The sequence below is a fragment of the Pseudopipra pipra genome, chromosome 8, assembly GCF_036250125.1.
Source record: "Pseudopipra pipra isolate bDixPip1 chromosome 8, bDixPip1.hap1, whole genome shotgun sequence".
NCBI lineage: Eukaryota > Metazoa > Chordata > Aves > Passeriformes > Pipridae > Pseudopipra > Pseudopipra pipra.
In genome coordinates, this window is record NC_087556.1 from 5,338,899 (window position 1) to 5,483,077 (window position 144,179).

Sequence of the window (144,179 nt, forward strand, 5' to 3'; positions counted from 1 at the left end):
AGGTACTGCAAGGCTGATAAAGTAAAAATAAATGTGCAAGTTCCTTTATAACACACGACCTGGCTTGCAGGAAAGGTTCAGCCCTGAGCTCTCCAGCAGCTGAGTGCCCCAAAAAGCAATTCCCCACAGCGTGACACCATCATCGACAGCCAACCTGTGCCTTGAGTACTACCACGTAACTCCATCATACAGCTGAGAGAAAATCTGGTGTCATCCAAGAACCACCGCCCTGCCCCAGCTACTGCACTCCCAGCAGCAGGCACTACACCAGGTTAGAACCCACAGCACAGACACAAACACACGGGGTGCCAACTTTGGCCTAAGAGACCACAGGATTGAGGGACTAAAATCGACCAGTATTTACTGTGGCAGCATATCCAACATGCATATGACCACTTAATTGCTAAATTGAACATTAAATAATATTTGTTGAAGTGCTTTTTACACTTTTTATTTTCATTTGCCAACCTGAAGTGTATGTGTGTGTATATATATTTCAACACACACTTAATTTCATTAAATTATTTCTTTGGCTGTGACACCATAGCTGCACGAGAGCAGAGGAAAGACTGGATAATTAAAGTGAAAGTTGAATGTTTAGAACATTATTCCAATAACTAAGTTCAATTTCTACAAATTCTACAAGAAAATATTTAATACTATTTAAAACCTCTTTCATGTCATACTTGCATTCCAAGTGGTAAGTGCACAGTACTGCCAATATTTCTGTTCTGCTATATACAATAAAGTAGAAATGCTGATAACATGCTCATTAAAGCAGTCAAAAAAAAATGTATGACTTGAATGCTACATTCCTAGCATTTGTATTTAATAAGAAAGAAGCAGACCACTCCTACATAGAAAACATCTCAGTACTGAGGGAACCTCTTAGTTTTGAAATCCCAATTCCTACCCCCACCAAGTTTCAAGGCCTGTTTGAGCTGGTACTTACTGGCTTTGGCAAAAGTGCTCTAAAGCAGTAAAAATGACCCTGGATTTCTAGAGAGCACTGCCAGCTGCTGGAGTTACTGAGAGCTGTCACTGAGCTGTGACAAGCAGTGGCTGCCACAGGCACTCTGGAAGTTAGACCACCCAGCAGGGAAAACAGGAAGAGGTCTCACAAAATAATCCGTGTGCACTGGTAAAAATTTGTTTTCATCAGTCAGTCAAATGAACAGAGCACACAATACCCAGATTTTCTAACTTTCTGCAGCACATTGTCCCTCTGTCCCTCGTACTCTACCTGGACCAAGTGCTCCCACACACTTGATGCTTCACCAGATGGACTGAGACAGACAAGAAGTGATATACTTGTCTTCTGCAACGCCACTTCCTTGTCCTCAGTCTAAGTGATCGGCCAGACAGATTCCACAGGATGTATCAAGCCTTGAAAATTGCTCTGAAAATGGACAGCTATTCCTGGATATTCCTTGTCTGACAACATAAACATGTACCTAGGATGACACATTACTGGCTATCCAAGTGTATGAGAGCATGAATCTATGAAAACAGCAACAAGCTTTCCCTTACCGTTGGTGAGTGCTGCTGCTCTCAGTGTGTCCTCTTGGTGAATTCTCCTTTCCTACCACACAATGTGCAGGGCATGAGGAGGAGACCACAGCTACCATCATCCACACTGGTTTCTTCTCATTACTCATTTCATAGCCCCTTCTCCTTCTTTAAGCAATTGCAGTACAAGATCAAAACTCTGATGTGGAGCTTCAGTCAGGTCTTGGTAATTTTCAACTAAGAAAAAAGTATTTTTTGCAGATGCAAAACCATCTCTTTTTTTTCTTCTTTTTTTTTTTTTTTTTTTAAATTTTTATTTTTTCCCCGGCATGAAACACACCAGTGAGATACACTGAGGCTGCCCTTCAGAGGCTGTCCTGGTTTCACCCCATCCAGCAGCTTAGCCCAACACAGCCACTCACTCATTTCCCCCTGGTGGGATGGGGGAAAAGAATCAGAAGAGTAACAGTGAGAAAACTCACTGGTTGAGATAAAGACAGTTTAGTAGGTAAAGCAAAAGCAGTGCAAGGAAAGTAAAACAAGGAATTCACTCCTCACTTCCCATGTGCAGGCAGGTGCCCAGCCATCCCCAGGACAGCAGGGCTCCATCACACAGAAGGGTGACTTGGGAAGACAAACACCAGCCTTGTGAATGTTCCCCTCTTCCTTCTTCCTCCGGCTTTGTGTGCTTTGCATGACCCAATATGGTCTGGTATACCCCTTTTGGGTCACTTGGGGTCAGCTGCCCTGGCTCTGTCCCCTCCCAGCTCCTTTGCCACCCCAGCCTCCTCGCTGGTGGGGTCGAGTAAGGGGCAGAAAAGCCTTGGCTCTGTGTGGGCTCTGCTCAGCAACAAGGAAAACATCCCTGAATTATCAGCTGTGTTCAGCACAAATCCAAAACATGGGCCATACTGGCCACTGAAGAAAATTAACTCTACACCAGTCAAAACCAGCACAGAGACACAGCCTGAACAACAGCAGAACAGTGAAGATATCCCATTACCTGCCTGACTGAAGCTAATCAGCAGATTTGTTCACTCTGAATCAAGTCAACTAGAAATCACTGCCTTACCCTGTTGGGGAGATTCCAATTTCCAAGTAAATCCATGTAGGGTCAAGCACTGCTCAGTGTGATCAAAGGTGACCAAAGTGTTGCCTCTGTCTCTGTAGGGACTCATCTCACTGTGGAGCTGAAAAGAGTGATGATAAAGGTTTATCTAGTTCACAACAGTCAAGACTAATTCAGAAGACTTTCCACTTTACATAACAACACTTTTTCAATCTACTTTACCAAAGCAATGCCTGAAAACTATAAATGAACTAGGTTTAGAGCTCTTACATCAGGTGAAAAACATGGTAGGCACTGCATAAGTCAAAATACTGATTCAATATAAATTCACACTGTGGTTCAAATGTGGTAACCTGCCAGCCTTTTTTTTTTTTTCCCTGAAGAGTTAGCTTTGTACCATAGAGTTTCTCCCAGTGCCTCATCCAACCTTGCCATTGTATCATTATGCTTGACCTGGTGTCATTTGCTGTTCTACAGTCGACTTGAAAACTTGAAACCCATTCAGACTTCCTATAGCACATGGTGGGTGACTGGAAAGAACTGGATCCTTGTGCTGCACGTCAGATCAGCTTGGTGTGTCAGGTTGCAGGTGCCTGGTAAAATCATGGAAGCACAGCCTACTTCCAGCCACAATTGCAGCTCTTCTGCCTTGATTTCATACTAGAAAACAGCTTGCTTCCTAATTGCTGACACACGTCTGCTGATTATGTTCAGAGCCTTGAAGCTGTCTGTGTCCTACACTGCAGTACTGAGAGGAACAGCTCTGTTTAAATGTACTAATAATTTACCAGGTGTATTGCAGAGGTGACTAATGATTTCTTGCAACCTGCTGACACTCCCTTAGCCACACAATTATCTCCCCCAGCTGCTTTTATACAAAATGATGGGATCCTTACCGGGCACCAGTGAGGAGCTGGCAGAACAACTGTTCTGTTACATATTGTTCTTAGGCACCTTAATTTATGGGACTGGTTTAGGTCAGGGCCACTTAGAGAGACAAAGGAAACTGTCAGCAGCTTTTACCTGGGATTTTGCAAGAACCTGTTTTCACTAAGGAGGTTTGTCTTCTATTGGTTACAATGATTTCCTCTACTATCCCTTATTTCCTCAGCCCAGCCTCTCTCTGCTACTTGCTTATGATGATAAATATTCACAGACCTAGGAACATGAAGTGACTGGATTTTTATTAGATTGCAACCTGTGTACATAAACTATATCCTTACACATAATTTTCTGTTGGCACCTCTGAGTGCACTTATTTTAACAGGAATGTAAATGCCTTCTTGATGACCAGGTAATTTAAAGACCACAGGGAGGTATGCAATACAGTATGCCAAAAAACACCACCACAAAACCACTAAATAAAAAACCCTGGACATTTTCAGAGTCTGGGGAAAGCAAACATTTCTTCAGCTGAGTTTTATTTGAAAGTTTTTGAGAGGTTAACTGTCAGCCTGGGCTGTAAACAAGAGAAACTAAAGATGTTTCTGTAGTCAATATCTGATTTATTTAGAACAAATACAGGACTATCACCAGCTGAAATCATCCTCCTCCTTTGGTAAATTTGTCAAACTTGTTCGCAAGAAGTTTTTTAGGGTGTTTTTTCTTGGAATGGAAAATTTTGAAAACTGTTTTGAAAAAAAAGATACTGGGTAGAAGGAGCTGGTAGAGTATCATGGTGAGGCACTGAGGCTGCATCTGAGAGAACATCTTGGCAGAAACTCAGCTGTGCTATCTTTTCCCATGAGAATTCTGCCACCTGTAAGGTGAACCGTCTGCTGTGAGTTCCCAACTGCACACACACAGACTTTGTCCACTCTGGTGCATCAATCCTGCACGACACAGGAAAATTCTGAAACCTGACTCTACTTATGCCACTGTGCTGGTCCCAGAAAGGGAAGGATGGGAAGGGAAGAAGTAAAGATCAGATGTTTTCAGTGCTCCTTAGTGAAGGGGGGGGAGGCATGTGTGTGTGTGTGTGTGTGTGTGTGTGTGTGTAAACCTCAGCAGTGCACACAGGTTTGCATTCACAATGAACTGCTGCATTCACACTGGCTCATGGAACGTGTATCTGGGGCTAAACCCTGCAAAGCACCTCATCAAACACACATATCCTCTTACAAGGCAATCAAGAAGGCTAATTCTGTCCTCAGGGATAAAGCTGGAAATTGCTAGAGGTTACTAGTCCATTCTCCATCCTTTATTCCTCGGAAGAGCCCCCACAAGCTGAATCCCAGCACAATAACATTGTCAGGAGATCCTTTTGTGTGGTCTAGCAAAGGAGGGGAAGAATTAATCTCTGTATCTAAAGCAACAGGCCAGGTAGTTCTGGCAGAAGATGGCCAGGCAATGCCCAGGCAGTCACAGGCTGCTATGCACAGCCTTGTCACTAATGTGACTGAAATGAGAATGTGGTAAAAAGAGAAGAGAGAAAACTGTTGTGTGCTACACAGCACAGATCTGACTGAAGATTGGCCATCTGTTTGTGCTGGATATCTCCCACTGGTTTAGAGACAAGCTACTCCCTGGCAATATGTTCAGCAATTCAAGAAGTCCCATGAAGGCACTTCCTTTATTCTTTATGACTCCACTGAAGGGAGCAAGTAGCACCATTTTCTGCCCTGGAGGAAGAAAAGTGTGCTGGGATGCTGATGGCAATGGTCAAACATTTCTGGACTCAAGACTCCTACAGAAGCTTTGCCATTCCTCAGTGTAGTGAGAGCACATGGGATGGTTCACTGGGGTCCCTGTAAGTTACAACTCCAATGTCTAAACATAGAAATAAAGGTATTGCATCTAGCATGGCATTTGTGAAGAAGGAAAACAATGCTGCTTAGTTGACATAAAATAGTTTCAGTTTTCTTTGAGTCTTCCAACCCCTTGTAACTCTGTCCTACTGCATGCTCTGTGCAGTATCTATTCAACACAGCCAGTAGGCGCCTCTATGTGTAGAACACATATTTATAAATTATAGTGATTACCTGGCAGCAGTTTTGGCTTGAATTTTGCTTAGTCCATTGGACATGCTGCACTTCATTCTGTTTCAAGCTACTGTTTTGCAATTTGCAGAGAAATTTTATAGCCTACGGGGCTGAAACCTAATTTTTGTTCCAAACCTGTATGGCATCTACAACAGCAGCCAGAACAGTTGCCTAAAGAGTGATATACCAATAATATCATTCTCCATTTTTTAAAGCAAAGATTTTTGAAAGCACTGCCTACAAGATGAGCTTCCACAGTGGGTTTTCATCTTGATTTGAAGCTCAAAAGAGAGAAAAGCTGGCTGGATTTCAGGCCCATCCTAATACTGTGATCAAAAAGGGCACAGAAGGGAGAGCACATTTAAGGTTCTTCTCACTTAGTGAAACCGAACACAACATGCTGACTTAAGAATTACAGTTGTCCAACAGCTAAATTTCTTTCTTGTATATCAGCTACTTCAGCAGAAAGAAGATGTTAAAAGAGGACAGTGAAATCATCTTTTGAAAATTTTCACTAGAGACAACAATAAAAAAGTTATAGCAAAGACTAGTGGATTTTAGTTCTGTTGCTGCTTTAGAAAGATTTTTTTCTGTTCTGTAGACATGCAGTCTACAGTGCAGTACAAAAGTTTCCAAAAGAACTTCCATCCTCCTGCTCTTTTGAAGCAGCTTCTGATACAACACTTGAGATGTGGATGAAGATGAAAAAAGTGCATTTGATGAGCATCACAACTGCTGGTGTGACCTTATTTGATCAGAGAGTCTCTTGGGGTCTAAACTTCCTTACAAGCTCCAAGATTTCTGTAGCAGTGACATACTGCATATCATAACAAATATATCAAAAGACTTTGGGAGAAAAAATAGTTAATGAAAAAGAGATAAAGTCACAGTATTGTTAAACCAGTAAAGCCTATTTCATGGCAATTTGTTGAGGAGAGATATACTTCTCATAGAATATTCCGAGTTGAAAGGGACCCATCAGGATCATCGAGTCCATCTCCTGGCCCTGCACAGGACACCCCAAGAGTCACACCCTGTGTCAGAGAGCATTGTCCAAATGCTCCTTAAATTCTGCCAGCCTTTGTGCTGTGACCCTGGGGAGCCTGTTCCAGTGTCTGACCACCCTCTGGGGGAAGAACCTTTTCCTAAAATCCAAAATAAACTTCCCCTGCCTCAGCTTTATGCTGTTCCCTCAGTTCCTATCACTTTTCTTTTTGGGTGTAGTTCATCAGGGTAAATAAAGGCTGCTTCAAATTTCTTTGAGGGGAATAGGTGGTGTTGGCATTTTAAGTATCTTGATTACTTGTTTTTAATAAAATTATAGAGAGCTTTTATGTGCTCTATTGTTACTCTATCTAGAAAAGCCAGCTATGAATAGGAAGATAGATCTTCAGCAGCATAACACTATTTCTTTTCATATAGTTCTGTTTAAAAAAAAAGCCACACAAAACTCGAAAGTAGGTTCAGACCTAATTACCTGAAGATTTTCTAGTGCTCACCAAGATGAGACTGGAGAGTCTGCCTTGATTTTCCTAAATTTTAATTTCTCAATTAAAAAAATGCACAGTTGGAAGTGTTTCCTGGACTTTCCAGAGAGCACCACAGGATTCACACTCTTCAGGAGCAGCATGATGAAGTGAAATTAGCAGACCTCGTACTGTTTTATAAACCAGCTTCTTAGTCCCCACTAGAGTCTACGTGTTGCTTAAGGAAACCATTTATACTCATATACCATTTATACTCACAGGAGCTATTTCATACTGCCAGGAGATTGAGTACCCACCCAGCCTATTTTGCACCTAATCATGGAAACAGCAGTTTGGTTCTGCCCAAGACTCAGAGCTTTGCCACAGCCAATTTGGAATCTTCAGCCAATTTGGAATCTTCAGCCAACTAAAACAACTTCCAAGCCGCTCGCAACAAGAGCTCAGATTATTGTTGTTACAACCATGATCATACATTGATACCTCTTTGCAAATCCACACAGGGGGTACATCCATAACTGAAAATTGACAGAATAAGTAGGCTACTAAGGTAATTTCTATCTAAAGGCATTTTAAACTAACCCAAATGCTTTTACAGTTTGGAGTGCCAACTAACTGTGAGAAGAGCGTCACTTGAAAGATGTTTCTTCTTTTCCTGTCATTTGTGCTATTCAGAAATACACACATTTGGACGAGTTACTTCAGTAAACCTCTCTTCCAAACTGTGTCTCAGGAACTAACTCGTGCTCATTTGCCAGTTCTGTGCAGTTTGTCTTTAATAATAGATACACTCAGGTCGATTTGATAGCCTTATAACAGATAGGCCCATTTTATCCAAAAAGTTTAGAATATCTCTTTACTACAGAAATCGGAAGGCTTTCATAATTGCCTTTTTTTCCTCTAAAAGCACTATCCAGCATGGTCTTCAAAAAATATGGGTTCATAAGGGGTCTGAATCCCATTTGAAAGCTGGACAGAGTTGCATGTTTTTGACTTGCCAGTGAATATTGTACCTGTGCTTATGAACACATTTCACAGCATGTCCTTACAGCAGAAATAGGGACAGTTTGAAAGCAGCATTTCCCTGAAGATTTATAAGCTCTTTAATAGCATATTATTTCTTTTAGAATTCCAAGGGATTTTTTACTGAACCTATCCCTGACCAAACATCCCTCCTTCAATGACAGGTTATTTCGTTGGTGTTTTTTTTTCATTCTTTGCTATTATTGTTCAAGGGTTCCCTTTCAGTATAGACCATTTAGCATTAAACTGCATATGATAATGATCTACACCTTTACACCATCTCATGGTCCCCTTTGGACATCCTGTTCTTCCTCTTGTATTTCTCACCCTACCTCTCCAGAAACACTGCAAATTCAAACATTACACTGTTTTTTTAGCTTCATCATTGGTTCAGAGTTTCACATCTTTTATGATCCATGTCATTTATTTTACAATCCCATCTTTTTATGTTATGAAGCTTTGTTTGGGGATCAAACTTTTATCTATCAATAGTTATTTGGTGATTATATATGTATGTCTTAAACATTTCCATTACCTCTGAAAAGAATTTACAGCACTATAAAACTTGTGCATTCTACAGTTCATATAGATCATATTTTGTTCTACCTCTGAATTTTTATATGTTTTTATGTGATGAATATTTACTTATTAAACATCCTTCTCACACTGCAATAGCTGGTTCTTCTAACATGTGTCTCTTATCCTTTTTGTTGTTGTTTTTTAGCAACCGACTAGTGGAACACAGACATAAGGTACTTACACATAGGGGAAGAAAATCCTAGTGCTCCAACTCTGCATTTGTAACACTGCCATGAGACTTCATCATTTATTCTGCACATTTATCAATAATTGTGATATTTTATGGTTTCTAACTATACCTTTATGTTATGGTTTAAAAGTCTTATATGCCTTAAACACGCAGTTAAATGCTGTATAAATTTGATATTGCACTTCTCTAATTAGCTACAATATTGCTGTTGACTTCACTCAGCTAAATGTAAGGCTCCAGGGAGAAAGGTTTCTGCTCATGAGCACTAAAAGCACAGGTATCACTCAGGAGTGTGTTTTTCTTCAATATACAAGTATAAAAGCTGATCATATCCCATGTCCATAGTTACAACTACTGTCTCTACAGTAGTTGTTTAAAATATGCATAAAAGTCTCCTTCACTCACATTTTCAACAGCATTTACAGCTTTACAGTTAAAAGCTTTTCACTGCCACTTGGGTGTATGTTTTCACCAACAAAAACTGAGAAATGTTGGCTAGTTAAGTTAGCTCAATCACAACTGGAAACGGATCTTGGTTTTCTCTTTGGGTAGGTTATTTTGCCCATGTCCCTAAAAAAAAAAAAAATTCATAAGCACAGAGGAAACATAATAGAATGCTAAAAAATACAGTAAATTGCATCCCTATTTTTACTGTTCTTCCCTTGTGTGTCTCACAAACATCTCCAGCAGACCAGCCTGTGGAACACTCATATTCCACAGCAGGAAAAAGAATATTTGTGTTTCTGTGTGATGAGTAACAGAAATCATTGCAGTATCCACATCTTGCCAACAAGCCATGATGTCCATTTTGTATCACTCTGGGAATAATTATGACTAAACACAGCTGAACCAAGTTCCACCCTTTTTCTCTCTCTTTCTCTCCTTCTATCCCAGATTCCATCATGTTCAGATCCTGGCCTCAGCTATGTGTCTAAATCTTTCTATAGTGTTTTCCCATATCTTTTCCTAAAGGTTATAGACCAGTGCAAAGTTCCCAAAGATATTACACTGTTAATCCTCTCATTTTCATCATCTCTTTTGAGATGATTATTTACTCTTTAATTTCTGGAAGAACTGCAACATAGTGTTCGTTTCTGGGATAAATCAGATGTTTCTACCAATAAACGCTACAAAACAACCTCATGATCTTCATTCCAGTGCCACCACCTCTGGAAAAAGTTTTGTCCCAGTTCCTGTAATATTTTTAACACATAAAAACAACCACGCCAAACCCAATGTGAATTACCTGAAAACAAATGGGAAGCTGGTCTGACAGTATCATTTAACTACACGTCTCTATGGATATTCAAAAGATATCGCTATGGAGGTAGGTGCAGTATGAGATTCCCAGAAAATACCTGTGTGGGCCAAGACTTGGTCCCGTCACTCTGCAGGCAAGTACAAGGAAACCCAAAGCCTCTAAGACAGCCCCACCTCTGGGATCCACTGCTGCTGCTCTAGAGGGATGGCAGTTCCCACTTACAGGAAGGAGTGTCATTATTTTCCATAGGCAAGGAAAATACTAAGGGATATTTTTGTAACACTAATGCTTCAGTGCCTAAAACGCAAGACTAGAAATTGAAAAAAGAAATGAGCAGAGATTAAACACTCCATTTTATTCTTATTCTTAGGACTTATTCTCAAGTGCCAGGCTGACAGAGGAAGAAGCAGCATAGGGAAAAGACATAGGAAAGCCCTTGGAGGAAAGTGCACTGTCCTTAAACAAAGATCTGTGTAGTAGATGCAGAAGAGAAGATGGAGTGTCAGAGCCCTTTTGGCATTTCAGTGATTTTCTCTGTTGAACATATTTCTAAATCTTCTATCCAAGACCACGCACCAGAAAGCAAGAAAAAAGAAAGTTTGTTTGTTTTTAAGGCAGAGTTTTGTACTGTAAATAAGCCTAGTTCTTTACAGTGAGTTCAATTCCATTCCTGTGTCAGCATTTAGATAAAGAAACATTGCCTCCATTAGGCTTTTGGGTGGTTCACTTTCTAGGTCATTTGACCATCAATTAAAATTAAACTGCCAGGTTGTGTTTCTCTGTGTGGTAAAAAGTCCTTTCAAAAGCTGACTCCAGTGTTCCCTGTAATCCTCAAACAAATACGTAAAGAGAAAATCATTGAAGCGTTTGCAAATTGGATTGTAGCTCGAAAATCTGCAAAGTAGTATATGCTGCTGTCTACGAGGATGGAGAAACAGCACAATTGATACAATTCCAGATGGCACTAGAATTAAATGAATCAAAAAGAAATCTTTAATTTTTAGTTTATATAAAGTTGGAGCTGAACAACAAAGGAAAAATTCTAAAAAGAATTGCGAAGTGGGATGTAAAAGGGACAAGTCAAATTTAGAAATTTTTGCATAATAAACAAAGAAAGAGAGAATTGAGAAAACAGTTGGTTTTTTTCATATTCTTTTCATTTTTAAGTGGGAGATGAAGAGGTTTTTTTTTCACATGCAATTTTTGCTAATAATATATGGAAAGCCATAAGAGAACAAAGAGAAAATTTGATTCCAGTCACAAAGGACATTAGACTTCCTGAAAAAAGGGATTAACTGGAAAATAATAATGAGAAAAAAAAATGAAAAGAGATTCTCTTCCCTCTGTAAGACCTTGCATTTTCTGCAGGCTGCAAGCCAAGTCAGAGAGGTGTGAAACACTAGAGATTACCAGAAGAGAGCTCATCTTCAAAGCAGAAACACCTTGAGGTCCAGCTTTAATGCCCAGCTTGTAACAGGGATTGTTACACAGCACTAGGAAATGAGGAAATATGTTCACCTCTCAAAAGGTGAAAGGTTTTGGCTCAGATTCTTCTCTCAAGCCAAACAAATGCACAGTAATTCATGCAGTTGTACACAGATGAGGTTCTGGCATTCAGCTATGATGTATGAGACATCTGAGTGATGTTCTCAGTCATGGACCAAATCTCGGACTGGATAACGGGGGGAAACTCTCAGGAGCTTCAGGGACAGCATGGTGAGACTGAACAATTCCTGCTAGTGTGGGCACAGCTCTTTGCACTTTCCAGATCCCCTCAACAGTCCTCACAGTAGGCACACAGACAACACTAAGAAGCAACTTCCTCTCTGCCAATCTGGTCATCAAATCCCTCTCTTCACCGCTGACCATGTCTGTGCACTGAACTTACAAAGATCTGTTCCACATCCAAAGCCAAAAGTGTGGGAGCAAATGTAAATATACTAATGTACAAGAAAAAAACCTGGGACTGAAGTAGCAAGGACATGCTTCCATACCACAGCCAGAGCAGAATCATAGACATGTCATTTCATTTAAATTGTAGTGCTGCACAATATTTGTTCTTTTGCAGATGTCCAGAACTTTAATTCATTTTATTACAGATTAGCTATGACACTGCTGCCATTAACAACTGGTTATAGTTAGTAGAGGAGTATAGAGTCCAAACCTCCTTTTTTACCATGGAAATACCAGAAATACTACTTGCAGCTCCAAGTATCCCAGGCACTGTAAGAAGCAGCTAAAAGCAATTAGCATTTCATTATGAAATAAACATAAAAGAAAGCATAATTGTTCTCTTCTTGATACTAAAAGACATATAGATAGATCTGTTATGCCATGCAAAAATGACTGGCAGTAGTTCTCAGTTTTCAGAAAGCAGCAGGATAGCTCATATCTCTCTCTTCCCTACAGCAACACAGCCTCTTTTATATTTAAAAGTGAAAACATGCCTTGGACTGTGAGGTATTGGTCTGCATGCTCAAGTTAAATCCACACATAAAGGGAAAGGAAAACCAACAACCTGCGTCACAACCTGCTGGGGGCACTGGGCACAGAAAGCCAGCTGATCTCACGTGGTGACATGTGTCTCTCCTCTCCTAGAGGCACGTTCACATCTGCACGGGTAAGATGTACACTTACTGTTCCTGTTGTTCCTGAAATGCAGAAGTCTGCATTGTACAGGAAGCACAGAGAGACTGTAACAGCACTTCAGCTTGGAAATAAATTGACAGCTTTGCACCCCTCGTTTTCCGTCTCCAAGGTTACCACTCGTGTTTTTTGTGAATGCTACTGTTTACTTCCTTCCTTCTTGTTTACTTGTTTTGTGCACGAAAAAATAGAGACATTAAAAAAAAAAAATATGCATTACAGACAGTTGCCATTTACAAATGAGGACAGAAGGTTAGGTGCCAGTGACAATTTTGCCAAGTCTCTTCCATCTCAGCACAATCTGTGCAAAGGGCTCAGAGAAAGCTGAGGCTTGTGGCAGCTGATGTTTATGGCTGTAATTACAGTCCTAGATCACAAACCCCGCCAGTGCCAGTTTTTCACGCACAACCTGGAAGAAACAAAAGTGGCAAGAGATGTTTGAGGGAAGCAGAAAGGCAAAGGGGATTCCTATGATTAGAAAAATATAAAATGCACAGTTAAAACTATGCCACAGATCACGTTCAGCACGAAGCGAGTTATAGGGTAGCTCCGAATTTTGGAAGCAACATGGGGCCAAGCCTGTCTTTCTGAAAGGCTTGCAAAGTGTCTTGAAAAAAGGATCTTGGTCTCAGGACTGAAGCTATTTGGGGCCCTCAAAAAGAGCTAAGATTTGCTGCAAGAACTTGAAATATCATTAAAAATGTTCATATTTACACTGATAGCATTTAATCAGGCTTCCCAAACTCAGCTATCTGCTAGAGAAAAACCCCATTCTGGAAATATAAATCCATTAAATCCCTAGGGCCCTTTTGCAGTAATGGCTTTAAGGTTTTTGAACCAAAGAGACATGCATTTACTCTGCCTGTGCTTTAGGCCAAAAGTACAACTAATGAGACCTGCAATTCCCTTGATTTCAGCTGACCTACAATGTTATTAACACACCTGCTGAGCTATTTGGCATTTGGAGCAAACAACACCACCCAAAGGAGGCACGTTTCAAACCTCAAGATACACTCAAGCATTCTAAAAAGCATCTTGTAGGCCAGGAAAAGCATTTATATATATCTAGCATTAATATTAGATGCTAGACTAAAAAGAGGATGGTTTGCAAAATCACTATAAATAACAAGTCTCCTGTCTATACTAATAATTTCTTATCAATCAGAACTATGAAATGGAGAAACTGTAAACAAATGTTTCAACAGCTAAATACAAACATATTTTTGTAACATATGATAAAAATGGCATAAATGCTCTTGAAAACATTGTGGTTTGAAGTGAGGACACTTCAGGAGGAAAAAAGATATTAGTTAAGGAACAAAATATGACTCAGAAGAGCCAAGTGGGAAATGAGACTAAAAAGAAAATGCAAGACTACAACCATTAGCTTCCCAGGTGCCCTGAAAACCAGAGGAGGCAACTGAAAAGAAATTTTGTCAAATATTTGTTTATATTTGTCAAAATCCTCACTCTGAAGCTCACTAGGTAAAAGTTGTGGAAACTTCTGTGTACCTACTGAATAATATTTTTCAGAATTCAACCCCATAAATTCTATGTAGGCTATCAATTACATCAAGCACCAGGAAAAAAAAGCTTTACATAAAAGTGCAGGAGGCAGGAAATCTGACATAACTAATTTTTAAAAGAAAGAAAAATTACACATGAGAACTCTGCTGGAAGAAGACAGAGGAATTTCATTTTTCTAAAAGTACAGGGAAAGGCTCTGGGTGTAGTACTTTTCTGAGCACCAAAAAACATGTTTGAAGACATATGCAAAAGCCATTATATCCATAGTCTATATATAAACCAGATGTACAATCATACTGCTAAGGCTTCCTCTAAAGAGTCTATCCCAGTGGACTGACACTATTTAAGCTAAGTAGCTCCATTAGTTATTGCAGATATTTGTTACTTTAGTAATAAATCAGGCTGTAGAAGTACAACTAAAATGCCATCAAACACCACTGGATTCAGATAAGCACAAAGTCAGGTAGTTATTTTTTGTTGAGCATTTACTAACTTTCCTGTTATGTATTTTGTAAGTATTTTATTCACAAGAATATCTAGGAAAACCAAAGGTTTTATAAATCAACATGCGTATTTAAACCAAATGTAATGGCATGATCCATTTTTAAAAAGCTTAGGTCTGTCTCAGAAAAGCAATAAAGCACATATGCTGCTCTAAGCATGCCCAAGTGGTTTGTTAACTTGATGCTTAAGAAATACATATACAATCCCAGACTTTACTGACTGGGAATTGGGACTCACTTCGATTTCAAAGGGAAAGATATGAATAGATCATCTCTTCAGAATGGAGGAAGCATTTAACATTCTAAGCTGTATTGGGTTTTTTTTCCCCTCCTTTTCTGAACTGTCAAATGCTACCATATGTACATCCAGGACTATTAAAGTTCTCCTCAACACCCAGGGGATCCCCTGGCAGGTCAGTGTAACAGCAGCCCTACTAAAATGCCTCGATACTTGATCTGAAATGGCTTTCCAAAAATTTCAACTCTGGAAAATTAAATGAAAAACAGAAAAAAAAAACCAACAAGCAGATGACCAGAATCCCTGAGAGGTACCTAATGTCTCTGATGTTGATTGTATCATATTGTTTTGGCAACTTGATATGCTCTGTCAGTATTTAAGATGTTGGTTTGGACTTGGTTTTCCCCCAGAGGCTAAAGAAAAGTGGTAGACCCCAAGGGGTGGAAACCCCTGGAAGTTTTGAAGTTCTGCCCAATGGACGCTCCTGCAAAAATGTAAACATATCACAAGCTCACCGGAAGAGATGAGTTGTAGTTTGGTTGTTGTTGGAGAGGTGGCCATGTTGTAGGGCCACGAGGAAGGGGCTCTGAGCCCCACAGGGGGGCTTTGGCCCCCAGCCCCCAGCGGGGGCCTGCGGGGACCTGGAACAGCATAAAGCTGGGCTAGGTGCCTGTAGTTATGCCGGGAGATGTTTTTCTCCATGGGCACAGAGCAGCAGCCGACACTGACCAGAGAAACGGTGGCAGAGAGCCAGAGATAAGGACCTGAACTGGAGGAGCAGCAGAAGCAACATGCAGCACCGCAGAGGAGACTCCTGGAAGGAGAGCCGAGGAAAGGAGAGCCAGCAGCTGAGAGACAGAGTTCTGGTGGTAAGATTGTACCAGCCCCTCAAACTCCTTTGAGATCCCTCTGAGAAAAGAGGGAGATGGACTCCTATTAAGGAGAAGAGTTTTGGACATGCAGCACCGGAGAGAGAGAGGAGCTAAGAAGCTCAAAAGACGTCCCGGAGCTGGACCGGGACGGCCAGATGGAATGCGGGGGGAGTTGACCTTGGCTCCCCTCTCGCACTGCTGCCATGGTGGCAGCCTGAGAGACAGGGCACAGAGGCCCTGCAAGGAGAAGCTTGAATTTCCTGGAGACACCAGACCATCACGAAGACCCCCTGTGTCTTCGTGATATGACGTGGTGAAACGACCTTGTCTGGGGTTATGAAGCCCACGGAAGACCCCTTTGCCTGTGTCAAGGGGGCCGAGGGAGCTTGGATACCTTCCTCGTGAGTGCTGGCAGAAAGCCAGCCACAGCTGCTGCATGCATGAGATGAGGAGAAACCTGCTGCCTTAGAAGATGCTGCTGCTTAAGGACTGGAAGGGATCTGTCCTTCTTTCCCTCCTGGACTTTTATTTGGAGGAGAGATCTGATCCATTGTAAATACTATATGTCATGGTAGAGATAGTTGTGATCGTGTGTATAATGTGATATGGTATTTATTTGTACAGTCATTGTAATATATTCCCTTTCCCCCACTTTGAGTCTGGTGTGTTTTGTCTGGAAAAACCCATCTCACATTAGGTTGAGATGTGGGAGGGGGGATGGAGCTAGGGAATTGGATTTTGGGACTATCTCAAACCATGACACCCCTTCATCACAGAGAGTTTACAAAACAGAACCAAGATGCTTCACGTCATTCCAGGAGACAAAGTGATCGTGAACATTTGTATAAAACTCTTTCAGAGTGGAAATTGCTGTATTAAAGGATATTTGGTCATCTTAAAAAAAAAAATGACCATAGTTTTGTCTGAGCGGTGTCTTGGGTTCAGGAAAAAGATGCCCTGAGTATTAGGATTCTCACCAACATGGTGATGTGTATCTCAGCCATAAGAAATTCTCATAATTGTCTCCTCATGGATTTCACCCCTTCCAAGGGCAACTTCAATAATCCATGGCTGATTCACTAAGATCTACAAACTCACTGTCATTATTGGTATTTCTATATTTGATGATACCAGAGGCTGAAAAAAACAAACTCTAAATGGAATGATACTTCACAGCAGAATCTATATTTTATGCTCTTGGCATACTTAGAATTTAGCAGGACATATATAATTTCTACTATTTATTCACTTATCCTGAATTCACATTAGATAGAATGTAATTTCTGTTTATCCTCAAATGGATTAACTTAATACTGCACTGTTTTGTTTAAAATTACATATTGTCAAAACAAGCCCATAAGATGAGTTACTTACTTTCTGTTAGTATGCTTGAGGTTCTTACATACAGTCCTAAATTTCCCGTTAGCCAAAGCAAAACTTTATACAAAGTATACTCTAAAAACATAGATTTTTCACTCTTATGAAAGCCAGTTTCAAAGGAGAATCACAAATACAGAACAAAGAATTCCAAATTGCAAAATCTCTCCCTCCACAAAGCAATGCTGCTTCACAATGTCGTTATTATGTTTAGATGCCAAGAGATACTCTTTTTGCTTTATGATTATTCCCTCCGAAATGTTCTTTATGCACAAGATTGACCTTAGACAGGTTCACATATACAGTAAGTGAGTGCTTGTGCAAGTGGTTTGTCTTTCAATAGCTGTTTAATAATTTAAGCCTTAACTTTTGCAATCACACAGCTCATAATTCACTTCAAAATTTTATACATAAAAAATTCCTTCTTGCCCCTTGCTCAGCTCAAGAAAAATGTCCTTGCCTCACAGAGCAGGGTGCTTTCTACAGCAGTTTACACCCAAGGGAAATAAGTCTTGTGATGCAGGGAATGTGTGTCTCTGTCACCACTTCTCCTACAGATGTTATCTGTACATTTTAAAAGGCAAGGACTAAAAAATTTTCCCCAACTCTCTGTGCTAAGCTTTAGTCCCCCTCAAACACAAAAGGCTATGCTTCTTTTTTCCCCTCTTTTTCTTTTTCTTAAGGCCATGAAATTACAGCTGCAAATACTGCTTTTTCATACAGGTAACCTGTAGTTACCAACAACGTGTTAGGAAATAATGGCACAGAATTATAAAAAAAAGTGATATAAAAAGATGAAAAAGAAACTGTAACCCTATTTTCTTTACCTACAGAATTCATTTTAAAACATGTACATAACCTTATTAAAATTGTAAGTAGCATAAAGAATGTAACTATTCTTTTGCTTTCACAATGCTTGGCATAAATCCATTAAAACCTCCAAAACCACGCAAATAAACTGTTGATGTTACTAAGCTAAATAATTCAGTGTCAGGAAACAGAGTAAAATGCAAAACCAAATATCAAACTAACTCTGCAAATCACATATCTGTGGAAATTATAGGTGGGTTAGGCTTTTGACAAAACCAAGAAGAAAAGTTTACAATTAAGTAAATGCTTTCATTATCTATTTTTCTGAGAAAAACAAAGACTGTTTGATTCTTTCTGAGCCATATAAAACATCTGAATAACAGGAGCTTTACTAGGCACAGAGATGCCAACCCGGTCCCACAGCTCACAGAAACAAACCTGGTTACAGGTTTACACAATTATAATTCATTATTTTCAAATATTATAACCTCAGAGTAACAATATTTTTCATATTTGTAAAGCCCTCATTTTTTCCCCAGTGTTTGTTTTGATGGTTAAAATTTTTAATATATGTAAAATAAAATAGAATTCCTTTCCTTAAGTCAGCAAACTGTTAGTCTTTACTGTTAAAAGCTGACCTGATACAGTTAATGAATTTGGATTCAACCAACTAAAAGGTTAATTCTACACAGATCTATTTTTAATAAGATCTCAGGGCCTCACCTCTATGCAGTACATATAGTGAAGATGTTCAAACTCTCAGTAAGTCCCTTGTTCATCAGGAAGTGAGCTGCATCCCATTGGGAGGCAGGCCGGAGCCAGGCCACACATACCTGGGGCTCTTCATCTTCACAGTCATTGTACATAAACGGAGCAGCAAAGGGATTATCGAGGAATACAGAAGTTTCTCAGGATGCACTAAGCTCTCTTCATGCTGGAGAGGCAGGCAAAAGACAAAACCTATTTTTTATCTGCGCAGAGCTATGTATTGGTCTCCTAAGCAGAGAAAGAAAAAACCCCAAAATCACGAAGTTTACAAGCTCCAGCCCTCAGTAAGGGTACATACAGGCCTGCTGGTCAGTGAGGTGGGTGACTTAGTGACAGCAGACACCAGTGGGGCTGAGCTATTCAACACCACCTTTGCTGTAGTCTTCTCCAAAAAAGGCCTCTGTACTTGGTCAACAGATTCAAAGAGAAGATGGAATATGAGAAAGTATTTGAGATTGATCCTTAAAAGTCACTGGGATTTGACAAGTTACATCTAAGTGTGTAGAGAAAATAGGGTGTGTCGTTTAAAGGCCATTCTCTACTACTGATAGAAATCCACAGAGACCAGGAGAGACACCCAACAGCTGGAGAAAGTGTCTCCAAAATTATCAAAAGACAACTCAAGTCACTCAGAAAATCATGGAGTGAGTCCCCTCAGAACACCTTTTTGGGCATAAAGAAGAGAATAAGGTGATTGGGAACAACTGGCACAGATTTACTGAGGTTAAATCATACCTAACCAACCTAAGTATCTTCTATGATAAAACAATCACATCTGTGGATGAGGAAAGAATTTTAAATATCAATTCTTTTGACAAGACTTTCAACACCATCTCCCACATCATTCTTCTGCTTGTGACAAGTGAAGCACTGCAGGGATCAATCCTGAGGTCTGTCCTGCTTAAAGTCTTTAATGATGCCATTGAAGAGGTGACAGAATGCCTGCTTTTCGAATATGCAGATAATGCCAAGTGAGGGCAACCATCAATACACCTGAGGGCAGGGCTGCCTCAAGGAGAATCTGTATAGGCTTGAGGAACAGGCTTAAAAAAGACCTTTTCCTCTATGAAGAAAGCCCAACAGTACACCAGGTTTCCCAGGTTTCCATCTCTGTTGTTGGAGATTTCCAAGATGTGACTGAATAAAGCTTTGAACAACCTGATCTGACCCCAGAGCCAGTTGCCTAAAGCAGGAGGTTGGACTACAGCCCTCCTGAGGTCCCTTCCAACCTGAACTTCGCTATGATCCTATCCTGCCTCCAACCTCTTGCAAACTGAAATGGTGAGAGTATTTCATTAGCTGTCTTCACACACAGAGGAGAGAAAACTTCAGGCTACATTTAAACAAGCAGAGTTGGCCCGGCTGTATTTCTGAAAATGGTTCTACATCTTGAAGTTAAAGGTGCCCAAGACACTTCTACTCTCCTGTGCTGAAAACTGTTTTGGATTTGGTAGACAACTGCACCAGGCACTTGTCTTTTGCCCATGGCCACAGGTTTCTCTGCCACCCAGGAAAACTGTTCTCTGGAGTCTCTGAAGTCTTGGATACACAATTCACTTTAGAAAAAACTCAACAACCACATCTGAAATCAAAACCATGTGATATCTGCAAGCAACAATACTGACAACAGCTGCAGATACAGTAACAATGAATTTCCCTGTACATGGATGTCCCTGACAATGTTCCTCTTCATATTGTAATAGAGCTTTAGTCTATGGGGGGGAAAAAAGCCTAAACAAAGCACTAATTTAGTGAGAGCCATATGGAACTGGAAACTGTCATCTTTTTAAACTGAGATGAGTAAAATAGCCTTTTCCCCCCAACACGTCCTTTATCTGCCAGTCTTATGGCTTAATTTTACATCCACTGTAAGGATCCTATTAAGTCACACAATGTAAGTTCAGCATATAAAAAGCTTATGCTTTTTGTCCTCTGAGTCCATGGTAATATTCTCTTTTACCTAATCTTCCTCTACTCTAATAGTCTTCTCCTTCCACTTTTTATCTCCCATTTTACTCCCCTTCCTCAAACCTTTTATTGTACATATAAGAAGAAATCTTTTTCTGCTGAACTCTCTTTTCCATTCTTTTTTAACAGTACGATGTTCCAAGAGCCTCAGTGTCACACAGCTCTCACATGATTATAATGTTCTGAATCGCTCTCCACACTGACATTTCCTGTGTAGTAAAATATTATGTGAAAGTTTGGTCCGAGTTTCTTTGGATTTATCAGTCACATAAGAGTGAGAGTTAAAAATCAAATGCCTTACACGTGGTGGGGGGAAAACCCTCAAATATTTGTATTGGTGCAGAAAAGAATACGCTCTTGCCTTTTCATCTGACAAGTAAAAAGAGCTCAACATATCTTCGTTATTGCTTGTGGGAAAGGAGACAGTAAATTGATGGTCACATCTAACAAGCATCCTTGAAAATTTAAGCATAAGGCAATCAAACTGATCTTAAAATAACTGAAATACTTCAATAATTTTCTGCTAAATCATTAAAATGTGATATAAACTTGCAATTTTTTTATAATAATTAAAACTACTCTCTAGCATTTATAATCAGGGGGAAAAGTTACAAAAGGGAAAATAAGGATTTTTAGTAAAAACAATCAAGCACAGAAAAATAGTCAATGCTCATTTTTGGTTGTGGGTGTGTTTTTTTCCCTAAATTTAAATAATAGTTTGAATAAAATCAGAAAAATACTAAAAAACACCTGCAAATTTATCAGCTATTATATAACTACCCAGAATAAATTAGACAACTTAAATAGTCTACATAAAAATCATGCTCGTTTGCATTTGAAAAGAGTATTAAAACTAAAAATCAGGAAATTTTTAAATGGAGAAAGTGAAGAACTAAAATTTAAAATTAAAATTTTATGCAAACTGTAGACAACCAATAATTCCAAATTTCTGTCCCCTTTCCAAAACTTGGACAGAAATAAAGCCAGTGGTCTCAACAGTGCGTGTTTAGCTGCAAGTTAATGGAGTATTTAAAGTTACAGAACCATTAAGTTTGGAAAAAACCTCTCTAAGATCATCAAGTCCAACCATCCATCAGCACCACCACCATGTTCGCCAAGAAACCATGTCCTGAAGTGCCACATCCACATATTTTTTTTAACATTTCCAGGGATGGTGAGCCCACCACTTCCTTAGGCAGTCTGTTCCAATGCTTGAGAACCCTTTCCATGAAGAATCTTTTCCCAATATCCAATCTAAACCTCTCCTGGTGCAACATGAGGCCATTTTGTCTCATCCTGTCACTTGTTATCTGGAGAAGAGACTGACACCCACCTCACTACAACCTCTTTTAAAATATTTGACCATGATTGGAGTCCACTACTATATTTTACTTCTTTATAGTCACCTGGAGGGCTCCCTGTAGGGTTAGGAATGCAATTTATCCCTGAAGGGTGATTATGGCTTGAGGGATTCTGCCTCTCAGGAGCAATGACAGCAATGGAGTCTCTTGCAGCAAGAGCTTTGAGTTCATGTGGATACTGTCCAGGCCTAATTTGAATCTTTGTGCTGCCCCAGTGAAGACCAATGAACAACTGCAGTCACTTGCTTTTTTTGTACTACACTCAGCTCTGCCTACTCAGAGATTGAATAAAAGGACAGAAATTTTCTATACCTCATGTTTAACAATGCCTCAGCACTGTTTTAGCAAGTCCTTAAAGTATGAGAAAGATTTTTGAATTAGAATTTTGAAGTATTGCTGATACACTTGAAATGTAAACTTTCAGCGATTTGTTAATTTTTTTGTACTGGTGTTAACAACACATCCAGCAATACAACACAGCTTCTAACTGATAAGCCACAAACCAGCAAAGTATTTAAGAACATACTTAGCTTTGAGTTAAAAACCCAACTGCTTAATTTACTACTGAATCAGATGCTGTAAGTTTAAATAAAAACCAGAAGGTTTGGCCCGAAAAGTTTAATGTCAGTTTTTAACTGACCCCTTTCAGCAGCATCCCCATCTATGGAGCTTCCTGTTAAAAACCTGCAGCAGCAGCAGCATCTCTGGTTTTACTCCACGAAAGAGCAAGCACCAAATTAGTCAAAAAGAAAAATCCACAACTGGTCATGTAGGTTGTTCAGCAGGTTTGGAAGTTTGTGATAAATGAACAAAGCTGTACTTTTTTCAGAAGTAAAACTCACCTGGAGAGTACTGAGAGGGGGGCACCCTATGCTATTATACAGGCAAAGGATTTGCTCTCTTCCACTGGAAATTCCTTTGCTGGAATACTGCATTAAAAATTAATAAACTGAAGGCCATGGGGAGCTACAGGTTGTCTAGAAAAGGGCAAATGAAGAGAGATTGGAAGCACTGGAACAACTTAGTTCCAAGAGGGATACATGAAAGACAGCAAGATTTGCTTTGAAATATGGCTTCTTTACAAAAAGCTCACTTTTGAGCCTTATTGTATTTTGAAGTCCTTTATTTAGGTATAAATGTTTGAATAAAGAAAATTTAAAGCAGGTATTTTAAACTTTCTAATTATACTCTAAACACTTGTCCATAAATTATGTATGATCTGAATATTATAATTCCAATTTACTGTAATTTTTCTTGCACTTACAGGTTTTTATCAACTATGTGAATCAGCTTTATTACTTTCCAAAAAATCTGCCTATGTGCTGCTTAGAAAGAGAAAAAGAAAATTATATTCCTTTTTGCCCTACACAATTCTGATTATTTCTTAATAGAAGAAATGAATCCCTCTCCCTTTTTGCTATGTCAAGCTCCTATTTTGACACTTTATATATCTGTGTTATTGAACCAATTTCAATAAAGAATTACAGGAAGGAAAAATGAAACCTCTCTGAAGCTGAATGCAGCTCACCTGACAGACAGAAAATGGGCAGAGACAACTGAATCATGCAATTATTGAAGTCATCACCAGCAGCCAAAGACTGGATTGTCCAATAAAAAGGTCTGTAAAGATCCTGATTACATCTGGGACTGGAATATCTCCTCGGTGCAGCTCACCAAGAATAACATACCAGAAGGAATGCCTGGGCCTAAGGAGCCTTCGAACTGTTTAAGACTCTGAAATTCCCTACTTGCTCAGGTCTGCAGCACTTCTAGATTTCAGGATTCACCAAAATATTACCAGCTAATGAATGCATTGTTTCAAACATGACTACTTAGTTCTTACAAGTGAGTTATTACAGCAGTCTGAGAGAAATACTCTTATTTGGAACCTATTCTAGACAAAAAAAAAATAAGTCTTAAATCTTCAGGATAGAGTTCCAACTCTAAGAATTTTGGAAAGCTAAAGACTCTTCTGCTCCACTGAGAGCAAGAAAGAAGAGACTCTGCCTAACTACCTGCTGTAAAAAATGGTATTATTCACACCTCCATAAACACCTGATGAAATAGAAAAAAACCCTATCAGTATTTAGTGTTGAAAAATCCCACAGAAAAATCTTCTTACTTATTTAAAATACAATTCAGAATTCAGTCTTCAAGTTATGGGTTTGCTAGATTATTGAGAACACTAAGATCTCACCTCATAAATTCAGATTTCTGTGCCAAAAGCATTTAATCATTGGAAATAGGCAAACTGGGAAATTTAACCTATTCTAAATATCACCGAGATGTCAGTCCCTAATAACAACATTAGGGCTAATTAATGTAGGGGCTCCCTATGCAAAGTAGTCTTAAGATTTTTTTAAGATTGAAATGGATGGAATTCCAGAATTCTTACAGGCGGGTGAAGTGCTGATTTGGTGCAGCCTGGCCCTCACCCACCATTCCCAGCAGCCACGTTTGATTGCATCTGCAGTATCCAGTGTTTACAAAGCCTTAGTGTTGTCTACTCTCTTATATGGTTCCGAATCATGGGTCATCTACCGCCACCACCTGCGTCTCCTAGAACGCTTCCATCAACACTGCCTCCGTACGATTCTAAACATCCACTGGTCAGATGATGTGACCAATACATCTGTTCTAGAGTAAGCAGCTGTCACAAGTATTGAGGCCATGTTGCTGAGAACACAGCTGTGATGGGCAGGGCATGTCTCAAGGATGAAGGACCAACCACCGCCTCCCTAAGGTCCTGCTCTATGGTGAACTTGCCACCGGCTGCCGCATGAGAGGAGCCCCAAAGAAAAGATACGAGGACTCCCTGAAACAACATCTCAGGCTTGGCCATATTGATCACCAGAACTGGTCTACTCTGGCCTCAAATCAGGAGGCCTGGAGACACACCATCTATAACGCAGCTGTCTCCTTTGAGAACACACGCAGGATCACTCTTGAGGAGAAAAGGCAACGCAGAAAGAACCATGTCTTGCAGAATACACCATCTAAGGAGTCTTTCTGCTGTGCCTTTTGCAATCGGATGTGTCTGTCACGTATTGGCCTCATAAGTCACCAGCGTGCCTGTAGCAAATGTGGATAGAGCCTTCCCAAATCTTCGTTCGCGAAGCCCAGCCATGATGATGCTCCTCTCTGAAGGGATCAATGTCCGGGGGGGACTGGGAGGGTACTTGGATGTTTCACTACTCCAGGCTTAGGGCAGTTTTGCAGGTATCCAGCTGATTTAGGCATCCCACAGGATGCCTGAGGTGGAACAGGGGAATACTCCATATCCATCCTGCATTTATTCTTTACATGAACTGAGATTGTAACTGCCCCGCTGAGCATGGTGCATGAAGCTACAGAGTGTAAAGTATGTACTCCTCTGCTATAAAAAGTATCCGTGTACATCCCAGAAAAGGGGAAAGACACTTCTAAACTCTTATTAAAAATGTGTCCTGCTCACTGATGAGCATTAAAATGGATAGCAATTCCCTGCCTTAATTTGTTCTATGCTATCCTGTATGTTTCCTATAAACTTCAGAATACTTTGTCTCACGATTTTGGATATGCTACATATTTTTACTTACAGAAATATTCCATCTATGTGTGAACATTACATACTTTCAAGCACTATTTTTAAATTTTTACTTTAACATTGGTCATAGTAAAGCAATAAAAACTACAATTAGTTTTTATAATTCCAAAGTCAGCTTAAGCAGAGCAGCTCCTAATGCTCCTTGCACATCTATAAGGGTTATGGCATAACAGTGCTCTATTCTTTTTCAGGTATTTCATTATTAGACAAGTCATGAACTTCTTAGTATAGTAAATACAGTTCACAAGCAAGTTATTCCATAATAGGTCAGGAAAAATCCATACCAGAGATTTTAAAACCTTCCAAAAGCACTGCCATTCTACATGTGGCTGTCCTTTTGACTACAAAGAGGAAAAGCTATTCCCCTTTCTCCAGGCTGAACTGTTTCACTGGGTTGCAGCCCAGTGACACAGCAATTGTGTCTCAAACGAGACTCAGCCATGTGCTGGTTAGCACTGAAGTCTTCACATGCACACACACTCTACTTTCTCTACTCCAAAACCATTAAGCTGCAGCTAGAAATAATCATTTTATCCCATTCAACATTCTGTCTGGTGGTTTATACATAGCATCGAGTATAACGATCAGCCTTTGCTGACAATTGGTGGTTGCCAACCGTGCACATTGGAATGACTGAATTCTCAGGAAGTGGTACAACAAAGCTTTCAGCTTCCTTGGAAATGTGTCTGCCAGAGGAATCTCAGGACACCATCTGATGCTGCAGAAGAGCAAACAGGATCATGGAATGACAGATCATCTCTGCTTCCTCCTGTCCGCCTTCTTCTCCAAATGCTGGAATGACCAGACTGACACGGGCATGAGTCTCTCAGAACACATCCTGGATCAGTACATTGTATCAGATTTTGAAGATAAACATCTTGGTAAATAGCACAGACCATGCCCAATTCTCCTGGCATTTTCTGTACTCTTCCAAGTATAGCAGGATTTATGGGGGTAATAAGGCCAGTCCAACATAAATACTACAGAAAGGCATAACCCAATGCTAGTACTGCTTTAATACAGTTATTCCAATAATAACCTGGCAAAGACATCTAATTTCATGCTTCCCAGATGGCATTTCCATCGATTTTCATACATTTTCAGTAGCCAAAAACCCCCAGCTACTGTTTGCCCAGTGGCAGATGTCGGTTTGCTATGATGGTAGGACATGGCAGGAAACAACAGCTCCAGATCCAGAAAACTTCTAGTGTGTGTTTCAGCTGCATGTGGTTTCACTATTTACTATTACATGTTTTTCATGCATTGCCATGTTTGTCTTCACGACAGATCAGATGTCTGTGCTTAAGGAATATCAGACTGCCTGAAACTTGCAGGCTGGTGGGTGGCTTTTCCTCAATCCTTTTCAAATTCCTTTTTGGGGACAGTTTATTACCCATTTCAATCTCATTTAAACATTCACCTCATTTCACAGAATCACAGAATAGGAAGAGTTGGAAGGGGCCCACAGGACCATCAAGTCCAACTCCTGGCCCTGCACAGGACCACTCCCAAGAGCCACATCCTGCGCCTGAGAGCATCATCCAAACACTCCTTGAGCTCTGTCAGCCTTGGTGCTGTGCCCACTGCCCTGGGGAGCCTGTTCAGTGCCCAACTACCCTCTGGGGGAAGAACCTTGTTCTAATATCCAACCTAAACCTCCCCTGACACAATTTCTGGCCATTCCCTCGGGTCCTGTCACTGGCCACTGCAGAGAAGAGACCAGTGTCTTCTTTTATCAAGTTGCATTTAAATAAGCACAAGTAAAAGCAGTTAGGAAAGCACTGTCCCTTACACGGCTAGACCTCCAGGCAACATTCCCATGGGACTTGGGCCATGCTATGACCATTACAGTATCATTCCCACTAGCACTGTTGCAGCAGGTGTGATGCACAAACTAAAATTCCCTTTATTATCCAATCTTTGCTCTAGAAATGGTATAGGATATGGGACACCAGATGCAAACAGACCAACAGGGAAGGACAATGGGACACTGTATTGATGCTCAGCACTGCAGAAAACACCTCTAGAGCTTCAGCACCCTCATCATGGTCAGGTTGTTTTAATGGCCTTCATCAAGGAGAGAAGCATGAAGAACAGCTGCTCCTGAGAGCACGGAGTAGCAGAAGGGACAAAGGTGTGTCTTCAGAACAGAACATGTAAGTGGGGCCCTGGCAGGAAAGGTTTTATCCCACTTAAGAATCATCATTTTGTTTGTGAGAGAATGGTATTGTTTTAATGAGGCAATAAAACCACAATAAATATGTCAAGAGAAGTGGTTTGACCAAAGCACTGAGATAGAAAAAAAGAGCTAATCAGCAGTAACCTACTAGACACTAGACAGTTAAGCCCAACTTTGTTAAAAACCTACAGAGATAGTCTAAGAAATCCTTTCCCTTACAGTAAGAGGAACTCAGCTGAGCAAACTGTGTGTCTACATGCACTGTACAGCTGTGATTTCTGCACACTGGGACCGTGCTTTGGTTCAAGGACATAAACAGATGATACCTTTGTTTCCTTCCCACGATGGCAATATGAACTGCAGGTTTACTGTGTCTCAGTTGCAGCCCTGTTCCTCTCTATTCCTCTTCAAGGAGAAACCAAACAATACAAGAGGTACTCATGCACCCCAAAGCACAAGAGGTCATTGCTTGCTTTAAGTGATAGGTAAGTCAGGCTTGTTTCTCTGTTATGAAAAGAAAAAGCTTCATGCTGAGAAAGGAAAAATCATACTTTTTTTCCCCTAAACCCCATTTTCAGCTTTAATAGACAAAGGAAGATACAGCACAAAACCATCTTGCTTAGCTCTACTGTTACTAGGTTGAACCTTTCTTTCCACTACATAAAAATGCAGCAGAATCAGAGGCACACCAACACTCATACTCTGAAAAGGAAACCTGCCTCTGCCCACTGTGGGGACTTCAAAACAAGACTGCATGTAATCAAGGATAGTCTTGGGGAAGCAGATGAGGCTTTGCTTGTGCAAATCAAATTTAATGTATCTTCAGGGTCCTCCAATAATTCCTAAAACCCCCTTTCTTTTGAAAAGCACGTGCATAGCTGCCACTTGCTTAAACCCACACTACTACCTCGTACCCCACAGCACCCACCTGGGGTAGTACGAGTAGACAAAGGACTAGTCCCTAGAACCCAAAGCAGATTGATTCCCTCTTTTGTTCGTTTCTAAAGATGAGCACATTTTGCAAGTGCTCCAGGTACACAGATGTGACACACTCCTCCTGCTGATCATTTCAAAGAACTAAAGAAGTTGGCCAGGAAAGTCTGGAGATATTTTTCATTCATCCAATCCCTCTTACACCACCCTCTTACACTCCCCTCTTGCCACTTCTGACACTTCTCTACATTCCCTCAGCCTGTAAAAGCACTTTGCAAAACACTAACTCCGAGGCAATAGTGAACAGGGTGTGCAAGTTTCCTCCCATCCCCTCTTTCCCTCAGTCCGGTTTTGCAGGTACACCATCTTGAAGAGGTTTGGGAATCACCCAAGGGCCAGGTTTTCCCTACTATGTCTCAAACCACTTCTTATCAACAAAACAAAAACTTTTCCTCAGGCTGGAGTCAAGTTAGTAATTTTCCACACGGAATATACTCGATCTTTAATCACACTTATTACCTCCATCTGTAGCACTCCCAGTGTTACTACCTTTCTTAGTTTCATCAGAAGTGTGCATGTTAGTCAATGTATGTGTATCAGGGGGAAATGTAGTCACACAAGGACATTTTTTCTTTCTGTTTTCTATTCTCACCATAATAATTTTTATACTTCAATTTATTTTGATCATTACTGAGCACAACTCTGGCATTCTCTCTGAACTATCAATTATAAACTTCCCTGTTAGTGTTTATGTTCAGATCAGAAACAAGCATTATTAAGGAATTATTCTTTCTCATGTGTATTATTTTGCGATTTATTTACATTCAATATCATTCGACATTTTATCACCCAGTCACTCAGTATCATGAGATATTTCATTTCATATTCAAGTCCCCTTCACTGTCTTCTTGAATAACTTGATCTCATATTAAAGTTTCTCTTGACCACTTCTTTTGATCCCTTACTGGTTATTTATTCCTTTAACAAGTACACTGTGGCTAAGTTTCTTTAAAAATTCTGGCAAGGGACCTTGTCAAATGCCTTTTTGAAAATCTAGATTGATTTTATATCATCAGGTTTTATCTTATCCACCTGCTTAGCTACTCCTTCAGAGAACTGCTTTGGATTTGTAGGGCTTGACTTTTCTTCTGAACTGGGCTAACTCCTTCCCAAAATATCATATTCACCTGTGTGTCCATTCATTGTATTTGTTATGATTGTTTCTCTCTCTTCCCTCCCGCTCCCCCAACAGATATTAGGCCTCATGCCATTAGTGCTCTGGCTCTCCTTTGGAATCCTGTTAAAAGCATAATCAAAAACACATCCCTTCTTACTATCAGGTACAAAGAGGAGGAGAAACCCTTCAAGAATTGGGTCGTGACATCTGCTGTTGGTAATTTCTTACCACATACTCCAGCCTTTGTTTGGCAATCCCATCAAACAGTCTCTTTATGGACTGTCAACTCACATGGTCCCTTTAAATATGATTCCAGCATGGGTATCTCCCCAACCTTCTCCATAGAGATATCATGTAAAAAATAATTCTCTCCCATGCCTGTACCTTGGGCTTCAGACTCCTGTCATGCTAAACAAAAAACAAACAAAAAACCAAAAAAAAACCAAACCAAACAAACAAAACCAAGAAAACCAAACAAAAATACAACACAAACCATACACAGCTGTTTTCAATAGCATTTTCAAGCTTTATAGGTTTTTGTTTATTTTCTTGGTGGTGGTTGGCTGGGTTTTTGGCCTGTTACGTTGTACTTACAAGTCACAGATGTGCAGAAAGCTCTAAGTAGAAGTGGACTTCTGTAGATCAACTAGTTCAACCTTCTCTCGAAACAGGACCTAAGCTAGGTTGGTTTATTATCCTTTCAGTTTTCTGGTACTTTAATTTTTAAATTTCTAACATCACTTCCTCGTCACTTCCTTGTATTTTTCTGAAGTCTTTTTTGATAGCTGATAGACATTTGTTCTACCCATGCCACGACTCCATACACACAAAGAGATGACCCACATGATATGAGGCATTCTGAAAACATCCCAACGTGGAGATCATCCTTCTCAATCCACTGCAATCATTCCTGTGATTTTCTTGGTGGAACACCATGTGGTACCTCTCTCTGTTCTCTCCTCTGTGGAGAGGATATTACCTTTCTGTAGGACCATTATTCTTCATTACTGTGTGTTCATTTGGCAAGTCAGCCTTGTAAAATCACAGGGCCATCTACGGGGACTCAATAATTGAATTTTGCAGCAACAGAACCCCATAAGGGTGACAATTCCTGTGACCTCTAGTCTCACATGCAGTATTTTGTTTTGTACAGACTTTTTACTTCTGCCTAAGTTTAGTTCTGGCCTAAGTTTCCAGCACTAAGAGTGTTCCAGTTCTCTTTTTTCTGCTAAATGAAATATTATCTGATGAAAGCCTGCGTTTCACTGCTGCTATCCTGTAATCAAGAAAGCTAAACACAGATCAGATACTGTTTCTCAAGGTTTTTTGTTCATTAAATGCTTTATTATTTTGACCTCGTTTTTCATTAACATATTGAACAGAGTAAAGGATATGTATTGCAACCTATTTAAATCTAAACTACCTTCAATCTGCTTTAACTTCAGTTCATAAGTAAGTAATTGCTTTTGGATTTATAATCAATTCTCAAGTCAATTTGTTATCGAAAAAATAACTCTTTTCTTGGAGGATGGCTGTATTTTCTGGCCAGCTTAGCATTTGTCCTGTGTTTCAAGCAACAGTGTCCTCAATAGACAGAGAAATAAATCCTTGAAACTAGTACAAGAAAAACTTCTAGGAGTTCAGGATATCGATGCTTAGTTTTAATGAGAAGCTGCAGCCTTTTAACTTGGAACTCAGTTTGTATCATACCTGTGAGGGGGCTGTGGCAATGCCCCTAAGGAAGGTCTGTAGGAACATTTCCATTTCGCATGAATTGCCTTGGTGGCATAAGGACTTTAAACCACGCGTCAGCCTTACCCTTTTGCAAACATTCTTAAAAAAAAAAGGAAAGAATACCATCTTATATATACACGTATCTCACAACTTCTATTAAATGAGTAGCTGGTTTGTGATATACATTGCTGTATACGATAGCATTATGAAGAATTTATACACTTTCTTCTCATGTAAACTCAGCATTGCAAGGATTTTACAACAGCTTCCAATGGAGTCAGCAGAAAAATCCTTAGCAGCTCTAGAGGCAGCAAGGTAATGAAGGTCTTTCTGATTCAAGTGATGATGTTCTTCTTTAAATAGTTTGAGCTGGTGATTAAACAACAGCTAGGAACCAAATTTTTAATTTCATTACCATGACCAAAAATTTGACAGTGTTACATGATTTCCTTTGTTCCTGCTCTCTTTTATATATTCCAATATGCTTCAAACCATCAAGGAAGCCTTCCGATGTGACTGTGATCACAGCTGCTGAGTGGTTTTCAGCAACACCAAGGTGTGCTGCCCAGGAGGCACACAAAGGCTTTTGGGAAATAGTCTGGGATTGCCTGAAATGGCACCAACATATACAAAAACCTCCTTGAGAAGATCACAGAGTCCTTTCTGAGCCTCCACACGGAGCTCCAAGCATTTTAAGTAGTACAATGAGGCTGGTGCAGGCCCAAAAATCATATCTGAATGAAATTAGTTTAAAAAAAAAAAAAAGTCTCCAAATCCTACACTGTTTGCTATTTCAGGTGGATATTTCAGCCTCCCCTCAAAAAAAGAGAGAAATATGAAATAGTGAACACATTTGGATTATTCAAAATCCAAGTATTTCTTTCAGAAGCTCTGTTTTTGATGAGAGAAAACAGTTCTAAAAACCAAAATTATTACAAAATTTACATCAAATCAACATTCCTCTTTTCTCCTATTCCAGGAATACAACTCTTATCCTATATTGGCTTCACTTCAATCACCTCTCCTTTCTTCTCACTCTGAACACCCCTACCGCCTGCCCAAGGTTTTAGGTTTTCTAGTGAGGCAAAATGCCTATTATTCAATCAGCTTGAGAGACAATCCCAACCCAGTCACTGCCTTTCCATTCGATCATTTTTAATCTATTATATTTATAAAGAAATAACATAGTACACCGAGCATGTCAAATGCAATTTCATTTTGTTTATTCTTTCATTCAGTTTATTCTACATTATTTCCTTTACAGAATGCTCCTGCCTCTCAAAAAAAATGACAAAATAAAAAATGAGCAAATTCAAAACACAACGCAAACCCAAAACAACAAAAAAATCCACTCCAACCTCAAAATCCTTTATTGTGATGCTCTATTTGCCAAGAAAACTCTGTACAGACACCTCTGCCTTCAGTGGTGTGAATAAGTAGTCCCAGGGTGTTGATTTTCAGTGGTGGTTACAATACCCCTGAAGTGTGTGTTCACAGTATGCCTCACATCTCTCTCTCTCTGGTTACAACTCCTTAGCTCAGCAGGCTACAACTCACAATATCCTGTAACCTTTATCTTCCTACAACACCGAGCTCCATTTCAGGGCTGACAGCATTCTCTCAACCTTCCTCCCCTCCCATGAACTCAGCAGATCCCTGTGGAGCAGATGCTCTGAGCTGCTGTCAAGCCCTACCTGTGCAGCACAGCAGGAACAGGGCAACAGGGCAGCAAGACAAATCCTCTGCTAAAAGCTTCTTTTAGTATCCAAGATCTGAACCCCCACATCTCCACAAGGAAGGCAACATGCAGGTCTGACAGGTCCAGTCTCACACTTGAGACCTGGCACTGAAGACAGAAGCCTCTCCCTGGCTGTGCCCTCTCTCCAGCACAGCAGGACCAGTTTGCCTCCTGGGATAGCCACTCTCCACAGCAGAGGAGAGTGCACAGGGATTCCCACAAACAAGTGTCAGCTTCTCCCTAAGAGTCAGGCCCTTCAGATGGGCCAGAAACCACGAAACAATCAAGAAAGCAATCTTGATATCTCAGACAAGGACTTAAAAAGATGGCATGCCAGCCACACAAGATTGACTGTGGTATGAGGGCCACACTCCAAAGAGGTTCCAAGGCTGACTGAGACTCATACACAGACCAGTGTGTGCACATACATACAGGCACACATGTATGAATAGCAGGTTTTTTATAGGTGCTTGCAAAACGTGATGGTAAAGACATGCCCCCCTCACACAAAAGCAGGGACAAGCTCCTTCTCCCAGTCATAAATATCAGAGGGAGCCCTGTGCCCATATGACAAAAGCTGTTTCAAAGCTACAGGCTTTAGGGGTTTTTACTTATTTTGCTCTTTTTATCTCGCAGCAAGCACTGAAACCCACTGAAAACATCAATGCAAATGGGAAAAAAGTATTTTCTATATGAGCACAAGTCTTAGAACCTTAAAACCTCCTCTTTAAAAAAACAGGAAAACTACAGCTATGCTGCTCTTGCAACCTCCTGGCTCTTGGAGCTCTGCTCCTGGTCCAAAGTGAAGCCTCGGGCAGGGCCAGGCTTAGCCCAGAGCTCCCAGTCTGCCCCAGCCAGGCAATCCTTGCTGCTCCCTCCTGGAAAACAAAGTCTTCCTTGAAGGTCACTGCGAAAAGCCTTTGTGGGGCTGTGCTAATGACCAGTGTTCCCAATTCAATTTTTAAACTGCTCCACAAACCAAACGGTATTTCATCTTGACTGGAAAAATATTTCTTTGTAATTTTCTCAGCAGACCATAAGGAGTGAGAATATATTTCCATATAAAATACATAATTTGGCCTGAAACATGTTGCTTGACTTAATTTTGAATATCATGAAAATCTACTCAAAGCTGTTTAAAAGGCTTAGTAATTTTTAAATTAACATTTTAAAACTGGAAAACATTTCTTTGGGAAACTCTTCCACAAAGTAAACAGTAAATATTTATTTTGAAGTGCCCAATTATGCATTTTAATCTCAGAATGAAACATGGAAAAATCCCCTGCCCCTCTCATAATAGATTCTCAAACATTTTCTTGTATATATCCTCCCTTTGTTACTACATGAACGTGAAAGACAAAGGGTTTATTTAGAAGTTAGGGAGAGGCACAGTGGGAAGACAGTGGGAGCTGGGAATATGACTTCCTGTAGAGGGTCTAATCCAGTGTCTCTAAAGAGAGGTGTGCACAGCCTGAGGGGTGGGCAAGGTGATCCACTGGAGAGTGGGAAGACTTTTTTTTGTACCATTAATAAAATAAAAATTACTTTTAAAATAGTGTGAATTTCAATGTTATTTTATCCTTTTTCAATGTGTATTTTTGTGTATAATATACATAACCATTAGTAGTGCAGTACTAATAAATACATAAAATTATCGAGAAGGTATGCTCAAACATATTTTTAACTAATAGGGGTGTGCAATCAAAAAAAGTTTGGAGACCACTAATCCAAACATGAAGTTAAATTGATAAATCTGATCTCATTATAATGATTTTCTTCAGCATTACACAGCTCTTCCAGAAAATAACAAATGAGCGAAGACCTGGAGGTCACAGAGGATGAATATGGAAGAACTATCAGCTGTTTGCTGTGCTCTTGTGTACATGACCATCAGAGCAACTCTCCCATGAAGGGGAGGTTTTATCTACATCAGGAAACACAGAATCACCCAGGTGCTAGCACTGGAGAAAATACCCTTTGCAAAATGTAGGAAATGGCATTCTTTTGTCCCTTACAGGCATCTTTTGCTGAGCAACAACTTGAAATACTGTAATTTGGCTTCTCTAAATGTCAAGAATGGTAAGGGTGATTCCCCCCACTAGCTACCTTAATAAATTGCTCCTACAGTTACTGAAAGTCTGAACTGAATGAGCACAGCTAAAGAATAACACTCATCTCAGAGTGCAAATGTAAATCCATCAATGACTGCCTTGCTCTATAACTTCTGTAATTGATCTATATTCCATTTTTACTCAGCTTTTTTGAAGACAAAAGAAATTCCATGCTTTGCAGTAAATTTGCTTCAATAAGACCTATGATTCTGACATTCTATTAATTCAATAAGCTTTAATATTCACTGCCTCCACAGCAATTCTTTCAGCAAGCTTGGAAGGTCAATAGTGAGAACACAGGCTTTTCTTCCTAGGAACAACACTGTGGTCAGCAAAGGACAGAGGTAACCCAGAATTTTGACATTTCTAATTTTAGGTTCTTCTCAAACACATCAGTCATGTCCAGCCACTTCCAGTTCCACTACTGAGTGCAGTAGCTGTTTGTCACAGCACCTTTTAAATAAGGGAAAACATTTAATTGTTGTCCTTGAAAGCAGCCATAAGGAAGCTCTGGTGGCTGGTACCATACTGCCAACTAGAGACCATCTTGTGGAATCATTTTGAACCTTAACTTCCCAGTGCTCTGGAGGATAAGGAGATGATAAAAATAGATCATAAAACAAAGTCCTTCTCCTATTGCCTTCTGTTTGTTTTAAGCAGACAAATTTTATGTATACTGTCATTATACTCATTTTCTAAAGGGCAATTTTAAAAATCCTTTTAAAGAAAATCAATTTCTTGGACTCCTATATGACTGCTGCTGACATCTGACGTGACTTGACTTTCTTTTTGTCACATGGTATAATTTCTTCCGCCAGGCCCTTCAATAAATTTCTTGGAGATGCCTTCAAGGTCTAATTCATTCCTTTATACCTTGATCATTAGCTCCTTTTCTATAAAAAAAAGGCTAGTAGGAAGCATTATGAAATGTATTTGTAATCATTCACTGCCCCGTGCAGAAATTCAGGTGAGTAATCTGAATAGATTGCTTGAGTGCAAACCCCTGATTTATGTTTTCATTATGTAGAAATCAGCTTTGCAATTACTAAAAAGGCTTCTCTCCATGCATCCCAGGCCTGCTAAAGTGTGTATAAACCTAACACATGGCATTTTTGTCTGAAATCACATGAGGTAATGATTGACTTGATGGGACATTCTAGACTAATAGGCTATTATAATAATCAATAACTTCAGCAATTACTGAGCTGCTGTATCCCTTCTATACATAAGAGGGCTATAAACCCACAGAAACATGCTTTTTGTCAACTAATCCTTAAGTATTGGAACCTACTGCTACCTTTAATTAGCACAGAAACAGTAAGAACTGCTTCTGATATGACACACTGGGTTGCACACATAACAGCCGGTGCAAAATCCCTGCTGTTCAACCCTGCAGAGGAACCAGCACATCAGGTTGTCACCAAGGTCCCATTCTGTGTGTCCTGGAGCCAGCACACCGTGTTAGGTGGGCACTGGCCAAGGCACTGCAGAGCACAGAGAGTGCAGACCTCCTCAGCTGACACATGGCACTCCCAGAAAAGCCCTACAATCAAGGAGATCTGAGGGTAACAGTCACAGCCAGACCCTTCTCAAGGGAGAAAGATGATAAGGTAAAAGAACCCGTTCAACGTTCAAAGACTAGCTGATAAGACTAAATTCCTCCTGCATTTCTCATCCAGAGCATAACCTGCTTTACAGCAAGTGCCTAGAGCCTGAACAGCAGCACAGGCAATTAGAGATAATTTCCATTCTGACAAATTTGAGTTTCCAGATGACTTTTAATTTGAATGTGGTATTAGCAGACAGAGAGAGAGCTTTTTCTTAGCACTACTGACCTAACAAGGTCCTCAAAACCAGAAAAATTATAGCCTCATGTCTCATCCAGTTATTTGCCTGACTATGACTTAAGGAACAGTGACCCTGAAAAACTGATTGCTCAAGATGCCCTGGCAACTGGTAGGGAGTAGAAGGAATATTACAGCATCTCTGACACTGTCTGGGTTCAAGTAGAACTGCTTGGTCCTTCGAGACACACCGTTTTTGTGTCAGCTCTTGAACACAAAATGCTGTTTTCCTTCCCTGCTTTTCTCTGGTGATATGCAAATTACATGCAAGAATAACAGGCTGCATTAAGCTCCTATGACCAACTCTTACAAGGCCATTTTATTTATAAAAAAGGGTGGTCCCCTAAGCCCACACCTTTCTTTGTCAGGAATTTATGAACTACCTTTAAGCACCATTGACAGCCTGATACATGGGTCACTTGCAAATCAGTTTTTCTTGCTGAATTATTACACTATTAACTCTACAGCTTTCTCAGCTTTACAAAGTGCACTTCTGCAGTGTGTGTGAAGGATGAATAGCCTCAATAAATTCCATTATACAAAGGAACAATGAGGATAGCATATTGCTGACTTTAGGATAATGAAAGCTACGCTGGATTTCAGATTGTTTTGGTGTGATTAACATTGTGTTCGCACAGGTGAATGATTTTTAAGGTTTTCATTTTTTAGAAGCATGTATGAGAAGTGGATTCAAGAGATGAGATGGGATTTTATTATTATTTATTACAGTATTATTATTATTACAGGAGTGTCCCTATGAACCACCTGACAAAAGGTCTCATCAGGTTTTAAGTTTAATAAATGTATAACAGGATACCCCTGCCTCTGCCAGCTTGGTTAAAGCACATGGGGCAGGCAGAAGGAAGGGGCAGAGCCCCATTTCCTACACTGGGAACTGAGTTACCAATCCCATCTCTGCCAAACTTGAACCATTTGCCCAAGTGGCCACAAGATGTGGCAAGATCAGGAATGTCTCTCAACTCATGTTGCTTGACAGCAGTCGATTCTGGACTGCAGGGGCCAATCTCAGACCTACATACCATTAATGATGCCTCAATATTAGCTGTTTGAGAAATCACCACTGTTACATTTCCTAGATATTGGTAAAGGACTTCACACCAGGTTGCCAAATCACTGCTATCAAATAGAGCTTGAGTAAGTAAAATCCTCAACTATGAGCCTTTCATTCCTTTTAAGTACCTCCACCTCAGTTTTCTTCTCATGGTGCCAAATGTTGCTTCCCCATAAGTGTTAACACTTATTGGTTAATACAGTGCTGAAAATAAATTGACACAAAAAATTAATGTTTCACTACGAGTCCCAGCAGAAAGAATAATCAAGAAAAATGTCATATCTGTAACCCATAGTCTGGCAATCATTTTAAACTAACCTTTTCAACTTCAGATCCATTCACAAAGAGCATTAAGCTACAGTCATGGAAACTGTTAAACAGACATGAGCCGTTCCTACTCTTTGATCAACATAACTGAGATTCTTTATTTTAAGTCCCTCTGTAATTGTCTCCGACACAAATGCCCTCAGCCACATAGGAGGCAAAACTCTATCTAAATCAAGCCAGCCTTTTGTTTCCTACAGGCAGAAAATTAAGAAATTGAGAATATAATACTTGGAAAAGCTCAGGAATCAGGGTTTATCTTAAAATAAAATACTTAGTACCTAAACATCTGACAGAAAACCAGTATCTTTTCACTTATCTGCGCTAACAGCCAGATGAGCCGCACAGGCAGGGAGAGCAATACTCAAAGTCAGTTTGTGCTGCTGCAGTTACACATTGTCCTGTTCTCTCCTTTTCACTGTTGTACCCTCTGTTCAGTGGGCACAGTAACTGTATACTAACAAGTTTTAAGGAAAAACAAAAGTCATTTTAAAAGAAGAATGGGTACCTCACCTCCATCCTCAGAGCTTACTGGCCTCAAAAAGCCGTCAGCGTGCCCCAGCGACAAGCTGTAGTGGCTTTCAAAGCAGAGAATGGATCCCCAAACATTCACACTTAAAATGACCATCCAGCTCCTGAAGAATCTAAAAAGAACTGGACCTTGAATTTTCAGTCTTTACCCAAGAAGCTAACACACACATATGAGGTCTTTACCTAAAACACTCTCTAGAAAACCACCAGGAAATTCACTTACCTTGCTTATCACCTTAGTAAAATACTCCTTTGTTAAATTGAAAGACTATTAAGGATTATTCCTAAGGAAAAAAAGCAGATACTTTTCTGTGAAAACCTTTTCTGTGAAATTCTTTCTTCAGTGAACCTAACATACCTAGTTGTACTGTATGTATAGATGTAACATTCAGGTACCATGAAGTATCAATTACAGACTTCTTTTTCTGGTAAGATAATGATCAAAAAAGTTCCATTTACAACCATCTAATTTACATGAGAATAATTCATTTTAATAAATCTGCCTATAACTCATAATTATGTGGAGAAAGTTCTACATCCATGTCTCCCAAATGTATCACCCTGGGGCAACTATATTTGAGGCTTCACTTTCTCCTGTTGTGGCTTCCTGGAGGAACATCTCTGTGACAGGACCCTACAGCCCAAAAAGTTCCATCATCTTGGAGAGGGGAGTTTCCCATCCAGTGTCATTCCTGGGCTCAGAGTACATATTCAGGATGTGTTCCCAGACATTACCATGTCTGGGGAGAATTATTTCACTCCATACTTTGGACGGCACTTAAAGGGAACATGTCCCAGCAGGGGATTCAAGATTTTACTGTAATATGAATAAAGAATAATAATGATATTTATAAAAGCAATGAGGCTTTCAGATGAAATGCACTACATCAGTGCAATCTATTATGAGAAATTAGCCTTTTCTATGGGAAAACTTGTAAACCTCCACTTAAGAAGTCTGAAAAACGATGCAGCTCCTGCAGATGGAATGCATCTTCCTTTACCACAAAAGCATCCTTTATTTGAAAACATTAACATCCAAATGATAATTAGACTCTAACAACTATTATTTGTAACTAAGACTCGATCCATTTGGCATATGAATAGAAAATAGAATTACTTTTGGAATATTTATGATAATCCTTAAACCATGCATAAATAGGACAGAAATTCTTAATTCTTAAGAAAACATAAAATTATGAGAAGGCAGCAAAATGCTTAGTACAATATGCAGTCAAATATTTTTTAAACTACATTAGCACAGCTGTATATGACATACAACTTCAACACAAGTGAATCAAAGTATGAAAGGAGGTCATGTTGTGTGTCATGTTTGTATTTTTGTAATGCAAAACAAAGGGAGTTTGCCAGGTTCCGGTCCCCACTCCCCCAAAATCCTTTTTGGGGCTGATTACATAAACAACCATATAGTAACATTTCTCTAGTCCTTCCTAAACTTCAGCAAAAGCATCTCATGGAGAAATTCAACCCACCTTCCATGCCCAAAACATTTCAAGCTCCATTTGCCACAGAATGCTGATACCCACCATTACCTGACCTAATTGAGAATCATTATGTGCAGTTCAAACTAAGGTCCCCTGTGATCTCTAAACCTCCTCTAAACATCTTCATGAGAAGCAGCACCCAGAGAGAGCAACTGGTGTACAGATCTGACTACTAAAATGTAGGCCCGGGAGAGATTCCAATTTATTGTTTGGAAAGAGTGTGAGTGGACCCTTAATGACTCTGCTTTGCAAATATACAGGGATTACAGAAACAGAAGTAGTTAAGAATTTCTCATCTGTGCATATTAATAATTTACATTCAAATACTTTACCTTTTGTTCTATTTTAGTTTGATTACTCATACATTAATTTGAGCTATCTTGAATTTAATACACAAAAGCAAACGTTTTTAATTGAAATCTACAGAATGCATAAGGTTGTGCTCTGTTGTTAGAATTTTAGGATACCTAATAAAACACCTGCAGTAGAATGTAAAATAAAGGTCTTTCTCTAATTTAAATAAGAACTCCACTAATAAACACAAATTTTAAAAGGAATAAATTGTAACACAGTAAATCACAGTATTATTTAAAATGTAAACCAAAACAAATTGAGAAAACTGTGAGCAAGAAAGAGCAAGTTCTTCTACCAATATTATCAGGTATTACAGAATGACACAAAACCTGGAAAGTGTTTTGTCTTCAAAAAACATCTTAAAACTGTACTAATTTAAAATAATAAGCATGATATACATCCTATATCCTAAGTAGCCTTTTCAAAATACTTACAAAGATTGAGAGAAAGTAGAAGGAATTTTTAATAACATTTTACAGAAAAAAGACTTTTCTGGTTTTGATAGGTTTTTCACAGAACTGGATACTTGAGTTTAGTCAAAACCACGTTCAAAACATTGGATTTAAGTAACAAAGAGCCAGTGGCATTAAGGCCCTTAAAAGATAAAAAAGATTTTAAATAAATCAGCTGTTTCACAGGCAGCCAACATTATAATTTAGGGTGTGCATAATGTGCCCTTTTCAAAACCCACTAATATCAATTGAAAGACTCCCGCCAACAAAAGAGGTCAAACCAGGCAGCAATCATGTCACTTCACTCAGCATAGCAGCAAATGACAGAGCAACCCAACTGAGATAAAGACATAATACCTGAAGCCTCAGTTTTCAACTAAATCCAGGATATTGAGGCAAGAAAGAAAAGATCTAGTCAAAAAGCAGTGCTAATATTTGTAGTCTCATTCAACACATCCAAACAGATCCCCTCTCTTCAGTAAGGGAACAGACAGAGGGCTTCCATCAGCCAACCAGACTTCCCATGCTCAGGTTAAGGTTTGATTCAGGGCCAGCAAAAATCAACATGGCTTTTGCTTTTCCTCCCAACCAGAGAGCAATTGATGGGTTTGAGGTTTGACAGCGCTCCAGCCTGGGGAACTGAACTGCCTCAAAGCCTACGGTCATTTTAACCCCATAGAACACCAGTGTTAACCCACAATTCACCCAGAACCATGGGCCAGGTACACCTCAGTGCACTCCCATCCCAAACTGGTGATGCCCAGCGTGCCCTGCCACAGGCTCTTCCCCAGCCATTGGGAGACATTCCGATGGCTGGCACAAGGCAGAGCTCTGCACGCTGAGAACAGCAAACAATCCCACAGTGCAAGGAGCAGCAGCCCTGTCAGCACTGACGTCACGTTAGGAGCTGGTATTCCTGGTATTATTTGGTTGTTTTTTTCACAGCAGTCCTAGCTCTGCATCTCTGTTGTTGATGCTGTAAAAATAGAGTAGAACCAGCACGTAAACAGTGAGCCTCTGACAACACAGAAACACTCAAATATCTGTATTGGAGACAAAATTAGAGTCTCTCGTTGTCAAAGCAAAAAAGCACAGGTTTATCACTGCCGCCAGCTGTCCACGTCATCCAGCATCCACCCAAGGAAGCCACCTAGACTATGTGACTTCTATAAAAATAGAAAAAAAAAAGTACTCGCCTTTGCCCTACTACTGAAAAGAGAAAGAAAGATGAGGGAGTAAATAATGGATCATACGGAAAACCACTGAGGTCGTTACAACAGCCAAGCAAACTTCCCTCAAGCTTTGTGTAAGCGTCACGGTAGAGAGGAGCATTGTCACAAATGACAGGGAGAATGACAGAGCAAAGCTTTAGTGACGTTTTTTGGAACTCTACATGGTCACACTGGCAATTAGCTATGCTGGAAGAAACAAAAGATATTTAAAAAAGTGGTAAGTGGGAGGACAGATGTCATGATGAGCAGTAAACCAGTAGGGCACATCAATACTGGATAGGAAATGACAGAAGGTCAGTCCTCGAAACAGGAAAGGAATTCTTTAAAGCACAGAAGATAAGTTTTGTTTAGCATCAGACGGGAGAAAAAAGACTTGGAAAGAATAAACTTAGAAAACTACAGACAGTCTGTGACAAACAACAGAGATACTGACTGCTTTGTTCCTGGTCACTGTCAACGACAAAGACATAAATCTCATCCTAAAGCCTTTAACCATCCCACATTTGCATTGGAAAACCAAACTACCCCTCTAAAGTAGTATTCAAACTCTTTGTAGCCATATTTGGGAAGAGTTAAAACATGCTGCTGTATTTACTGCTTGCCAGCACTGGGATGTGTTGTGCTGCAGTCACCAACCTCCTCATGATGTCTGTGGGCTGCAGAAGCAGAAATGTAAGGAGATTGTAGTGAGGTGAGGGGAAGTTTTTTCTCCCAAGTAAGAAGTGACAAGATGAGAGGAAACGCCCTCAAGTTGCACCAGGTGAGATTTAGATTGGATATTAGGAAAAAAATTCCTGGGTGGAAAAGGTAGTCAAGCATTGGAATGGGCTGCCCGGGGAAGTGGCTGGATCACCACCCCTGGAGATGATGTGTAGACATGGCACTAAGGGACATGGGTTAGTGGTGCACTTGGCAGTGTTAGGTTTACACTTGGACTCAATATAAAGGTCTTTTCCAGCCTAAATGATTCTCTAAGTCCAAGCCTTGCCGACTGTTTTCTTCCATTAAGCCTCATAAAGTTAAAGAACAAAGAGCTTTATGCAGCACAACAGAAATTATGATGGTCTGGCACCTGATCCCAGAGCACCTTCAACAAAGGCAAAGAAAAGGTACAGGTTTTTCCACAAGTATTATGTACCGTGGATAAAAACAGTGCTGGGTGACTCATAATTTCCATGAGTAGTTATTTGAATGCAGCAAGGCACAAGGTTGACCAAGTGTGTTACTTTTGCTTCTTACTATTCTAAAAATTAAAAAGAAAGGAAAAAAAAAAAAAAGGAAAGAAAAACCCACCACCATATATCCAACTACAGAAATGGTACAAGGAAAAAGTTATTTACTTTTTCTAAAGGGTTGTGACCCCCTCCAGTTTTCAGCTTGTTTATGATCTGTTCTTCTACCTTCATGAAAGTGAAGCCATGTGACTCAGCACGTTACATTTCTCTTCAACCTTCAGTTCCCCTAGTCTATTGGGACACAATTTACAGTTCTGCTAGATGAAAGTGGAGTTCAGAAGAAAAAGGATGGAGTTGTTAGCAAAAACTGCTAAGCTAATTTTTGTCTGCAGCAACATTCATAAATCTACTGCAGGTAAAGTCTTAACTCTTTCACCTGCAAAACTAAGGGAAGAAAACAATTTTCCAGTCCCATTCAAGAACAAATGATTCGTGTTCACTTTCAAATTTCTTAGAAGTGCAGTTCATGAGAAATAAGTCTTGGAACAGCAAATGAAATTTAGCAAAGGTCTTTTATAAATACACATCTCTATACTTATACCTAACATGAAAATGCTTCTCCAAAATGAAAGAAAGGGAGCTGTTAAAATGTAAAGTAACTGTCAATCAAATTACTTCTTTCTCCACTACAGTGAATATGCTATATATTAAAAAAAGTAAAATGCTAACTGCAAAATAACTCTTTAGAATTCTTGGTCTTTATTGATAGGCAGAAGGTTGTGGATTGTCTGACCTGGTCCTCTTCATCCCACATGGAATAAAATCAAGGCACAGCCTTTTTTTCCAATGCTCATTCACCTCTAAAATCTGTTGCCTTTTTTCTGGCTCAGAAGGAGTAAGTAAGAACTGCCTTAGTCACACATTCTAAAATAGTTTCAGTGAGGCCTTTCAGTCTTGCCTTTTGAGAGACACCCAGTTTTGATTCTTAGCTCAAGCAATTCAGAGGTGATGACACATGAGTACCTGTTCAGAAATACGGTCAGACAGGAAAATGCTGCTCTTAGGAAAGACTGATAATTGTCCCGTATAGGTTTGATTCTGGACAAAGCCTGAGCAAAGGATCCCATGGCTTTGATAAACAGTTGATATTCTGGATTTGTTCTAGTTTAAAGATAATATTTTTATAACTATATCCTCAGCAAATCGAAAATCCTGAGAAGGCAACCAGCCTGTTAGATGATGAAGATTTTATTGCAGAGGCACTCAAAGGAAACCACTTCATCCCTGTTACGTCTTTATGATGATACTGGAACCAGACAGGCCTGTACACAGCTGCTCCTCACACCTTGGAGCAGTAAAGGCCAAAGAGTAAAGAGCTTTAGAAGAATGGGAATTTGACTGTAGGTTCCCAAGCTTGGATCCATTTCTAGTTACCTTTATTACTGAAGGAAAAGGAAAATAAGAGAAACAAAGGCTTTAACCAAACAGCAATTTCACAGCTGCTTCTGTCAGCATGATCATGCCAGGGAGGGAAACAACCCACTTCCTCCTCTTCCCTGGGCTTCTACTGCCAAACAGCACAGGAAACAACCCAGAGATGGTTATGTTCTCGCTGCTAATACTGACCCAACAAGCTACTATAAAACAGAATTGACTGCTCAGGTTTCACTGACAAGCTATACGCATTTCCCTCTTTGTTTCTTGGAATCCTTAATTTCCAAAGTAAAACTGTCACAACTCGGCAAGAGCAGATAAACATTTCCTACTTGGGAAGAGCAGCACAGCTCAACAGGAGGCATCGGAAGAAAGCACACCCTACTAGAGCTGCAGATAAATCTTCTGTTTCTGTTCCCTAGTTACAAAACCAAATGAATGTGTCTTATTGTTGCTCACTGCTGAGACTAAGCTCTTGGCTGGTTCTCAGTGCTCGTGGAGCAGTGCTGAGGAATGAAGCAGACTGCAGAAAACTACTACAAGAGAAAACAAAGGAAGAATTAGCACTGATTTGCCCATCTCTTTTGCTAGCTTCCACCATCTTAAGCAGCAGCAATCTCTGCAGAAGCAGCAGGGATCACTCAGCTGTTGTCACTTTGGCTTCAACACTATCATTTCTTTACTCCCTAGTTTTAAGTACATCTTCCAAGAAACACCTTGTGTTTAGCCCCCTCAGGTTCTGGCAAAAGCAACCCAAACCGCAGCAATAGCAAATCTCCTTGGCTGCAAATACAAACACAACCAAAGCTGAAGAGACTGGGGAAAGAAAAAAAAAAGAGTTTTCAAGATGGAAGCAGAATTAAAATCTAACTTGTGCTCTTTTGATCCAAGTATATGGGAAATTATTCAAGTTATGAAAAACTGAACTTTGAAGTCTTTTGCCCTAACCTACCATGTGTTTCTTGATTCTTTTTGTGTTTTACAGGTCACTAGTGTATCAGTTACTATTATCAGTGTCAGTCTGACTGCTCTAAACTGATCGTCTGTCAAATCCCTACCAGTGATCCAAAACAAGACTTTCCTCAGGGTAACCAGTGTATTTTCCTCTGCTCCCTCCCTCTGTGGCACTTCTTTCTGTATTTATCTGTACCACCTCAGTTGCTAACACGTGTATTTCAAAAAGGCTATAAAGAGCCCTCAACTTTTTCTTTCATATAAATGCAGGAGAAATATCACAGTCTTCACAATAGCATAGGATTTAGTTTGTGCCTAGACAAATTACAAGCAAATCAAAACAAAGACTGATATTTTAAAGTTAACTTCACAAGTTCTTTCTCAGTACACCTTATCCTTCTGTGGTAGCCTTTCTTCCTATACCTCCTCCTTGCCAAGTATGAAAAGCGCTTTGGTCAGACTCTGCCTTTTGTCACTGAATTGTCCTTTACTATCATCTATTCAGAAACAGTCTCAATAGTTATAGATGGTCCCACACTTTGTTGTAAGAAACTAGGGTGTAGTTTGGAGTTGGAGTCCTGCATTTTCCTTTGTTTCCTCTAGAAAGGTGAAATGATTCTTTGAACCAGTTTTAAACAGAAAGACAAACTCTTTTCCTGTCACCCGCTGCGGCAACCTGGGACGTAAAAACTGACCTCGATTCTCCTCCTACATTATTTTCTTCCAAGTGAGAAGTACATTTAAAAACTCTGCTCGTGCAGGTTTTCTGAAGGAACAGAAGTGCGTTGTCCAGTCAGCAGTAAATGGGATACTGATCCTCGTGAAGAACCTGAGGCAGCAGCACAGGCAGCAGCTCACTTGCCAAAGCACTGCTGCAGCAATGGAGCAGTGCTCCCTCTGCACAGCATTCTTGGGCAGAGACCTGTGTGCTCTTACACACAAATCTAGAAGCTGCCATCACCCTCAGTCAGCCTTGTCCCTGTGTCATTGAACTGCCTTTGGTTTGTCCATTCACTCCAAGTGAGGGAATTTAGCTGCGTGGGCTTACCTGGCATTGAGCTGCTTTGTCAGGGAGGAAGAAATTTACTGCTTGTTCTGACTGGCAAACACAAAACCCCTGAAAGACTTACACCCATTGTTTGAAGAGCAGGAACATAATACATCTTATCGGAGTTTGCAGATTGAGGGGTTTGTAAGATTTTGATCTCTAGCTTTGTTTTAATTAATTTCTTTATCTAACTCAAAGCTACCCAGGTAGTACAACTTTCAGGTTGGTTGGTTAGCAGGACTGTAATTACTGAGTATATAAAGATTTTTGATCCATTCTATTTCCAATTACATTTTCATCTTCTAACTGTAAGTGAGGAGTGTGCAAACAAATTGTTAGAGTCTACAGCTGGGTTTGACGCCTGTAGGCCAGATGTATTGTAATAAGAACTGACCTAATTCCACTAATCTCAAAGGAAAGACCCTTATTAACCTTCACGGGCTTTCATCAGCCCTTGAAACAATTGAATTTAGATGAATTGGGCAATGCTTTCCTTTTTATTCCAATCTAAACCACGCTTTTCATAAACTATATTTCGTGTTTGAAAATAAGACAAGGCTGAAGGATAGGACAGCTTTACTGAAAAATCTAACCCAATTTTAGCCAGCTGAGCCTTTGAAACCACTGTTTCCTGTGATTGCAGGTAACCATTACCCAGTGAAGAAATGTCATTCAAGTCAAATTCTACCTAGGTACTAAGTTCAGGGTTCTGCACAAATACCTTGGAGGCATTTCTCCTCTTTCACTGAAATAAATTTGTACTGACACCTAAGAAAAGCCTACCATCTGCTGGGAGCTGGTGAACCCTTATTATTCCTTACCTGAGATGAGCAGGCATTTAAGGTTCATTTTTCCCTGAATGTTCTTCAGGTTCCTTTGGTTAGAGAACAAAGCAAAGCCCGTATCAGCGAGAAGGTCAAGAGTCATCAAGTGAACACTCTCATATTAGCAGAATAATTGGGACTAGGATATAAGAAGTCTGGTACAGACCAAAAAAAGGAAAAGCCAAGAAAATTTCACTTTTCTCTACCAGCTGTGGAAATAAGGCTCAAAGGTGTCAAAAAATAAAGAAATTAAGTATTTGGATACATGAAAATGTCAGATTTTCAGCTTTCAACTTAAAGCTACTACTTGTGGGGAAACAAACTGTTTGGTTTGGGTCCTGATCCCCTCTATGAACCCAAATCCACACAAGAGGGATTTTTATCTGAAAATCTCTTCCCATAAGAAAGTGCATATATCTCCTGCCTTAGCAACTGATCAAGCAGATGTACCCTCTATCACTCTTCATTTCCTCATTCTGAATATCCTCCGTTCTGATCAAAAATGCAATTCCATCTGCTTTCAGTTGCTCTGCCTTTATTTAGGAGGGTGACGTTATTATTATCCTATACAAACTGTATCCTAAGGGTAGTCATCAAGGCAAAAATAAAATCCAAAGTCAATGCTGTATCATAAACATCTCCAGAATTCCACTGAGCTGAGCAGCCTGTGCAGAAGTGACTCAGAGACAGAGACCTACACAAGCTTCACTCCTTTGCACTGACACGCCAAGGCAGCTCAGCCCAGTGGTAGGTAATGAACCCAAAGGTGAAGCACTACCAGAAGTGCACATGGGAGACCCACAGGAATCTCTTCTCAGTTACATTTAGAAAGCAGTAAGACATGGAACCTTTGTGGGCTGCATGAAGTATCCATACAATCCTATTATTATGAAGGGTTCAGTCCCTTCTGCAGTCAGTGTTGAAAGTTATGGTGTAGAATATGCTTTAAGAACTTTGACAACATTTTGGGTTGCCAAGACCAGTTCCCTTAATAATTAGGGACCCTGTCCAATCTGAAAATGCAAGAGCAACTCTTCCCATTCAGACAACCTGAACCAATCTTGCAGTAGTTAAGATCTTTCCCACGTTCTACTAGTGCAGGTAATATTTCCTAATTACTCTTGCTGATCTGAATAATTAGGACTTAATTCTTTTTATGAAAAGTTCCCTAATATGTGTGAGCAAAGAGAGTTAATGCCAATTAACCTACCCTTGAAGTGCCCTATTATCAGAGCACAAGCTTTCAACACATTTTGAGATGCAGCCACTGACTCCATACAGTTATTGACTTAGATTCCTTGAAAAGGCTCCATCCAACAATAGGGAGGCTCAGACAGCATTAGCTGGCAGCAATCACTGAATGCTGCTCTGAACTCTATCTGCTTATCTGTTAGACAGTCTCAGTGGTTTGTAACCCTCCCTAGGACTTCCTGTTTAACATGCAGGTGAAAAGAATCAATCTTTCTCCTGAATGTAAATGGTTCATGACATGCAGGGCCCCTCCACATTCCAGCAATGCAGATTAGGCATCACCTTCTATCGTGGCAGAACTGGGCAAGTTATTAGGCACATGGCACTTCCCCATATAGCACATCTGTGGTTATCAAATGAGAATTTGTCCCAGCTCACCAGGACTTAGCATCCCATACTCAAAAAAAATATGGTAGTAGATACTATGCAAAGCCTAGCCTTTCATTTTTCATGAAAATAGTTCTTAATTTTCATGTTGATTATGCAAATTGCATCTCAATCAAAAGTGCGAAAGCACGTGGCCCTCACAGCCCACACTGATCTTACTGCAGCCAATGGATGTGATCCCATGACTGGGCTCTGTGCAAGGGAAGGGGTTCACTTTTCCTTGCAATAAAGAACCAGAAAGGAGAACTACATGGGAGCAAATGATATGAAAGGCTATAAAGAAGCCCTATGGATTTCCAAAAGTTTTAGTTTCCTGTGATGCTGATGACGTTATGGAAGAAATCCCATTTTTCACTAAGATGCCGGCTTTTAGCAACTTCTCCCAGATAGACATGTCAGTAGAAATGCCCAGAGGCACTGCAACTAGGGTGAAGATTCTGTTCTTCACACTAAGACATGATGTGCTCCATGCACGTCCACCAGTCTCTGGTCTCCTCCCTGTCCAGGAACTGTGTCAGGTACAGCTCAAACCCATGAGCAGAGCCAGCTTGAGTTACACAGGTCTCACTGGATACCACACCACTTGAAGTCTCATCCCTTCAGCTCACATTCCTGTTCATATCCCCAGCGTGTGTTAACAACACTGAAATTCAGTTCTTTGGTATGGAAAAGCAATCTGAGTAATTTTCAAGGTAGTAAAAATCTGACTAAAGTTGCTATGCAGATTTTCTGATTGGAAAATATTTGCAAAATAATGGAGAAAACTCTTTAAGATTTAAAATATTCTCTGCACTGGCAGGAGCATGATCCCTCCCCCTCAGTTCCAATATGTTTTCTGGATGAATCTTGCTACTTTTGACAGATGATTATTAATGACACAGTACAAGCAGGTGCTATTTAAGCTTTGGCATTATATATTACCACGCTGTGGTACTCCAGTTTCACTCTGTGGAAATCAAACCCTGTGTGGAAAACTGGGAAAAAGGCCCTCTGTGTCACTAAATTTCTACCATGATGTTGAAGCAAGGATCATCTGGATGAGAGAATGCAGAGAGGGCCCAGAATAGAAATATTGGTACCTAGGGTCTACATGGAAAGCCAAATTCAGAATTAGTAATCTCTTTCAGGTTGGAAATCTGTTGTATATATCTGTTTGTTCTGCTTCCTTCCAACACAAACAAATGCAAGATTTATTTAGTCACAAATATCAGCTTGTGATTATTGCTTAATCCACAAACTCATTTCATTAATTCCTGCTAATCATTAACTCATGACTGCAGTGCTAAGTTTACTATCCTGGCCTGTAATACACATAATACTTATTAAAATTATTTCAAATTAAAATATATCCATTTCAGATATTTTATTCACTACACAGCAACTAATTCCCACATGAAATAAAAGGGAAGGCCTTTTCATACACTGAGCTTGAAAGAATCAAACCCTCATCTTTTCCTTCCATTTTGAATTTCCTTACATTTTTGTCTCTTTTAAACAATTACTTCTGATCAACCTGGTGCTCTCAAAAATATTCGAAAAGAAGCATGATAAACACTCATGCCATTCTAGAGTTCACAGTGCAGGATTCTGGCTACAGAGGACACCACCAGGTGCTGACAATGCTCTGCCAGTTTCTACAGTTGTTTCTAGACCTGCTTGGGATCATGTGCCATGTGTTGCCTTACACTGAAGCCTCAATTTTGATTCCCTGCCTAATTGCTCAATTCAGCGTTCGTTTGCTGGTGGATTCTGCCCTTTGCCAGGCTACAAGGTGTTTTTCCATCGTTCTGCTTTACTGATAGAACTGTTTGAACAAACAGCAATCCATAATCCATTCCTACATCTAAAATGCGCAGTCTGGTCCACAGACATACATAAAGATCTTAAAATACTAATTATTTGTAAATGTCTGCATCTGGTAAATACTCTTAAACATCTTCTCTTGGGCACTTCTTTCAGAAGGCACTTAACCACCATTCTGTAATGATCTCCAGTGTTTCTATCCAAATATGCAACAATGGAAGCTGAGTTTGAAGCTGGAAGGGCCCGTTGATTGCAAGTGGAAATACACTTGTGCTGAGAACAATGCTTGGCTCATCAGGTTGGAGCCCTTATTCCTGAAATCAGATAACTTACAAATAGCACCAGGTCAATACAGAAAAGGAGCTCCCACGTGCAGAGTAATCTTCTCCAGTAAATATGTTAAGAGTGAGCAGTTCCAGAATGAGTCTCAGGAAAAGTAATCTTTTATTTTCCTAAGGTTGAACCATGATGTCACAGATAGAAGTAACCTACAGCTCAGATCACAAACTTACTATTCCTGCCCCTAAATTCCAGATTCCTTCCAAAAGAAAATCTGGGTTTGTGCAAATGGAGAAAGCCACATCAGAAGTACCCCCATATCAAGTCCAACAGAGGCACAACAACTGCAGGGAGCCATGCTGAGTGACCCTCCCCAGTTAGGTTTCTGTGAGCCTATAAATAATTTGGTCCACAGTTTTATTAATTATTTCATCCTTGAACCAAGCCTAAATCCATATTTCTTGGGATCTCTAACCTTAGAGAAACTGCCCTGAATAAAAAGTGTGGGTATTTGACCATTTAGTACTGGTAATCAGGCAGAAAATTGTGAGAGAGAAAGCAAGTGCGAACTGATATATCTCAATTAACCTTGAGGATAATCTGTCTCAATGAGTTTGCATACATTTAGCCTTTCTCTTCGTATAAAGAAATTAATATAACTTTCTCCCACATAAAGACAGGAAAAATTCTTACCCGGTCAGTCGGATACAAAGTATCACCATTAACACCTTCCTGCATAAAATGCTATTTATTGTGCTAAAAGTACTAAATTCAGTCATTGAACATTCCTTTGTAATCTTGCTGTTAGAAAACCTCGTTCATTCACTTTACCACTGTTTCCTCCATTTTTTCTTATCCAGTAGTGCCGAGGGAAGTAGCTGGGATCATTGCAAGGTCAGTCTCCATTACCTTTGAGAGAGGTCATGGTCACTGGGAGAGGACTGGAAGAAAAGTAAATGTCACTGCTTTCTTAAAGGGCAAGGAGGAAGGGCTGGGAACTACAGGCTGGCCAACCTCACCTCACTGCCAGGGAAGGGGGTGCAGCAAATAATCCTGGAAGCCATTTCCAAACACAGGAAAGACGAGAAGGCAATGGGCAGTTGTTAGCATGCATTTACAAAGGGGAAATTACATTTGAACAGAGCAATGACCTTCTGGGATGGGAAGAGTGGCTCAGTGGATGAGGGGAAAGCAGCAGATATTGGTAAGGCTTCCAGCACAGTGTCCATAACATCCTCACTGACCAGCTGATGAAGTTGGGACCAAGTAAGCGAAGGGTGTGGTGGACTGGCTGAAGGGTCAGACTCAAAGGGCTGTCTGTGATCAGGGGCACAAAGTGCAGCTGGACACAAGTCACCAGCAGAGCAGCCCAGGAGGTGATACTGGGACCGATACAATGGATGATGGGACAGCACTCCTGTAAGCCTGCATATGCTGCAAGGGGGAGAAAGGCCCAATGGACCAGTTGGTTGTTCTGACATTGAGAAGGACCTTGATGGGATGGAGAAATGGGCCAACAAAGTTCCCCAAACCTGAGGAGGAATAAACTCAAACATCAGTACAGGCCAGGGGTTTGCATGGCTGGAAAGCAGCTTTGTAGAAACATGGGCATAGCAGAAAGAGTCCACAAAAGTGCCACAAATATGATCAAGGATTTGGAGCATTGATCATAAGATGAGAAGCAAAGAGAGCTGGGATTGTTCAGTCCTGAGAAGAGAAGACTCCAGAGGTACCTTACCAACCTTACCTGAGAAGGGAGAAAGAAGATAGACATATATTTTCCTCAGGGAATAGGACAAAATGCAATTTCTACTTAAATTTTCATTTAAAACATACACAAAAGCTGTTTTATTGCAAGGTTGATTGAACACTAGAATGGGTCGCCCAGAGACGGTTGTGGGGATCTATCCTTGGAGATAATCAGAACCTGAAAAGACATGACACTGAGTAACATGCTCTAACTGACCCTGGTTGAGCAGGGTGGTTGGAATAGATTTCCAGAGGTCCCTTTCAGCCCCAATGATTCTGTGAAAAACAAGGCAATGGGATGAGCTCATTCAGTTTTGTCCACTCAGAGAACGGCTGGTAAAGGAGACAGACCTGAACACACCAACAGGAGATTTACAAAATAACATTTGTTCTGGCTGACACATCAAGCCTGGCAGAGCTGCACTGCAGCCTGACAGTACAACCACCAGCCAAACCTTCCTCTCCTTCTGGCTCTTCTGTCAAAAGCAGAAAAGTTTCCAGCTAACTGAAAATACATCAGTGAACTGAAGTTTTTTCCCTTCCAAACACAGAAGGCTGCTGTACAATCAGAGAGGTGCTAAATGAGTATTTTACCTTTATCAACCTCCATTAGCTTTCAGCGAAATGCCCAAAAAGAACAAGTTTCAAAATACTTATTCTCAGGGGCATTCCAAACCATAGAAAAAAATAAAAGCCTCTGGCATGAAATTTCCAGTGTGCCTTCATGGTCAACTCACCAGCATTCAAAGTGTGATACTACATGTAAAGTTTAGTACTATTCAGTAAAATGAACATACTGATTCTTCAGCTGTTCCTTAATTCTTTGAGCACACATGTTCATTTCAAATAAACACACAGTGCTGCCAAAGGGCAGCTCCAGAGGAGCAAGTGGACTGATCCCTCTCATAAAGCTCTACCGAGAGCACAGTTTGCAGCCCTGAATATGGGCTGCAGACAGGAAGTTCAAGGCTAGATTTTAAAATTCCTTATCAAATATTAAAACTGTCTAAAATCAAAAGTCTAATTACAGGATAGAAAAGTCAATATTCAAATGACTCTGCACTATTACACAAAGAGAATTAGAGGGGTTAAGAAACATTTTGGCATTTTAATCTGAATTTGAAGAAGCTGCGATTTTTTTTATGTCTTACAGGTCAGCTGAAAGCCTGCCATGAAGGTTAGGAAAGAACAATATAGGGAGCAAAGAAACTGAAAAAATAGTTGAAACGGGTCAGAAGATTTTTTTTCCTTATGGTTTCTATTGAGTTAACAACTTATTCTGTTGTTTGTTAGGTTTGTTTGTTTGTTTTTTATAATTCACTGCTTTTCAAATACTAACCCCTTTCTTTACGTGATATCAAAATTAGGAAATCTCCAGACTTAGATTTCCACATTTTGCTTAAAAATTTATGGGGCATTAGACAGGTACAATTACTGTGAGTTTTCCAACCCAGAATAAGGAATCTGTGAGCCTACCTGGTCACAGTGACAGGGTTAGAAGGAAAAAGCAACTCTGTTTTGAGAAGAATCCATACATATGTGGCATGTCATTGCATGCACTATTCTGACAGATTTTTCTAAATTGCCATGTCATTTGGGACAGCCCTCTATGAGATTTATGCTCCTAAATCCTGACAGGTAGATTTTGATATCCCACTGCTTTTCCACACAAATTAGTTTGGGTGAGGTGGCAAACTCTAATGAAAGAGACATCTTTGCAAAAGTCACTGTATGAGTCAGTTGAATTTACAGCTAGCCCTAACTTAATCTTGACATTGCTAGCATGTCATTAAAATGGGGAGAGCTACCTGCATATGGAGATTAATTCCAACAGGTGAAAGCAAATTACAGAATTGACTACACATACGACAATAGGCAGTACCTTGGGATAAATGTCAGGATGCCTTTGGAGATGACAAGTGGGCACAACCATCTGTGATGGTTGACTGTGATGGGGGAACACATCCAATACATAATTGTGGAGGGGTTTCGGGAGCCTGCCGGAGGTGAGTAGCACCGCATACCGAAGGCTGCTGGATGGGATTCCGCGTGTCCTCACACCACATGTCTGCTCCAGAGAGGACACTGAAGTGCTGTTTCACTCCCTGCTTTATGCCCTTACTCACTCTTAGTTACTCCTGATTCCTTAGGGGGAAGAGGCACTGCTTGTTCACAAATGTTCCATGCCCACAGGCTGTGAGTGCCATGTTACCCGGTGCCGTGGACAGGCACAGCCTCAACAGCACAGCCCAGAAGCACAAACACGACAGGGCGTTTTACAGAGCACAGCGCACCCCCGGGGCTGAGAGGGGGGTACCCTGGGCAATAAGCACATGACTCAAGTCAAAATGCTTGGAAACTCTGTCCTACTTAGGGCTGGTGCACTTCAGGCTCACCATGAAAACCTGCACATCTCCCCAGAACACCTCCAAACCCCAGAGGACAAGGTGGCCCAGCACTGGGACATGCACAGCTCTGCACACTTGCCTAATATCACATGAAACCAAAGCTAGGCTAGACCTAACAAATCCACCTGGTCTTCAGCTAATATGGCAAACATGTTAAACTAACATGGTTTAGTTCTTTATGTTTCCAGTTCTTGGAGTACAGTGATGGCACTGACTAGCTCTGCTGAGAGTGTATGGAATTCTGGCAGACTAGAGGAGGTTGCAAGCCGTGCACAAGTCAAGATTGCTTTCACATCTGGGACAAGCAGAGAACAGGGCCACTGCTGTTGGGTCACCAGCATCCATCCCACCTAACCTGAGACTGTGGGGATCTACCTGAATCCTGCACATGCAGCATGGAATATGCACAGTCTGGATAAACTGCTCATGGATGACGGAATGTTGAGTGCACTGTCTCCAAGCACAGAGTACTTTACCACAGTGAATGCACGGAGACTTTAGTGCCGTCCCAGCCAAATCCTGACTAGGGAAGTTTCCTTCTTTTCTGCAGGACAAGATAAAAACAGTTATGCACTTTCACAACTGCGAGATCTGTTCTACTCAGAATGTAACTTTGTTGTCACTCCTGAACACTGAGTGTCAAAAGCCTTCTACGCACACGGTGTAGTACTGTGCTAAAGCTACAGAAATGCTCACCTGCAAATAGAATGATACACACCTTACACACCCCATTCTGCTGGGGGATTTTCCCTTAGTTACCTTACACACCCCATTCTGCTGGGGGATTTTGCCTTAGTTACCTTACACACCCCATTCTGCTGGGGGATTTTGCCTTAGTTACCTTACACACCCCATTCTGCTGGGGGATTTTGCCTTAGTTACTCTGCCCACTCACCCACTCCCCTTGTTCTCTCTGGACCATACAATTGCAGACAAATGTAGAGCATGACAAGCTGGTGTTATACACTCAGCACTGGTCTATCCATACCATATTTGTGAGCTTCAGCACGCCCCAGTAGAGCAGTGCTATTATTTTAAGTGTTGTTGTCTTCCTTCAGAATTACCTGTGATTTTAGTGCTGGAAAGCTCCCTATACTTTTGTCCAACAACTATATTTAAGATTTGCACTAAAAAGTGTAAATAGCCATAGGTTATTTATTAGGTAATAAGTACTAGAAGTGTAAAAAACAAAATAAAACCTCCAAGAAAAATCATATTTTGACAGTTGTTTAACCTATAAAAAATGTTTCGGTAGAGAAGACTCTCATCACTTACCCAGTGAAGCATAAATGAATCTTTCTTTTTTGAATAGCTTGACAAAAGCGGAATATAGAGTTCATTATTTACATCAGGAGACCTGTTGCCTTATGCTTCATTAAATTTGAAGTCTGAATTGCCCACTTGAATGATCTCTAGTAAAAAAGATCACTAAAAAACTTTCCAGTAGATTAATAATGCTAAAGAACTGTGTTAATTTTCCAGTACTATTAAAGAAAAATGTATAAATCAGGTTTGAACTAGAGATTGCAAAAGCAAATCCTAACACATGAAGGGGAAAACGTAGGTCTGCAGAATTCAAACACACTATCACAGGATTAATTTTGCTCCTCTTAACAAAGGTGATATGGTTAGGGAAGTTTCAGAAATTCCCTAGCCAAGATAGGTCTGCCTTGAAAACCAAAAGCTATCAATCCTGGGCTGGAGGTCCTGTGAACTGTTGGAGACACAACACAGTTTATACTCCTACTCACTGTCAGGCTTCTGCCAAGCCATGAAAAAAATAAATAAGAATCTACTCATCTTCAGCAAACCATGCAATAAAATTGAGCTCAAGTTTAATAGAGAACTTCAAACATTATATGTTGAGCTTGACCAGACTCAAAACCAAAAAGTCATCACACTCAGCCATCCTCAGTGGCTGTGCCATCCTATCAGTCATGAGCCTCATGGAATTGGTTGGCAGAGTCCATGAAACACGAGGAATTCACGTGTGACACTCCGATCTTATATTATGCAAGTAAACCAAAATGTAACAAATATTTTACTTGTAAATATATTTGAGCCAGGAAATACAGATTTGAAATGCAGATTTGACAAATGCCAGTCAGATTCGAAAAACACACCTTTTTAATCCTTGGAGATTCCCTTACTTCCAATGGCACAGATGCCATGCTTATGCAACGAACTAGGATCCAAATTTTGCAAATCTTGTCTCTGCTTTGATCAAGCAACTGATCAGATTAAGGCAGGGACTAGACTTAGCCAGAACAAAGGGGCTGTTCAGATTCCAGGAATTAGCTTCATGGTGATCAGGTGCAGATTAATTTGTTTGCTAGAATGGAATATTGGTTTTCCAAAGGCAAATAGCGATCATGTTTTGAATAACAGAACTTGGACATCCTGAACGAGAGAGAACTGAGATAACTTGGGGGTGACCAAATCAGAGCAGTGACTTGAGAGTCCAAAGAGCATAAGAAGTGACCTTAGAATGCAGCTACCTCAAGAATTCCCATTTCATTGGTTTGTTTGGTCTCCAGCAGCCTGGTACTGGCTTTGTTCCAAAAATGCATGGTTGGAAGTGTATAGACAGAAGTGCCTTCAAGCCAGCAAAAATAGCCTGATGGGCTGAAAGACACTGCCATCCATCTTCTTTCCCCAGATGAGAACAGTTTGTTGAAAAGACACTCCTGCACATTCACAAACTCCTCTTCTCTAGCCAGTTTCCCTGCCCCCTGAAAGTCATAATTTAAACAAAAGAAAATTTTACTGGGATTTTTATTGTCTGTGTTCCCATTATCATCAACTTTATTAGGTTTTCTAGAATACCATTTATTGCCACTGGTGAGGAGGTAACACAGCTCACATTACTGTGCATTTTTTAGTTCTCTGTTGGGAGAACACAAGCTTTCAGACAAAAGTTTATAATTATTTATGCAGCAAATTGATATTTTGGGTGGAGCCTTTTTATCGTGGTAAGAATTATAAGCCTTGGAAGATTAAATTTGTATAGAAAACTATTTTATACTTCTAAAAAATCTGTCTTTGTTGTTGCAACTCTATATCACTCTTCATCACAAATTCATGAAAATCACTAAATGCTTCAATTATAGCATTATCTCTATGAATAACCCTATTTAGATGATGTACTGAGATCTATCTTTAAAGCCATTTCTAATTGTTGTTACTATTTTTAAACACTGATCTAAAAGTTTCAATAATAAGCTTTGAGATTGGTATAAATGAGCCAGAGAAAATATGCAATGCAGCAACTGTGAAACCAAATTCTAGAGCATCTTGAAACTCAAAAGGATTATATGATCTTATTTACCATAGAAGATTGAAAACACACTGTATGCAGAAATGCCTTTTTAAAATTCTTTTTAGATGGTTTTCTATTTTTTTTTATTATTCTATAAAAATGAAATCAAGTAAAAAATAATAGTTGTAATTAGTAGCTTCACTTTCTAAAAGGGCTACAAGTTAAATACTAAAGTTCATCACAAATTTAATGCCAAGGTGTAATTGTGATACTTTCATTCAAATATTCCAGAGTACGTAGTGAAATCATACAGCCAACTACAACTCTACTATTTTGGTACCTGGGGCCCCTTTCTCCCCCCAGCCCCAATCCTTGAAGGAGACCCCCCTTGTTCAAAGGCAAGGTTGGCTAAAACTCTTGAAAGCAACACTCCTGCTAGATTTTGACTTCCTTTTTTTCACTCTCCATTCCCCCAGGCTTCACCATCCTTTCCCCGACAGTCAGTGTGGGCAATTAGAACAATCTTAATTCAACGTAGATAAAACCCTTCCTGCCCTACCAATCTCTCCTTTCAAGCACAAACGTTTAATATACTTCGGATATATGGAGAGTAATTCCAATTCAATGCTATAATCTGCACAGAGAATCTCCAGTGCTAAGTACCTCAGGGTTCCAAAAGGGCCTGGCTGTAGCTCCCTGGTCAGACAGGCTGACCTTCAGCCACCTCAATTAGCTGAGAAAGCAAAGTGAGGGTAGTGCTGTACTCAGGGAAAATATTGCAAGAAAACAGAGCCAAAGAGTTGTTTCAGGAAACCTGAAAGAACTGAAAAGGCCAAGTACAGTTTAGACCAGTCAAAAGTCAATGTTGAGCAACCTGACTTTTCCAAATATGTTTTGGATACTGCTTGTAGCACTGAAATCCTTTGCAAATGTCTTTATATAAAGACCAAACTAATCAGCAACACACAGATAACTCAGATACAGTAAGTTATCAGGCAGCTCTATTGCAAATGCGAATGCTTGGCACAAATCCTTGACACCTGCAAAGAACTCCAGCCATTATCTGGGGGGATTTCTGTGTCCCTTCCACAGACTGTCACTTACTAAGATAATAAGCTTATGCTTTCCCCGTAAATCAGTGTTGGAGCTGTTGTAGTCCCTCACATTACATGTGATAATCCCAAAACACATCTGCTCATGAATGAAATATTGTTTGGGGTTTGACATACCTTAAAGGTTTAAAGAGGAAATGCAAACTGTGAGGATATTATAGTTGATAGTACACTAACAGCACACAGTCAAGGTAAAGATTGTCAAGTGTCACATTGTCAGAGTTAGTCACAAAAGAACACTCACTAAACAATTCCTGGAAAGAGACTTTGCCAAGTGCTGTGAACTTCTCATACCATGACCATGCTTCAGTAATATTCTTTGTGTTGTGAAAATGCTACAGCATTTTCAAAGCCCACCCATGAGCAAGCTTTCAAATACATGATGCCTAAGATGCCTAAGGAGGCAAGTTGGATGATTCTTAAAATCACAGAATAAACTCAAGTTTATGCTATGAGGAAACCAGAAGACAGCATATAGACTACATGGCCAGCTGAAGGCTGCACAAAGCCAAGTCTATTGTCTCATACCCTCAACCAGATCTTGCACATCGAGGATGGGGGTGGGGAGCATCAGTAGCTAAATTTTTCTGGGTTTTAAGCACACTTGAAAGCCATAAATAAGGCTCTGAGCTTCCTACAAGCACAGTGCAAGTATATGGACAAAAAGGTTCCCATTACTGGTGATGTGAAAGCCTCATTCCACTGACAACCAAGCATCCTTCTGAAGTCCCCATGCTCTATATCACTTAAGTTTGTGCTGAAGAGCTCTACTGAATCAAGTGTGGAGGTTTGAGTGCTGGTGATTCTCATATACTAATTTATGAGCAATTCTCTCACAGAAACCCATTGGGCTAAGTCTGCATATGGAGCTGCATGAGCCTCACAAGCTCAACATTCTCAGCCCTCAAGCTGTCTTGCTCTAAAGGACAATCCAATACTTCTGGTGTAAGAGTTTCTAATCATGGAAAATGACTGGGCTACCCAGCTCAAGGAGTTTGCCTTTTCTTTACAACTGATCTGAGTCAAAAAATATTCTGACACGCCAATAAAGTGCTGTCACAGTGCCTGTCACAGGGACAAGGGAAAGCAAATTGCTGAATCCATATTTATGGTCCACAATACAAAAGAAATGCTGGTACAGCCCCACAAATTCCAGGTGGTACATGCAGTGCCCAGATATTTGTGTGCAGTCTGTTGCACCAATGAATTAGGCCTTCTGTAGAGTACAATAGTTCATATACATGTTATACTCGTGCATCTAATATATACATAATAGGAAAATGCTCTTGAGCTTCTCTCAATTTTAAATTTCACATATGCTTCGTGTTCAAGAAATGTAGGGAGGATGAGATGCTACCAAATGTGAGAACAGCTCAATCACTGCAGTATTCACTGATGTTTCTACTCCAAAAAGAACAAACAGATGCTTAATTTCTTACCCCTAACCTCAATACAAATAAATAACACAACATACAGTTTGAAACATATTTTTAAAATGTATTTGGAGACACAGAAATGCCCCATCTATTTATAATACAGATTCAATCCACCTCATGATATAACCCATTTAATCTGGCAAACCAGAAAAACTCTCACATTTTGATTTGCTAACATGTATGGATTTTCACTATCAAGATTGCTCTTAGTCAACAAAGAAGTAATTACTTGAATGATTATTCAACTAATTGCTCAGCTACTCAATAGAAAGGGAAGTGATTACTGAAATAGTTCAACCACCACTAAAGGAATGATGGACATACATAGATTGGAAATACAAAATATAATTTGTCAAAAATGATATGCTTAATTAAAGAATGAATATTTAAGAGGTGTTTCAAATTCCATGCTATTTAGTTCCATCTAGAACAACTGCTCTCAAAAAGGCAATGCCAACTTCAGCAGAAGGGACACTGCAATAGGCACAACTTAGCAGTGGGCATTGATTCTTAGTGTAGAAAGTACTAACAACTGCAAGCCAAAATGAATTTTATTGATGGAAATTCAGACAGATAAAGCACACTACTGAGGCACACTGCAGATCAGTCTATAACGCTCATTCTAGAAAGATACAAGCAGTCAAGAAAAAAAAAAAACGTTTCCAAGGTCATAAAAGAAACAAACAAACAAAACCCCACACAAATAAAAAAAACCCTACCTTTTTCCTGGGTGTGTTCAGCTGAATTTCTTTTTTCTCACTGAATACAAAGGAGCCTGAAAGAATGAATGAAAAACAGAATTCACAGTAATGTTCCATGGGGAACTATTCTAACAACTGATTTCAAGTAGTTCAAGGGCTGGTTTTGTTTGGTTTTCTGGTCAAGTTGCCTTATTAGTACTTTTTCAGCGTTGCAGTTTTGGATTTTGGGTGAAGTAGATGAACTTTAAGACACCATATGAAATATGAAAAGAACGTGCCATGCTTATAAAGACAATACAGTATAAAATATTAGCAAACCAGACCATCAGTTGCAGAGCTGCCAAGCTATTTTATTCACTGCAGGGGAGCAGACAACAGTGTCAGTAAAACCTTGGTAGAAGTCTCCTGCGGAGCTGTGTGGCCTTCTCTTCTAATGCATTACATTGACTACCAAATTTCCAGAGGCCAGGATTGGTACAAGCTGGCCATCACAACCAAAGCTCACTAAACTGGAGTTCTATTACACTGAAAAGGCAGGTCCTTGCCCTGCAGACTCTCCAGAGGTCTCACACTCTGAGACAGGGGGCCTTGAACTTGCTTGTGCCATATGTAGAACAGATAAGAACAATCAAATAATAGTTACAGTTTTGGTAAGCTGTAAAAGTCAACAAATTAAACTTCTCTGTTCTTCATCAAGTCAAGCTGTCAGCAGACAAAAGCACAGGCTAAGGAGGCATGAAAACACTCCCTAATTTCTTCCTGGACCAAGGATGATCCTCTTTATTCTAAGTTTCCCCTGTACCCATTTAATATAATTGAAATGGGGAATCTTTCCATTTTACACCTTATTTGGTGGGGTTTTTTGTCACTTGCTATGTGCTAAGTTTCAGCTTGAGTGCAAAGGCTTTTCAGAGCAATTTTGGACTCTTATTCTAGGACTTCTCTGCATGCATAAAAAAAATAAAAGAAAAAGATGAGCAACTTTGCCCAAGCTTCCCCTCCTTTACTTCAGCACTAAGCTGACCAAAAAAAATCTTCCAGGAAGGTAGAGAAAGGCTATTTGGAAGTTGCTCTGGGACAATTATTTTCAAGAGCTCCCTTCCTCCTCTTGACTTTTCTTCTCTCCTTTTAAAATGTTGGGTCAGATGCAGAGTCCTCAGCAGAGCACTCGTGCAGCTGCCCCTCACTGCTGGGCCTTTCATGGGCTGCTCTGCTGTGGAGATGCCAGCTTTTGAAGGGGCAACCTGGTCATCAAGGGTAAGATTTCCATCTAAGAGCTCCTCCAAACTCAAAGCCTGATTGATTTCCTCCTCTGTGAGGTACTTAAGAGCATCAGCATAGAAGTCTGAAACCTGTTCAAGGCATTAGTATCTGCAGAAAGCCGGCTGACTAAAGGCTAGTTCTGCTTTGTTATCAGCTGCAAATACTTGTCCTCTCCCTCCCATTTTCCTGAAAAAAGGAAATGCTACTAAATCCAGAGTTCCATCTAACTTTGAGTGGATGAGACAAATCTTTGCTCGCATGTGCAACTCAAGAAATCAAAATGGACTACATAAAATGAGTAATTAGAATCAGTTCTTCATCAGCGATTATTTTTGGCAAGTTCTGACATCACAGAAGAAGTAAGAGCACTTCTGTACATCTGACAGAGGCAGTTGTACAACTATTAGGCAGGAGATTTTAATTTTCTGGTCTGCATATTGTAAATAGAGATTTAAAACAAGATCTGAAAGTTAGACAGGATTCTCCCAATTTCCCATATTTGGGAATAGGATATTATAAAAACTGGGATACTCTGAAGCTTTCAAAATTTCACCTCTTTAAATTTTTCTTTGAAAATCATTTCTCATTCCACTTCCAGACAAGTGCAAACCCTGTGCTGCAGTAATTACTTCACATGCAAACATAATAGTAGAGAAGTGGCATTGGCAGCCTCCAACAAATAAAGGTTTTCAACACAAACAAGAAGGCTCTTGATTCATATACAGAATGACTATTCTGAAAACAATAAACTCCATCTTATGTTTTCTAAGATTGCAAATTTGGACTACATGGCATTTCAGCAATCCTATCAGTTCACAGTGATGCATGATTGATTAATGGGTTCGTCTCCATCTATAAAATTCTAAGGCAATTAAATAGGAATTGGTGTTTCTCTAGAGAGGCTTCTCCAGCTAAAAATAAAATAAAAGGTAGACAGTGACTGGCATTATTTATATCAACAATTCTACTAGAATGATAATGCAGCAGCTTTCACATGCAAATATACACACGTTTAAATGATTTAGGATGGATTAAAATAAGGAGCTTAATACATTTCTTTGCTTGTGCTCAATCTTTTCATTTGCTTAAGAATCTTATGAAAGCTGCCTCTAAAAGCAATTCTTCTGGACTGTGAAGAAATGTCATTACACTACACTGAAAATATTCTTACAACACATGAAAGAAACAGCAAGTGGTTACAAAGATACATAAATAGCTTGTTACAAAAAAATTTAGTCAAATCAGCACTCAACACCCATTAAATCTAAGGGAATAATGAATATGTTTGTTTAAACGTGCAAATGTCACAAAGATACTCAAACTTGCAACAGAGGATAGGATCACTTCCACGAGATCTATATCAAAGATTGACCTCATGAATAAATTGGACTCTACAGTAATTATGCCTCTTAGCATGATTAAAATAAAGCACCAGCATAATGTGCTGGGTCCCACTGCTGGTGTCTCAGCAGATGCAGTAGTGGTTCCTGTCCAGGGTTACACAAACAAAAATAAGGTCATATGTGGGAACATTCTGTGCAGTATTCATACACTGGAGGAATACTGCAAAAAATAATTTACACTGGATTTTCACAAGCTTATTTTCTCACTATGCCAAGTTTAGCAGTCTTCAGTAACTGCAGAACAAAGCTACATAGGAACAACCAGTAAACCCGAGTTTAGGTGCCAATATTGCACTGCATGAAGAACAATACCTTGTTTGCAAGGTGTTACAATAGTTTTGCATATCATGATGTGTAACTCCAGAAACAGCACATATTTCTTTGAAGAGCAATACTCACATTTGAGGTTTTCTCTCCTTTCTTGTTTATGGTAAATTCTTTACCTTCAGTTACCTCAGCATTACCAACAACCAGGCAATTGCACTTATCTCAAATTTCTCTTATAAAATTTCTGATCCTCATATTCCTGTGACTGATACTGAATTAGCTTAGACAGTAAAGTGAAATTTCCATTCCAAAAGGCTAGAAAGGAAAACTGGAGTGAACTCTAATATGCCTACATAGACATGGCAAACAAACAGGTTTTAGTTTAAAAAAAGAAAACCCTCATGCTTCCAGCCAGTAATAATTTTTAACACTTCAGACTGGCAACAGTGTGATCCAAAGCGTGATTTTTAGTTGTATCTGCAAAGTTAACACATTATTAATTAGCATTTTTTTGAGGTCACAATTTTGCCTGTTGATACACTAGTGTCCATATGTTTGGGTGGGCTGAGAGGGTGACAGCATTTGTGTAATCAAATACAGAAACATTTTTTCTTCATGTTTAATGACTTGCATTTGTAAGTTTATAGAAGAAAAATTATACCAAACAATTATCCAACTAAATAGAATTTAAATGTCCTGTGAGGTTTCTTTATTCTATTTTAAAAGGCTTATATGGAAACAGGCTTCTCTTCTGGACAGCAAAAATATAAATCTTCAAAATCATGACTTCTTCCTGACCTGTTTCTCAGACTCTCTTTATGTTCTCATGAATTATGTCTCTCTCTCTCTATTTAACCTCTAACTAACACTGTAAAAACACTGCTATAAACTCATTTGTGACGTTTCTTGGGCTTCCTTAGGAAGCAGGTCAGTAGTTCCAAGACTGACCCTGCTGTTAAAGCCCAGCTGGCCCCAAAGCTTTAATCTGCTGGAGCACAGAAGGGGTGAGCTTTGCAGCAGAGCCAACAAGGCAGGGAAGGCTGAGTGGCTCTGCAGGGAACTCCATCAGCCCAGGAGGGGTTTCTCCAAACCTCCCTCTGCTGCTGGGTTAGGGCTCTTGCCGGCTGCTGCTGCTGCACACTTCGCTCAGGACCGGGAGGTTACGCATTTACGCCAGCAACAAAACCAGACAATTTTCAGAATAGCAAGAAAAAGAGGTTCTTTTGTTCCCTGCAAAAGCTATGGAAGAGACAAAGAACAAGGGCTGGAGTAGCCACCTCGTTAGCAAAGATATTCTGCTGGTAACTGATATATTGTGGTACAAGAATCAGCAAATACTGCCAAGCTAGCCACTTTGGAATTTTTTGAGACCTCTTGTCCTTCATAGAAGAGGAATGATAAAATCTGGGGGGCAAGAGTCAGAATCCACATCTGTTCTTTGGAAGGAAATGCAAATAGAAATGGAATTTGATTTGCATGTTATCTCATTATATCAAACACTTTAGCATTATGTATGAAATACATTAACCTGACTCCTTTCCTATTTTCTTTCTCAGCTTGTTCCCACACACTCTGTATATAGATTGAATTCCCTTTTTGTATCCAAATGCACCTGATGCTCCCAAACATAGAAAAAAGTGCTGAATCGCGTATCAACCCAAAAAAGAGGTAAATAAACTGTAAATAGAGTTTTCTGAAAGAAAATCTACTGATAGTCCACGGCATTATCCATAAGTTACAGACATTTTGCAAAGGGCTGCAAAATTTTTTTTGCTGTTTCACAAGTAATGAAGAAATGAGACCTGGGTTGGTTCTTTAGTGTTTATTAACACTGATGACTGCAGTCCACCAGACCGGGATATTAATGTGCCTCTTAACTCAAAGTCATAGACAACAGTTTGCCCTGATTATTCAAGGTGTTTCACTTGAGATCTTTATTAAAAACCTGCAGAGTCCAATCAGATCTGGTTTACTATCATGCAAAAATATATACCATGTTATGCATATCAAATATTTAAAAAATGATGAGATTTTATAAATCACTATCTAAATGGAGATGCACTTTAACTAATTGATTTCATTTACTTCAAGAGCACCTTATTATATGTTTGTTTTACTTTAGATAATAAAGACAATAATCTCAAGTGATAAATTACAAGTGTTCAGGGAGACCAGTGTGAGTCTTTCTCATTTTTTCTCCTTTACTTAAATTGTGAATGTTGTGCCCTTGGCCAAAACAGCATATGATGCTTCCTGGATTTTTTCCCCCTGCAGAAAAAAAAGACTAATGATGTTGGTTCAGGCCTGTATTTTATTTGCTTTACTCATTCACCTCTACCAACATTTTAATGTTCCACGGTCCCTCCACAGCAAGTGTGAACTTCACCCTATCACAGATATTTGTACTTACTGAACCATATTTTGTTGCATTATTACATAATAATAAGTTATGCTTAGCTTGGTCATAAAACCTAAAAAACAACTTTTGTGTTTCCACACAAAAGATTTCCATAGAAGTTCCAACATGGAATGGCATAAATCTACGAAACAGATGATGAGGACTGAATCCCTATACTAACACGTATTTGCATCTACTAATAGAAAAATAAAACATGAGTAACAGACTGGGAAAAAAAGCTTATTCAAGAGCAAATAACACCAGGTTTGTGTACCTTTTTAGCCACAATCAAAGTTAACACTACTACTTAATATCAGCAGTCCTGAGTATATTGTCATTTCTTTCTCCCTCTGGTTACAATCTATCCTGGACGTGGTAAACTATTGTTTCATTTGTGTTGTAACAAATAGATATTTGACAAAATTTATTGAGTTTGGGGTTTTTTTTCTTCCCGGTCTGTGTATTTTCTGTCAATATAATTTTTATTTAAAAAAAAATAAAATAAGCTCTCTAACGAAAAGGATCTTTTCACTAGAAATAGTGAAAAAATGTTTCAGCTTCTCAATTATTTCCATTTCATACTTGAAATCACTTAGAAATTTCACTCACACCCCCTTCCCATCTGGCTATAAATATGAATTAAGAAAGCAACCAAACAAACCCAGAGTTTGTTTCCAAAAAAGAACAGTAGAGAGCAAGTCTGAAGCCCAGGAGACAGGCTGGGAGCAGGAATAGCAGCCAAGAGAATTGTATCACCCCCTGTCACTGAGGAAGGAGATATCAGCTGCAGACATAAAGAATAAGAGGGATGGTTTGGATACAATAAATTGATTCTAGAAATCAGTAAATCTCTACAAGTTGTACAACATTTTACATTTAATAAGTACAGGGAATCGGAGTGGGGAGTTAGACTAGATGACATTCATAGGTCCTTTCCAAACTACTTCTTAATCCTACAGGAAGAAGTTTTGGAACAGCCTATTCCATAGACACTCCCCCCCTTACTATCTAACATTTAATCCATGTTTTGATTTCAAAAGCTCAAGTATATTTCGGTTTCAAGCACTGCTAAGAACAAAAAAAAACCAAAACCAAAAAACACACAAACAGAAATTCTTTTGAAAGTATTGTACTTTAGTCCAAAAATATCCATATTGATTTTTTTTCTACAGTTCTCCTGCCCAACGGATGCATCATGAAACAACTGTTCATAAAACTGGTTTACTGACCAGAACTCAAATTTCTGAATGAGAAGAGAGACCAACTTATTCTTATTACCAAAAATATGATTTCTCCAGGAGAGTAAAGAGATAGTCAAGGGACAAAATATGCAAGATACTTTAATTTTTGCTTGGGTCATTACAGCAACCTTTACAAGCATGTGAAATAAATGGTATAAACCTTTGTACCTAATAAAAATACTTGCTAATAAAATTAGACAAGTCAATGGAAGCCTTTATGGGGGTTTTTGCTGTTAAGAGACTGTGACAACTTGCAGATGTACACCTAATTCATTTACTGCTCAGACAAAAATCTGCTGGGCTTTCTAGGATGATGGAAGCATTCATTGCCATCTACATCTAGTTTTAGCTATTCCAGTTAACCCTCTTCCCAAACTTACAAGGCTTCCAGCTGACAGTTCTATTAAGAAGAATAGAAACATCAGCTGTGAGTGACTTTGAATGATGCTGCTGCTCAGCGCCCTCAAGAAATCATATGTACAAGACTCAGGTGGCCAGATTTGTAATATAAATGAAGCCAGGTGTCAAGCTGCTCTTTTCAGTAATGAGACACTCATTTGTCCTCAAAAGAACTGAAAAAATTGGATAGATACAAACCCAAACACAGAGCCAAGATCACAGACTCCCAGTTGTTTAGTGTTGATAGGAGGGCTGGTGTCTTCAAACCCTGTAACAGCAGCATCTTGAGTTTGCCTGTGAGAGTTTAGCTGTAAGACAGGTATTTTAAATTGCAATAGACTCACCTTAGCTTAATGAAATGATCCATAAATATAACCTTACAAAGCTGTTGAAAGCTTGCCATCCAATATACGTACTCTGCAGAAGGACAAAGTATAAAATGAGTTTTGAATTCTGCAATACTGAGAAGTACAGAATTGTACACCACAAAAAACAGGATTTCAGCTGATTTTATCCATGTATTTAACAAAAACAAGAAGATACCTTTTGAAAAGTACATGGGGGAGAAACATTACTCTAATTACTGTTCCCAAAAAAAGATAAAAACCTGTGGGTATTTGGAGACTTGGTACGATACACTAAAGGCCAAGAACTAAGCAGTCAAAGCCTCATTTACCAGAACAGGGAACATGACCACAAACCAACAGAAACTTTAGTATTAAGTAGCCCTGTATTGAAAAAAAAGCACTCCAAAATCCTCTGAAAGTCCCCACTACTGCAAACAAAACCCCAAGGCTCAGGGAGCAGAGTGAAACAGAACACATTCGATGCAATGTCTGAGTCCAGTGTGGCTCTTCCCATCTTTCTTTCAAATCCCATAACCTGCAGAGCCTGAGGTGAGGTAAACCCCTCCACTGTTCTCTCCCCAGATGCACCTTCCTGTCACAACAGTTTTGATTCCTAGAAGGGACCCCTCCCATTTCCCAGTTCTCAACTGCACAGAGGCTCCTTTGCTTTTTTTCAGCCATCTGCCAGTGGAATTGCAATCTTCCTTCCAGTCTGTGCATTCCCCCTCCCCAGACACGCACAGCTGCTTCAAAACCCAGAACACACGAGCCAAGAGAAGGTGAAAAGAAGCCTTCCCTTCTGGTGCTCGCCCACTCAATCTCTTACTTAAAGCACACAAAATATAGCACTTGCACATTAAATTCAGAGAGCCTACCATCTGTTGCACATGTGCCTTGGGTTAGATGCTGAGGACTGAAGTCAGGAGCCTAAGGATATATTTTTCCACAATCACCTCATCCAACTGCACCTATCTGCTGAACAGGACAGTTCTATTCCTCCACCCAGCCTAATCCCGCTGGGTTTTTCTGAGGGATTGTGGGTTTGATCACTGAAATGATCTGACTGACACTGCTGAGTCACTACACACTGGTGGGAAGACCAGGCACAAGGTTAGGACTCCATATTTCTGCTACAGCCCTAAGTCAGGCTAAACTTGATGTGAAGATGGGCAGAGGTCCCCTATTTCATAAGGAAAATGACAATGCCTAAAGATCTTTTTATCTATTCAGAGTAATCTGACAGGAAGAAAACCTCTGTCAGGGCTGTGATTCACCTCATTTTTGTGGAAACACCCATTTCTATTTATGGCTCAGAAGAGAAGCGTGAGGTGATTAGGTCATCTCCTCATTTCCATGCTCTGAATGTCTAAAGACAGGGAAGATGATCTCCCACTGAAGATGTTCCACTGAATTCAAACAAGCTGACAAAGGACAACGACCTACCTAAAGGGGAAGATGGACAGAAGCAGTAGAGCGTTCCCAGATTCCTCTTCATTAAGCTGAAATCCATGACCAAACCATATCCCACTTCCAGTTTTACAACTGGACTACCTCATAAGAATACACAGCATTATTTGAATAGCTAATTGTGTCATTAGTTGGGAGACAATTTAAACCAAACTTATTTCAGTGTCAAACCCAGTTTGTTTCTTCTGTCTCATATTTGCTAATTCTTACCTTGCTTTCTTTGGACCCTGCCAATGTACTAAATGATACCCCCACCAGAACTTCCACAAAATGAAAAAAATGTTCACTAAACAATATCATGGTACTGACCAAAAAAAAAGAAATATCTATGTGTAGTGAAGAGGTTAAACAAAGTAAGTGCAAAGTAACTATTTCATATTTCAACACTTTGGTTTATCCATCTTTCTACAGTGCTTAGACATCTGTAAAGGATTTTTAAAAAGTTATTACTTTAAGGGTTTTTTTAAAGGGACATTTTTAGTTAGATGTTGCTGTCCGTAAGTGCTGCTGAGCTTCCACGAACCAGCTGTGAATAAAAACCTGCAAACAGGCTTAATCTAGAGATAACTCTCAATATTGTCTTTTATTCAGACATTCCCTACTGCAACACTGCTGATTCCAATAACTATAGGCATGGAACCAAATTACTAAGATTTTGATTTTGCAAACTCCATCAGCCAAGTTGTAGTCTTTGTCTAATTAGATGGGTGCCAAATGATGAGACTTGTGTGTAACAGGTGCAGGGTGAAGCCTGAGCCACTCCTGTAAAGCACACTGAGTGAGGGTATGAGGGATCTAGAGGCTGCATGAAACGCTTCAATTCTTTAAAAGCAGTTCACAAAATTTTTTGTTTCCATTGCAAATGCCAAATACTCATTTTTTGGGGTCTTAGACCGGAAGGAAAGCTGAACTATTTTCACAGCAGGCCAAACATATCACTTACAGCTTGAATGATTATAAATTAAGGTTTACCAACAATGCAGGTAAGTGAGGACTGCTCAAGCAAGTGCCCTGTGTCCATTCACACCCAGAAGCTGCCAGTGCCACCAGTCTAAACCTGATCCACAGTGCTGTTCAGCAGTTTGACAACTTTTCCTTTAAAACTTTAATTTAGTTGTGTTCAGGAACCCCAGTTTTTTCCACCTGGAAACATTCTCCAGAAAATACTGTATTAAACACTCTTTGAAACACAGAAAGGTAGTATTTAGTTAAAACTTAACAGATACTGAAACACTGCTTGCAAAAGAGCCTGAATTATCAATCATATGTAGCAACAAATAATCTTTGTGTTTGAAAATGACATAGACTTCATGTGGAAGAGAAGAGCGGGACTGGTTATTTCATCTGCTGAATAACAATGAACTGTTCTATCTTGGATATGCAAAATGTTAATAAGCAATGAGTAACTAGTTAATTTTTCAACCAACCCAGCAGCGGTTTCCAGGGGCTCTTTGACAGCACTAGGAATGGATGTCAGACCACAAGGCTACATACAGAGCTACGTGCTTTTCTTTGCCCCCCCCACTGCAGTTCAGCACAAGACAGTCAAACAGGCAGGATCCTGTGAATACCGATTCCTTCAGTCTTCTAACAACATAGCTGTTTTCCACTCTGCCAGAGAAGAAAGCTTCAAAGAATTGCATTATAAATAAGTGACCTCCTTTTGAAACAAATGTGAAATTTATCAGTTGTTCTGTTTGCTGCTCCATTCTAAGGATATATGAACTTTGGATACATCAGTTATGGAGATATAATCCATCAATAACAAGAAAAAAACAGTGTAAACACACAATCTCCTCTTAAGCTACCTACTGCTGCTGAAGTCTGCCTGTAAGCTCTCAGTGCATTTCTGTAAGCATAGCCCTAACAATTTTGTTGTTCAATGTCATTAGTATTTGAGTCATGGAGAGAAACGCAGTCTTTCTATTTATGAGATCTGGATTCTGGAAATTAATGCAGTTCGACACAATAAGGACTGCATACAATTTTATGTGTCTCTGAGGAGAAGGATGGGCAGTACCAACTTCCTCCAGTTAGTTTCCACTATCAAACCAGAATTTCTGTGAAACATTAATCTCTCCTTTTCTTGTCTCAGTTGGGGGTGTTGGGAGGAATGAAGTTACAGGAGGTGTCTGTATCTTACAGAAAGATGGATGAATGGATGGAGCATTTATTCTATAATAGTGAATAGCAAAGACTTCCAAACTCAACAGATTACTACTGGAAAGAGGAGTGTGAAGTGCTGAAAATAAAGACAAATGAAAAGTAAAAAATGGCAGAAGAGAAAAGACTTTTCCCTGAGGATTATTGGAAGTCATTAAATCTCTATAAAGGATGTGCCATTCCTACTCCCTGGCTTTTCTTTTTTTTTTCCTCTCTTAAACTCACTCCGATTACAGAAAAAATCTCTGTTAAGCCAGACTTCAAAATTCAGAATTCCTCCTAGCTCTCTAATCTTCAAAGACTATTACCAACAAATTTCATATCTCTCTGATCAAAGAACTAGAAGTTTACTCCCAACAGTGTGAGAACATAGGTGACTGCCTATCAACACCCAGACCTAAAGAACAGATACAAAGATTTGAGGAAATGTCACTGCAGCAATCAACTTATTATGGAATCAAAGAAAGATAAACATACTTGAAATTCTGACCAACCACAGGGCTCACCATAATTACAAGCAAGCAATTATCAGATGTCACAAATGCAAAGCCTGAGTTTAGGAATTAACAGTCTAATAGGGAATGCCAAAAAGTCTGCCTTTTTCACAATTATTGAGCATAACTATTTGTTATTAAGACTTAGTGTTTCTGAAAAGCAGCACCAACCCCCAGCAATGACACACTGAACTGCTCCCAGACAGTTCCTGAGCTGACCAGTCTACATCAAAGGAGCACTGATGGCCTTGGGAAGTCAAGCACTTCAAAGTGCCAGATTTGGGACTTTCTAAACCACCAGGATGCAGCTCTCCTAAGCATGACAACCACTGAGCTGAGTGTCTCATGAATCCTAGGGAAATGCAGCTGGGGATGATTTGGGTAGTGAAGTAAAGATAGATGCAAATTTGGCTGTCTGAGTTTATATCGACACATCCAGCCAGTCTTTGCCCAAAGCCAGCCCATAGCCTAGAAGGAATATAAGATTAGGATACACTTTATTCTCATCCTTTTGTCTTGAGCCCAGTTGTTTCAGCATTGGAAATACGTACCACCACTATGTACTTTTAACAAAATTAGATTGCAAGTACTTTTACTGATGCCTTTGGCATCTGTCATACGAGACTTAAACACTGCTCTCTTTGCAGTGCTGGACAGCTTCTGCCTGTGCAGAGAAAAACCTGATACCTCTGAATGAGCAAAAGGCAGCTGACAGAGAAAAATCCTCTGCTGTGACATCTGTAAAGTGCACTCAGATCAAAACCTGAATGCTGCTCACAGAAAATTCATCAGCATTTTCAAACTTACACTCTTATTAATTCAAAAGGCTTGTAACTGTCTTAGGAGAGAGTCCTATCTGCAGCTGTGCTCCACAACTGGTAGCTTGGCTTCACAGTAGAGATGCTTAAGGGAAGAGAACTAAATCTCTTAAAATCCTCCACAGTTTAACAGCCTTTCAAAATGACATAATTTCTTATTTCTTGACAAGGATTTACACAAGTAGGTTTTAGTTTGAAAGATGATCGACACAGGTTTCCAATTAACCTGTTCAAGCTGAAAACCCAAGTACTTTGGGATCCTGATGCAGTCTTGTTTTTAAGAGAGTATTCAAACATACTTTCAGGCTTTGCTCCTACACCAGCCTCATTTACTGACTCTATGCTAAGGGATAAAAAAGTTCAAAATACAGAACATGATAAAAACCTCTGGCTCCAGAAAAGCTGTCTATAAGTATTTTTGCAGTGATGGATCATTTTTCATATACTATTTTTTTAAACAGTTGCCATGAACTTCCTGTTATATTCACAGAATTTTATGTTCAGATTTGAGAAACTACAGGGAAAGGAGAAACTGTGTGTATATAGAAAAATATATGTATGTATATGCATATATACATATCTGATAGCTCTGAGAAATCCTTTCAGTGTCAAACATTCCTTGAAGGTTCTATGGGAGAAACACTCCCAGAAAATAAACTAATCCAGTTTGTTTCATTTCATTTCTTTGGAAACATACATTTATTCATTACACAATCAGTTTATTGAGTGCTTAGGAAGGCGCAAGATTCATAAACAAGCAGCTCCACATATATTTGCTATTTGTCTTTTGTCTCCTCAGTGTGACTCAGTGATAAATCATAAAAACTCATCCAAATTAAAACACGGTCTGTATTTTCATTCAGCTTTTAGCTTTTCTGCTGAAACTGATGACAGGGACACTTGAGGAAATTGCTTCTCTTAAGTGAATTTTTTATCCACTGTCTGCTACACTGCTAGGAAATAAAATCTACACTAGCTCCTCTGGTCTGTCCAACTCGAGCTGGGCTGCAGAGAAAGTTCTCAGACAACTGGAATCAAGACATCTTAATTATCTGTCCCAGTCATCAAAGAGTTCATAGATGCTATAAATCTTGTCAGAGTCTAGGACTATTTAAGAGCTGCAGGTATTACGATTTCATACACATGAAAGATGATGTCTGATAAGGAAATCATCTGAGTTATTAACAGATGCAAATGAGAAGTCAGTGACAGCTGCTACTGTTGATATCCCACTTGAATGATTTTTTTATTTTGGTTCATGGAAGTCAACTGAGAGCCCTGAGTGGAGGCAAGAAATCTTTTTAAGGTAGGACATTATTACTGAAACATTTAACCATTAAATCACATCATTAGGGGAAATAATTAGCCACTTCACAGAGACAACACAAGCTACGTATCAAAAGGTAGCTTATGAACTATTTTAAAACACTTTATTTGAACAAACGGGATGTACCAGAATAAAGACAGCAATCACATCTAATCTCCATGCTTAGGAAAACTTTAAAAGGACCACGAAATAAAGCTTCACTGGGGGTCTAACTGAGTGCTCAAGAGAGGATTTATCTTTGCTTAATCCATTACAAACAGTCTATTAATTGCCACTGATAAATGGTCTTCTGGAAAGATTGGAAGTTCAACTAGTGGACAAAATCAACTGTTTTACATGTAGATTATTTTTCAGTGATCCAAATGTACTTCTAAGTAGTCCAGAAATGTTAACACGAAGATACAATCAAAAACCCAAGCAGTGAGCAGCAGGGAGAAGGGCAGAGAAAACCGCATGGCAAAGCTCTGTGCAGAGACAGGTAACATTTATGCAGACCAGGGCAATACTTAGAGATGTGGCTGGAGCATGAAGCAGTTTGTATTCTTCCTTGGCACTGTCACAGCAAGCACAATATAAGCTCCTTTGCCCAAGTTACCAAATTTAAATACATTTGTTACTCAAATCCTACATGCCATTCTGGGGATCAAATGTCCTAAATGGTACCCAGGATACAGGAAAGCCATAAAACACACTGGAGTACGGCCTGGCTATGTCTTTCCACATGTACATCAAAAGAGTTGAACAATCCATATTTAGAAATAATATCCGGATTGCGGCATTTCAAACTTGTACTCTGTAGAAACTATTCCAATTCTAAAACAATATACAGAGTTAATATATCCTCCCCACAAATTTAGGGCTTACCTACCTTTGAGTATAGGGGAAGTTCACCAAAAAAAATTATCAGAGGCTTGCAATTTTCAAACTTTTTCTCAGTATTTGTAGACAATTGAAAGAAGGGTAACACAACTTCCCCCTCAAACTTACATCTGTTTACCTTAATTACAATACCTTTTATTTATATTTTTGTTACTCTATTTTTACTGTGTTTTGTTATTGTGGGGATTTTTTTTATAGTTTTTGTGCACTGTAAAATGTTGTCTCTTGGCTTCTTGTAATGTATGAGTCAAAATTCTATGCTGCCAGTCACCCAACACCATCATGCCTACCTAAGTTTTGATGAAAAATCAGGCCTGCTTTTAGGAAGTCATTCATCTCTATTCCTAAAATTGTATTTGGCTGTCATCTCCAAAAATTTCTGTGCAGCATTAAAAATAACGCAGTAGCACAGTAACAGGGAAATTGCTTTTTTTTCTAAATGCCTCATTACTGATATTGCCAGTATTGTATATCTGCATCTGATACAAGGGGTATCTCAAGGGTAGTTTTAGGAACACAAGTGATAAATAATTTTGTCCTCATTTATCTAACAAGAAACTCATACAGATTTCCATATTCATAAGCCATTAAAAATATTGCCACATGCCATATTCTTTGATTGGCTCATGATAAGATAGAAGTCATCATTATACTTACTAAAATATGAAGCTAAATAATAAAGTCTTGGTAACTAGTCGTGTACCAGTAGAAACAATGCTGTAAATGAAGAGACTAGAGATTAAATCTTGATTTTCACACCACACTTGCCCGGTTTCAGAATGAGAACTGATCCTCCCCATACACTGCTTATTATCTTAGTGAGCAAAGGTGAGCAGCGGAAGGGATTCACACCGTTTGCTCTGTTCTACTACTTTTACAACCTATTCCACTAAATGCACATATATGAAGACAGACCCAGTGTTCAGTCTGTTTGAACAGAACAGCTTGGGCAGTGTGGTTATACTGCACAGGCTCGTACAAAGAGATTTTTTCCTGTATGACTGCTCTGGCAATGGAAAGCTGACAATACCTGCATCCATCTTCTGCACTTCAGCCTGTGGCTCCTGGTACATCTCGGGCACAACAGTCGGGTTTAAACTTCTAGAGCTCATTTAACATCAATAAGAACACTCTCCAATGAGAAGTTCATTAAGCAAAGTTTAAAAGACTAAGATTTGAAATTATTATCACAACTTCTTTTAAACCAAGGAACTAAGGAAATCCAGACACACCTGAAGTCCTTCCAGGGGAGGCAGTCCTTTTCCATATATCGCAGCCCTTTGCTTACACCAGATGTCCAGAACCATTATTCGCGTCTTAAAATGCCAAAATAGAATAAAATTACTTCTTAAGATACTTCAAAATTCTCTATCCTACTCATGTACTTAATTTCATATGTACTACACTGCAGCATTACCTACTGAAAAGTGCTATGCTTGCTGGTTATTCCACAATATAATAAAACTCTGACAAACACAAAAGGTGCAGAGGTACATAAACATGAAAGTCTTCAGTACTATATAACCATCATTTAAACACCATAGGGCAATAATTCCTCTTTTTAATAAAAAATAAAAAAAATTTATTTTACCAAAACTACTTTAAGAGAATTTAGAATACTCCAACTTAATGTACCCTAGCACTATACTTCTTTCAGAATTTCTACTGCACACTTAATAAACAACACATAAAATCATCTGTATACAGCCAACAATATATTTCCATTACTAAAAAGGAGGAATAGAGAAAGGAAAGGCTGAATGGTTGTGCCAAAGCATGTGACAAAGGATTTGAAAGCTATCTTAAGAATTTAACTACTTAAATTTCAAACTGGAAAAAGAAGTATATATTGTCTTACAGGGAATGGACTTTTAACTGTCCAATATTAGGAAAAATGAGATATTTGTCCATATTAGCTAAACCTGGTATGTATTCAGTCATATGGATTCATTGTTTCTTGCAGAGAAACCACTGTACAATTACACTAAGTTTAAAAAGAATGACTAAACAGAAACTTGATGTGGGGAACATGGCCTGTACTTGTCTTCAGACTCAAAGGAAAGTTGTGCTCTAAAAAGTTGCCTTCTGCTTCCTTTAAGCAGAGATAATTTAATGAACATGTTCCTGAGCCACCGCCTTCACCAGTCATTAATAGCAGAACACACTGCTGCCAAGAGAAAAAATTCAGGAAGGATTTCTGGTCTTGAGTCGTGGTTTAACCCCAGCCAGCCAGTAAGCACCACACAGCCACTTCCAGGAGAAGTCAAGTCAGCATTAAAATCAAATCAGTTGACAGTTCTGAAGTTAACTGGACAATGTTCTGAACTGAAACATATTTGTTTCTTTGCCCTGACACTACTAAGAGACTGTCAATACCACTCTTAAATTAAGCAGCTGGGTCAGTTGACTGAAGTGATGTGGGTTCAGTCTGGACCTCCCCTGTCCGTTACGAGTTATGATTTGTGTTGTCAGAAAGGAGATAGGAACATTTCCAAAGTAATGCAGGTAAAATATTTCTACAATATAGTAGACTTTGTGTAGTGCTTTGGGGAAATTTTTTATTTTAGAAACTGCAGCAGAGCAGTCCATCCTTACAGCTGCACTGGGTGTTACCAACCCGAAGATGTGCTCAACACAAAGTTGAAACTTTGCCTTCAGTTTAGAGCATAAAGGAATACTTGCTCTATCTCCTCTCCATTAGCAAAGGTGATTTTATTTATTTAAGGGTTTTTTTTAATTAATTCAGAAAAATAATAGAGTCTAGGTACCATTCCCATTGGGATGGTTGTATCCCACTCCATTTAGGTGAGAGGCACAAGCTGGAGCATTCTCCAGAACTTAGCAAGGACCACATGGAAGCACCACAGGCACTGTAATCTCTAGTGCTACTAAGGTGTTAAAAAGCTTATGTTCCAGCAGAGCATACAATATTCCCCCCCAAAGAAAAGACATTTATATTGCCATAAAATGCCTTTTTGCCAAGTCAAAATTACAAGAAATGTTTAAGGGGAAATAATGTCCTCCAGTTACATATTTCTGGTGCTCTGTCTGGTCCTCTGACCTCTGCTGAGGTACAAGGCAGCCAGCTGAAGTTCCAGCCTAATTAACCCCATTAGGCCAGATAGAGCTGTGCAAATATCCCTCATTAGGCCAGATAGAGCTGTGCAAATATCCAGACAAGCAAACCTTCACATGTGAGCTACGGAGGAAATACAAAGGGAATTTAAACCTGACACAGACACCTTGTTGTTTGAGGTGTAAATTTAGGACCCGGCCGTAGGAAAAACATTTTAGTGGAATTGCACTTTCAAGACCTGCCTTTTGGAGACTTTTTCCCCATTCTGTATTAATGCCAGAAATGTACCTCTGCTTGTGAAGGACAGAGGAGAGTGCTAGAAGTTCCTATGAAGAACCTGTCAAAGATAAAGGACCTGATTTAAATCCCACAAAGAGACAAATAGTTGAGAGTCCTCACCATTTGAGGCAACACCATGCTACACCCCTGTTTTGAGGCTCTTTTTCATCCACATCACTGCTTTTGCTTTATGTCCACACTGGAAACATAAAAATAAACCTTTTAATTGCCTATTCATTTCACAGTTGGCAGCTTGTGCTCAGTCAATAAATGTCCTTATAATTCTCAACTCACACAGTAAAACACTTAGTTCAACATCATCTGGTAAAAAATAAGTTACAACTAAAATCAGGCTAGTAAATCCACAGATAGCTCTCAGAGCAGGACATTCCCTGCCTTTCTAATTTGGAATGAAAGCTGCTGGGTGCTGTCAGTGGCAACTGCCAAGTGCTCATTATTTCTCAAAATACCTGTTTGGGGTATCTGAAGAGGCTCCTAGAGATGGGCCTTTCAGGTGCATTTCAAATTCTGTGCCTGTTCTCACTTCCACCTTAGTTGCTTCACAATATAACCACAGTAGGGTTTCCATAAGTACTTTCTTTACTCACTCCATTCAAATGGAGTGAGTCATTTTCCCCCACCCCACCCTGACTAGTTTGCCCTGTAAAAATTTAATTTCTTTCCTCCTACATCCTAATGTAGTAGTATAAATTGATGCAATTTGTGATTAGCCTCCAGGCTCTGGAAATCACTTATATTTCCAAGTTTAAGTTACAATGTCTTGAATTCTGCTCCTTTATTTCTTCAGGTAATATATCAGAAGTCATTAGTTGATGATCACAAGAAGGCCCCTAAATATTTTTCCATACCATGTTCCAAATACAAAAAAAAAAAAAAAGACAATATAAGATCAGATTTAAAACATCTATGACTAGTAGGTTTTAACAATACAAGGTATTTTGTAATTTAATTTAGAATCATTATTCTGTCTGTATTGATAAAAAAAGGCATAGTGTATTTGGAACTGTCTAAAAAGTTGTATTATCCTTTAAAGAAGTATTTTATCATTATTGATTCACCAGCTCTCAGGAGTACTATATTTCTGAAGTACTGGTGCTTGTCAGACATTCACTTGGTAAAGATGACTTTGATTCATGAAAACATTTTCATATTTTCTTTATGCTTGGAGGGGTGGGAAGAGAAAGCAGGATTCTGGGAAGGTACAGTGACAATATGAACAATAACTAGGCAAGGGTCAACCCAACATACTTGCACCCTTTTAATCTGTTTGTGTTTGGTACCACGTGAGCAAGGCTGCATCCTAAGTTAGAGATGTTTTTTTTCTTAAGCTTTACATTCAAAGACCACACAGCAACAAAACACTTTCCCATAGACTTCATAAAAAATACATTAGATATTTTTGCTAAGTCAGCTTTGTAATTGGTTTTGATGTATCTTGCTGTCTTCCCCAATTCTTAGGCACACAGATTCACATGAATTTCAACCTTTCAATGATAGGAAGACAATCTTTTCTTAAGGGGCAGGGAGGAGAGAAGGAATGTTTTGATTAGGAAAACTGTTAATTTTGTGCCTTACAACAAGTATTTCACCACTCAATGTTCCCACTATGCTCTTGGAGCTGAGTTCCGTGGAAAACCCCTGTGTCCACTGACAAATAACTTTGTACACGCTTGCCATACAACATTCCAACCAGCCTCTGACTTGAATCATTGTGACCACCCTTTTCCAGGTACTGACAGCCCTGCAATAACACCATCTATTTGAAACCTTTACCCTGAGTTCACGCTGTTCATCCCTCCAAACATCTCCGTCACTACATGGTTAAACCAGAGCACTGGAACCATCACAGCTAAAACTCCTGGGGGAACAGGTAACTTTCGGAGTGGGATTTCTGTCATGAGAGAAGGTTACCCTGAACCATTTTCTTAGACAAAAAAGAAGAGGGAAGCAGCCTTACAATTTTATGCATGTCCATCAAGAAAGGTATAACTACCTTCATGAAACACGTTCCGTGAAAGCAGCTTCCTCTGAAGTAATCACTATTCTGAAAACACTGCCCTGGGATCTGCCAGTGTGGAACTGCAGAGCGCCACTGAAGTGAGTTTTATGCCCGAATATTGACGTACATTATGGAACCATCTGGCTGTCTTTGGAATGTGGGCAAAGAAGCAGGTTAAGCTATTGGCCAGAAACATCAATGCTGGAATGCTTTGCAGCTAAAAGCATTTAGTAACAAAGCCACTTGATATTCAAGAGACTGAGCTCACATACAGGAGGAACAGAGAAGAACAAATACGAATCAAGCTGTTAAACTTGGAGTTTGTTTCCCTTAAGGCAGAACGGCACCAAAACTATAATATAATAAATTATATAATAAATATAAATATTTATCCTGAACTACAGTATTTAATATTTCAATCATCTATTACTATAGCATTTTGACAACTAAACTGCACCAGATTCCTGCAATGCCAGTTCATTTTTAGCAACAAATAGATCATGCAGCCAGCACTACCACAGGCACACACACGGAATCCAGGGGACAAGATCCGAGGATGTGCTTGGTGCTACCACGCTTTTGCAAAGTTGATTTGGAAAGATGTAAATTGGTTTATACTGAAAATGAAGGGTAAGGACACTGCAATTTTTTAAGGGGGCGATGTTTGAAGATCAACGTCTCTATACACGCCAACAGAGCGGGGTTTCTTCAGCATGAAACTGGAGCGTGGTGTTCCAACAGACCTTACAGTACAGACAGGTAGGGATCCCACAGCACAGGCAAATCATTCCATTAAAAAAAAAAAGAAAACCGAGCTGGCTTAATTTCAACAGCCTTTCCTGTCTAAGACAGCCTTGTAGATCACTTTTACATGTTGAATCAAACTATTAGAATTATACTCTGATATTTTCATTACCTATGTGGTTTTCAATGTACTCCCATATTTTCATACAAGAGTCTTTACTATAAGATCCCATGGGGTGGTTCTCTTTCGCTGCATATTTATTATTTCTAATACTTTTCTTTTTGTTTTTTTTTGTTCTTCTACAAAGCATGTTTGTGGTGCTTGTTTAGAATGCACTGGCTTATTGTAGATGCAACCCTTTATCTTTTCTGTGTCCTGCCCAGACAATCCCACTGAATCCAGGCTCTTTAGTATTGCTGCTTTCTGCAACTGTTCCCAATGTTTTCATCGTGTCCCTCTGGGCCCCCGCTTTTCAGCCAGGAGTTCTGTGCTGTACTTTGAAAAAACTCATTTAAAATAAAAGAAACAGAATGATTTTTTTGGTGAATATTACGGTTGCATCAACATAAAAAAAAAACAAAAAACAAAAACAAAAAACCCCACACCACAAATCCACCAGACTCTCAGTTGGCCTCCAACCCCATGTCTGAGAAGATACAGAATCAAGGATGAGAAACAGAAAAAATAAGATACATGAACAGCTCAAAGACATTGTTGTTACACCTCCTCAGCAAGAGCCACTCAACTGTTGTATGAAATGCTTAGATTGTCTTGACAGAACCAAAGGCTATAATTTTGGCTGTTAATGACAATTCCCTAAAGCTCGCTCTCAGGATCATGCATAAGAAAGAGGAAGATGAAATCTTGACCAGCACACCTGAAACTGGTTTTCTGAATGCACCAATGAATCCAATTATGCACATGTATCAATTATAAATATTTTCAATATGCACCAGTGACAGTTCTTATCTGCAAGAAACCAAGCAACAGCCCTGAGAGAAAAACACAAACAAGAGGCAGGGGGGAGATGGATTGCTTCACCCAAAAGGAAATTCTGGTACAGCTGCATTTTGTACAGCTGGATGTGGCTGAGAAATCCTCAGAGCATTAAAAAAGTGGATTTTTCCACTGAGATGTTGTGATCTTACAGTTAACATTATGCATGGCTTTGAAATGAACTGTCACTAACAGCATAAAGCTCTGGTTGCATCAATTATTAAAATTAATGACAGCATTGTTACTCAAATAAATCACAACATGAATGAGAACAAAACACTGTTTCAACAGTTCTGTGGGTTTTTTTCAAAACTAAAGTAGGCTCATGTCTGCTATAGGGAAATTCAATTTCTAATGATACTTACATGATTCCTAATAAACTTGTGATATATTTTCACTGGTTTATTCAAGAAGCGTTTTAGAATCTTGAATAAAAATTAATTTCTAATTCCCACTACGCTACAAACCAGCATTTTCATTTGTTAGGAGTGTCTCATTGAGACTGTTATTAACTACCTCAAGCAAATATACATCAATTTAATTGGTTAACAGAAAACTAAACACAGTGGTACACTTCTAACTCGACTGTACATAATGAGATGATAAAATGACCTTTACAATTAAATTAAATTTCAGGATTTTCAGTGTGAATTTTCCATTTAGGAGCCAAACAAGGATCTGTATTTTGACAATGACCATGTCATTGATTCTGAAAGGGGAAAAAGAACCCAAATCAAGCAACCAAAACCAGATGGGTTTAAACATCCTAGATGAGACAGAATCAAGCAAATACATCTAGATCTTAAGAAAGTGCAGATCTATACCCAAGTTTTCTGATTACTCATTTATTTTAAGAGAAATTTCATATAAATTTGTACATTTATTGCCAAGACACAGTGCCAGAATTTTGATCTGCATTTTTATCACTCATATTTAGACATGCTGATTAAAAGCTACCTACCTGTATAAAAGAGAAAAACAGAAGCACCTTAATATGCTTTTGTTTTCCTCTCTATCAGCATGTTTTCTTGATGCTCAATGAACTGCATTCCAAGCTGTCTGTAAATTGAGATTCTCTATTAATTTTGATATGCAAAGGCTTTAGAGAAGAGTGTATTAAATGCTTTTTTGACCCACATTCAATTGCCCTGAATTATTAATTACAGAATGTGTGCAGTCATATGTCATATAACAGATCAAATGATAATTGGCAGTCAGTTTAATTTAAAAAAACAGCATGGGAAAGTAAAGAGAATGTAATTTTAAGGGTTATGTTTTAATCACGGCTGAGTGAATGAAGAATTTGTCTACCAAGACACCCAGTGAACTCCTGATCTGGGAGATGTCAGTCTATTCCTTCCTAAGGCCATCCTCACTGGGGAACGTCTGGTTACCACAGCTAAAGGCAATTCCACAGATTTTCTTCAAATAGACACACAGGCACGATCAGAAAGGGCAGAGTTATCCCTCATCTTAAACAGGTTTGAAGAGGAGCAGATATGCAACTTTTACACATTTCCTCTCAGCATCCTCCTGCACAACTTCCACAGCAACTGCTCTCATACCCACCAGCTGAGAGGGGTGAGAGAAAACATTACATGTGTGGGTGGAGTGATAAATTTAAGTCAGCTTCTTTCCTGACTTATATGAAGCAACTACCTTAGGCCTCTTGTCTTGCCTTTGCTGGCACAACTGTGCAATTTTCCAAAACTTGGAGCCAGCAGATTCTCTTTGGTTTTACTCAGCAGATTCAGTTAAATATTTCCCCATAGTCTTATGCATGCTGGGACAGAAAAACCTTTTCAAAACCAACATAAATTTAATTTTGTAGTGGAAGCAAAGCCTTCACAGACTGGTTTTTTTTAGGTAAGGGATTGCCTGCTGGTGTCTTATTTCCTCAGGGTATCACAGGCACATCAGAAATGCCTGTAGTCTGCTGCAACTAGGAGAAGCTCTCCAAAGCATTTTGGTTTCTTGTATATCTTCAGGCATTTTCTTGTATTGGCATTATGTATTAATGACATTCAAGTGTTTACTAGACAGCAGCTTGCACTGAGCAACATTATTTCTTCCAACCCTAGTTTGTACCCAACTTCCAACTAGTGAAACTAATACTCATTAAGTAAACTAGGGCAGTACAGAATTTTCTTGAATTATAAAATAGTTCCCAATATTTCAGTGTATATTGAGATGTTTTATTGAGCAGGGCATACAATAAAGAATGTATGCACACACAGATGAGGTTGCAAAAAGGATGGTGTACCATATAAACTATTCAGTACCTGGAATGTATTCCAGTGAATGAATTAAAAAAGAGAATGAATTAAAAAAGTGCATGTATTAAAAAAGAGAAGTTTAACAGTACATTATTACTCTGGATAACTATTATATTAGAGCAATTAGAGCCTTAAGAGCATTCACATGACAAATACACTCAGAGGTCTCTGATACCCTAGACAATGAAAAATTTTTTTAATATTCAGCATAGTAAGGATTACAATCATCTGTACTTGTGCTCAAAGTTGATTCTCTGAGCAAACTGGAGTCTGAGGGGAAAGGAGAAGCTAATTAATATAAATTACAGAAGCTAGTGACAGGACTGTTGAATTCTTACCCCTGCAAGAGGAAGCAGACACCCTGAACCAAAGAAAGTCAATTAAACACGAAAGACAAAGTGAATTAATGGATACCCCTGTTGCAGATGCTTACTGAGTCAAAAAAAGACAAACTGATAAACTGCTGTATCAAGGCATGCCTTTGTTTTGTGCTTTGTAAGCAATTACAAGTAACCCCTGTCAATGCTCCAAGTCAGGAGAAAGCCATGCGTGACCAAGGCAGGGCAGGAGTCTCCCCAAGATTAATGGACCATGTCCCTCGTCCTGCCCCCCTGCTCTGGGTATTCCTTCACTTACAGGCACAATTCTTGTTCGACTTGGACCAGGTGGAGAAGGAGCTTTTGTTTGTCTGTGGTGTCCAACACACAGGTATGAAGATGGCAGGACTGTGCAGGGAGTGGGGAACAGCCAACACGTGGCAGCTGCTTTTTGCCTCAACATTCCTGGTCTCTGTGCTGCTCCTTGCGATAAATACACATCACATCTTGGGAAAGGTGGCTCGTTAACCCTGCCATTATCCCCAAATAACATCAGAACTTAAGACACTGACTGAGTCTGCCCCAAAGCTATTACTTGACTGCAAAGGGGCATGAGGTGACAGTCACAGTGGGAAAGCAGAGTGATAAAGGCTATTGGCCCAGAAGAAGCAAATCCCTTAAACCTCCAGCCACACACCCTTTTCAGCAGAGCTACAGGACTGTTGCTGAGCTGACTGATAAAAGCATCCTGAACTAACATCAACTCATGCAATGGTTGACAGGCAAATTATTTTAAAGACAGCACAGCTGAGCTTCACTTGAAAGAAATAAAGCTGCTATGGGAACCCTAAGGACTGCAAGGGAAAACCCAACATCCCAATTAAAAAAAAAAAAATCAACCAAAACCAGAAAAAAAAAAATCTCACACACAGATAAACAAAAAGCTCCTCAAGTGAAGCAGGTAAAAATGGAGATGAACTATTCACTGGTTTAGTGTCAGTCACATCTGAACCAACCATAAGTACACTAAGGTAAATCCAAAGGCCCCATTACTGGGCTGTATTAGACTGGTACAAAGCCTAGTGTATCAATGGGATGCTGTATTAATCCAAAACTGTAACAGCATTAACTTAGAAAGTCTCTATATTTCCAACTGATAGTGGTCAATACATTTCCAATTCACACTGCCATATTTTAATTAAATTATCTTAAGGTAAATATACTAAATCCTCCATTACTTGATGGCATTTCAATTTCAGCTTTCAAATTCTCAGTCATTTGTGAAAAGTACGCTTGGAAAACAGTGCCACCTAATGCTAAGGAGCATAAAAATAAAAACTAATAACTTTAAAATATAATGTTGCAAATTTTTTTACACTTATTTTCTACACAGTTTCATAATATTCAATAATAGCTGAAATAAAATTTTAAGTGCATCTGTCAAATGACATAAAAGATTTGGAAAGCAGCATTGCTAGTTCAAAAATATCTGTTATGAAAGTAAGAACATCTAATTCAGGTGAGTGAGAAGTACTTGTACTTGAATAACAAATTTCGAAACTACTGTGTTACCTTCACGTTGCCTGAGAGCTCTACAGAACCTGAGGAGGTGATCCAAATTAGATCTATTCCTAACCAGCAAAAATAAAAGAGGACAAATAACATTACCTGCAAATCACAATATTGAACAGCTCTAAAGAAGTGTTGTCATTAGTCACAGTTTATGATAAAGACAATTCACACTAAAGGTTTGAAGACCATTCCATGGTGTTCTTGGTCAGCTTTATACAGTATGTGCTTTCAAGAGCCCTTTTGCCAAACTTCCTGATACAGGGGAAGCAAAATAAGCAAGATCCTAATCTACAGAGAAAGAAACAGGATGAACATGCATTTTCTAGGACAAGTTCCTTACATCCATCAGCTTCGAGCAGTCTGGAGTGAGGGTTTTCCTCTCAAAATATTTTGCTGAACAGCTTCCTGAGGGAAGTTTTACAGAGCAATGAGGTGTGAGCACAACTGACAGGACTGGATTTGATTTTCATAAACTAAAGTATGTATTAAGAGCTTATATGCACATAAACATTGCCCTGGATGAAGCAAAGGCAGTACAGTAGTGACATAACTGCAAAGTTCATTGCAAGTTTAATGAATATGAGAAACCAAGGAAAGTTTCTTCTTTGTAGTCTCAAGTAATTCACATACTAAAATTCAGCCCAGAATTTTAGAGAAATTCACAGTGAACTGAATTCATGTATTAATGTTGCAATGTATTAATTCAAATTACATGAACAGAGCACTTGCATGAATTTTCGGCCATTGGATTTTTAACTCTTTGTCCCACTTCAGATTGTGAGTAAAATTGCATTTCACTTTAAAAATACAAGCACTTTTCAAAATTATATTCAAACAAAGCACATGTACTAGATGACTTTCCTGCCAAGTCATCAAGACATTCAAGGTTTTCTCCATAATTTTTCATTTTAATAGTTCCATTGCTTATTGTATACAACAATACTCTTCTCCAAGCTGATCTGGTGAGAGGCTTTGTTTAGGTTTTTTTCCAGTCATCCTTCACTAAAATCCCAGAAATGTAATTTCTACTTTTTCTCTCAGTATTTATACCAGGACTAACCCAAAGATTAAAAAAAAGAAAAAGGAGATACCTTGCCCTGACCACAGCCCCTGTATCATAACGCTGTCATGGGCAATGCTTTTACACCAAAAACCTAATAGTTCCACACAAGATTAATTTGATCGACTTGATAATTAGTCCTATAATCTTCAGTAGACCTGCTAGGGAGACCAAGAATGGATGTGGATCAAGAACATTCATTCTTCATTTCTTTTAACTGCCATGGAATGCAGTGCTACATTAATTAATTGTGTGGGGCTTGAATCATGTTGATGTTTTGAGGTAAATACTACTCTGGATTTAATCCTTTTATTTGTTTTCTCTCTTTTGTAAGTATTCTCTAAATCTCGTGTTGCATTAGACTGTTATTATCAGAACATCAAAGCATTTCTGTTTGTTTCTCAACTTAACTTTAATTAAATTCTCACACGCGCACGCAGAACCACCGAGTACATTTCCCTGAAAAAGAGGTGGAGAGGAACATTTTGCAAGGGTTGTAGTGAGAGGACAAGGGGGAATGGTTTTAAACTGAAAGAAGGTAGATTTAGATTAGATATCAGGAAGAAATTCTTCCCTGGGAGAGTGGTGAGGCCCTGGAACAGGCTGCCCAGAGAAATTGTGGCTGCCCCACCCCTGGAAGTGTCCAAGGCCAGGTTGGACGAGGCTTGGAGCAACCTTCTGGATCCCTTTCCCCACCCTCGACGTGGGAGAGCCCAGTTGTAGTTCCATTTCCATCTGAAGAACCATTCCGGCGTCTTGAGGGACAGGGAAAGGGGACTCCAGCGACAGGGTTTTTCAGGACCCGAGCCTGGAGGGGAGAGGTGCTCCCCCCTCCCCCCAGCACCCACGTGGCTCCATGGCAGGCACAGAGACAGCACACCGGGCGTGGAGAGGAGGCAAGAGAGCGTTTATTGTTGGGGATGTCACATTTATAGGGTTAGGGAGAATCACAGGTTAACCAATTAGAAGTCTCAAGGGGCTTACAGGAACACCCAGTCACAGGAAGGGGTTAACAAGGACCAATGGGACACCTCAGGACACCTTTCTCAGGACATTCCTGCATGGGAGATAACAGTTGCTGTGGGGGGTGTTGGGAAGAAGAAACACATGTTTACAAAGAGACCACAAAGAGCCATCCTAAGACATGTTCAAACAAGTTTCTCATCAGACTTAGTGCTACACAACCTGGGCTAGTGGGTAGCATCTCTGCCCATGGAACTGGATGATCTTTGAAGTCCCTTCCAACCCAAACCATTTCATGAATAAGGGAAGACACTAATTTGGAGGCTCAAGGTAACTCCTTACCTTTGAAACCAAAAAAGTGTTATAAACACCACGTGAAAAAGCAGATGTGGCTAAACCATGGCTAAGATACCGAGAAGGCATGTCTCAGAAGACTGAAGTTTGTCCAAAGAAATACACAGGATCATAAATACTGGCAGGCTAGAGGTAAGAACACAGGCAAAGTAAAAGGATGCAGAAAGTGATTTAAGATCAGCTTATAAGACTAATGAAACCTAGTAATATATCCTTCTTCAAACATATAAGGAATAGAATACCTGTCTAGGAATCTGTAGAAGCAGTCACTGTTTAAGATATAAAAGGAGTGCTCAGGGAACATAAGGTTATTGTATTAAAAAAATTTAAAAAAACAACTGTTTTGGTTAATTTTAAATTCTTTTTTTACTATTAGACAGCATAAAGATACTCCTTTATAGGATGCCCTCATAGTATAAAGCATATCATAGTATTTTTCTGCCCCCTTCAAATCAAAGGGCTGCTGGAAGACACTATAATAAGACATAAGAACTTTGAACACTCTAAACAATAACAAGTCACTGGCCACAGGTGGTGTTCACCTATGAACTTCTGGACAAATCTACAGTGAAGCAGCTGAACAGTCAACTGTGCTTTGAAGCCTCTTGCTTAAAAGTGCCCAAGTACAAGAAGTCATAAGGGACCCATTTTGAAAAACAGTTCAGGAGAGAAGCAAGTGCACATTACTGCACATGAATCCCTGCAGATGGAGAACTGCTTGAAACTACTACAAGAGTAATTTTTGAGCACATAGGTAGGTGTGATATATGGGGAAAGGGTCAGCACGGATTGTGTAAAAGGAAGTCACACTGCACAAATCTGTGGGAATTCTCTGAAGAAGTCAGTTGACATAATATTCCAAAGAAGCTACAAGAAATTAAGTTACCATAATTGCAAGGAAGAATAGAAGGAAGCATTTGCATGACTGAATAATTAGTTTTCATTTATAAGTAGCTATAAGTTAAAAAACACAGTAAATTGCAACAAGCAAAAGGATCTTCAATTTCTTTCCTTTTTCTTTTCACATGCAGTTCAGCAATTTACCAGTGATTCTATACAGAGTTATCTTTCCAAATCCCACTGTTTTAGCAATGTGGGGTTTTTGCTAAAACCTCAGATTCCTACAGGGTGAACTTCCTTCACCTCCTTTCAGAAGACCCTGGATTTCCAACCCTACCTTTCCTTTATGATCTCCAAAGATTTAGTCTTCAAATCTACACAGCCCTAAAGCTCAGATAGGCTTCCAAGCAACTGCACCAAAGCTAATGTTTGCAAAAGAACTTTTTTTGTTTGTGGTGGAAGACCTACCTTTCCCTCCGCAGTTCAGAACAAAGCTGTCCAAATGTAAGAGCAAGCATTCTCATGGTGTTCCAGAACATGACTGTGAAACAGAAGCAGCTGCAAAAGATGCAATTCTGCTTTAAGCTTCCTCACTAGCCTGTTTACCTGGGTAGATACAGAAATGTCTGTCTCTGCAAGTCAGCAGAATTCACCCCAGCTTTCTCCTTGCAAGATAATGAACTGGTCACAGGACAGGGATTTTCAGCAAACAATGTCACCACAGTGAAACACAAGATAGAAGAGGTGAGTGAAATCTGTTTGGTTTCTCTCTCAAATGTTCTGTGATGGCGTGACTGCACAAATTAGCAATGGTGTTAATCAAAGCATGTTTATTTTCCTCTCTGTCATATGAAAAGTGAATAACCCCAGGTATAATGTTTGGTTTGGTTCCCATGCAGTATCTGCCTAAATGAATATGATGAATGAAATGGTTTAGCAGTTCTGCAGCAAAGGCAGCTCTGCACTACTTACCTCTGGTACAGTGTGTACTTAACACATGAATAGATTTTGCAATATAAAAATACACATTAACATTGTGAACTTTGGTGCAAATTCTATATACTAGAAAATGTATGCAGGTTTTCTCTTCTCTCTATAGAAAAATAGTATAAATTATTCTGGTAGTTCATGGCAATTTTAAAATATATTACCTCTAATACACCATGTTCCGTTATGAATCATCAGAGGAAGAGTGTTTTGATGATGTATGTTACAGTTTACAGGCTCTCCTGATGAGGCAGATAATACACTGATGCAATGCATTCCAGGGATTTAGCAGGAAAAAATTCACTTTTGTTCTCTTTAGATTATTATACATGGACACAAGCTATGCTCAATTCACCCTTGCTGACATCAGAATTTATAAAACCAGATATCCAACAATGTCATGGTGGCAGGAAAGGATAAAGACCATGTCTAGCAAATACATAATCAACATCCCTATCTATCAATTACAAGAGAGAGCCTTGATTCCCATCTCTTTTCAGCAGCAGCACAATTGTTACAGCTCAGCCTGCACATGACCCAAGTGCATGGTACCTTCCCAAAGGTACTCATGTGTGCATGGTCCAGTCACCTGAAGGAAGAACCAAGGAATTAAAGCATTATGATACTGCAGCCTGAGCCAAAAGGAAACATATCATAAGCTCTATTATCAACTTGCCTCCCTAACACTTCCTTTAAGAACTATTCTGAAGAGCTTCAGGTACAAGGAACATGGGGAAGTTGAAGAGGATGGAATTTCAGACTCTGCTCTCTTGCCTTCCCAGCCAAAAGGAAAAGAAACCCTTGAACTTTACTGCAGTACAGTTTCATAAGTCTTTTACAAGTTAGTAAATAACAAAATAAATAATGTTCTGGGTAAGCACAATTGACATCACTCTACAGTCAAAAGCAAGACTATAGCTCCTTCAGAACATGAAAGTATTCTGTAAAGGTCTTGAACATCCCAGTTTAGTTCAGTCTGATTAACAGCTTGGTTCAACACTGTCACATGATACTCAGGATGCCCACTCATCTGCATTCCAGTCTTTGCAGTACCATTGCTTTGCTGCATCTTCCTGCCCAGCTCTAGGGACTGCTCTGTGCAGCCACACTGCTTGTTTCACCCAGGGATGGCTGTCCCACAGCTGCTTCACATTCAGAGTGGGCTCAGAATCCTGACGGCTTTAAAGCACCAAGGAACAAGCATCTCACTTCTTGTAAAGCAGAATTTCCAACCATCGTGTGAGTGCCGCTGGTGTGACCAGGCAAAATCAGATGCAGATTGAAAGTGGGAGGTGCAGGGGATGGGGATCATTAGGCTGCATCTCCCACTGTGCCTCAGCACTAACTCACCCCCTCCCGAAGGCAGCTTCCCTCCAGTTCCCTAAGACTATATATGGGATGCAGATGTTAGTCTTGCACATCAGGTCCTGCACAGATTAGAAGCTGAAGCACTACTTGTAGCTGAGAAATGTGCTGTCTCCTCAGTGAAACGCTGAGCTGTGGGTCTGCCCTTGTCACATCTGCCTGCAGGAGTCCAACTTGCCCCATTACACGACACAGACAGGCAGTGTCCCTTCATTCATGTCATGGCAGCCTCTGTCTCCAACTACCTTCCAAAGCCATCAGACGCATTTTAATAATTATATGAATATTACCAGAAGTATAACCCTGTATAAATTACATTTTAGTTTACAGAAGATTTGCTCATCCTGTTTGCAAGTCCCTAGTCCTGCTACAACCACCTAAAGCACAAATACTGACACATTTGATATCATGGGGCATTAAAAACAGATTCTTCTTTTTACTGTTACATTTAATCTGTCAAATTTGCATTATTAAGCAACAGTAACACATGACAGACTTCTAAATGCCCATCTAGTACACTGTTCTCAATACCTGACATAGTTATTAGTATCAACTAAAAATGGTCATTATAAATGTGTTATGGAGCAATTAGCCATGGAGCAATTCACATGTTGCACCAATTTCCTACCCACAATACACGGCTTTTTCAGAAGCTAATTCTGATTTAAGTCTTGACAAGATTGCACTGCCTTCAAGAACTGTAATGAAAAGCAGTTCCTGTGCTCCGTTCCTTCGTGCACAGAAGTAACAAGAAAAGAGCACAGCTGCTGTTGAGAATTTTGACTCTCAAGCTAAATGGGAAAGCATTGATGACTACTTTGGGTATCAGACGTCTACAGAGGGAAAACAAAATAAGAGCAATGAGTAACAAGGAGATGATCCTATACTGTTTGGCTAAAACAATGCCAGGATTATCCATTCGTTATTCTACTCCAGTAACTATTTCCACACCATTCTTCCCCTTGGCTTTCAGATGAACAGAGATTATTCTGTTGTTGAAATGCACACAGACCCACTGAACGACCCTACAGCAGCACATACCAATACTACATCAACACCAAGCTGCTTGTCTCTCTCAGATCAAGTACTCCCAGTAATTCAGTACCCCGTTATCCAGGCTGTACTAGGAGTCTGTGTTCAGCATCTCCACTGTTCTACCCTGCCAGTTTCCTCTGGTGTCTCTTCCATTTTTTTGAGAATGAAATTCCTATTACATTTAATGAGGTGCATACACAACCAGAGCAATCACTGCTTTGTGCACAGCAAATGATTTCTAGGATCAACATGTCATCTTAACAGAACTACTTAGCAGAGAGCGAACCACAATCTTGCTCATTTTACAGAGTGATTAGGTTGCATCTCTGATAATTTTCTCACTAATGATTCACTTTGAGTCAAAAAGGCAGGAATTTCAACAGGAATTCAGCTCAGTGGTAACAGAAGGAACTTGGTCTGAAATTTTTCATGCTTTGGGCCTCGTTTAGATGAACCCTTTGATTTAAACCTCTGTAGGTCTCATACAGAAATACTGAGAAAGGACAGACAGAGGATAACTAACTCAGCTTCACAGAACTACCTCCAGCTTACTCTTTCTTCTTTCTCATTAAAAGACTCATCCGAATCCATGAAGAGAAATTGATCTGCAACTCAGGTTTCTTCAATGACAATAGGTAAGTATTAGCAAACAAAACTGAGTTATATGTTAGTGCTATCTCCACTGCAATCTCAGAGAACAAACTGCTCAGTGTGGTCATGAAAACTCCACTGGAGTCAGTCCCTCTGTCAGAGGGTGCAGTTCTCCCTAAACCCCTTTCAGTGAAAACTGGCCAGCCTGCCAGTCTCTGAGCTGTTCTACGAGGCTGCACTCAGTCTTAGTTTTATCTTGAGCATTGCACTCCTTTCAAAGTTTTCCTTTTTCTTCAGTCTTTACAGGTCTTCAGTCTGTTGTTAGAGTTCCTCTTATCCCTTTATTGATAGAAAAGCCAATTTAGAGGAGTTCTTTATCCCTGCATCCTCATGCTGTTAGCCACACAGACTGATCACAGTGAAATACTTCCTTATCTCTGAGCTGGATCAGAGATCACAGATATCATTTATCAGGCACACTCATGGATTTACATAAACTTTCCAGAAGAAAAGGAGGACAACAACTACCAGCCACAACACCAGAAGGGTTTCAACAGCTTTCCACTTTGTCACAGTAAGAACCAGCTGTAAACTCTGAGCCCACTGTGTACTGTATCTCCAGCCCCATGGAGTCAAAATAAATATTGCACTATATTTCCTGACATATCCTCACTACTCCTTTCAAAAGCAAGCAACAAGTTTAAGAGAGAGGTGATTTGTTATATCACACAGTGCAGTGGAGGTGGGGCAAGAGAGGTTAAGACTTCCCCCCCACACACAGAGGACAGCCAGGTACTGCAACAGGTTACCCAGAGCAGTTCTGTGGCCTCCACAAAACATTTAGCAGTAGGTTGGACTAGAGCCCTCTGGAAGTCCCTCCCAACCTGAGTTATCCTATGACTTTATGATGCAACAAAACCAAATTTACTTCTCTTTTTTTTATGGAATGTTTGCTCTCTATTCTTATACATACACCACACCTTTTTATTCAGTGATAGTCATTGACGCTTTGATTCTGTTGCCATCAAAAAAAGAAGTATTTGCAAAAAAACCCCAAATGAAATTACTGAGTTACTGGAATACAGCTTCTGGAGCAAATATGTCATCTATAATAAGCAGCAAGAAACCAAGAAGCAGAGTCTGGACTAGCAATGTATTCAGAGAAATATATTTTAAACCTAAATATCTATGCCCCATTGTCACGCATCATTTACAGATTGGCAGAAAGTGCAGCAGAGTCTGGATTTTCACCAAAGTATTTCCTCCATTGCCGGTTAAGCAGGGGGGCAGGGGGGAATCTCAGATAAATCTGATGGAAATAAATGTGCAGACTTCATACTGAAGTGAGTAGGTTTTTTTCTGTAAACAACAGTAAAAGTGAAAAAGAGAGGAAGAGAATAGTTGCTTTTTCATTATTATTTGTACAGAAGCAGTTAAGTGAGGGAAGAAAGGGAGACAGATCTTTACTCAGTGTTTCCTCTCTCTCGATTGTAAGTAGAATTAATGAATGACAATCCTCCCAGCAGACTTCTATTTTCCTTCCTCGATACCCTGCTCTCTCTCCACACTGGTAAGCTGCTCTTGCCATTTTCAGGGCATGTTCTGCAGGAAACTGTTCCTTACTCAGCCAAATGAATGCCTCTTTGTGTTCACGGAGAGGACATGGACAAATCCCTAACTGCAGGACAAGCTCTCCTGAAGAAGCACCCTGAATACATTTTCAGCAAAGCCAGGGACAGGGCTGTGACAAGCAGCAAACACAATACATCCTCTCTCAGATGTCAGGAAGGAAAAGAGGGAGTAATAAGCATTACCTTGGATGTACCCTTCTGCTACTGCAAACACAGCTGGTTCCACTGCCTCCAGATGGGAAAGGGCAGAAAAGAATCTGCATTTCAGGCAAATGGTGGTGGCACATCCTGGTCCTCTAAAGTCCTAAATTAGGAGTTTACTTAGTTGCTTTTGGCACAGAGGGACATATGGGACTCAGTTATGAGGGTTAGGTCAGAGCTAAACACAAAGTAGGAACATTGCCTTGTTCCCAGGTAGTTTTTCCTCAATTCTATTATGAGGGTGAAGTATTCCACTCAGCCAGATCTCTGACTTAACAAGGACAGGGAGAAAACAGAAAAAAAAAGATAACAGCCCTGGAATTGGAGAAGTCAAGCATAGTTTTACAGCTAACACAGATTCTGGACAGGACCTGTCTGAGGCTGTGACAGCTCGAAAGGAACATCCTCTATACAGTAGTTAGTGGAGACCCCCTAACCTCTTAGTTCCTGTAATACCACCACCTAAAGTGACTGAGAATGCCCTCAGATCCTCTTTAAAAAGACTGCCAACCTTGGGCAAAATCCCATTTACTGTTTCTCCTGCTTTTGCTGCATTCAAGCCTACACAACTAAGCCCGCATCAAGGTCTGAAAGGTCAAGGAAAAACATCCCGAACTATGCTGTTATTCTGGAAATACCCATTTCAACAGTTGTTTCTTACATTTCTTTTAAAGAGTCTACTTTGCTCCTGGTCTGTAAGCAGTCACAGCGTCAGGCAGATACTCACAGGGAAATAGAGACCTAAAGGATGTTGTCAAGAAACTATCACCAAAACAAAAGGATGTTCAATCAAGTAAATATGGCTCAAAGTACTTTTCAGGTGACCCATTACGTTTTCAGTAGACTCATTAAAACTAACACAGGTTCACCATTCAGAATCTTGATATAGGGCTCAGGTTTATCACATGGCAGATCATTTTAGAAAAGGAGACTAATCGAAAAAACAATGGCTGGTTTGTAAACTGATTATAGTAGCAACAGTGCCAAAATATTTTGCTCCAGCATGTTTTACAACAGCTGGAATAGAGTAAACACACAGACAGAAACAGTGTCTTAGATAGAAGTATTATCTTTCACTAGACCAACTAGCACTCCTGGGAAAGGCAGAAAGGAGAATTTAAAAAAAAAAATATTCTTGCAAAAATATAGCTTAAGACCATTGAGAATTTAAATCTAACCATGTTGCAAGAGTATTTCTTGAAGAGAAAAATAATATGGACAAGTATAAAGAAGTCCAGATACAACAACCAACCAGGTTATCTTGCTTTTCAGCATAGGGCATTCCTTTTGGTAGGAAAAGTAGTTCCAAAACCCCTTCAAAATTCTACATAAATAGCTTCCCTTTGCACAGCCATTGTAGCTAGGGGTAAACCAGAAAACCCACTCTAATTTGGGCCAATCATCACTTACATTTTTGTCTACTTCAAACAGGTGAATGCACTCACTTTTTAGTTTGCCATTAGGACATTACTAGTTTATGAATTCTGTTCCAGAGCCTGTATTGTCCCTCCAATTCTTCTTCCTTTTCTCCTTATCTACAATACTTTGGTTCTTTTGCAAAAACTGCAATTAACATCTTTTTGCAAAAGAATCAACGGGTTTGATACATGTAGCAACCCAGTGCTGCAAGCTAAAATAATCCATGCTTTATTTGAGGGAATATACTTACAAAACAGAAAGTAAAGTATATGTAGATTCTTAGTTCCATTATATAAGAATTAGTATGAGTCCTTTTACAAACTCTTGCCTGCATTAGGGAAATATCAATACCTTTCTATCATTTTAATGATGTTGCAGGGTCAGCTGAAGCTAATGGAGTTGCACCCTCGATTAATTCAGACCAATTAGGAAGCAAATTAACTGAAGGCTTCTCACTCTTGCACAACAAGTTGTGCAAGCTTTGTGCAACCCTTTGTGCAAGCTTCAACTGCTGTGTGCTCCACCTCTCTGCCAGAATCACAGCCGCGGCAGTGCTGGTTGAAGAAAATACATGTGTGTGCCTGAGCTACTGCTGAACAGTGGCTGAGGGTTCAAAGGGTCCTCTGGCTGGAATTCAACTCACATCTCCAGTCACTGCAGGGGGATCAGCAACCCTGAACAAAAGGATGCACTAGAGCAGCAGTGATCAGAGGTAACAGTTTCAGCCACAGCTCCATCCATCAGGGCTGTCTGGTGACAACCCCAGAAGGGTCACAGAGATGATGCATGTGGATCCTGCTCTCCCTTTTCTGTGACACAGAGCCATGTAACAGCATCCACTCCTGTCTGATCCTTTTACATTAGCTTTTACCCAGCTGAGCTAACTCTGATCCCCTTCAAGTCGAGGAGACTTTGACACCTGAATGCTGATGGGCTTTTACCCTTTCACCTATAAGAACATTCAGGATTTCATAGAACTCTTAGACGTACTACCCTACTGCCAAGAGCCTGGAGCACTACAGGGTGTATCCCCTATGGCCTTTCCTTCTCCTTGCACTTCTACAAAGAGATGTCCTGCCCTGCCCGTGCCTCCAGACCCTCTTCATGCACTGATGGGAAGTGTCACTGCCTCTCACAAACAACCCCACCTATCCAGACAACAGGGTTTGCAGAGTGTTTTTGGAATTCCTGTAACCTTTGGCCGATTTATATTTTCATGTTGTTTAGGAAGAGACAGCTAAAGCTGTTCAGAGGGACAAAAAATACCACAAAATCAAATCAGAAAGTCAAAACAGGTAGCATTTTAAAAGACTAATTTTGGAAAGATGCATCATACACACAGCATCCACAAACACTGCTTTTACTTGAAACATTTCAAGTTAATTTGCACTGAATTCTAATCAACATTACCAAATGTTTATGATCCAGAATGTTCTGTGATTGAGCAAGGGTGTTTTCCTTTTCTTCTTTTCCTCCTGATGGACATTGCCATGAGAACTACAGCAAAATGCATTCCTCCTACTCTGGTAATAAGGTATATATTCGATTTTAAATTATAAAAGGCAATACTTTTTTTGGTGTTGTTACTTTTAGTAACACAAATCAGGCCAGCTGGAGATGTTATCTCTACCCTGGAGAGTCTTGTGCAATGTTTTAAATTGTAAAGGGAAATGAATGATTCTAGCTTTTATGACAACACAATTCACAGTGACTTCTCCTGGTATTATTTTTCTGGGAATTGCTGCACACTGCAGACTCACATAAACTTCTATGAGCACCTTGAGAGAAATATGCATTTAAAAGTTTATTTAGGCAAGGTAAAAGATTACACTGAGAAGAATACATTAGCATACACTAAGCAGAATAGAGCCAGATCTCCACTCTGGCTTCATTTTCCTCATGCATAAGTGGACAACTTATTTTAAAATTCCTACTTCCAATTGGATGCAAAGTTCTAATCTTCACATTCCAGTCAAGCCCAACAGACAGAAACACAAATTCTTTTGTGAGAACAACTGAAAACAGTTCTTCCCAGGCATCGTGAGTGACAACCTGCGTGACATAACTGTAACTGGGTTTTATTAAAAGTTTCCAAAAGTAATTTAACAATATTGATAACGAAAAAATAATTTCTCAAGCCAAAATAGGAGTAAGAATCACAAGGGTTTCTGTGGATTTATTATACATTAGTTCAGTTTAGATTCTGGGATAGATGGCACAAATGGAACACAAGCAGAGAAGGTTGATAAGCCTGAAGGAATAACACTGACATTTTGCAGAATTCTTGTGTCTTACAGGCAAATTTTTCATTCTAAATATCCTCTGTAACACCAGGCTGCCCACCTTCCATTTGACATGAAAGTGCACCTCTCTCCTAAACAACTGTTTGCAGACAATAGCAATTATAGTGATTTCTAAATCCGTGAGGATTTCATCAAATTGCCGCACACCCCAAATTCCAATGAAAAAACAGGTTTGAAAGGAAAATGGCCAAGTTCCCTTTCCACAAATAAGCTTCACAAATAGATCTGTGGATACTATAAGAGAGGGAGGAGAAGAACAATTTGGAAACAGCACTCAGTAGTAACTGGTGGCTGAACACAGAAATATACCCTGTCATGTCCTCATATTCTAAGTTCTTGCTAGAACACGTATTCCATAAAATCCAAGAGATTTGACCCGAGCTAACTATCTCAATTCACTTTCAGCCCACATTCCATCCATAAAAAGACCATAACTAAAGTTCAAATAAGGATTCTGACAACGTTTAACGTCCAAAGATCGATTTGAATAAACATCCTTAAATGAAATTTAAAGTCAGTCATGTCTCAAAATAGAAATTATATAAAATGCCCTTTTTCTATCTCTTTGTTTCACTTCCCTACTTGTATTCTTCAAACATTCAAAATAATATTAACCTTAGGGACAGACAGTTAAGATAACTCTATCTTCTGGCACAGCTGGCAAGAAGCAATGCACAAAAAGAATGGACTAAGAGTTTGTTCTGCAGTAGGAATTGGTATTTTGATATTAAGTGTATCTGAAGAAATTACAGCAATAAATTTTCTTCACTCAGGAGAAATATCAACCTCGTAGTTCTGTAGTTCCTCAGGAAACTGCCAGAAAAGAAATTTGTTTCTCTGGGGAATATGGAAAGAAGTGGACTTGTGTACCAGAGACACTTGAATTTATCCCTGTATCTGTCTTGAATGTTATATATTTAAATATAAGATTTGTAGATAACAGTAGTCAGCCTTCTCCCTAGTGTGTTGCCATCTCCACAGAAACATACAGAGCTACTCCCTTAAAAGAGAAACAAACTGATTTGACTGAAAATGAGGATTTTGGTTTTCTCACAAAATTGCAAAGATTCCTCAGAAAAACAGATAAAAATATTTCCAGTTCGCTGATTTTATTACCCAGTCCAGTTTTAGGCAAAGTGTGTTTTCATGCACTCCATCCTGAAGTGATAAGTAATCATTCCATCTTTTCCTTTGAATGGAGTTCAGAATAAGCAATTTTAAAGAGTTCTTATGTATAAACATTTGCACAAATAAAACTGACAATGGAAAACCAGTAGGAGCAAAGGAGCATGGGACACAATGTGGTTGGTCTGCTTTGTCACTCTCCTAAAAGAGGGGAGAAAAGCTGTATATTGCTTATAGTTTATATATATATAGTTTTATATATAGACAAAGAGTAGAGGTTAAAATACCATTTAAAAAGTAATTTTTCACCTATGAGACAGAGAAAGAGGAGTTATATTTGGTTGGTTGTGTTGCCTTTTGTGTGGTCAGGGTTTTTCATATATGACAGAGATTTTAATAAGCTTTACTTAATTGCTTCCGAAGGGTTCTTGCTGGAACCAATCCCTGCTCTTTAAGAACGTAACAGGCATATGATTTTTTGTAAATATAAAACAATTTATTCCCAACGTGTTCTAAAGCTGCATTCTTCTGAGACACTGGAATATGAAGAAGACTGGTAGAAATTAGCATAGGAGAGCAGTCCATAGGAAAGGAGTCTGTGTGGGAGCTGTGCAAGTGAGCAGACAGCTCAAAGTTTTGATAGGACAACAGAGATGACACGCAAAAATAACGTAAGAAAAAGACCCTTGATGGCAGAAAGAGAATGGTGCAAATCTCCAAACTCAGCAAGAAGCTTGGAAACAGTGACCTGTCATTGCCCTATTCTGTCCCTCTGCACTTCAATTCCTTAGTTTATTCTGGTCTGACAATTGCAGCTTCAGTCTTCTCGAAGCAATCAACAAGTCTATTGCTCAGAAAGAACATCAAACTGATTGTTAGAGCTAAATGGTGGTTTGTCAGGTTGCCAGAATGATTCTTTAGAGGAAATACATTATTACAATTTTAGCAAGTCCATTAATGTTTCAAGTAGCACAGGCATTCATTGTCCCGTGTCAGCGTTAGGGGTGCACACCTACTCCTGGGATGAGGGATTAACTACTGCTGTAACTATCCTGCTTCACTTCCTTGGGCTTCCAAACATCCTCCCACAGGCACACATAAACTCTGCTAATTCTTCCCTGTTATGCCGTCAAATGCCAAAGCCTCAATTAAGATCAGAGCCCCAGTGATCAAGACCCAATCCTTGCCTCAGAGAGGTTAAATAGCCAAGACTGGCAAATGGTAGGAGAAATAATGGGGGAAGCTGGAGATAAAGTTGCTTGCCCAGGGTCACAGAGTAGGCCAGGAACAGAATCCCTATCTCCTCTTCCCTTCTGAACAGGTCACCTTTTTCCTCACCTTTGGCTGAACTTTCTTCTTTCTTTCTTCTCAGATATGAATAATTCATTCTCCAGCTCTTAGGTCAAGATTTCTGTTCACATATGATAACATTAAGCAGATAAGAAGTTTTGTGCTACCATATTAAAAATACTAAAAAGCATGGTAAAATCAAAACTTTTCAGCTAAGAACATTGCTGCTGGTTTCTTTATCCATATGCATTTAGAATTGTTTCTTTTTACTGATACTGGTGTAATTAATTCTCTCTCTGCCTGCCCATGGCAAGGATTTAATTTCTGCAATTCATAGCTTGGAACATGAAGAAATTCTGCATTCAGATTAGCTGCAGCACTTCCTTTGCCCCCTAAGTATTTTGAGTTTGTAGAGATTATTCAAATGTGATAACAAAATTCAGTGAAGGCAAACTGTGAATTCTGCTGCTAATAAGAATTCATCACTTTTACATGCAAGACTGGACCACCCATCCAAATGACTTAGAGCCCAAAAGAAATTCTAACCAGTGACTCGCTCTAGATAAACAAAATTGTTGTCTTGTCATTAACTAGACTAAGTTACTGCATTGAATAAAATTCACCAATTTGATGTCTGGAAGTGCTAGATAGAGCTCCTAACTGTGTTAATAAACTGACATTTTTAAAATGGAGGTTGTCCATTGCTCAATTACCCTAAATCAGTTTGTCAAAGAGAGTGTCCTTTAGCTACCTTCTGTTAATTACAGTATAAAATACAAAGTAGTTGTAAATAACATGTCCCAACAATCAGCCTCCAGTGAAAACTGCAGAATATTGGGATTCCTTTGGCTAAATGTCATGACTCTTTGCACAGAGGTTGGTGTGAGTGCAGGTCACATATAACCACTCTCCAACACTCGTGCAAATTACATCACCTAACTTTAGATCCTGGAATACAGCACACCAAGTAGTTCTTAATAGTGTACTTTATACAATAAAATTTCAATTTTAGCATAAGGTTGCAGCCCCATGAAGGACAAACAGGAGCATTGCTATAGCAACTGTATGAAACCGCTCTAAGTGAGCTGGATGGGAGTGAGAATGATGCATGAGGCACCTCCCAGGAAGAATCCTGGCTGCTGATGGCTGGTTTCAATGCACCAGCTCCAAGGCTGCTCAGTACCCTCTGGATTACAGGTGATAAAAGAGGAGACAAACTCCAGACAAAACAGGAGGCTGTCCCTCGGTCAGTACGGCAGGTGGGGTGACACAGCTCTGTTAGGGTGCAGTTCAGTGCTGTGACAAGTCAGGGGATAAGTTCCTGGGATCCAAAAAAAGGGCAGGTTTCCCCAAATAAAGCATAATTCTCATTCACAAACAGTTTTGCTTATAACAAATCCTATGTCAAAAAGAGAAGAGAAACACAGAAACAATGAAGCCACAAACCCAAAGAAACTGAACAGTGAGCTGAACAGTGACTTTACTGAGTAACATGTTATAAATCGCCATGAGTATGAGTGCAGGGTTGGACACAATGACTTCTGGAGATACTTTAGAGTCTACATCATTCCCTGGTTCTGTATAAGCTGCATGTTTGGCCTCACATCCAGAGCTTGCCTTGCCCTTAATTCAGGCCCACATACTACTTCCCTTGAAGAGAAAACGAATGGAAAAGGGTTTTGAAGGCAGAAAACTCCCACTATTTGCTCATGCTTAAATGAATTGAATTTTCAAATAGGAAGCAGAGAGAGAATATGATTGATTTTTAAAAAATCTATTTCTAGAAAAGCTCCTGTCATTTTTTTCTAAAAAGAATTTCAGAAAGTGGTAGTGGCTGTTTCAGTTCCAAGCAAAGAAACGCTTGAGACCTCAGGATTAGAAATGCTAAAGAGAGGGTGCTCCTACAGAGAAGAGAGCAGACAGAAGGTATGTGGTTAACTTACTCACTGTTCACACACACCGACATAGAACTTAAAAGAATAAATAATCCATGCAGCCTTAATTACATTACATATCCTTAATCTAAAAGCCTCACGTTTTCTGCAATTTTCATTGAATTCAAAACATAAATGCTTCATTTTTGCAATAATTTTCCCTGCTGCATTGTCTTTTGAAATCCAATAGCAGTGTGAGCAGACAGTACTACTAATTATTCTGTAGTCATTAGAAGACAGGTTGAAAGATGGACTAGCAATAAAATCAAAACACAGAACCATATTACTATAATAACTATTTGAGCTAATACTATATATAATTGAACTTCTCTTGCCAGTTTAAGCTGATAGAATCCTGAGTGCCTTATGTTAACATTATAAAACTAGAAACATCAGGAATTAGATAATAAAGAATAGGTGCTAAATATGACATTTAACCTCGGGGCAGAAAAAAGGTCGTGCCAAAATCTTCCCACAGGTAGAAACTGTGTGTTAAGCACTGAACTGCAACTTGGCCCTCACCATTTTCAGCACAGTGCTGCCATAGGGGCATGGGAGGATGAGCAGCAACCCTTTGCTGTGAGCTGTTCCTTACCTTCAAGTGAAGTTTAACAAAAGTGATCTAAGCCAAACAAACTCTTGCCAGCTGGAGAGGAAGGAGGAGAGATCTCAGAATGTCCCCTACTACTATCGGACATCGGCCTGAGTGGCCAAAGTTACAATCAACACTTCTGGCAAATTAATTACTTTGCAACACACAGGAGTGAAGAGAAACAACCATTACACACAGGAAGGACTATGTGAGTATGAGTATTTATTAAATCTCCCAATGAAAGCTGTGAGTTCACATCACTTTCCTGGCAAAGTACTATTCAGGTAGCTGAAAGGAACAGGACTCGCCTCCCATTTCAATTGACACAAAAGCATGGTGGCACTGTGCCTTTACATTCCTTAAAAATGTTAGAAGGAAACCAATGTTAAGTGGTTCAAAAACTGACCTAGGAACCTCCAAAACACACTTTTTCCTGAAAGCACTTTAAGGAGCATCCAGACTCTCTTTCCACTAATTTCATTTATGCCAGCCAAGAAGACTCAAACGTTTTACTGGCTGAAGCACCTTCAAAATCTGGCCACTGCTTTACACAGTAAAGTTACTCTTAAGTATGATTCTCTAACTGATTTTTGATCCAAGTATTGCTTACACTCAAAAATTCACTACAGTTTTAACACACTGATTAATTTAAAGAGGCATATCAGAGACATACGTAAAACAATTTCTTACCTGTTTTTGAGTAGGTAAATGAAAAGCACATAAAGAGACATTTTTGGAGTTTGGGTGAGGTTGCAGCGGGACATGAGGATGGACACAACACAAATTTTGGATAACCAGAAGCTATTTGCAAATTTCTAGTTTCATTTATTCCATATTATAGATGAGGATAAATATCAAGGAATGCAGTTTATGTTTTACACCTACTGTCACAGAACTTGGAAAAACTGATAAACTTTTCTCAGTTTAGTACTACCATAAGGAAACCACATACAAGTTTTTGTCTAAACAAACATTTTGCATCTAGAGTAACAAAATAGAAGGAAGACACAGCTCTTACCTCATTCTTAAGTGCCAGAAGGCCCAACGGTGGCCTGCAACTTCTGCAAACAACTTTCCACTACCTATAAAACCACAAAAATATTTACTATTCACAAAAAAAAGTCACATTCACACCCATCACCAGTCTGAATCGCACTTAATACTAAGCACTCCATTCCAAGTGTGATAGCATCAGTACCTTTAACCCCCAGCCCCAAAATCTGAACTAGTTTGAAAACAGACTGAAACTGGTTTATTTCCAGAAACTTCAACTTTATTATTTCTCCACTCTATGAAATAGTTCACATGAATAAACTACAATTTAGTTATATCTTCATAAACAAAGAATTAATTTATGGTAATATAATTAATTCCAACCAGGATATATTTTCAGGAAAAGCATCTCAACTAACTTGATGAGATAAACAGTTGATATTAAAAAGAAAATTGCTTGATGTAGTTAGAATTTTATGTGGATAAATTAGACCTAGTCCTTTCTGAAATGTTGACTGAGAACCTAAAGTGAAACAAAGTCAATACATGTCACGTGCTAATCAAATTACAAGCTGATTAAGTGACAAATATCAGCTGAAAGTCGAAGCAGAAAATCATCATCAGGCGAGCAGGGTTTTTAATGGGTTCCTGGAGACTCTACAGGCTTTTGATAATTCACTTTTTACAATTAGCCACCTGATGGGAAAAAATAACTGTAAAATCTGGAGATGAGACTGAGGAAAAAGTAAGCAAGAAGCAGGGTATGTAATGGATGCACAACGAAAAACACCAGTGGAATCCAGAGCAACAGGCACTTTAACACTATTAAATGTAAACATAGGCAAACATTTTGGCACACAATGCTGGGAGAAGGAACCATTCTGAATTACTGTGTCACAGGATACCAGTAGGAACTCCAAAGTGTTTCACTTGTTTACTGTATTTTGTCCTCTGACAGAATGAACTTCAGTTCTTCAATGTTTTTAATTTTAAAAGGCTACTACATGTGTGTGAGAGGGCTCATCTAAATGTACATACCTGTATATACAGTAGGATGTTCTTCCTTGGGGTAAGAAATATGGGGAAAGCCTACTATTTACACAAAAAGATTAACATGTTGCCATAGAGATTTGATTCGTTTTTTTTTTTTATGGATCCAAGTTCCTTCTTAGGGTGAGGAATTAAATTAAACACTCCTGTGTCATGACACTCCAATCAGTGTGCTAGAATGAGTGACAACCAGTAATTCCTTCTCTCCAACATGTTCCTGAGGACTAGGAGATTAAGTTACAAAAAGATACAACCCCAAACATGCTGAAGATGACTAAAACTCCCCATAAATCAAAATTCTGTTTCTTAATTCTCAATATATTACTGTAATTTCAAAATAATTCATCTCTCTTACTATTAAACTTGTCTTTAAAATATCTAGTTTGAAGAGGGCCATGGCCAGCATTTTAAGCATCTCCAAAACAACCTTTTGCAAAACCGACTAACAAAGAGCAAGCAAAACCACAGCCTATGGGATACCTTGAGACCAGGTGCCAGCAGCATGATTACAGTGAATCAGAAATGATGTGCATGCACACTGATTTCTCTCATCAGGTTCAGAAACACTGCAGGCAACCTCTTCTTCACATACTTTGTTTTCAGCATCATATCCTTGTTTATAAATTCCAGCAGTACCACAATAGATACAATGGAAATTACTTGCTAGCAAACAAAGTACAAGATTTGTAGAACTAAAAATTAGTTTTCCTTGCAATAGTCAAAAGTTTGGCTTAAAAGCTTCTGTGAAAGGTAACAATTGTCCTTTCTTCAGATAGGACTGTTTCATAAATAATAAATCATATCATCATATTCACTGGCACAGGTTGCCAAGAAACTGTGGATGCCCCATCCCTGGAAGTGTTCCAAGATTGGGTTAGATGGGCATCTGAGCAACCTGCTCTAGTGGAAGGCGTCCCTGCTCATGGCAGTGAGGTGGGAACTAGATGATCATAGAGATCCCTTCCAGCCCAAACCATTCTATGGTCATATTAGCTTAAGAACACAACTAACTATTTTCTTCAAAAGCACAGTTCTCAGAAATCAGTTTATTCAGCTGCACAGGTTAAAGAAACGAAGGGGGCTGGGGGTGGGGGGGCATCTCTCAGAAGTTAACCAGAGGTATAGTTCAGTTTCAGAACTGGAACGTGGTACCCTTTCATGTTGGATACAACCCAGCACCCCTTGCTAATTGCTGTCAAAAAAGCGAACTCTCATTCTCACCCTCTGCCCTCAACCACTTGTTCACAGTCCTCTCCCTACCCTGGGCCTCCTGCCCATGCTGATCTGAGGAAAAAAGCAAATCCAAATAGCAAAGCAATCCCCATCATCTTTCTATTAAAGGACGCAATCCAGAAATATTTCTCAAGTTATTTAGGGACCCAGAGAGCCATATATATGTTTCCAAACCCAGCCCTTGTTTGTTAAAAATCTGCAATGTTCAAATGAATGACAGGATTCAAACTTGACATTAAATGGCACATATGCCTCAGATATGACTATAGCCATTAGTGTTCGTATCTAATATTCCAGCATCTCCTGTGGTAAATTATTTCCTGTAACTGAGAAGTAATTATCACAAAGTTATTGGGTTATCAGACTTCTAATGATCCTATAATTCCTTTCATTATACAATTGATTTGTCACAAATGCTCATATTACAAATATTATTGACCTCCTGCCACTCCTATAACATAATTAAAGCTGCAGATCAGCTTAACACATTGCCCTCCTGTGCTGCTGAAGACACATCACAGAAGCCACAAAGTACCTGCAGAGTCACTTCTTGGCTCAGCAGCAGCGTGAGACTCAGGGCAGATGTTATTTTGCCATCTATTCTCTGAATTCTTACTTTCTCCATACTTTACCTTAGTGTTTCATACCTTAACTCTGTTTCTTTATTTAGCCACACTTCATTTACCCCCACTGCATCATATTTTTCTCCATGTACAAAACTTACTTCCTACTCTGCAGTTTTCCTTCGGACGCTTGCTACGCTTGTGCCAAAACCAAATTAGTTTCTGCTTTCCTTTGCCTGCTATTTTTCTTTTTGATAAAGTAACAGCCCAAATAATTCACTTTCTTTTTTTTTTTTCTGAGTGTTCGACTTCTGCCTTTTAGCACAATTATTTTGCCCATTCATTTCTCTCTGGAGATTTTGCTGAATCTATCTGAAAGTTCAGATGAAGGAAGTGCAAGTACCACATCAGTCTTGTTTTAGCAGCACCCCCATCCCAGCCTATTAAGTTTGGTAGATTTAGTGGGGCATTCTTACCTTCCACAAGCTGCTGTTCTGAAACAACAGGACAGCTTTGTGAGTAACCTTTTGAAAATGAGAGCCCTAAAATCTAATATTGTTAATACATTTATTCAAGGTTGCTACTTTCATATAAACCTAACATACAAACCCATCTTCTCCTTGTTTTTCTTGTCTGACAACTGAAGTTTAACTGACCGAGGATAAAGTCCCTGCAAGCCACGGGGAGTTAATATAATTTACACACTGACTCCTGAAAGTCTGTGAGGTCATTAAACTATCCATCTGCCTACATGTCTTTTCCTGCATCTCAGAGATGTCCACACTTTAAAAGCCATAGAGGATTACAAATGCAGAATGAGAGAGGAAAAAAATCATGTTTAAAATTATTCTATCCTCTAGAACCAACCCAATATGATTAAGAATTAGGGGACTAGGGAAACATAGTACTATAAAAAAAACAGATGTCCATAATAGTAGAAATCCTACAGTGTGAGAGTTAAAGTATATCTTTTAGGTTGTAAAAAAGGAAGATAATACCAAGAACAAATAACCAAAAACAAATAAAAAATATCTAAAATACACAAACCACTAAAAACCCTAGAGGTAAATTTTGGTCAAAAAAAGTTAAAAATAACAAATATTTTAGGGCTTTGGTCATTTCTGGCATTTAAGTTACTGCATTACTAAATGAAAAGGAAGGAAAAAAAACCCCAAAATTTCCGTAACAAATATATGAACCACTGTTGTCTGAAGTGAGAGACAAATATCCAGTAAGTCTCTAAAATATCTCTATTTTTAGGCATAACTCTTGCCTGTGTAGGAATCTGAAAGGCCATGTCAGGAGCAGACTACATCTGATTCCAGGAGCAGAATAACAGCACCAGACTTGCACTGAAGTTACACCAGTGCTGATCAGGGCCAACTTCACTGAAGTCAAGGAAAAGAGAACAAATCTGGCCCATCGCTCAGTAACCACATGCCCATTTTCTCATAGGCAATAAGAACATTAAGCAGTAAACATGCAGAGGAATTTTAAAAGGCAAATTTCAGAATCCATACTGTAATTCTCTAATGCCCTTCACATTATGTCACCTTTTAGCTGTTTCCAAGGCTCTCCATAAATTACCAATATTATACTCCAAGAACATCTGGCCAGCTGTGTGATGGTTTACATCAGCAGAGGAGGTCTGCAAACAGGTGGGAAACAGCTGCCTCATTTATCCTGCACACCACTCATTTAGATCACAAAAGTGACAGAAACAATAGGAGAAACACTCTTGTGAAGCAAGAGTTACAATCTCTACCTTAAAACTCAACTTTATTAGTAAGGACAATTGCATATCCCAAAATATCGTTAATCTGCTTATGAGAACCACCAATGCCTGAATATATATGGTAGCACTATGGACTTGAGAAGAATAGGAAGCATCTTATCTAGCTCAAGGATTTAGCAGAATACCCTCAAAAGAGACCTAAGTGCCAGGCAACCTCAGCCATGGAATTCAGAACAAACAACACAGAAGATCCGGAGGTAGAGAGGCAAAGCTCTCACATAAAAAATAAAGCTTATGCCACATAAATATTTCTAACTGCTACTGTGCTACCAGTTGCTTAGCAATGTCCTCTGCTCCAACAAAAAATTGTCTTTTGTTCACAAGTTCTCTTCCCAAAGATGTTGATAGCTGTACTCGGGCTTTGAAGTCACTTGGCAGGACAGCTGAGCTAATCTAAGAGCTCTTTGCACACCACTGTCTGTCCTGCTGCTTGTCTCTCTCCAAATTGCTCCATGCCTGGCTCTGTAGTCCTGTCTCTCTCCATGCCCTCCCTCCAGCAGCTGGATTGATTGCACCACATCCAGCTCCAGCCCCGTGACACAGCACCGAACTGCTCCCGCTTTGCACTTGTGTGGGTTGTGCAGCTCAGTGAAAAGCAGCAATTCCCGGAGGGGTCAGATGAACAGGGCTGGAGCCACACGCAGGCACAAGTGGAAGGAGTGGAATTGCATCTTTCAGTTGCCACAAGCTGTTCCATCATTTTAGACCATCTCCCCCAGCTTCAACCATAAGCAAGTGTGACTGGAGATTTGATTCGACTTGCTATTTACAGACAAAAAAAAATGTTTGCTTGTTACGATGGTGGAGGAGAAAGACAGCACTGCCACACTACCAAAGTGTAAGAGCTCTCCACAGGAATTTCACTCTTCAGAAGAATATTGTCTCTTCTTAGAGAATATTCTCTCTTCTCACTCAGCTGGAGTGATCTTTAGCTGGCTGATGATGCTCCATGCAGGGAGATGGAAGAGTTCAGACAGAGCCAAAGAAACCCATCAAGCAGGGTTTTTTGCCAGCTTAGAGGCAGACTTCTAACAAAAGAATTTTCTTTTCACGTGCTTCCTGGCATATCAGTGTTCTGCCCATGACTGCACAAATAAATTTAAATCCTATTTCTGAGGCATTAAATTTCTCTCTAGTGTGCTCCATTTAGAAGCAGTTTAGAGAATATAGGGCTAATATAAGACACACAAACAAAGTTTCAACAGCAGGACCAAAATTAGAGACAGTTTAAAAATATCCAGAGAAAGTTTCTTTCAGAGGATTCATCATTCATATAGCAAGGCATGGTCTAATGGTGAAATATCCATGTGTGGGTTTTTCTAAAATGCAAAGCACAATACTTAAAGTTATTCATTTATTTCTCCTTCCTAGAATCCTGAAATAGCATTTCTACCTTTGAAACTCAACTGAGCAAATACAAAGACACATCTATTTTACTCTATCACAATCACAGGAATTTCTTTCCCCTAGAACCCCATCAAAATAACAGAAACAGTTGCATTTGGTGTAACAGTAATTCTGCATTATACATGCCATGATTTTAAACTAGTTACCATTAGAGATACTTTCCTCTGTTTTAATCAGTTATCTGCTAGTAAAAAAAAAAAAAAAAAAAAACAATTATCTTTCTAAATAATCATTCTACTTTAAAAAAATAAAGAGACAAAAAATTAGATGATTATTGCTGTTATTTTCTTGCTATTCTGAGTCAAATAATGACTTTTGGGAATATAGTTCTTTATTTTGTGGCAAATGAAGCAATTAACTTTCACCAGCACAACTATTTCTTAGTTAGATGATCACAGCAGTCCTGGAAGTTTTTCACACCACATTCACATACATGTAACCCCTTTCCCTTTCCACACATAATCTAATGACAGCTACAAAATCCTATGGATACTGTAGGTCCATCTTTTCAAAGAGGATATATAGAGAAACTGACAGAGGATTATTGATTTTTATCAGATATAATTAATCACTCTGTCAAGTACAATTCCTTATTCCTGTGCTAAATTCAGGCTCAATTGGCAATAACCACTCTTGACCAGACTCCCATCAAACTCTCCGGTACGTGTCACTGAGCCATCCATCACTCCATTACACATATAACGTAAAGATGTAGAAGAAAACTGGTGTTGGAATACATTCCTCATACAAAGCAATCCCCTAAAATACCTAAAGAACAATGCAGCAAACTACAATAATGACAGCAGAAATTGTAACCTACAGAGTTTATATGTCATTTCCGTCGACATCTTAAAACAGGTTCTGTCAAGCTCACCAGGGGATTACAATCATTACTAGTAGCCTAATGATACTATGTTGGAAGGTGTGAATGGTTGCCATCAAGGGAGCTCGGGATCCAAAGGCAATCTTAAGACTTCAACCAAGCCTGCAGCAGTGAATCTCTGAAAGCAGCACACAGGCTATTTGATGGAAGGACTGCCAGCCTCTCCAACACCAAGGCTGGCAGTGTTTCACAGGCGTTTGAACAGTGCCCCTAACTAGATGCTCTAACTTTGGGTCAGCCCTGAAGTGCTCAGGCACTGGGGGTTTTTGTAGGTCTAACCATGAAAATCAGTGCTACAAGGGTCACCAGCAGCCTCTTGCAGCGCTCACAACATTCTGGCAGAGTGGGCAAAATCTCTGAGGTTAAAACGCTAGATATTATTTCTGCTGCCCAATCTAGATAGTGCCTCTATTTCTGAAGTCCTGACATTTGAGGTTATTTAACTCAAAGTGGAAAAGTCTCCCCTTGATCACCAGGAAAGCATGACAGTACAGTAGTGCAGAATGAAAAGCCTTATTGGAGAGTTTCCTGACACAGCACAGAATCAGGCCTGTGCATTTAAAAGGCAAAATATGAAAGACAGGAAAAGTTACCACTGAGTCATTTAAACAATTTACCCAGCCCTTGAACCAGACAGAAACGGGAAAACTATTGAAAATCTAAACCTGAGTTTCTCTGTTAAAGCTCATAGGAACAAATCATACATGTACTTTGAACAACTACAATCAGCTCCAGGAAAAAAAGACTTCAAGGCACTCTCAGGGCTTTACACCCTTCGAAACCCTCAGAAAATTGCTAAAAGCAGATGCGTGTTTAGTTATACAGCATTTTGTATGTTGGTTTCTTGGTTTATATGAAAGTGAAAACATTTCACAGGACAGCAGATTTCGAAGACAACCTTCTACACTTTAAAGTAAGTTTAAAAGCACTGAAGTGCTGGTGAAACAACAGCAAGTTATTAGACCTGGATTTTACATGCTAGGTTTCAATTGGGCTGGAATTGATTTATGGGGAAACAAACAAAAAAAAAGATCTTATTAAAAAAAAGGAAAAAAAAATAAAAAGCTTTGCTAAAGACTGCTGTCAAATAGGTACTTCATCCTCCTCCCCCTCAGTGGGTTTGTCTTTCTGCAAGATCTGCTCTACAGGGTTTCCCCCAACCCTCACAATAATATGCATGAAAGACCCTCTCTAGTACCTCCCAAGCACCAGGGAAGAAACCCCCACACACCCAGCAAAAGGACAGGAGGAAATGAAAACTAGTTTCAGTAAAGTCATGCATTAGCTGACTATGATCTTGAAATATTTTGACTTTATTTCAAACATGGTGATAAAAAAAATAAAAAAAAAAAAAAAAAGAATTTTCTGCAGACAAGTTTGCTTTATAAGAAAAAGATCTCTTAATGGAACAATTTACTTTTGAAAAGATATTTCAAAAGTAATCTTTTCTCCCAGACTGTAATTTACAAACTATCAGGTTTGTTCATGGCATACAAAACCACTTGTGATGAATCATACCAAAGGCATATTGGCCAAATAAGGTTTTCCAGATCACTGCAGAGATGAAGGGATGAGCAGAGTTATCAACACACTATAGAAGACTTGACTTTCCAGTGGTTTTACTTCCCTGCATTTCCCTGTGCACGTTTCTTTTTCCCAGTGAGAAGGTGCCCCACAACTAATCATACCGAGCACTACCACAAAATCAAAGGAGCTTTCACTCAATTCAGGATTAAAAAACTGCTCAAGTCACTGCACAGAAACACACAGGTCTGTATTTCTACTGCATAGCACTGGCTTTGTCCAGACAAGTGCACCACTTTCAGATCACTAACTAGTAACTCAAGTATTTCTAAATTATTAGTTTGTGCTAATCAAAAGAAAAACCTTTTAACTTTTTTCCTCATAAAATAATTTGGTGTTGCCTATTACCGTCTTGAAAAATCTAAAATATCAAACCTAGATGAAGGGCATGAGAGCCCAGGGGCAGAAACACGTGGAACAGTCCCCCGAAATCTGTGGAACTCAGCTGTTGATGGAGACTCACAAGAGCCACAAATCTCATGGCTCTCAAAACACAATTTTTATTACTACATTAGAGCATTTTTAATGCTGCAGTTGCATGAAGGAGAAACAGCAACCTGCAAGGAAAAAACAATGCTACAGCTATCTCAGGAAAGAAAATAAAGCAGACCAGAGGAAATACATGCCTTCACATTGTGACATAATTACTGCCAAAGTAACTAACTCTTTATAATTTTTGTACTTTGTCTTTGAAGAATTTCCAAAAGCACAAACGGGAATCGCTCCAGCTCTAATTGCTCTTCAAAATATTTTTTTCTCATCAAATTTCATATTGTTGTGTATTTTAAAGCTTTAAAAGAAGTATACAGCTGTGATATTTTAGATAAAAAGGGATAAGTGACTATACCTGCCCCTAAATAACTTCTGCATTCTTACAAGTCCTTCTTTTGTTCTCCTCAATTTAGTAATTACTGTCACTGCAGGAGAAGGCTGTCATTTTTCTTCCTTCATGCTTCGAAATTAAATCCTGCATGTTTTATATTTAGCTCTTGTTTTCTTATTAATTAGCAAATTTGTAATGCTGACAGCCATGACACAGACATAGGACCTGTGCTTTGCAACTCCCTCTAACTGTTCTAGCAGAAAGAAAAGAAAAAAAAAATCACACCTCAGCTCTTTTTGGCCTTACAGTTCACTTGTCAAGATGCAAACTGTAGAATTTGGGGGTTTGATGGTACAGCATCATACAGTGAAGAGACTTTTGATGAACTGCCACTCCAGCTCACAAACGGGCACGTTAGTTTTGCCTCACAGTACACATATTGGAGTTCCTTTACAGCTTTACAATTTGTGTCATTCATATATGTCTAAAGGAAAACTCTGAAGTGAACACTCTACATGCATTAAAACCATAAGTATGAGCAATTAACTGAAAGACATAAATCTTCCACGACTGAAAAAAATGAGTAATGTGTCTTCTGACTAATGGACTGCAAATGCTATAAAAACCTCAGGCTTATGGAAGTGTTCTCCTCCCCAGCCCCTAGAGCTTTGCAGACAAATATCTAATTATTTGAAAGTACAATTTCAATACAAGAATAATCTCAGCAGATTGCTGTAAGTAGATATTGATGCATTCCTACAAAAACGTCTTCACTGGCTGTAGAATCCATTTACACTTTTTATGCTTTTTATGTATTTTTAAAAGTGCATTTTTTAAGTCTGCTATCAAAGACTACACATGCTCTAATATATAATTTTAAATTGCCAAAATTTAAACCAGTTAGAAATCACTCTGGAATTGGCACGAGGCCAGTAGAAGCTGTGGGGAGCTGGTTTAGACAAAACAAAACAATCATAAATCACATCTGAAAGTTTAATAAAATACTTCCATACTGAGCAGCATTTTAACTATTCTATTAAATAAGAGATAGTGCTTATAAAAACTATACTTAGTAATACCATTTAAAAAATCCAAACCCAAGCAATTAAAGAGGAGGAGGAGTATTAAAAAAAACTAAAATTAAGGGTTATACATCCCTGAATGAGCAAGACCCCCACAGAAGTTCTTCAGTTTGGGGAATTAAAAAAAGAAAAAAAAAAGCGCTAAGCCTAAGAAACAAGTCTGTTGACATATTGAACCCACTACCTCAGAAAGGTTAGACTAACCTTTTTGGTTAAAAGTTAAAAATCAACTCTATCTATTCTAGGTGGTCTATCCCAGGCAGACCACTCAGTTTGTTCAGAGTGTGTTTTGGTTAACAACAATCTAACCAACAAAAATCTGAGAAGAATGTGTTTAGGCAAATGTCTAACAGTAAAAGCAATCCAAGCAAAAGGGCGTTTTCTATTGCTACATGAATCTTTACAATATTTATATGTTTATATATAAGCAGTACATAAAATGAGGTGCCTCAAGAATGCCTAGGGGAAGGAGAGATTTCCTAGTTTGTCTCTGCATCCCTGCTGACTGTGCCAGGCTTCTGTTGCAACCAGAAAGCATTAAGTTTCTGCTGAAGTGAACCTGTGGTTTTCTCTAACAATTTTACAATGACATGTCAGAAGAAAACTCAGCAAAAGGCAAAGAAAATTGGGCACTCTGGTGTTAGTCTAATCCGACTGATGTTCAAAAATGATCATTTTTTTTAATACAGTACACTGCACACTTCAAAAATCAGCATTTGGTTGACTGCGTCCTTCAATGCCGGAATTGTGCCCCATCTCTCCAGGCTGTGATTGTTAAGACCTTTCACAGGATCCAATACGAAGCACCCCTGAAATCATTTTATGCCCAAAAGGATGCTGCTGGGCTGAATGCAATGAAGAGAGGCAAAATTAAACACTCGTGGCAGAAAGGGGTTTGGCTCTCTGAGGAGGAGTCAACAGATTCAAAAATCATACCAGCATCCCAAAGCTGGAGCTAAAACCTGTTAGCAATATAAAGCTTAATCACTGAACACGATCCGCTGCAAAAATAACAGAGATTTAACAATAACAATGGACTGTTCAGTCCCTGGAATAGTTTTGCAACCAGAACACACAGCTAGAACTCTAAACATCTTTCCTTTACATTGACAGTGATTCAGTTTTTGAAGTGAAAGGCAGTGTTTCAGTTTACCATGTCAGAAGAACAATAACAAAAATATTGTTGGCACAAACGCAGATCATCACATTCTGTATTGACAGATACAGTTTGGGAAGGGGTATTTTGCTGCACAAAGTGCTTGGTTAATGAGCTCATGAAAAAGAAATAAGAACATACTGATTCATGCTTCAACTTCTTTTAAGAAGAGACTGACCAGCTGTCCAAGAACACTGTCAGGAGACAATCATTTTCTAAGGCTGACATTACACTGACCCCCTTTCAAAAGCAGTAAGTACAGTCTGCCATCTCAGGAAACTTATATATCTTTGTAAATAAGTGTTTGGCTTGCACAGTGAAGCGAGCTTACAATCCTAGCTGCTTTTGCTTTTGCAAGGAAACATGATCAGCATCATAAGAACACAGGAATATTTTAGCAGTTATAACTTCTGTGAAGTCTGACTTCTTGATTCAGCACTCCAGGTCCTATAGCCTTTCCAAACTAATTAGAGATGTGTTATGACACTCATGAGAAATGCAACTGGGGGATTTCTGAGTCTTAATATATCAACCATGTCATTTTATTCAGTGCCTTCTTTCCCTCTTGTGTGCTTTCAGTGACATATATCACATCAATTATTGTTTTTTAGACTACATCTGATACAGGTCAAAGTAAAGCAAAAAAAATTACTTATTGTATTTGTCATCATAAGATACCTTATTTTATAATAAAAATACTTTTATTGCATGCCAACCTGTAAGATCAATGATTGGTTTCTGAAATTCTTTGAAGTGTGAGTATGTGAATAGAATATTCAAATTTGACTGTCATGCAACTCTTGCAATAGTCAAGCCTCCTAAGTGGCCAATAAAATTATGCCTGCTTTTCTAAACCAATACTTGAAATGTTGGTGGTTACAACCTAAAGCTGACTAAAGTAAATGGGAAGCTTTCTACTAATTTCTTTCATACTCATCTCAGTTTAAAAAAAAAAAAAAAAGGGAAAAAAAAAGGAAAACAGGAATAAAACAGGAATACAAGAAATCTGGTGCAAAAGACAAGAGAAATGGGATTCACTGAACAGCTTGAAGAGCACGTGGAAAAACTCCTTCCAAAAAATTTTCATCTATATCTGCATAGAAGTAGAATGTCTGGGTACCAGCTGCTGGAAGATGGGAGCTATTCCATTTCCTCCCACAGCTCAAAAGGAGGAGCTGGTGGACACACACCCCCACACTAAAGGTCTCCAAGCTCACTGCCTTACTTCACATCACTCTTTCCATGAAGCCTAATTCTCAGTGATGTATCATGAGGAATCTTATTTATTTACTGCCCTAAGCTGATCTTTGTGTCAATAGAGTATTCATGTTAAAGACAATCATATTCAATTCTGACTCAAATGTAGTTTAGGCGTTTGGGTTGGTTTGGGGATTTCTGAGGGGCAGGGGGCTTGGGGGGTGGTCTTTGTTCATTTACTTGGTTTTTTTAGTTGGTTGGGGTTTGGGGGGGATAAGGGAGGTTGCTTATTACTTAATGTTGCAGATCCAAGAAAATGAGAGAATGAGCTTGGAGTTCCACCAAGAGGGTGGCAGAACACTCAGAAGAGGATTTTGAAGATTTGAAACTGGTGAGTTTGTATACAACACAATTTCATTGTGTTATCACTATTTTCCCAAGGGGAAAAAAAATTGACCTTGTGCTGGCAAAATGAATCAGGAAAGGAGTGGGGAGTAAAATGTTTGCTATTCTACTGGGAAAGAATTTCAGAAGCAGAGTCCTCCATGTCAGATGAGCAGAAGAAAGGAACTGAAATCGCACCCTCCACATCAAAATGTGTACATGCAACAGGCAGGAAGAAGGAACAAAGACACACCATGGAAAAACTTTCTAGTCTGAAGTAACCAGGCACAAATACACCATTAGAATACACATATGGACACCAAGAAAAACTGTACTTCTTAAAACAGCATGCAGGCTCCATGAAATGGATTCACCACTCCAGAAGAACATTGCTCCAGGCCCTTGGTTAACAAGTGTAGATCACTGGTGGGACACATCATTTAGCAATCTCTTTGAGCTGTGCTACCTTGGGTGGTTAATTGGATAGTGCCATGGTGTAATTGCACACAACTGTTCAGTGTAAAATCCCCAGTTACTGGAAGAAAAAAGTTGTAGAAAAATACAGAAAAGCTCCAGTAATTGTTTTAAAGTAAGTTGACAAGATGTTTTTGCTTCCACTCCACTGAGCAGACTCCTGCCTTTCTTGTCTGCTGTAAACTTGTGCTACCCAGCACATCAGTACTGTGTATGTGACAGAAGACAACCTTAGCAATCCAAGGAGAGAGTATTAGATTCTAATTGTTCAATTTTCAAACAATTTTTTTGTTGAGACTCAGTCATTTTTTCCCATATGTACTCTAATAACCCACAATTGCCTACCTAGTTTCAAATTTTGAACTTTAAATTAGTCTAGGAGCTGTTACATGCTTTTAGGGCTGGTTCCAGTGCACCAACACATCCCATGAAGAAAAACATTCAAATACAAACACACTAATTAATCACTGAAGCAGATCCAAAGCTACAGGAAGCTGTGTGTGGTGTTACCCTGCAGAGAGGAAGGAGCAGACAGAATTACTTACCAGGGCCCATCTTTGAACAGTTGCTCTTTGCTAGTCAGCAGTGAGGGGAGCACACTAGAGCAGCAGCACTGCAGTCCACTCCTCAGCCCTCCTGCCTGGGTCTGAGCACACTCCTATTTTCAGTCATGTTTCAGAAAGTCAAATGCACAGAAAGCTGTGGAAGTTGACAAAAAATTGGAGCAACTGTTCAGCGCCCTAGCCATGACATACAATCCCTTCAATACCATAATGCACAATTAGTTCACCTCAATCTTTTAATGCTTTTTGATGCTGATTTCCACCCCTAACAATGAGACCTGCCTGAGTGATTCACTGCATCTGTTGGCTGGAGTCAATCCTGCTCCATTTATCAGTTCCAGGACTTTTAGATCATAAAGATCACCATTTCAAAACTACACTCAATGGTGTTGAGGAAACTATTTTTTGAATAAATACATATATAACACTCTAAACAAAGCTGGCATTTTTTCTAATGCCAGTGGTGATAAACGCACTCTCCTGAGCCTGTTCAGTAGAGAGAAAATTGGAATTTTTCTCTTAGAACCTTCTTACATCTCCAAACCTGATTGGCACCCTGCTGTATTTCTTGTACACTTCTAATGAAGGGTGCAACCACTTTAACCTCTTCCAATTGAGACAATGGTTTATGACACCCAGCTATCACTTCTGATATCACAAAATAAAGTACCTTCAAAACACCGTGCACCTGTAAAGGCAAGACATGAGCATATGCATGGACTGAGGGCCTTTGGCTGGGCAGTGCTGGCCACACCTGGGAGGTTGTGGTCTCTCAATTAATTGTTTAAAAAGCAGATAGTGCTCACTTGGAGTGAGCTAGCTTACTTCAAGGACAACTTTGCCTTTTGGCGGGGACGCTTGCCAGCTTGTTAACTTACTGACTCTCCGAGGATGCAGCTTCTGCTCTGGGTAATTATAGGTATGCTAGGTCGGTAAGACAACTTTATAGGCAACAGTTGGGTAACTGGGGAGATCGCACTGGGGGCTTATTCCTCTCCTCGTTCCTCCCTTTTGGGTTTGTTCATTTTCTTGGCCACCTTTTGTAATAAATATTGGTTGGGTTTTTTTTTGTTGAACTATCAACGGTGTCTGTTTTTCGTGTCTGTATATCTCGGACCTTCCCTGATACAGGAACCCCTCCCTGATACAGTTCCCCTATCTGTATTACAGTCCTCATTGTTGGTTTACATTTGCTAGAGTTTAATTAAGTGCAATAGAGTTGATGATCATCATAGAGTTGATGATTTCTGGTGCAGCAAAAATTTTATTTTTTCCCGAAAATATTGCTACATCATCTGATTTTATAGTGGAATAGTTGGCAGCTACTTCTGTAATTTAAGCATAGAGTTAAAAATATGAATGCTGTTATGCTTAATTAGATATTCTGTATACAGTTTTTCTTCATCAACTAATTTATACACAGATTAGGGCTGGTTTATTGTGCTATTACATATTTTAGATATGTAAAAATACATTCGATCTGAAAGAAGACAACTTGCAGTTAAAAGCAAGAAGAAAATTATTCTGATTAACTGCAAGTTATTTAAATCAATAAAAACGCAGCTAAAAAAATACCTCACGACAGGATTATTAGCCAGCAGTGATCCTGATACAACAACAGTGGTAAAATGTTCCATTAGTGATCTGTATAACCATGGAGTACTGCAAGATTTTAGCTCCAGCTTAGCCGAGTTCCTCTGCTTCTTTTTTTCCTTTTTTTGTTAATTCTACGCACAGTTAGTCTGCAATGCATCTTCATGTTTTACATTACTGGATTCATAGACAGCTTCTAGCACATGTTAATGTGTATTCTTAGGGAAGAAGTGTTTGTAGTATGGGTACTGAGAAGAGTTAGACTATGTTCGGCTTCAGAAGAAATCCTTATCCCATGATGTGTGGTCACCTGTAAAGTACCCATCCCACATATTTCCCACGGAATATCCACCTTGTTTGGCAAAAAAACGCAAGAATTTGAATTTTAATCAGTTTTTTGATAAGAGAGTCCAATTTGAGTCCACCATGAGCTCATGAAGGGGACTCGTCCTCAGGCTCTCATTCCCACATCCCATCCCATGCCACACTGCTCCCACCACCTCCTCCCTGCCCAGACCCACCTCTTTTCCTGCTGTGACCCTTCCTGCTCCCATGCATTCCTGTCAAAATCCCTGCTCTCCTCACTGCCCTGGCACAGCCTGCTCACCTTTCCTCTCCCCCTCCATGTTTTGGCCATGCCACGGTGCTTTTCCACAGAGCTGTCCCTGTCCCAACAGGACCCTGCCCTCCATTTTGGTACTGGCCGCCTCAGCACCTGAGGCAAACAGATTTTGGCTGAAACTGCCCAAACCCACAAATAACGCAACACCAGAAATAAATCACTCCCTGAGGATAGAGAGGGGGTGGCCCTGAGGCAGCCCCAGCCCTCCTTACCAAGGAGCAGCCTGCCCCAGGCGTCCCTCTGGGGACTCCCTCACACAGGTGAGCCCCTCCCCATGCAGGTGACATCCCCCCTCACGCAGGTGAGCCCCTCCCTGTGCAGGTGACATCCCCCCTCACACAGGTGAGCCCCTGCCCACCGCACTTCCAGAAGCTTTGGCCTCTCCACCCTCTGGGCACATCAGTCACCTGCCCCAGGAGGCACATGCTCCATTTTTGAGGCACCCTTGGTTCAGAACTGCACATACACACACCCCCCTCCCCCAGGAAAATCCTCACTTTACAGCCCCTTTCTTCACAGGAAGATCCATTTTGGATCAGCCCAAATACTGCCCCTAAACACCACACAGTACAATACACCAAAGGAAAGGGGTTTGCTGCTTCACATCAGTTCTCTTCTTCAGGTTTTCCCTTTGCTGGATGCTGTTTTAATAAACACAGCCCCTCTTGTCTTCCCTAACAGACTTTTTTCTCTTAGAGATTCATAAGATTCCCATTCTAACAGCAGGAGCAGAAAGCCAGCCCAGCACCCAAGCCCAGACAGAGCTTCAACATCCACAGAGACTCTCCTGACAGCGAGAAGAGGTGGCACCCAAAGCTCTTAACACTGCTGACACTCTTTCAAACAAGAAAAGGAAGTGTTCCACAAGAGAAGGAATTGTCACTGGAAAAATTAAACACAATCCAAGCTTAAGCTTTCTTCCCAAATTTTCTTGATTAGGCTTCAAGAAGACTATAGTGCACAGATTTCTGTGCTCCTGAGGACTTCTGATCTACTTATCACTGAAGTTTGCCCCTAACCCCGAAAGGGAATCTGTTCCAAGAAAGAACATGATTGAAAAAGACCCCAGCATGACACTGTCTCCCATTTCCCACGGACAAAGGAAAGCATATTTGTTTGCACAAGAAATAACAAACCCAACAGGCAGAAAAGTTGTGACAGATGAAGGGGTTTGGCTTTAAAAACTCTTATTTTTACCCCATATATAGTTTGTCTACCACATAAATTAAAAAAGGGACAAAAAATGCAGGATGAGGAGGAGGAGGAAAGAGAAACCATCAACTTAATATACTCCAAGGCAAAGGGGTACATCTCCCCTACCCCCAAATGCCTGACTGAAGCTCTTTATTTTAGTATTCAGAGGATCAAGGAATGGTGAGCATAACAGCTGGAAAAGGGATTGAAACCAGTTGGTACTGCATGTGCATAACAATTTTATCTGTATTATTTATTACTGGGATATAGTTCTGTATGTAGCATTGATTTCTTTTGTTTATCCAGTAGCAAATGGATAATAATGATTCTTCAATTAGACTGTGAAAGTTTGTTTTACACTAGCAAAAAATTCTTTGCTTTACATAGGAGGTGTGTTTCCTTTTTGACAAAATTTTGATCACGACAATGCAATTTGGACATTCAGCATTAGAGTTAAACTGACTCAAATGCTCTACTTGAGATTTTTGCCGCATTCCTTGCACACAGCAGGGCCAAGATACAAGAACATTCAAAAGAATAAGCATTCACGCTTGCCTAGGTTACCTGGCCAGCTTTCCAAGAATGGAGAAAGGGCTACTAGATAGAGTCAAAATGCACCTTTTACTCCATTCACAATACCTTTTCTTTAATCAACATGGAGAAGCTGGTTGTAACAAACCTGATATATTATCTCTATCTCTTTGGGTGGTGTTTTTTTCTGTTGGTTGTTTTGTTTTGTTTTCCACAAAGTGTTGTATTTCTTATATAAGAAATTTCAATCATGAAACAAAACTGCAGAATCTTTGAAAACAGATTTTTCACACTTAGGATTTTTCCATCTAAGGCATATATGTTACCAGTAATAAAATCTTAAAAATATAACAGCAAATTTTTCAGTGAAGTTTCTTGTCCCACTTATTTTAAATGGTTAAATCCCATGCCAGCAACACCAACATACCTATGGCAGTATGTCTATGCTCCATTACTGGCAATTATAAATGTCACTGCAAACAGAAATTCTCCCCACATTCTTGCCATATAGAATTAAATATGAGATTTTCAGAAGCCAAGCAAGAGTATTTGTTTGGTCTATGAAAAAGAAGGGAATTGAACCACAGAGCAGCAATTCACCCTTGCCTGGCAAATGATATATGAGACTTATGGTTAAATATGACTTTGTTATACTGCACCTTTAGAAGCTCATGAAAGCTCAACATAATAAGAGCAAGTGTAATAAACCAAGTATATAAAATAAGGCACAGCTTATTACATTGACATTACTATTACTATGGGATCTGATTTTAAGCATGATCTGAATAACTTCTGCCTGAAAGTCCCCTGTTGACAAGGAGCTCCATTGTACCTCTTATCCTTCTGATCACACTGAATGGAACAGTAGTGAAAATCAGGAAGATCACAAGACAAAAATGAGAGCTGGCTTAGTAATTACATCTCCTGGGACTCCTTTATGTTTTACCTCAGGAAGCTACAGGTCATCAGAATCCCTTTTATTTCCCTTTTTCTTGTTTGAGCAAACATTTCTGCCTGCCAATTTGCAGGCATAGTGACTCCCACAGTTACCATTTTCTGTAAATGTAATGGCTAAAAATCAATAGTCACTATAATTCTTTCGAAGTTCATTATAAATTTCAATGCAACCCAAACTAGTTAAGATCCCCCGGCTGCAATGATTCAACCACATGAATAAATCTAAACAAATGAATAACTATTTTGGGGTCAATGCAATTTTTCACCAGTGTGAAGAAAGTCTCAAACAGCTTTTTATAAGCCAAAGATTAGGAATGAGGCAAAAATCTTCCTGGAAGAACAAACACCTGTGTATATTCACTTATTCACTGCTGTAGTTTCATTCTGACCCATTTTCTAGGAACAAAGGTTTAGTCCTTCATAATTTCTATGCTCCTAGTATCCCCCCATCCAACTCCATCCTCAAGAATGCCTCCTACCTGTACTATTTATTTCAAAACTCTAACACTTAACATTGGAGTAGTATCTTTCCAGTTTCACTAAGGAGCCTCAGTTATCCCATTATATATCCTATCTGTGGGAATAATACGTGTGTGTGTTACCTGAAAACATTAAACTAAATGAAGTTGTTTTCCTTATCTCTATGTTTTTGTTTTCAAGCATGGGGGCACAGGGAAGGGTGATACACCAACTCCAGCAGCACAAATCCCAAAGGTTTTCTTAGCTCATGGCACTCTTTTTAGCTCTAAAAAAACCCTTCCCAAAATGCACTACAGAATCTCTGGGGAAAGCAAGCATCCAGCATATACTAACAAAATGGCTTGTGTTTGTGCTACCTTTTACAGATTTGCTGAGCAGCAGCAGAAAGCATTTGGCAGCACTAATCAGATCTGGTTTGGAGCCCAGGCAGCAGAGAAAAAAGAATGGCACCAGTAGGGCCTCCAGAAAGCACCAGGTAGTTCTACTCAATGACTCTATGCATGCCATCTTTTCATCCTGACAACATTGTCCTTTCCCATGAGTCAGCCAATTGAATGAGGGGTTTGTGGAAAAAAATGAAATGGCAAGGCAAATTTGTTAGGAATGCTAAAGGCTTCAGAAATCAGTGGATGCCTCACACATATATGTTGGCACCCAAAGCTTTGCATATCCTACATCTGGCTGAGAATTCAGTTCTCCAAGAACCTCTTTAAAGTAAGTAATTACTGTTACCAGTTTTATGTGTTCTCCCAATAGTTTTTATCTCATTGGCAGGTGTCAACGAACACTTTTTATGCTTCATAAATTTAATTTAAATGCCTTCTCAAATTCAGTGTTTAACACTACTATTTTTTATCTCAAATATTTTAGTACATATTCTTTTTCTTTTAAAATTCACTAGGACAAATTGGGAAGCATTAGACATCACTCCTGCCATGAATATGATATATTTAACAATCCTTACTTCCCTTTATTATTCTTTCAGTCTAGACAACAGCACATCACCTTAAAGTACTCATATGTTCAGCCAAAAATTCAGTTGGGTTATTCAAGCTATCACACTTTTGCAAAGTTTCACAGGGAAGAGGAAAACATCCTAAAGTTACTACAGGAAACAACTTTAGATCTTTTCTGCCGGTAGATGATTTAAATTTCTAACATTCTAGGTTGCAAGCAACATCAGTTTAACAGGAGTCAGGATGAAAGCTCTCCTTTGAAAAGGTTTTCCATAATTCTCCGTTTCATGGCTGCTGATTTCCCTGTGCAGGTGGAGTCCCCACAGAACACACCGAACCGCCTGGACCTCTGGCCCCAGTTCCATCAGCCTGTCCAGTCACACACCACTCAGCTCCGAGCAAACAAGAATAAACAGACCCACTGTCAGCTGGGATTGTTTTTCCTCCCCTCCCAGCACAGCAGCAACGATGGAGCGTTCACTGAATAGGCTGGCACGGTGTGAAAGCAGCTCACATAACACCTAAAGGAAATTACATGCACAGGAAAGGCAGGACAGAGCTCTTGAGTAACGGGAGCATTCCATGAAAGTACTGTAAACAAAGTACTTCACAATACCTTGACCCCTTCTTTCTGCTTTGTAGTTGGATATAATCAATATTCCACTATCACAAGGACTAAAAACAGGGCTGCAAACATCCTACTGGTGTCCTATGCCGTTCTACAAGTGCCACTATGGACCTGTGCTTTTAGGCTGCCTCAGAATATTGTTATGAAGTTATTTTTCTAAGTCAGTATATTAAAGAACATAATCTACAAAGACCTTTAAAATTAAAGGTATTAAATATTAGGTTTCTGAACTAAGAAAAAAGCCTTTTAAGGCTGCGAGAAGAAAAAAAATTACAATTAGCAATTCCAGAACCAAGGTTTCTGTTTCAAAAAAGCAATAAGCATTTAATAACCATGCCCCTATTGTCTTCAACAAAACTTACACTGTAAGCTGCTTGTCAGTTTTGAGATGGAAACTGGATTATAATTTTCAAAACTTCCAGTCTGCTCACTGAGAAAGATCATTAAATTTACTACCAGGAGCAATTTAATACTACCCCACTTCACAGCGCTTGAAAGTCCAAAGAGCCACTCAGTTTTACCAAAAGTCAGGTATTTACTCTAACTCAGTGAACAGGACAAGACTCTTTTTCTCCCTCTCAATATTTTATGAAGTTTATTGCAGAAGAACTACTATTATAGATACATCAATAAACTCATTCCAGAGATTACAAATAAACTCACAGACACTGTTTAAAGCTCAGTTTTACACTGACTATTGCTATGCTACCCTGTGTGTTTATAACTCAGAAGATGGTATAAATGCAAAGAGGCTCACTCTTACTATCATGACAATGAAAAAACAATTCTTACAAATGATTGAAAGAGTAATGGGAGAGAAAGAACTTTAGACAAAGGGATGATAAACTTATAGCATGATATATACACACTGTCACTGACTATGTGTTGTTCTATGCTGCAGCATTTTATCTTATATCCACTTGAAAGTCCTCAGAGTCAATCTTTGATGCATTTTTTTTCTTTGCAAAATATTTGTTATAATAAATGCTGGTTCTCATTTACCTGGATGCAATCCAAAATGATTGAGGAATTTAATAACAGAAACTGCAATTTGTAGTACAGTGATTTCCTTATAATTAACTTTGCTACACATTTTGACAGGCAGTCTTTAAGATCGAAACTATGACATTTATCAATACAATTTTAAATTATGCTTACTCATACTGATGAAAAATGGCTCCCTACTGCATAGCCTTCAGTCCTCACTGTCAAAATAACACAAAATTTGCATGTTCTTCTGTCAGAAACCTATCCTACAGAATTCTTCAATGTTCCTCCTGTTAAAACAGCTTTTGTTTTATTCCCAGTTCTGAAATGCTTTACAACACACGAAAGACTTTCCTTCATGCCATACTGAAATACAGGGAGCCTTTTTGCTCTTATAAAGCCTTAACTATTTTCACTGCTATGCCATTTCAACAAACTTAGGGTTAGTGACAGCAAAGGACCTGCGGACAAGAGCTAGAAGAGGCAAATCACCTGCAAATACTTTGCAAGAAATATGAAGTGCGTGGGCAATGGAAGTCTAAATTGCACTGGTTTGTCTGGGCTGCTTGCAGGACACAGCCTGACCAGACTCATTTGTCACTTGAGATCCAGCAATATCATTCCCTCTGCAAGTCTCCGAAGGAAGGCTGAGGGAAGTAGATTTACAGGTACCTTCAGAGGCCTTGCACGGCAGCAGGGATGGCTCCACAGTGGCAGAGAGCATTTTGGTTTCTGTAGCACATCTCAGACAGTATTCTGTGGGCTGGCAGAGACCACATGAGTGAGAAACAAACCATCATCAACTTCCCACTGTGCAAAATAAGGCAAATGAAAGCAAAGTGTTGAATGCAAATGTGAATACACACTGAGCTTCAGAAAGTTCATGTGCTTTTGGCTTAGGGTTATAGCTAGATGATAATGTCTCCTTTATTCCTCACACCTCCACAGGAAAGCCCGGAAGTAGTAGGTTCAGATATCTTAAATTCTGCCTGATAATTTTCAGTTTTCACCCCCATCGAGGCTACAGTGTCAGAAATACCAGATACAGACTTACGAAAAGTTCACAAGATTTGTTTAGGGATATTGTAATCCAATTATTTAAACACTGTGATAATACTTAAGAGAGCCATAAAACAATCCCCTTTTCTGTTCTGATCTTAGTGAGGAGATCTATACTTTAATACCTTGATACATCCCTTAATACCATGATGCCCAGACTACCATGTGTAAAACAAGGACCATTGTACCGAACTGCACAACTCAGCAGTGTTTCAAAGTGGTATCTAATGCAAGGGTTCAAAGTCCAGGGGTACTCCGGGTACTACAACCAGCAGCAGGACCCAGCTCCGGGCAAGGCAAGGCACAGCTCCCAAGGAGCTGGGCTTTCACACCTGCCAGGGCTGCACAAAGAACCTCCACGCAGAGCAAACTGGGTGACAGGGTGAGGCACGAAGGAGGGAAGACTAAAAGACTTCACACAACAGCTACAGGTAAATGTAGTAAATGATACTTAATGACGTGCAAAGAACTCAGTACAACAACATCAGCCTCTCTACACCAGGGAGATACCATTCTGTCACAAGCTGCTACAGTCCAGAAGAGCAAAGCTAAGATCATTTGAAATGTTAAATTTAGATTATAGTCCAGCCTACAAAACCCGAATAGTTCAGAAGAGAAACCTTACAAATGCACTGACCCAACATTTGGCTTTTACGGAAGCAGCTTCAAAAAATTCCAGATATCCTTCACCTGCTGTACTGAAATTTCCTAAGCTGACTTTCCTCAGTGAAGTCATCTCAGCTTTCTTGATTTGTGTGATGATCTTATTTCTTCCTTCTTTGATTATGTATATTGTCTAGTGGCTTTGCTTACAACACTGACCATTATGAACCACCTGTGCTCTGCGGCAGGTAATTCTTTATACAATAAATCATTTCAAAACACCTGAGTCACAGAAATGTGATCATCTGTGGTTTAGCATTCTTTTGACCCTTAAACTTCAGACTTCCAGCTACAGTTCACTCTGAGAAGCTACAAGGTTTGCATTTCACTTGGATCTCGTTAGAAGAAACTCAGTATTTTCACTGAAGAACTAGAGTACAAGAAAGCATGATCTCCATGGTAGTTACAGAGTAGCTGAGAATGCTGCTAAGCAGTAAGATTTTAACACTCAAAGTGTCTGGGCAACCGAGATGTCTCAACAGCAACAATTAATTTTAAATGCCATCCTACTTTGAAATGTCTTGGCAGCATTCACAAATATGTGAAAAGGCTACAACATGTAAAGGTTTAGATGCCACTCAGATCTAAGCACTTCAGTGAATTTCTGTTAAATCATTTTGGTTTTATGCTTCTCTCATCCCAGAGCAAATCTGGCTGAGCTGCTCTTGAAAGTAGTTATAGCTAGGAACTCAGAGGTATTTTCATAAAAGTATTTTACTTGAATTTCAAAATAAGAGCTGCTTCAACAACAATGAAATAGGAGAAAAAAAGCAAGCTGCAATGTTCCTGTTTACATTTGCAAACAAGACTGGATGAAATACAAAACACTTCTAGTCCTGGCTCTAAACAACATTTTATCCATTTTAATCAAGATATGAGGTCATCCAAGGAACTGCCCCTAGATAACAAGGGAAAATTGGAAACAAAATGCATAACATTTCAAACAAGCAAAAATGCATCAACATTTTATCCAAAACTCTGTCAAAATAATTACAAAAAAGCCCTCTCAAACTACCAATTTTTCAGGTATTAAAAAGAAAAAAGAGAAAAAAAAGGCAAGCCTTTGGTTTAGACCAGATGGGTTCTACATACAGAAGGTTCCATATGGGGCTTTTATACTGAGTCCAGCTTAAGATCCATTTGAAAAATGTAATGAGGGAGCCGTTACACAAAGTATTACACCAAGGTCCTGGCCTGTTTGCCTTTCTCCTTTCTTGCCTACCTTCTCTCAGCACAGCATTTGAATAATTCTCCAAGTAAAACAAACTGCCCTCCTAGCTTTGCTGTATACAACCTGCTTCATGAAAATTATAATACTAGTGGTCACTGGATTGTGAAATATTTCTGCATGTCACACACTTGTTCTGCTGATACAAGTCATTTTCTTCTGAAAATGTACATTTTTATTAACACTGACTATGTGGAAGTACCTGTTATTAATATTGCAATTACTTGTAGAAAGAGGTAATATTACTGTGTTATTTAATATATTCTGTTATATAAAATATTCAAGACTAATCAGGTTTCTGTGAAAATTCATACTTCTGCCACCAAATATTCACATGTTCAGATACACCACTGCAATATAAATATCACAAGATAATGTCCCAGGTAATTTATAGCAGGATCCCCAGATATGCTATCAAAACAGAAGCCAATTTACATTTAGGGTTCTGGAATGGTATTCCAGGACTAATGAGCACAAAGGCTGCAAAACTCAAATTGCTCTGTCAGTTACAAGATATTTCTTAAAATTATCTCTTTCACATGCTACTAAAACAAAAGTGAACATCCTGTGATACCTAAATTGCCCTCGACACCCAGGCTAAAGATCCACTACTACTGGATTTGCACACCAGTTTTGTCAATTTTTTAAAACTAAAACCAAGTGCACACACTCACTGCCCCTTATCTGATGGTATTTACACACAGCCTTGTGACAGTGTACTCTCTTCACAAAAACCTCACTTAACGCTTCTCTTCATTCCAGTTGTTCCTGACCAACTCAGTCTCACAGCCAGCACAGCATCGTGACAGGAAAGCCCTGCTTATCCAACCTGATTTCCTTTTATGACAAGGTAACCCACTTGGTTGATCAAGGGAAGCCAGTTGATGTAATCTTTTTGGATTTCAGCCAAGCTTTTTATACTGTCTCTCCCAGGATACTTCTGGACAAATTGTCCAGCCCAGAGCTGGATAAACACATCGTGTGGTGGGTGAGCAATTGGCTCACGGGTTGAGCACAGAGGGTGACAGTCACTGGGAGGACACCAGACTGCTGACCTGGGGTTCCACAAGGCTCCATTTTGGGCCCTGTGCTCTCCAATATCTTCATCAGTGACTTGGATGCAGGACTGGAGGGGACACTGAGCAAGTCTGCAGACAACACAAAACTGGGAGGAGCTGTTGACTCCCTCGAGGGCAGGGGGGCCCTGCAGAGAGATCTGGACAGATCCCAGAACTGGGCAATCACCAACCAGAGGAAGCTCAACAAGGGAAGTGCCGGATTCTGCACCTGGGATGGGCCAACCCGGGGTGTGTGGACAGACTGGGGAATGGGAGGCTGGAAAGCAGTGCCAGGAAAGGGCCCTGGGGGTCCTGGTTGATGGCCAGTTGTCCATGAGTCAGCAGTGCCCTGGCAGCCGGGAGGGCCAACCCTGTCCTGGGGGGCATCGGGCAAAGCATCGCCGGCTGGCCAGGGAGGGGATTGTCCTGCTCTGCTCTGACCTGGGGAGGCCTCACCTGGAATACTGGGGCAGTTTTGGGCACCACAAGAAAGATATTAAACTATTAAAGAGTGTCCAAAGGAGGGCAATGAAGAGGGTGAAAGGCCTTGAGGGGAAGCCGTGTGAGGAGCGGCTGAGGGCATCATCACGGCACAATAAGCTGTAACAGTGGCAGACCAAGCTGTTGAAATAACAATGGATTAGTGTATTCAAACAATTTGGAAATCATGGTATCCAGGGAGAATGAGACCTCTGCTTATCCTAACAGCTAAATCATTATCAGGTTATCTACAACGCTTGTTCAGGAACTTGTCTTTCCAATTGGCCCAAGTTCGCAGAGAAACTGAAGAGCACCTCTATATAAACAGATTTCTGTTCTCCTTCTGACTACCATCTGAGTGTCTGTAGCTGGTCCCAGGAGGATTTGGAAAATTGACTCCCTTAAAGCCTGTGATCATTTTGACCTATTAGTAGTCTAGCAGTTGAAAGTGAACTATGGTATCGTCTCACAGACTCTCACTACCAAAGCATGCAGACTTGATTTGGGTCAAACTTAGGCCAAATGGTGAGGGGCACTGGAACAAGTTGCCCAGAGAAGTTGTGGATGCCCAACACATGGAATTGTTCAAGGCCAGGCTGGATGGGGCTTTGAGCCACCTGGTCTAGTGGAAGGTGTCCTTGCCTTGGCAGGGGGTGGAACTAGATGAACTTTAGGATCCCTCCAAACCCAAGCCATTCTAAGAGTATGAACGCATTCTAGTTACAGATGGAGCTGCCTCACGCTGATGAATAAGCTGATTATTGCAAGCCAGTTTCTGCACAGCTATCATATCCCACAGTTAGGTACCCTGGCAGGAGAGAACGCAGACAAACCTTCCATGAATACAGCACCATACCAAGGTCCAGCCAAGTCTTTTCCATCTCACTATCAACTTCTCAAATCCAGTTCTCACTGGGACCATAAGAAGCCCAAACAGGAGAATGCAGAAGCACCTCATGAAAAATCAGCCATACCTAAAGAAATGAGAACAAAATAAGCATCTGTCCATGACACTAAGGTGAACTGCACTTTTGCTATACATAGTCCTTTATCCTAAGCATCCTTATGAAACAGCAATTGTGGTGGATTCTCAAAAATCTAGAAAATAAACATATTCTGGGTCCACACTCCTGGTCTTTCCAGAGAAGTATTTTACCTGACAAAACCCAACACTGAGCATTCAATGACTTAACAGCCTTCCTGCCACTCAGACGCTGTCCTTGCTCTTCCTTAGATGTCATAAGCACTCCACAACAGTGCAGGAAAAAGCAAGATGGAAGAACAGCACCGATAATAGCAGGAATTTTCACTGGCAATATAAGGTCAAAGCTTCAGTGAAGTCTGGTTTGTTTGAAATACACAAGGTCATTTTAACAAGGTTATTGTACCATTCAAAAATAATCAAACAATATAACCCAATCCTAAGGTCTGACTGCACAAATATGTAATCTCTAACCATTCTCTTCATTTAATACAGTAACACCGCCTGATTTCATTGCAATTTTTTTCTTTTGCTAAAATAGTAAACTATAAACTCTCCAGCAAATTAAAACTATTAAAAATTTAAGTGAGCACTAAGTCAATATCTTGGTGATACAATTATGTATTTTGAATTAGATATTCACAGTCTGCAAGTGAATTTATTTAGACCAATGTATCAGCATTATCAACAAAAATATTCATCATAATTACCACTTTCATCTGGCAGAAATTAGTAGCAGATGTTACGGAACTTTTCCATGTTTATATTCATAGATGCTTGACATTCCTCCACTGAGTTCAAAATAAGAAAATACACTGAGAAAGAACCCCATGTTTTGAATCATAATCTGCACTTACTTTTGAGTACCATCTTGGACTTCAGCAGCCACTGCTTTTCAGACTTGGTCTTCAGCAAGACAATTGCACCACACAAAGGATGTGAAACACTAAAACAGAACACTGGCTTATAGGTCCATTACTCCCAACCACTATAAACATTCCCTGGACACAGATTCCATAGACATCATCCACTTCACACCACCATAAGAAGTGTCAGTCCTACTCTGCAGCCCACTGGTAACCAGAGAGTTAGATTTTACTTGTATAGTAGGACAGACCTTTACGTACAGCAAACTCTTCTACATTAAAGAATATTTTCTTAGCCCAGTCACATTTACAACTACAACCACTTACTGAGTAATGATAACATTTATGATTTAGGATGGAGAAAAACGAATTCTAAACCCAATATACACAAACACAAAAAACAAACAAACACCAATAAAAACCAACCAACCAACCAAACCCTCATGGTTGCCCAAGCAAAATTATCCTCCTTTTTTCTGCTGTTTAGGAATCACACGGCTCACAGAGGTGCCAAAATTTGGGAAGGGCAGAGAGGCAGAGTCTCATATGTACCTGCACTGCAAACAGGCGAAAACTAGTGAAATGAAGAATCAGATGATGAAACTCAAACTTCTTAACATACCTACAGGCTATTTTTGCTTTCACATGAGTATATCATCCAGGAATAAAGTGCTCTGAAAGTGGCTTTTACATCTTTTCTTCTTCAAAGGATTAGTTTTTCAATAAATTGATTTGCTGCGTTACACCATGAGCACTCAGGCAAGGGAAGCAGCAGGGATCTGTGGCAAGGAGCACACAGGAGAGAGCTGCCTTTTTCTGGGAGGCTCCATGTGCTTCCACTACCTCCTGAGATGCAGCAGACAGGTACTAAAATGCAAAGGACCCAATTATAAGGGCATAACAGGAACAGACAGATTTATTTCACCTTGCTCTCCCTGATGATATGAATTCTTCAAGACTACACTGTTGTGTTTTTCTGGTTTACTATTTGGCACTGTGCTACAGTCCAATGTAGTTCCAGACTGGGCAGTGAGAGGACTTCCAGCACACTCACAGAAGAGGGAAGGGAATGCTGTAGTGGGAAGGGGGATAGGGTGGTGGGGAGGAAAGCCAACCCCAAATCTTAACTTTTGTTCTCCTTCAAATCGGGCAGGTATAATTACCAGCAACCTAAAAGATACCTAAGAGACAAAGAGCTAGAGAAGGTGGCAGGAGAGACAATTGGAATTACAAGATCAACAGTGTCACTCTAGCAAGGCATTAAAAAGAAAGCCATGGTGCCTTGGATAAAATACTACCAAATCTAGCCCATAGATAGCAGGATACTGAAAATGTCCTGATGTGCTCTTAACTCCTGTTTTACAGTACACAACACAAACAAAGAACCAGATCAAAAGACTGCATTGTACAAAAAAAAAAAAATATACAGACCACATAAACTGGTAATAAACCTGAAATATTCATGCAATGTCACTCTGTCAAAGCATCTGTTTAGTCTACCAGATAAAACACTAGCAAGAAAAAGCCCACAGCACTGCAGTACTCCCATTTATGACTGAAAAATAGAGAAATACAACTATTTTCATCTTATTGAAACCGTGTATTTTCCTAAAATTACAGATTATGATACTTTAACTAAAATACAGTGAGGGAAGTATATTACTTTAGGTGTGATTATAACCATGAATAGTTATAAATCTGTACTTGTGGTTAAATATTCCTGAAAACAGATGTAAAATGTCACATCTACTGACCTAGACTACATTGTCTAATGTAAAAGTAACTGGATATCAAGATAGAAAAATAAAAAACTTCATTGTATGTATGTTTGACTAGTTAAAATGTAGCTACATTTGTAATTTTTAATTAATGGTGAATAACAGTATTTTTAATCCAATATAAATTGTTACTGAAAACTGGGAACACATGGAGCTTTGTGTTGTTGGTTTGTTTGGGGTTTTGGGGCAATTTTTTTTGTTTTTAATTAAAAAACCCCATAGCCCTCCTTGCCAGCATCACTTGAATTACTCCTCAAAGTAAGTGGGGAGACTGTTCCCATCCCCAACAACTCTTGCTATTTTAAAGGTAGAGAGGCAACAAAGCTCTTCAAAAATGCACAGCATAGCCACAGGCTTTTATCACAGCTCTTGTAGGTCTCCTGTTTAATGAAATACCAATGGAGTGGAAGGTAATTATAAACAGTAACCTGGAGGGTATGAGAACAGGAACCAGTTGTACTGTTCTCAAAGCCAGCTCAGACATCTAACAGAGAGATAAATCTGACAGAGAGTGAGCATTGTATTGTTAACTATTAATGTATTTTAATCAATGTTTTCTAGATTGTTCTGGGAAAATGTAATGTAGCAGGGGAAGGTAACAATACACTCACATACCCACTAAGCTCAACTCCACTTTTTATACAATGTCCCTGAACATTTGTCTATAAACAGTAGTTTTTACAAACACAAAAGTAAAAGCATCTCATGTCTAGCAGCAGCTATATCCATAGGATACCTCTGTTGCCTCTGGAGCTCATTCCTGATTCACAAGGCAAGAATCTCTTCCTTCCTCAACTATGTGCTATTCATTTGCCCTTTAGACAGACAGACCCAGTAGGATGCAGGGAGACCCACAAGTTTTCAAATAATTCATCTCTCCAATACTCCTCTTTTTAATCAAACAGTTTTCTTTTGCAATCAAAGAGTTTCTTTTTCTACCAAGTGAAATTTTGAGTAAGTTCTTTGTTAAAAAGCTTGACACAGAACAGACATGAATTGTCTGGCCTCCCTAAAGACAGCAGGAAAATTACTTCACGACAAATACATGAACAGGATGATGAGTGGGTGGGTTACAAATCATGGCTCTAGAGACTCCAAGTGTTTCATGAATATGAAGAACCAAGTACCACATTAACAGAGCTTGTCTTGTATTCCTAATTAGAAGGAATATGGCTATTCCATTCAAAATTGGTGTTAGAGGGCAACAGACAAACCGATCATACATCTTAGAATGATGCACTGCATCAGGCCAGGGAAAAGAACAACACAACCACTGTGAAAATGAAAAATAGGAGGCAGTTGTATCTTAGGACTTTACTTGCCACAGCACACATGAAATTTCAGCTCTCATTCTATGAATTCCCGTTAAAAGAAAAAGAAAAAAGAAAAAAATCCTCTCATTTTAACTTATCACCACTGAAGTACATGTGCACTTTGGTTTTTTTTGACAGCTGTTTCCTCTTGGATTCAAGTATTTGCATTTCCAATTGTTTTTTGTCTTTCCTACTGGGTAGCTACTTAGCCAGTGTTAATCAGGTTGAGGATTTGCATAGTTCCATTTGTCTAAAGCACAGCTGTTCCAGCTCACACAGGTACCTCCCCATGCAAGCTGAGCAGGCAGAGTGTGGCCGAGCAGATCAGAAAAACTAACACACAGTCCACCTTCCTCAGAAAATTGAGGAGCTGGGGCCACCGTGCCTTGTGAACATCCTGTACGCCTCAGAACACAGTCATGTACGATGTCTGCCCTTGATAAAACTTCAAGGCAAGAAGGGAGTTTATAACTATATAAATTTTTCACTGTCGTACACAGCACATAGAAACAGGAGATGAAAAGGAGCCTCAGGAAACACATATCCATCAGAACACAGGCTCCCCAGGGCAGATCCACTGGCCCAGTAGTGCAAGGCAAAGAACAGGCTTCTCATCCTGACAGGTGGCTCTATCCCACAGGACACTAGCACACGCTCATGCTGTGCCACGCAACACCTCACCTTAGGGGAGCACAAATGAAAGCTCCCTGTAATCCCCTGAGGTGCTCAGTGCCATGCAAGGATACCTTGGGTTCTGACTCTTGTGACTGTGCAGTCACTGCTGATGTTGTAAAGAGTTCAGAGATCCATGTGCCTTCCTCTCCCTGCTCACTGCTCCACGTAATCCCTCAAAGAGTTATTCCCTCTGTTTCACCCCTCCATAATGAGTCTTTCCATATCTGAGTTTTCCCTTCACTGTATGCAAACTGACATTGTTTAGAATCAGTGAAGCAGAGAATGCAAAAGACTGAAGTAAATATAGCTAGAGCTAGACTGCCTGATTTGGCTTCAGAACGGGTGGTGGAGAGACAAAGTGAGCTGTGAAAATTATACGTTACAATGCTAATTAAACCTTGTATCTTCCATCTCATTAGAATATTTCAAGTTTAGAGAAAACTCTGTAGCTCATACCAACTTCAGAGCAATCTGTCACTTCCAAGCTTCTCAAATACCCAAGTATGGAATTTTTAAGCCTAAATTTAGTCACCGGTTTTGAAAACTTTTTTATCCTGAAAGGGATTCTGGAGGAAGCTTCTCAATTGTAAATTAGGGTCTGGGTCCAGGCTGAAACAAAGGACATCATTCAGGAGCAGAACTTGTTTACTTAAAACATCCCTGCATGGGACCTGTGCTGAGACACACATTCTCACATACTTAAAAAGAGATGTAAGATTCAGGGTTGATTGGGTAGGAAATGCAGAATTACACCAAGCCTGTTAAAACACCACATTTTGGAGAACTTTCCCACACAAGAACAGAAAGATTGTACTGTTTGCGTTTGAAATATTAGTAAGGCACATCAAATCCCATAGACAGAAGTTATCCTTAATTAAGCAGTACAAAGCCATCTGTGACAGCCTGGTTGATAAATCACAGCAGAGGGACTGACTACAACTACAGCAGTAGAACAACAAAAGTCTTAAGTTGTTGGATGTGATCAGCACCCAATGGTAGAAAAGAGCATCTTGCACGTGTAGAAGAATGACTTGGTTTTGCTGCTCTTTAGGACCACTGTCTCTCCAGAGCTGAAAGCTGATCAGAAAGAACCAACTGTGCTCTAAGTAAATCTTAAAAACAATCCATGGAATGTCTTTGTTGCATGCTAAAGAATACTAACAGCTTACATTGTAACTTATAACTATCCTGGAGAAAAACTATGGAAAGCATTCATGGACAGGGGCCAGAAAGGACTGGATTGTAAAAGAAATTCTCTCAACCAATGAAACTGTAAATGAAACACAATAAAAAAAGTCCCCCATTGCTGAAGCACACTTATTTCCATTGAGAAAACAAACCACTGTCTTTAAAGTTTTTTTCTACTTTTGAGTTTTATAAGGTACTTCATTTTTGGCAGCATACCTTTTGCTAATTCAGCTTTGCTAGCCTAATTGGAAGTTTTCAAAAAACCAGCAAAGATGACCAGAATGCAAGATCAGACCCCTGAGGAAGAGCTGGGAGCTGGCTGGTAAGCCAGGTTCTGTGTTTAGGTTCTGTGTTTGGACACCTGAATTAAAGCTCCCACTCCCATTCACCAACTTTGTCACTGGACACAAGCTATGCTGAATGTTTGCACAGCAGATGAGGCCATCTAGAACTTGGGTAGTTAATGAAAACCACTTCTACAAACCTTCGTTAGACTCAAGATAAGTGAATTTATATGATTTTAGTAAACAACACTATATTTTTAAGAGTTTTATTATTGTAAAGTAATAGAAGCTTTGGATATTAGAACTTCAAATGAATAGAAGTTTCAAACAACATCAGGCATTTGAAACCTTTTTCTTACTTTCAAAAGGGAACAACTAGACACCTACAGAACAGTCTTGTTTAAGATGCTGCTTAAATTATAGTCATATTTTATGCATAGTGAAAAGCTGTCAATTCGTGACCTCACAGATCAGAGAGCCAGACAAGTAAGGCTTTTGCCTATAATGAATTGCAACAGATGGATTTAAAAAGAAAATGGTTTAAGCCTGGCTTTAAAATTAAGTCAACTATGGTTTAACTTGTCTTATAAAATGTGAATCAAATTATTTTGTAGTTTTCACAGTTTGTTTCACTACTCTTTTATCACAGTATGTTCAGACTGTTTTAATCAACATCTTTCTGAAAGCCAGACAATGTTCCTCCTTGCTGCCACATTACTGTTCATGACTCTGCAATGGGGAACACAGCAGAAGTAGAATTTAAGGCTGTTGTGGTGGAGAATAGCAAAACCTAGCTTTCATTTTCAAAGTCACATAGACAATGAAGCACTGACAGATACAAAAACCCCAAACAAACCAGCCTTTAAGGCCTGGCCTCTCAACCTTATCCACCCACACAGAGTCTTGGGTGCATGTGGGATGTTGTTCAACTCTAGGTCAGTACTATTGTACAGTGATTTGTACTGACCAGGGCTAGAGCTTTGGTCATCCAAGTCCACATTTTCTTTACACGAAAATCATAGAGTCAGTTTGAAGAGTCTGGGGGAATAACAAGGGGTTGCTACAGCTAAAAGAGCACCCAACTGGAAAAAAACAAAACTCCCAGTGATGCACAGAGCAGACCTAATTTAGTTTTCCAGTGGACTTAAGGCCTCTTCCTCCCATCCCAATCACATCCCTATGAATAATAAATGCAAGCAGAGACTGGGGCAGGTGAGACACCTGCTCCCACACTCACCCTGTGCCAGAAGAGAGAGGACACAGTGGAAAGGGATGTGAGGGGAATATTAAGAGACTGCTGTTATCCCTTCCCCTCCTGAAGGAAGTGGATGAGGAGCTCACACTGCTGTTAATATAGACCAGGACCAAGGTGCTAACATGGGGCTAGTATTTAATGGTTACCTACCTGTTTAAATGAGTAGAAAGTTGTTGATTTACAGGAACCAACAACCTGTTATTGCCCTTACAACAGAAAAACCCAAACACGACAGAACCTGTGTCAGGTTCATAATTACTCACTTTCAGGAAGATACGAACATGAATATATAGAAAGTGTATTCAAGCCAGAATTAGATTAAGAACAACACTCTCCCTTGGTGCTGTTTCCTCTGCCGGAAGTTAAATACATCTTCCTGATTGCAGACATAAGCACACTTGCTCAGACCTTCAACTGGCCTGATAAATGGTATGGTGGTTTTCCAACTCTACCGGGACAAGTCAGGTGACAAATGATTTCCATTAGCTCCAGCAGAATGGAAACAAAACAGATCAATACAAATGATTTGCAGCAAGTTCAGATCATAAATTTCTTTTTGCCCAGTTCCATCATTTTAAAATAGAAGCATTCTCCCTACACAATATGAAAAAAGGCAGCAGTGATCCAGAGATTTGATCATTCCAGTTACAACAAACTGCTCATGATTTCAGCTTGGAGTGCTTTTTAATCAAGCGTTAATTATACTCAGTGATACATGACAGTATTATTTTAAAAGATGACAAACAATAAAAATTGTAACGACCATATTATTTTTGGAAAATGAATTAGATCCTACAGTTATGTAAAAGCCATAACAGTACTAAATTCTACTTTTACTGTACCAAAATTACCTGCTATTTCGCTTTTGCCCTTTATCATTTTTCTATAACCATTTCTAAACCCTGTTGGTGAAGGATATTTTGAGGGTCACCAGTTCTTGTAGCTTTGAGATCAAACAACAGACTTTGAGCCTGCATTGCAAGGAATGGCTTGCACATAGTTCCTTGTTCTTCATAGCTGGCTATATTAGCTATCTAACTAGAATCCCAAAATATACTCATCTATTGTAATGTGGAGAGGAGATAAAGTGATTTATGAATCTGCTCTTATGAGTAAGTCACCTGTACTGATGACATAGACATTCACAAACAACAAAAAAATTTCAGTGAGGCAGGAAAAAAATTAATTGCCTCAGTGCACCCCACTCTACAGGAACATGTTTTGGAGATGGTTGCCTTGCAATTAGTTGATGTAGTGACAAACAAATGCAGATGTTTGTCATATGCAGTCGCATTCTCTCAATAACTCTGTACAGTTATCAACATCAGTGATGTCTCCTTACCTGGTTCCAATCCTGAGTTCACTTTCATACATTAGTTAGTTCCATGTGTTGATTCCTAAAATTAAAGGGAAAATAAACTTCCCATAGAATTAAGTCTCACTCACTTTTGGTGATTTTCCTTTACCTCTTTTATATTAAAAAAATATATATAGAAGGAAAAACTTGTCTTTCTTTTTTCCATATTAATACATCAGCAATACCTGTTCAAAACATCTCTCCTCTTGGCACAAGGGAAGGTGGACATTGCAATTTGCTCCTTGGGATGGTTACACAACACACTGTATGGGGGCACATCCCCACCTGCCTTGTCACAACATTTGTCCCTGTCTCTTATCTCTCTTTATTCACACAAACAGGCCACTGGGAGAAAACAGATTTTTCCCTGATATAAAGCAATGCTACTTTTCCATTTTTGTACTTGGCAACATAAAGCAAAGGATTGCTATAAATCACAAGTGGATTCAGCTAGGAGTTGGGATCCTATTTCTGAAAACAAAGCTTAAGAAGAACTGAATTGAATCAAAACAGCATCATGGGTTAGAAGATATATATCAAGAACTGTAGGCTATTTGTACATACTAAATATCTATCTGGAGGAAAAAAAAGTCACCAAAATGTGATTTAAAAATTCATTTAAGTAAATTAGAGCTGTCTGAAAGCTAATTAGAATGAAATGGCCTC

General features: G+C 39.5%; 1 long non-coding RNA gene across 1 annotated transcript; it reads right to left on the bottom strand.

Moving 5' to 3' along the window:
• Positions 1-2,579: 2,579 nt before the first annotated feature.
• On the bottom strand, positions 2,580-107,285 carry LOC135418446 (uncharacterized). Its single transcript, XR_010432444.1, has 3 exons — positions 107,211-107,285; positions 62,774-62,829; positions 2,580-2,699 (listed from the first exon to the last, which is right to left on the bottom strand). It is a non-coding gene; the product is annotated as an uncharacterized LOC135418446 (long non-coding RNA).
• Positions 107,286-144,179: the final 36,894 nt, after the last annotated feature.